Source organism: Vitis vinifera, chromosome 4 (assembly GCF_030704535.1).
Source record: "Vitis vinifera cultivar Pinot Noir 40024 chromosome 4, ASM3070453v1".
Lineage (NCBI taxonomy): Eukaryota > Viridiplantae > Streptophyta > Magnoliopsida > Vitales > Vitaceae > Vitis > Vitis vinifera.
In genome coordinates this window covers 17,427,914-17,572,092 of record NC_081808.1, presented here as the reverse complement: position 1 = coordinate 17,572,092, position 144,179 = coordinate 17,427,914, and the positions used below count along the sequence as shown (strand labels likewise).

At 34.2% G+C, this 144,179-nt stretch overlaps 7 protein-coding genes and 2 long non-coding RNA genes across 11 annotated transcripts in view; 1 reads left to right on the top strand and 8 right to left on the bottom strand.

Moving 5' to 3' along the window:
- LOC100246089 (probable UDP-arabinopyranose mutase 5) overlaps positions 1-18,562 on the top strand; it is a 22,256-nt gene extending 3,694 nt beyond the window's left edge. Inside the window, exons 2-3 of one of the 2 annotated variants that reach the window (XM_010650968.3) lie at positions 16,995-17,125; positions 17,277-18,562. In XM_010650968.3, the coding sequence (XP_010649270.1) occupies positions 16,995-17,125; positions 17,277-18,354 (1,209 nt within the window). In that variant the 3' untranslated portion in view covers positions 18,355-18,562. Of the gene's footprint in view, positions 1-16,994; positions 17,126-17,198 lie in introns of those variants that run through there. The other variant, XM_002279875.5, reaches the window with a different exon arrangement.
- A 9,343-nt stretch (positions 18,563-27,905) lies between these two features.
- LOC109122440 (uncharacterized) lies at positions 27,906-29,471 on the bottom strand. The gene is made up of 2 exons (XR_009465527.1): positions 29,376-29,471; positions 27,906-28,138 (listed from the first exon to the last, which is right to left on the bottom strand). It is a non-coding gene; the product is annotated as an uncharacterized LOC109122440 (long non-coding RNA).
- An 18,916-nt stretch (positions 29,472-48,387) lies between these two features.
- On the bottom strand, positions 48,388-67,115 carry LOC104879149 (uncharacterized). Its single transcript, XM_059736587.1, has 7 exons — positions 67,056-67,115; positions 66,486-66,695; positions 66,028-66,128; positions 65,793-65,850; positions 65,010-65,134; positions 64,851-64,930; positions 48,388-48,650 (listed from the first exon to the last, which is right to left on the bottom strand). The coding sequence occupies exons 2-7, from the start codon at positions 66,693-66,695 to the stop codon at positions 48,388-48,390; spliced, it is 837 nt and encodes a 278-aa protein (XP_059592570.1). The 5' UTR covers positions 67,056-67,115.
- Positions 67,116-67,309: 194 nt separating this feature from the next.
- LOC132252649 (uncharacterized) lies at positions 67,310-68,261 on the bottom strand. The gene is made up of 3 exons (XR_009465455.1): positions 68,193-68,261; positions 67,519-67,589; positions 67,310-67,437 (listed from the first exon to the last, which is right to left on the bottom strand). It is a non-coding gene; the product is annotated as an uncharacterized LOC132252649 (long non-coding RNA).
- Positions 68,262-76,826: 8,565 nt separating this feature from the next.
- Positions 76,827-78,676, bottom strand: LOC100852667 (uncharacterized). 2 transcript variants are annotated; one of them, XR_009465454.1, is made up of 3 exons: positions 78,171-78,676; positions 77,669-78,012; positions 76,827-77,568 (listed from the first exon to the last, which is right to left on the bottom strand). XR_009465454.1 is itself a non-coding variant. In XM_059736085.1 (2 exons), exons 1-2 carry the CDS (start codon positions 78,487-78,489, stop codon positions 77,822-77,824), a joined length of 510 nt encoding a protein of 169 aa, XP_059592068.1. In that variant the 5' UTR covers positions 78,490-78,676; the 3' UTR covers positions 77,619-77,821. The 2 variants fall into 2 exon arrangements, 1 of the variants encoding a protein (XP_059592068.1); XM_059736085.1 differs by lacking the exon at positions 76,827-77,568 and having other exon boundaries at positions 77,619-78,012.
- A 2,474-nt stretch (positions 78,677-81,150) lies between these two features.
- Positions 81,151-81,648, bottom strand: LOC132253678 (probable 26S proteasome regulatory subunit p28). Its single transcript, XM_059736586.1, has one exon. It carries the CDS (start codon positions 81,646-81,648, stop codon positions 81,151-81,153), a length of 498 nt encoding a protein of 165 aa, XP_059592569.1.
- Positions 81,649-88,006: 6,358 nt separating this feature from the next.
- LOC132253591 (uncharacterized) lies at positions 88,007-94,622 on the bottom strand. Its single transcript, XM_059736084.1, has 5 exons — positions 94,538-94,622; positions 93,941-94,031; positions 88,498-88,595; positions 88,287-88,384; positions 88,007-88,179 (listed from the first exon to the last, which is right to left on the bottom strand). Exons 1-5 carry the CDS (start codon positions 94,588-94,590, stop codon positions 88,148-88,150), a joined length of 372 nt encoding a protein of 123 aa, XP_059592067.1. The 5' UTR covers positions 94,591-94,622; the 3' UTR covers positions 88,007-88,147.
- A 76-nt stretch (positions 94,623-94,698) lies between these two features.
- Positions 94,699-95,713, bottom strand: LOC104879166 (uncharacterized). The gene is made up of 4 exons (XM_059736584.1): positions 95,594-95,713; positions 95,230-95,353; positions 94,992-95,101; positions 94,699-94,888 (listed from the first exon to the last, which is right to left on the bottom strand). Exons 1-4 carry the CDS (start codon positions 95,614-95,616, stop codon positions 94,699-94,701), a joined length of 447 nt encoding a protein of 148 aa, XP_059592567.1. The 5' UTR covers positions 95,617-95,713.
- A 39,027-nt stretch (positions 95,714-134,740) lies between these two features.
- On the bottom strand, positions 134,741-139,012 carry LOC100246246 (uncharacterized). The gene is made up of 8 exons (XM_010650971.3): positions 138,483-139,012; positions 138,221-138,370; positions 137,812-137,949; positions 136,914-136,976; positions 136,554-136,676; positions 136,133-136,465; positions 135,628-135,971; positions 134,741-135,533 (listed from the first exon to the last, which is right to left on the bottom strand). Exons 1-8 carry the CDS (start codon positions 138,994-138,996, stop codon positions 134,925-134,927), a joined length of 2,274 nt encoding a protein of 757 aa, XP_010649273.1. The 5' UTR covers positions 138,997-139,012; the 3' UTR covers positions 134,741-134,924.
- Positions 139,013-144,179: the final 5,167 nt, after the last annotated feature.

Sequence of the window (144,179 nt, the reverse complement as noted above, 5' to 3'; positions counted from 1 at the left end):
GGGGTGAAGTTTCTGCACGCCCGGGGGGGCGCGTGAGGGGGTTGGTAGGAGGTCCAAGTCTCGAGGTCCGGCTACAGACTGATGATGGGACGAGGGGGCAGTCCTCGGGGTTGGGTCCAGCTGCGGATCCAAATTCGGGCTTAGTGTTGGATGGGCCCCAAGAATTGTGTGGGTTGGCGCCGCAGTGGGCTCTTGGGCCTTCTGATGCCTCTGGGCCCTTCCCGCCCACGGCCTCTCCTTGCGAGTCTGAGCCGTCCCATCTTGGGCTGTCTCTTGATTATGGGCGGGCCTCGAAGAAGCTGATCGGAGGGACTGGGCTGGGGGTTCGAGGCTCGGACTCGTCTCTAGTCTTTAACGCGGACGTCGCCCAGTTGAGGGGGGCCCGTCCCTTAAATGGGTCAGGCCCAAGCTCTGGGGGGGGCCTTGACCAGTCCTGGTCGTTTCTATTGGTGACGGATGGACTGTGGAGGCCTTCGGCTGAGGAACAAAGCTTGGAGGAGAACTCGAAGACAGATGACGCTCTAATGGAGGAAGCCTTGAGGTATGGGAATGCCTCTAATTTCTTTGGGCCGCTGGTGTGTGTTTCTCCTTCTCCCCCTTCTTCTTTTTTTGGTCGGACTCCACCGGGGGAGTATTACGGCCGTTCTGGGGTGGTTCTGGACGCATCCTAGAGGGAATTTATGGACCGGAGGATGATTGGAAGGATGTCTTCAGTGATGAAGACTGTGGATCCCAGGGAGCTTTTGGAAGATAATAATGGCGAGATGGGATCCAGTGGAAAGGAACTTTGTCTTGCTGGTGAGTCGGTTCCAGAAATCAGGGATTGGAGGGAGGCTAGCTGGGAGGAGAGTGAGTTGGCAAGGTTCAGTCAGTTCTTGGGGTTTTCAACAGTGGGTTTAGAGAAGGATATTTTGGATTTCATGGTCAAAATAAAAAAAAGAAGGGAAAAAGTGCACAACAAAGCTCTCTTAGAAAATTCGAAATTTGAGAGGGAACTGAAGAGACTTGAATGTTCCATCAATTATGAAGGGGGAAGGAAGCAGAAAGGCATTGTGCAAGGAACAGGGGGCCAGTCTCCAGCTGTTTTATGAAGTTAAGGTTGGTGAGTTGGAATGTTCGGGGAGCTAATGATAGCTCTAAAAGGAAAGTGATCAAGGCCATGATCAGGAGTCAAAGGGCGGACTTAGTTTGCATTCAGGAGACGAAAATCCAGACTATGACAGAGGGGGTGGTGAGGAGTCTGGGCTCTGGGAGGTTTCTCGATTGGGGAGCTATGGGAGCCCAAGGCTCAGCGGGTGGTATTTTGGTTTGCTGGGATAAGAGATCTTTGGAGCTGTTGGAGATGGAGGTGGGTAATTTCTCTATATCGTGTAAGCTGAAGAATGTTGAAGATGGAGTGGTTTGGATTTTTATTGGAGTTTATGGGCCGTGTAACAGGAAGGAGAGGAAGGAATTGTGGGAGGAGTTAGGAGCGATAAGGGGAATTTGGGAAGAGCCTTGGTGTTTAGGAGGGGACTTTAATGTTACTTTATCTCAAAGGGATAGGAGCAGGCAGGGTAGCCTTAATGGAGCAATGCAGAGGTTTGCTCAGGTGGTGGATGACCTTGCCCTCATTGATCTCCCTTTGCAGGGGGGTGTGTATTCTTGGAGTGGGGGAAGGAGCAACCAGACTTGGGCTAGATTGGATCGCTTCCTGGTATCCCAAGGTTGGTTAGATATTTTCAGGGGGGCTGTTCAGTGTAGGCTTCCTAGGCCTACCTCTGATCATTTCCCCATTTTGTTGAAGGGGGCGGGATGAGCCGGGGACCCTCTCCGTTCAGGTTTGAAAACATGTGGCTCAAGGTGGATGGGTTTAAGGAGCTTCTTCGGGAATGGTGGCAAGGAGGGGCAAGAGTAGGAAGGGCTAGTTTTAGAATGACTGCTAAAATGAAGGAGATGAAGGAGAAAATTAAAGTGTGGAATAGGGATGTCTTTGGTAGAGTGGAAGTGAACAAAAGCTCAGCCCTTCGGCAAATTGAGTTTTGGGACAGGGTGGAAAGTGGTAGGGACCTCTCAGAAAGAGAAACGGATCCGAAAAATGAAGCTAAGGAGAACTTCAAGAAGTGGGTTCTTTTGGAAGAAGCCCATTGGAGATAAGTGTCTAGGGAGCTGTGGCTTAGAGAAGGGGATAAGAATACAGGGTTCTTCCACAAGATGGCTAGTGCCCATTGGAGAAATAACTTTTTGGACAGAATTAAAATAAATGGGGTGGAATTGGTGGAGGAGCAGAAGGTGAGGGAGGGGATTGTCAAGGCCTTTCAGCACCAGCTAAGGGAAGGACCAGGGTGGAGAGCCGAATTAGAGGGGCTGCATCTTAAAAGTCTTGACCTTAGTGAAGCTGAAGCTTTGGAGGTCCCCTTTATTGAAGAAGAAATATTCTCTGCTCTGATGGATATGAACGGCGATAAGGCCCCAGGCCCGGATGGGTTTACCGTGGCCTTTTGGCAAGCTTGTTGGGACTTCGTTAAGGAGGAGATAGTAGAGCTGTTCAAGGAATTTTACGATCAAAAGTCATTTGCCAAAAGTCTGAATTCTACTTTCTTGGTCATCATTCCAAAAAAAGGTGGGGCTGAGGACCTAGGGGAGTTTCGGCCTATCAGTCTGCTAGGGGGGCTGTATAAGCTTATGGCCAAAGTGTTGGCCAATAGGCTGAAAATGGTGTTAGATAAGGTGGTTTCGGCTGATCAGAATGCGTTCATGAGGGGGAGACAAATTCTAGACGCCTCTCTCATAGCTAATGAGGTGGTTGACTACTGGCAGAAGAGGAAAGAAAAGGGGCTGGTGTGCAAATTGGACATTGAGAAAGCCTACGACAGCATCAACTGGAGCTTCCTTATGAAGGTCTTGAAAAAGATGGGCTTTGGGTTGCACTGGATGGAATGGATGTGGTGGTGTTTTTCAACGACAAAATTTTATGTCCTTATTAATGGGGTCCCAGAAGGCTTCTTCTCCAGCTCTAAGGGTCTGCGTCAAGGAGACCCAATTTCTCCTTATCTTTTTATATTGGGCATGGAAGTGCTGAGTGCACTCATTAGGCGGGCAGAGCAGGGGAACTTCATTTCTGGTTGTAGGCTAAAAGGTAGAGGGGATGCGGAGATTATGGTGTCTCATCTTCTCTTTGCAGACAACACTATTCTCTTCTGCGAGGCCAGCAAGGATCATCTTGGATGGATTTTGGTGTGGTTTGAGGCGGCTTCTGGGCTTAGGATCAATCTGGCCAAGAGTGAGCTGATTCCAATAGGGGAGATTGATAATATTGAGGAAATAGCGGTGGAATTAGGCTGTAGAATTGGAAGCTTTCCGGTTAAATACTTGGGGCTGCCCCTTGGGGCCCGACACAAGGCCGTGTCCACGTGGGATGGGGTGGAGGAAAGAATGAGGAGAAGACTTGCCCGTTGGAAAAGACAATACTTGTCTAAGGGCGGGAGAATCACCCTTATTAAGAGTACCTTAGCTAGCATTCCCATTTATCAAATGTCCATCTTTAGAATGCCTAAGTCAGTGGCTAAAAGGCTTGAGAAATTACAAAGAGATTTTCTTTGGGGAGGAGGAAACACGGGTAGGAAAATCCATTTAATTAATTGGAAGGTGGTGTGTACTCAAAAGGAAAAGGGGGGTCTTGGTATTAGGAGGATGGGGTTACTGAACAAGGCCTTATTGGGCAAGTGGATTTGGAGATTTGCCGTTGAGAAGGATGTCTTGTGGAAGAAGGTGATCGGGGTCAAGCATGGGATGGAGGGCTGTGGTTGGAAATCTAAGGAAGCTCGGGGGCCCTTTGGAGTGGGAGTTTGGAAGGAGATTTTGAAGGAGATGAGCTGGTGCTGGAATAACACGAAGTTCAAGGTGGGGAGGGGGACTAAGATCATATTCTGGACTGATCATTGGTGCGGCAACGAAGCGCTGTCCCAAGCGTTTCCCCAGATTTTTGCCTTGGCAGTGTGCAGTAATGTTTTGGTGAACGATGTGTGGGACTCAAGGCTTGGCCAAGGAGGGTGGAATCTCAGATTGGCTAGAGATTCTAATGATTGGGAGCTGGTGTTAATAGAAGACTTGCTCTTTTTGCTAAGGGACATCAGGGTAACCCCAGAGGAGGACTCAGTGCTTTGGAAAGGAGGGGATTCTGCCAGGTTTCGGATTTGGGTGGCTTACAATCTGCTGGCAGCCCCTAATCCTCTTGTTTTTCCGGGAAAAAAAAATTTGGGTGGATAAGGTCCCAACCAAAGTGGCTTTTTTTGCGTGGGAGGCTACTTGGGAAAAAATCCTCACGTTGGATAGGCCGCAAATGCGTGGGTGGCAGTTTCCAAATTGTTGTTTTTTGTGTGGTTGTGAAGAGGAAAATGTAAATCACATTCTTTTACACTGTACAGTGGTTAGGACCCTTTGGGAAATCGCCTTTGCCTTATTTGAGGTTCAGTGGGTGTTTCCAGAGAAGGTCAAAGAGGCGTTGTTCTGTTGGCGGGACCTTTTTGTGGGTAAAAAAAGGAAGAAGATATGGAAGACCATTCCGTTATGTATTTTTTGGACGGTGTGGAAGGAAAGAAATAGGTTAGCTTTTAGAGGGGGTCTTTTGGCTATTCAGACTCTTAAGAACTCTTTTGTTTGTAGTATGTGGAGTTGGGCTAAGTTGTATAGGGGAGAGGAGTCCTCTTCACTTCTAGGCTTCTTGGAGTGGGTAGCGGTCCCCTAAGGGCTGGTGAGGTGTTCCTGTTTCTGTTTTTTTGGCCTTGTGGCTGCTTTGTATGCCTCCTGTATGCGGTGCGGCCTTTCGGCCTTCTTTAATATATTTTCTGCTCTCGCTTATCAAAAAAAAAAACAAGATTTTAAAGATAATAGAGCATGGAATTGAATAAAAGTAAATATATGTTTTCTTGCTGTGTAATTGATCATTGATGTAGAAAATCACTGCCCATGCTTTCATTTGCTATTCTGTCTCCCAAAGCAGCCCGACCATAAGGTTCCTCCTTGGTCAGCAACAACTGTATGCCACCAGCCATCAACAGGCAGTGCCACTGAAACATCCATCCAAGCTTATAGTGGACTAGATCATCTTGAATTAACTAATTGAAAGTTAATTTGCCATGGAAGGAAGCCCTCAAGGCCACACTCAAGTGGCAAGGGTGAGGGTGGTGGTGTAGGAAGTTCAGGTTTGAGTCCCAGCAGGGATACAAAAAGAGAAAAAAAAAATGGTTTTCATGGAAGGAACATTTCTTCAAAGGTTTGATCAGACCAAGGAGGTAATGAGCTTATGTCATGAGTTGAAACCATGATTCTCAGATAACTAGAAGCTGCAAAATTGAACCAAAATACTTCCAAACATGTTGAACTAACTGCACACTACTTCAAAGGGGGCCAACTGGTTGATATAAGTGCAGTAAGGTTGCCAAAAAGCAGTACAAGTACTGCATTTTCAAACTTCATATGCTGGAACATGCTTTGATGAACTCATGCTAGAAAAATAATTTTATCTTAGAACTTCTTTGCTCCAGCTTCTCTTAAAAATAGTTTACATTTCTTAATGGCAAGTTTAGTCCAACTGACCATTCAATTAAAACCTATAAAAGTTGGTAAGCTCTCAATCTAGCCATCCTCAACAATATGAGACAAGTCACCATCCAATTGCTCTGGTAGATTAGAACTCCAAACCCAATTTCACTGGAATAGATCAAACTGGTAGTTGGAAGTTACTTTGTTTGGACCAAATCATACACTGTAATCCTTTCTTGCTGATCATCCTTTTTTTCCCTGTTCATCCTCTTCTTCGTCATCGGTCATCTTCAGATGTATTTTTCTCTATAAGTTCCATCAAACCTTCAGTCAGAAAGTTGTCAACTTTGCAGATTTCACTAGTCGTCTTGTGGTACTCCCCTTACCTAGAGTTTTTGTATCCTTTAACCCCTCATTCACTGTGGAAGATAAGTTAGATTTTTTGGGTGTTCTTTTTTGGATTTGTTATAAAAATGTACTGGGTTTACCTACCAAAAAAAAAAAAAAAAAGTACTGGGTTGTGCACTTAGAATTATTAGTTCTATTAGAAATAAATTACGTAGTGCCTAAAAGAAAATTAAGTTACTTCAAGAAGCTAGCATAGTTGATGGCAAGTTTCTATAGTACTACTGTAACAAGTTAGCAGCAAGAATTTTTCAGTGCTTCAATGAATGACCTATGATGTTACAGTACTACTATTCACACTACTATAGCAGTGAACTGGCAAGTAGTTTGTGGTAGTTTTTGGTTCCATTTTGTTCGATGGTTAGGATTAAACCGGCTCAAGGACTAGGATGAATTGTTATTAGGTGTTTTGTCCTTGGAGAAAAGACAAAAACAAAAGTGAATGGCCCAATTAAGAATTTTCATAAGCTCTTTGTTGATTCCATCTCTCTTATCTTCTTTTGCTATTTCTTCTAATATTCTCCTGTTTGCTTGTTCATAACACGCTCTTCTCTTTTAATGCTCTTTATGAATCTTCTCTCCTTTCTTTTTGATAATAAAATATATTCCTCTTGCTTTTAATGAAGATTCCCCCACCTTCTTTGCTAGATATCCCTTTAATGTTTTTTAGAGGCAGTTCAAGTCTTTATTATTAGACGTAATAGTGGGGATTCTGTTTTCTCTCCTTATCTAATTTCCTTCTCAGTCACATTTCCCTCTTCTCTTAAAGGGAAAAGAAAAAAGACTTCTGCTTTCCTACATCACAGAGGTTTTCTTTTCCTAAACATCAAAATTCTTTTTAGCTGTCCCACCAGCAGGGTTGCTATATTAGTTTTAAATTTGTGTTATTGCCAAAAGATCATAAGTAAAGATGTTACTTGGCTTAAAAGGTGAAGCATGCATTATTAATACAACAATGTAGGGAAAAAAAAGGCAACTACCAGAAAATTGTGGGTTCTGTTGGCAATAGTCCATTTGGGAAAATCACTTGCCAAGCTAGTTCTAGTTCGGCCCTAATGTTTTAGTCATCCACTAATGTTTAAGATTGATAACTTGCAGCTTTGAATCCTGTTTGAGAATTATATTTTGGAATGACTTTATCATCGGATTGATAATTTGCAGCTTTAAATTCTGTTTTGAAGGCATCCTGCCTCTCTATGTCTCCGTGTCTGTCTCTCCCTCCCATTCCTGCTCTCTTCTTTGTCTTGTCTTTTCTATCTTCTGATGTTCTCATGTTCTCTTGTTCTTGAAGTGCTTCTTTTTTAATACACTTTCTAATTCCATTTTGGTTGCTTTTTACAAAGATCTCACTACCACTTTTATAAGATTGCCATCGACCTCAAGGCTTAGAAGCCTGTTCTATGTTGCATTATCATTTTGGTTTGAATCAGTTCCTAATCTGTATGACTTTCTTGAAAATTTTGTCTTGAGTAAAACTTGTGGCAGCCTTCTTACTCACTCTATGACCATATGATAATTAGATGAATACCTGCTAAATTTTCATCTACAACTTCCTGCCAGACATTTTGAATGGTTCCCACCCTAGTTCAAGCAGTTCAATTTTCTCAGATATCCTAGCAATCATTGGTTTTGACCAAAGTGGAAGAATATGCCTAACATCATTCCTCTATGCATTAGCAATTGAACAAAGAACACCAGGGTGAAAATGATGCAATTGGAAAGAAGCTGAGTGTTGCATAAAAGAATCGGGGATTTCTTCATTTCCACCTTAAAGATTCACATATGGAACCCCTGATATTCTTGATCCCCTTTTACCTGGATAAATAAGACTTCTTAATTTAATAACCTGATGATCATGTGCCGCGGGTCGATCTCTGATGCAGAACAGCACTTAAATGCAGAATAATGTTGTCTACTATCTTTCAATTAGTACTCACCATGGGCACTTGAACCCAAGAAATCTCGAACAAGGAAAATCACAATTGCCAAAGAACTCTTGCCTTGTGGCAGTAGAGAAGGATATGATCTATTGACTCCTATGCTTCTGTGCTTTTTTTGAGAAAATGGTGAAGGTTATCGTGGAGAGGAAGACCTTCTTGGTCAAGTTGGTAGGCGAGCAAGAAGGAACTTGGTGTTCGATCACAGAGCACAGTAGAGGCGCTAATTTCGTCCTAGGTTTTGAAAAGGAAGCAGTCGGGTGGATGATCAAGCATTTGACGAAAGCCATAGAAATGGAGGGTCACCTAGGTTTTAACAGAAAATTCAGGGGAAAACATTGTGCCCACTTGATGGAAGTTGGCTTCAATAACTATGGACGGTTCATAAGGATATCAGAGTTTGCTACCAAGAGAAGATATTGCTGTTTGATGATTCCAGAGGGCGAGGAGGGCAGCGGGTGGGAGAATATCAGAAGGGCGCTGTCTTCAATGTTGGTGGTCCCCTCGGCGAATACAGTGGAAAAAGGAAGGCAACACAGAGGAGAAGGTTCCTCACAAAATCTTGTGGGTCCCTTACATAGGTCTTTTGCGAAAGTGGTCAGTGGTGAAGGATCAAGAGAAGATGGCATTATTTCTGTCGGGAGATGGGCGCGTGCAGTGGTGTGTGAATGCATTGAGGATATGGTTAACTGGGTTGAGGTTGGCCGTGTGGTGGCGAGAAAATTAGGGAAGAAAGGCGTAGTCACGATTGTACCATTCTCAGGCGGAAAAGGAGTTTTCTTCGTCGAAACAACAGAGGAAGCTACCTTTCTTCAAGACTTGAGGAAGTTACGGGTTGAGGGGAGGATTTCAGTACAGATGAGAAGATGGTCGCCGAAGGAAAATGCGGAAATAGAGGGGAAATTCAGAGGAGGCTGGATCGAACTACGAGGGTTACCATTTCACCTCTGGTTTGAGGTACACTTGAAGAAAATAGTGGAGCAATGGGGGACGGTGACTGAAATTGATTGGCGCACATTAAAATTGTTCGATCTTAGCAAGGCGAGGGTAAGAATCGCAATAAAAGAAAGGACAGTCCTACCGGCTTTACTCGAGGTGACAGATGGGGAGTGGGTGTTTACAGTTGCCGTCGTAGTGGTCGGAGAAGAAGATTGTCGAAGAGGTAGCGTAAAGGGCGAGTCGACTCGGGAGGCCTTTGCATCTAACACGGGGACAGGTGGAGGAAGACGGGAGGAGATAATCAGATCAACGGCTGGAGGAAGATGCCGTGTCGAGGAGGATAAAAGGACGAGGAAGGGGGAAGAAAGAGGTATGGCTGTGGTTGTTGCAGAGGGGACACGTAGCAAAGGAGTGCAGGCACAGTCGTTGCCCAATTTGAATTCAAATAAAAAGGATGTTGGGCCGTTTGAGAAGAAGGAAGGGGGTGGGGAAAGGGCCGGAGGGGACGAGGCCTCTGCTGTTGAGGACCGCCGGGCCTATGAGAGGAAGGCCCAGCCTCCATCTAAGTGTGGCTCTACAGTTGAAAAAGTGGACTGTAGTTATAAAGGCCCGTCGGGGTTGGGCCTTAGCCTAAGAGGAAATGACTCAGTGGAGATGGAGGCGTCGTCAGGAAATGGAAACGAGTCACCCGCAGTGGGAAATGGGAAAATAGCTTCTGGATATGGTCTTGAGGCTCAGACCAGTAGTCCCGCGAAGAAGAAAGCGACGATCGGTTCAAAAAAGCTGTGGTCTATCCTTCTCCCTCCAAGCTCTGAGCGCCGACAAGGCCTTCGGTGTCGCAGCGAGAATCTTTTGAGCGAGAAGGACAAGGTAGTCTTCGACGTGAACCCAGAAGGTGTGGATTTAGGGGCCGATTACCTGGCGGGAAGAGGTTTAAGTGCGAGTCCTCTATTCTCTCGTCGTTATTCAAGGATCTGGAAGCATCGCCTTGGGGAAAGGGATTCGACATCACAAAACGAAGCAACCCAGCACAATCTATTCTCCGACGACTATATGGAAGGATTTTTGGGCCGAGTGGGGTCCGATCCTCGTGGCGGAACAGTCATGGTGTTGCCTTCTACTCCAAAAACCAGAGGTAAAGGGCTAAGATTTTTGGGGAATTGTGGATTGTTGGCCGCGGAAAATCTGGAGGTAACCCCGTCTTCAATTTTTCAGTCTCCCTCATCTCATTTCCCTCCTTCTTTTGGTTCCATTCCTCCATTCTTGAGTCCTGCGGCCCCCACTCTTCCCAGATCAGTCATTCAGTCTCTGAATCCTTTGGAGAACCGAGAAAAGTCCGAATTTTTTGACATAAAAGGTGACGATGGTACTGTGGGTCAAAATAGTGTTGGCTTCCCTAACCTCGTTGTGGAGGTGAACCAGATTGCTCATCCTAGCCAGATGACGGACAGTGTTAACCCAGTGATGCCTAATACCAATCCATCTCCTATTCAAACTACAGTTAGTCAGAGAGTGGTTGCGGGTTCCCCAGCTGGAGAGTTCCAAATAGAAGGAATTTCTCCTAGAAAAATGGCAAAAATACGCGACGTCTTAAAGACTCTGGATATAAAAGTATACTCCAGGAGGAAGAGCAGATGTCCCAAAGGTCTATGAGATGAGATGAATATGGTTTGGAGGTTTAGGGTCCGTGTGTTTAATCCATGAAGATAATCAGTTGGAATACCAGGGGGTTGGGTTCAAGGAAAAAGAGAAGGGTAGTTAAAGACTTTCTGAGATCGGAAAAACCAGATATAGTGATGATTCAGGAAACAAAAAAGGCAGAGTGTGACAGGAGGTTTGTGGGTAGCGTGTGGACTGCCAGAAATAAGGAATGGGCAGTCCTTCCGGCGTGCGGGGCTTCGGGGGGGATTTTGGTCATGTAGGACTCTAAAAAGTTGCACAGTGAGGAGGTGGTATTAGGTTCCTTTTCGGTCTCAGTCAAGTTTGTAGTGGATGGAAGCGAACAGTTTTGGTTATCAGCTGTCTATGGCCCAAATAGCACAGCTCTTAGGAAGGATTTTTGGGAGGAGCTCTCAGACATTTTTGGTCTTTCTTCCCCATGCTGGTGCGTGGGTGGAGATTTCAATGTCATAAGGAGATGTTCAGAAAAATTGGGTGGTGGTCGATTGACCCCAAGCATGAAGGACTTGGATGACTTTATAAGAGAAAACGAATTGATCGATCCTCCTTTAAGGAGTGCACCATTCACTTGGTCAAACATGCAAGAGCATCCCGTGTGCAAGAGATTAGACCGGTTTCTCTACTCAAATGAGTGGGAACAATTATTCCCGCAAAGTCTCCAAGATGTTCTTCCTAGATGGACGTCGGATCACTGGCCGATAGTCTTGGAAACCAATCCGTTCAAGTGGGGCCCAACTCCATTTAGGTTTGAGAATATGTGGTTACATCATCCAAGTTTTAAGGAGAGCTTTGGAAGTTGGTGGAGGGAGTTTCAAGGAGATGGGTGGGAAGGTCACAAGTTCATGAGGAAACTTCAATTCCTTAAGGCCAAATTGAAAGAGTGGAATAAGAATGCTTTTGGTGACCTAATTGAAAGGAAAAAATGCATTTTGTTAGATATAGTTAACTTTGACTCCATGGAGCAAGAAGGGGTCTCTCTCCTGAACTTTTAATCCAAAGAGCCGTAAGGAAAGGGGAGTTAGAGGAGTTGATCTTAAGGGAAGAAATTCATTGGAGACAAAAAGCTAGGGTGAAATGGGTTAAAGAAGGGGATTGTAATTCAGAATTTTTCCATAAAGTGGCTAATGGCAGGAGAAATAGGAAATTTATCAAGGTGTTGGAGAATGAAAGAGGCTTGGTGTTGGATAATTCAGATAGCATCAAAGAGGAAATTTTAAGGTATTTTGAAAAGCTCTATGCTAGTCCTTCCGGAGAATCTTGGAGAGTTGAAGGCTTAGATTGGTCTCCTATATCTAGTGAGAGTGCGTCTAGGTTGGAATCCCCTTTTACTGAAGAAGAGATTTCTAAGGCCATTTTTCAGATGGATAGGGATAAAGCTCCAGGGCCTGATGGTTTTACTATTGCAGTGTTTCAAGATTGTTGGGATGTGATTAAGGAGGATTTAGTGAGAGTGTTCGATGAGTTTCACAGAAGTGGGATAATTAATCAAAGTACTAATGCGTCCTTCATAGTTCTATTACCTAAAAAAAGTATGGCAAAGAAGTTATCAGACTATAGACCCATTAGCTTGATCACAAGTCTTTACAAGATTATTGCCAAAGTGTTAGCAGGGCGTCTAAGAGGGGTACTTCATGAAACTATCCATTCCACTCAGGGAGCTTTTGTTCAAGGGAGACAAATTTTGGATGCAGTCCTCATAGCCAATGAGATAGTGGATGAGAAAAAACGATCAGGGGAGGAAGGAGTTGTCTTTAAAATTGATTTTGAAAAGGCTTATGACCATGTGAGTTGGGATTTTTTGGACCATGTGATGGAGAAAAAGGGGTTCAATCCTAGATGGAGGAAATGGATAAGAGGCTGTTTGTCCTCGGTGTCTTTTGCAATTCTAGTGAATGGTAATGCTAAAGGGTGGGTTAAGGCATCTAGAGGTTTGAGACAAGGGGACCCTTTATCTCCCTTTTTGTTCACCATAGTAGCAGATGTAATGAGTAGGATGTTATTGAGAGCAGAGGAAAGAAATGTATTCGAGGGTTTCAGGGTGGGTAGGAACAGGACAAGGGTGTTCCATTTACAATTTGCAGATGACACCATCTTCTTCTCTAGCACTCGAGAAGAGGACTTACTAACTCTCAAGAGCGTTTTGCTAGTGTTTGGGCATATTTCTGGGCTGAAGGTTAACCTTGACAAAAGTAATATTTATGGCATTAATCTCGGTCAGGATCATCTACATAGGTTGGCCGAGTTGCTTGATTGCAAGGCTTCTGGGTGGCCTATACTATACCTGGGTCTTCCTCTGGGTGGGAATCCCAAGTCTAGTAGTTTCTGGGATCCTGTGATTGAGAGGATATTGAGCAGATTAGATGGGTGGCAGAAGGCGTATTTATCTTTTGGAGGCAGGATAACTCTCATTCGATCTTGTCTCACTCATATGCCTTGTTACTTCCTTTCCTTGTTTAAGATTCCCGCCTCCGTGGCAGTAAGAATTGAGAGGTTGCAAAGAGATTTTTTATGGTCTGGAGTTGGGGAAGGCAAAAGAGATCATCTAGTTAGTTGGGAGGTAGTGTGTAAATCAAAGATGAAAGGGGGTTTGGGGCTTGGAAGGATTTCCTTACGGAATTCCGCTCTCTTAGGGAAATGGTTATGGAGGTATCCCAGGGAGGGTTCAGCATTGTGGCATCAGGTCATTTTAAGCATTTATGGTTCACACTCTAATGGTTGGGACGTCAACACTGTTGTTAGATGGTCACATCGTTGTCCTTGGAAGGCTATTGCACAAGTTTTCCAAGATTTTTCCAAGTTTACTCGGTTCATGGTAGGAGATGGGGATAGAATTCGGTTCTGGGAAGACTTGTGGTGGGGGGATCAATCTCTGGGGGTTCGTTTTCCAAGACTACTTAGAGTAGTAATGGATAAAAACATTCCTATTTCTTCAATTCTCGGATCCACTCGCCCCTTCTCTTGGAATTTTAACTTCCGTCGTAACCTTTCCGATTCCGAGATAGAAGAATTAGAATGTCTCATGCAGTCTCTTGATCATTTACATTTATCACCTTCGGTTCCAGATAAGAGATCTTGGTCTTTATCTTCTTCAGGACTTTTCACAGTCAAATCTTTCTTCCTTGCCTTATCCCAAATATCTGGTTTGCCTTCAGTTTTCCCTACCAAGTTAGTTTGGAATTCTCAAGTCCCTTTCAAAATCAAGTCCTTTGTCTGGTTGGTGGCTCACAAGAAGGTTAATACTAACGACATGTTACAGTTGAGAAGACCCTACAAAGCACTTAGTCCCGACATTTGCATGCTGTGCATGGAGCAGGGAGAAACAGTAGATCATCTTTTTCTTCATTGCTCTATGACGATGGGGTTGTGGCAAAGATTATTTCAGTTAACAAAGATAGATTGGGTTCCTCCTAGGAGCGTCTTTGACATGATATCTATCAATTTTAATGGTTTTGGATCTTCTAAGAGAGGGATTGTATTATGGCAAGCTGCGTGTATTGCTATATTATGGGTGGTGTGGCGGGAAAGAAATGCAAGGATTTTTGAGGATAAATCAAGGAATTCAGAGAACCTTTGGGACATGATTCATTTCCTTGCTTCTCTTTGGGTTTCTTGTTCTAAGGTTTTTAAGGGGATTCCCCTTAATGTGATTCACCTTGATTGGTTAGCGGCGTGCAATTCCATTGGGTTGGCCTAACTCATAGTAGTTGTCTGTATCTACTTTGTATTTTCTCGTACTTGTTTCATTGTAGTTATGTTTTCTTGGGGGGGAGGATTCCTCATCCTTCTCTTGTACTTTCCCTTATATTAATATATGCCTTTGTCGTTTCCTATCAAAAAAAAAAAATAAAAAATCATGTGCCGGGTCTGCAACACCAGCAAAGAATTCCACTCAGCCGTTTACTGATGGAGTTCACAAATTACATGTATTGGTGGTCTATTGTCAGGGAATTTGAATGACAATATTTTGCACAAGTTCATCTTCTAAAATAAGATTGCTTGGTGTCACTTTAGTGTTCTATAGTTTTTTAGGAACAACCTAGCAAAATGGCGTCTCTACACTGATGCTCCTTGCTTAGGATATTCGCAGAAAATTTCCAGGAATTATCTGGGATAAGAAAAGTTTGAATTTTTCAAACTTTCAGCACTTTAGGACCAACAAAAGCTGTCTCTGTAGTGGTTAGCGTCTGAGGGTTGTGCAGTTGCGTTTCTCCCTCCATTCTTCAAAAAGATTGAGGGATCCCTTTTGTCAACTCCAAGGATGGACTGCTCTTGACCTTGTGCACTCTCTCAACTACTAAACAGGAGATCACATTTTGATTTATCTTTTTCCTTCATTTTTTTTTTTTGGGTGCTTTGAATTTTATTTGGTTGCTTATTATCGGTCATGGGCAAGCCTGATATTTTAAACCAGCCAAATGGTTGACAGGGTTTGGAAGACTTGACCCTTGAACTCCCTTTAATGGTAAAGTAGTCTGAGATCCCTGGAAGTGACACTATAGTATAAAAGATTGAGTCATAATCTGAATTTTTCACTTTTATTTATTTATTTAATGAAAGATTAGTCTAGTATTTTGTTTATTGGCAGTGTTTCTTATGTATGTTGTGCACATATTTTTCCTTCCTTCATTTTCCATTTTTTCTTGTTTTCATTTTCTCTTTTTTCGTAATAGTGAAGCTTTATGGGGTACAAATACAAATTCTTGGAGTAAAAAATCATATTTCGAGTGTTCTGATACTAGGTTTCTAATTTTTTTTTTTTGATAAAATATTTCATTATATTTATGGTCCACTTGTAGAATTTCCCAGGTTTCCTTGCTTTTTGTGGTTCATTTCCTGGACATTCAAATCATTGTTTTCGAGGACATCATTTTCTAATGAGTTAATTCTTTCTCACTGATGTAGGACAACCCTAGGATGGTTGCCTACACTCAAGGGTAGGTGGGCTAGAGTTTTATTTTTAAGGTGTAAGGAGAGGAATAAGGAATAAATTTTATGGTAGAGAAAATTATAAGATAAGAAACATAGAGAAAGAAGAAACAATGAAGAAAAGATGGAAAACTTTAGAGTCTTACTAAGGCCTTCTAGGAGTCTCACCTAGAAGAAAATCAATGGAGTCTCACCATTGAGGGTTGCAACCTTGCAATGAAAGAAAGTATAATATTATTCATCAAATTCATTCCTTTGATTTACATTGATTAGCCTATTTATAGGCTTCTCTAAGAAATCCAAAGTCTACTAGGACTCTAATAACCTATTATGATTCTAACTCTAATTATATTATAACTCAACTAGCTAATCCTAATTAGACTCCAACAAATACCAATCCCAATTCAATCCTAATTAATATTAATCCTATTTAAAGTTTACTTAGGTCTTTACTTTCTTCTTTGAATAAACTTTAAAAGGCTTTCCCCCATCACTCACATAAATAGTTTGAAAGGCTTTTGATTTTTAAGCCTTGCATCACTCCTCAGGGCAAGCTTTATTTTTGAGGTATCCTGGACCATATTGCTGGTCAATGGAATTTAATTTGTAATTAACTGATGATTGACTGTGAAATCTTCTTGTTTCTTTTAGCTAGGGGGTTGTTTATGTGCTCAAACTTGCTGAAAGTTCACATCAATGATTTGTTTTTTCAAACTCTATGAGTTAATTGGTCTTAATAATAACTTTTCTATTCATTTTTTTATTTTTGTATTTATTGTTTTATCTACAGATTTCATACATTTTGACTAACCCTATGTGTTCCACCCTACCAGAGGACAAAGGGTTTTGCTCCTCTGTTTTACCTCTTCAAACCATGGTTGTGTAATGCCCTGGGTATAGCTCAACAATAGTTTCCTCCAGCAATAAATCAGATGCCCAGATTTCAAGCCTCTTTAGTATTTAAGTGGGGTAGAGGAGAACCCATATCGCCCAAGGTTTGCTTCACCAGCAGCTGGGATAAATGCCTTATCATCATGGTGGATTCCCCTTTATATAAACGCTATGCTTTTGTAACATTACTTGCTAGTTGGTTTAGTTCAAAATGCCTATGATCCACTCTAATTTTATATGGTTATGTTTTTTTTTTCTTTCCCTCTTTGCCCATCCTGTGCCCATCTCCTTCCAATTTATCTGTTTATCTTTTCGGAACTGAATCTGTGTGCCTACCCTACAAGGTGAATAAGACCTTGCTTTTGTGTTAGCCTCTCTCTAAAGCTGTAAGCATCTTCTTATTAAACTGTGGATACAAGCTCTTATTTGGTTTAAAAAAATGCCTTCAGTTTCCAAAAGTCAATCCAAACAGGGCTTAAGAATTGCTTGGTAACCAGATCAGCAGTTTTGATGCATATTATTGATTGATTGATTTTGTTGCCCACTATGTTTGTTAGTCCCCAAGTTATTTCCTGTTATGTTGCTTCCTACGCAAAATAATAGAAGTCTTTTCCTTTTCATTTTTTAGCTGTTATTGGGTATTAGCAAACATCCTTGAATTAACCTTTTTTTTTTGGTTTTGGTGATGGACAGAGAACTTTGAAAGCTGGAAAGCTGACTGAGAAGATTTTGATGCTGTTCATGGCGACAGGAAAAGATGAAGTCCTTGCACTGATTCAATCTCTCAATATCCAGCTTATCACTCCTGTCCTTCCTACTAGTAAGTTGTATTTTGAACTTAATGTTTTATGTCAATTTCAAACAGTCTCCCTGTCTTACTGTTCTTTCCCTCTACAGGATGCTCCGAGAAATTTTAAGATTGAGATTTTGTGAGCTCAATTAACTAGGCATTACATCAAATTACTCTTAGCTTAGGAAAATGTCTCAAACAAACATTGGTGACGATGAGGTTGACATTGTGATTGGTGCACTCCATGCTGACCTCACATCCTTCCTGAATGAATGGAGACCACTATTCTCCCGATTTCACCTGATAATCGTGAAAGACCCTGACCTCAGAGAGGAGCTCAAAATACCAGAAGGCTTTAACCTCCACGTCTATACCAAGTCCGACATTGACCGAGTGGTGGGCTCGTCTTACACTGCCATTAATTTCTCTGGTTACTCATGTCGGTACTTTGGCTATCTCATGTCTAGGAAAAAGTACATCTTCTCAGTCGATGATGACTGCATCCCAGCAAAGGACGATAAGGGTCTTTCAGTAGATGCGGTCGACCAGCATATCACCAACCTTGCGACTCCAGCCACCCCTTTCTTCTTTAACACACTGTACGACCCTTTCCGCAAAGGAACAGATTTTGTTCGTGGGTACCCATTTAGCTTGCGGAGTGGAGTAACATGTGCTCTGTCATGTGGGCTCTGGCTGAACTTAGCTGACCACGATGCGCCCACACAAGCCCTCAAGCCAGGGCATAGGAATTCTCGGTATGTTGACGCTGTTCTGACTGTTCCAGCCAGAGCTCTGATGCCTGTGAGCGGTGTGAACATTGCTTTCAACCGGGAGCTGGCTGGACCAGCCTTGTTCCCAGGTCTGAGGCTGGCAGCTGAAGGAAAGCTGAGGTGGGAAACAGTGGAAGACATATGGTGCGGACTCTGTGTGAAGGTGGTATGCGATCACCTTGGGCTTGGTGTGAAAACCGGGCTGCCATATGTGTGGAGAAACGACAGAGGCAATGCCATAGAAAGCTTGAAGAAAGAGTGGGAAGGCGTGAAGCTGATGGAGGAAGTCGTCCCGTTCTTTCAGTCTGTGAGGTTGTCACAAGCAGCAGTCACAACAGAGGACTGCATGCTGGAGATAGTGGCATTGGTGAAGGAGCGGCTGGCAACATTGGATCCGGTCTTCGCTCGTGCTGCCCAAGCCATGGCCGATTGGATCAAGCTCTGGAAGGCAGTTGGATCAGGATCAGGATCCTCGCGGCCTTCTAATGGGTAATAGACAGTTGAAACATAATTCTTTTCTGGTAATCTTTTGGGGTTCCAGCGATTCCCCAGAATGTTCGTCTTGAATTTTTCGGTTTTCCAACGTTTTCTTGTTCTGAACTGATAGTAGACAAAACGCACAATGTTGTAAAAGACAAATTCTCATTTGCTTTCATGTATCATTCTATAAATTTAAGAACATTGAATTGTCTGTCTTTAAAGATTTCTTGTGATCTCTAAGAGATTTTAAGGTTGTCCCAAATGTAGCAATCAACATCAAGTAAATTTAGGGACTGATAGGTGCTACTTACAACAACAACCAACACTAGGTAGAACCAGGACCATATGTCATTTATTAGGATTACACTTTTTAGTGTTCGTTTTGACCAATTGAACTATTTTGGTAGGTAGAGTGAGATCTCTTTATTGATGGTACCTTTTAAAGAAGACTTTATATTTTAAAATTTTATTTTTTGAAAATATGATTTTTATTATGACTACTTTGTAAATAAAATTGATGTGTTTTAAACCTATTTATGATTTTTTTTTTCCTCTTAATTGATTTTGGCTTTATTTTAATTTAAAGCACTTGGAAAATAAATAAAGAAAAGAATATTTCAATTTTATATTTGATTTTTTATGAAAATATTATTAAAATAATTAGAAAGTCATCTTAAAATTTTATGTTATTTACTAAAATTAAAATTCAAAAGAATGAAAGAAAATATTTCTACATTACAATAAAATTCTCTATATATACATATATTATTTTTTTAACCTATTATTTTCGAGATTTTTTATTTTATTTTATTCTTTTTGAACTTTTTAATAACCAAAATTCAATTAATTTAAATTTAGCACCTATAAGTTTTGCTAAAATGCACATAGTTTTTTTCCCAATTGCAACACCAAGTGGATCATTTTTATTATTTTCTCAACATTTCTTTTATAAGCATTTGATTTTTTTTTTATTATTTAGTGATTTTTCCCATTTTGAGGGTTTTTTTTTCTTTTTTTTCTTTTTACAATATGGTTAGTCTTTTAGGTTAGATGTTGATAATTATTCTAAATATAGTTATTGTAAATTAATGTTCATCATCTTTGAGGTTTTTATTTGGTTTAGAAGGACTTGTTGAAATATTTATGAACTATTTGAGGACATTTTTGAAGAGAGTTCTATGTTATTAATTTTCAATAACAAAATTTTGTTTGAAAATTTAATGTTGAAATTTTTTTTTCATTTCTACTCTCAAGGAAGGCACAATGCAATTATTGGTAGAACAAAAAACCTCTTATGGGGATAAGTTATCTATAATAGAACCTCGATAAATTGATAATCTCAATTAAATAATATTTTTTTAGTCTCAAATTTTAATAAATTTATAAGATAGTACATTATAGAAAAATTTATATATTTTCATTATATAAATCAATGATTTTCTAATATGCAACTAAATTCATATGATTTGTTTGGGAGGTCTTCGTAAAATGTGTTTAATGTTACTCATTTTTTCTTGAAATAAGTAAATTCATGACTTTTAATTGTTTAAACAAAATATCAATTGAACAGTAATACGAAGAGGAGGTAGCCATTATATGCTTCATGGCCTTGGAACATCATGACGATGAAGTAAATTCTTTTTCAAATTAAAACAAATTGTAAAATGCTTTTGAAGAGTTACACCTTGATCCTGAAAAATTTGGTTTTAAAAATTAATCTCTCAAAGAAAATGATTTCTCCTATTGAAAAAGAGATCATGAGCCTAAAGAAAATTTTAAAATTATGGAGAAGGAAAAATATATCATTTGAAAAAGAAAAATAAGATTTTAGAAAAAAAAAAATGAATAATTGAACACTTTTCTCTCAAAATTTTCAAATGGGTAATTTTTTTTTCAATATAATCTTAGTTATCCAAAAATGCATTTTTGATTAAAAAAAAAAATTGGGTTACAAGTCACATAAAAATAAAAAGTATTATAAAAATTATTTTTTAAAAGAGGCTTCAAGTAGTAATTCATTAGTAGCCCATTAACCATTTGTAGCTTTTATGGGAGAAATTAATGGTCAAAAATAGTTTTTCTCCTTTCAAGAAAATCTTCCTATATGATATAACAAGTAGTTTTTAAGTCATTTTGGAAAGAATGACTGATCTCAAGGACCTCGGAAGGTATATGTACTTATGGTACTCTAAATTTGTTTTTGTAGAAAATAATCAAAAAAGAAAAGAAAATATGTTTCAATTTGAGAAATACAAAAAAAAAAAAAAATGATCTTTAGCATTGGAATTTTTGGTAATGGTGTCCTCCCATAATTAAAAATTCTTCCATAGTTTGAAAAAACTAAATCCTCTTTGAGAAAAATATTTTAAAATTGTCCTTTGAACCATCACTAGTTATTTTAAAGAATTTGTATGCAAATACTTTATTCTTAATGACAACGATGCTAAAAACTTGACTGCTCTTGAAATGCGTATTGCTAACATGCAGTTCTAAAGGTATAGAGATTTAGTTATAGTTTTAAAATTTGGGTGAATTGAGAGTCAAATCATTAGGGGATGATCTTAGGTGTACAAGAGAATTGGAAAGATCGGAGGATGAGTAGAATTTTTTTGAAACAAGTTCTTTTACTCAATTGCTTGAAAAAGAAGTTGATGAATTTTGTGAAAATAGGAGAAAAATTAAGTGAATTTAAATTGAAATTTGAATTAACAAGATTTTCAAAAGTGATGAGGATGGAGGGAGGGATTGGGCACCCTTTTTTCCATGAAAAGACCATCAATTAAATACGCTAATACAACCATAATAACCTATAGGTATTCTCAACTAGAGAGTTTCTTAAAAAAACATAATTTGTTTAAACTTATTACTTCAAACTTGTGAATTAGACCCCACCATATGAAATCCTTACAACCCTCACAACCCATTTGCTTAACAAATTGTAGCATTAAGGACTCAATAATGTTCGTGTCAAGTCAAAGTAGCTCTCACCATTAAGCATTTGAGATATCCTCAAAGTGGCCTCTAAACTTCAATTTTCTAGTATCAACACATGATATTTTAATTAAAAATAGACCATCTATGATATCCTTGAAGTCTCCACTGCTTACTTTCCAAATCATAACATTAAGGGCTTAATAATGGTTTCTCAAGTCAAAATTGCTCTCAACCATTAAGCACTTAATATACCCTCATAGGGGCTCCTTAAGCTTTAATTTCCAAGCATCAAGACATGATATTCTAATTAAAAATGGAGAGGTCTAACTTACAAGCTAAATAAATCATTAATCGCCTAAGATTAAAGGATCATATCATGGGTAAAAGGGAGGTTTGAAGGACCCTTTCTCCTTAGCCTAATCCATTACTCAAAAAACATGAAAATTGAAACAAAATGAAAAACTAAATAAAGTATAAGAAAACCATCCTTAAGAGTGTGTTTGACAGTGATTTTAAAAAGTATTTCTATTATATTTAATATTTGAAATTTTTTATTTTTCAAGTATAAGAAAGATTAGAAACACTTTCTAAAATTAATACCAAACACACTCTAAGTTGAGTATAATCAAAGAAAAAGAGTTTGAGACATCATAAAAAAAAAATTAAAATGATCAAAACATTACAAATATTGAAGTTACAACAACAAATTGCAAGGTTGGAGGTTGAAGATTTCCCACCAAGGAGCCTCCCCCAAAAAATGTGAGAGATCTTATGTTAGCTTGGGAAAAGTTAAAAAAATGCTAGTCTCGCATGTTCTCGGAGAGATAGACCAAAACGATGATAATTTTAGAGAAAATGCTGCTAGGTAATAGGAGCTATCATCCCGATGCCATTTTTTCTCGGGGGGAAATTTTATACTCAAGATGGTAACCCAACTATGAAAAATGGTGCAAGGCCATAAAGATGGCATTATATCGGTGCCATTTTCCCTAGACAGCCTCTTAACTCCTTCAACAATTTTTTTCTTATTTTCACCCATCTTTGTTGTTGTTGTTTTTTTTTTTTTTTTTTTTTTTTTTGTTTTTTGGCATAGGTAAAAGTGTTTAATTTTTCTAAAAATTGGTTAAATTGATCTTCAAAGATTCTACAATTTAACAATATTTCTTTGATATCATTTAGACATTGATCACTTCCAAATATGTGTGTCAAAAGGCGGTTCCCTAAGTAGGGAAATGGTTCTAGCTTTAAAAATCTTAGTAAGCCGATTGTTGAACCTCAAGGAGGTGATCTTGGAATGCAGGAGAAATTGAAAGGTTTAGAGATTGAATGACAGATTTTAAGAAAAATTCTTTTTTTCAATTGATTAAGAAAGAGGTTTATGAATTTCTATGAAAAACAGGAGAAAATAAAATAAGTACTTAAACTAAAATTTGTATTAAAAAAAATTTAACGAGATGGTGAGGAGAGGAAGATCCTTTGGGTTCCCTTCTCCCCATGAAAAAGCCCTCAAATAAATTAACTATGAACATCTATGGGTTTTCTTAGCTGAAATATTTTTAATAAAGCACAATTGAAGCTAACTTAAAGCCTCAAACTTGTTAATTAGAATATTTTCATATTGAATACTTTAAGTACCCATTATCCATCCGTTTACTAATTTACAAAATTAAGGACTCAATAATTGTCATTTCAAGTTAAAATTGTTCTCCCCATTGAGCACTTGAATACCTTCAAAGGGTCCTGAAACTTAAATTTCCAAACATTGAGATATGAGAATTTTGCAAAGAATGAAGAAATCCAAATTACAAGATGATTAGAATAAATATCCAAAGTACAAGGATCATTTTAAGGATGAAAGGGAGTACCCTAGAGCCCCTTAGCCTATCCAACTACTTGAAAGACATGAAAATAAGGCCAAACTTAGGAATAAAAATAGAGGGTAAAAAAACGAACTTTAAAATCAAGGACTCAAATCTAATAATTCATCAATCCAATGAAAATGATAATATTCAATTACAATCGAAGAAAATGAGTTTAATGATTTCAAAATGATTGAAATAATCAAAACAAGATATATATATATATATATATATATATATATAAAAGAGGTAACCTAAACTTTAATTGCTTCCAAAATCTCATTTTCTAAAAGCTTTAGCAAAAATACCAAAACAAAGGCCTCCAAACACTGCTAAAAATCTCTTTCATAGGCTCCCTAATCATGTCTTAGATGACCTACCACATGGAGGAATCCAAATATCAATTGGAGGATCCAATAATTACTTGGAAAGGTCTAAAAAAATAAAAAGGGCCCCGCATGTCCTCGGGTTTCTAGTATGAAATGGTAGCATCACTGCCAAAAGTGGAAGCACAAAGGGGTGTGGCACCACTTTGGCACCACTTTTTTAGTGGCTTGCCTTCACTTCTTGCCAAAAGTGGTGGTAGCCTTGGTGATGGTGCCATTTTTGCATTTATATGGCACAACTTTGACCATAATGCTTCTTACCACTTCACCAATTTTTCCTAATTTATTTACATAGGCAATGTGATTCGTGCCCAGTTGGGTATTTTAATAAAAAATATTTATAAATCCTATGACCTCATACTAGCGTAGCAAAGCTACTATAGTATAGCAGCTCTAGGGTCGAACTCTGGGATGGGTTTTCACTCTACCAGTGATAGACTCAAGATTAGAAATTGAATCTGATGATTTCCTTTGTCAAAAACTTAAAGTTTAAAAGAAAATAAAATTAGTTTTGAAAGTGGTGTTTGAAACTAAACTAACATAGAACTAGGTAAAAATGGAATAAAGAAAGTCTCTCGGAGCTAAAGGTTGCTAGGATCAAGTTCAGAATGTAAAGTGGGAAATTCCGGATTTTTCTCCTTGTATTGGGGACAACAACATAAAGGATGGTTGTTTCCCGAACCGGTATAGGTTTAACAATGAAGATTTAATCCATAAAAAGTCAATAGAAATGGTAGTCAAGTTCCATTAATGGCTTTAAACGCTATGGGTCTTCACCTTGAGCCACTTTTCAATGGCTCGTACATGATAACTAATGATCTTATGTGGATCTAGCAATAAGTATCCACAGAGACCTAAAAACTTATCATGTATTGGCCATTCAAAGTGATTCTAAGGGATTTAAAGCAAAACTTTAGATTTAAAAGCCATTTATGAACTCCAACTACCTGTATTTAAAGCACGAGAGTTTTCCACTTTTGCATCTAGACTTTTCACCTAGCTTCCTTCGCTCTAAGAAACTAAAGGTTTAGCCTCTCATCCTCTGGGAAAACATCCTCAGAGGTTGTTTGGCTAGTAAGAAAAATACAATAAAAAATGAGAAGGTAAAAGCAGAGCAAAGCTCTGTATTTTTCTTCCTTTGAAAACTATACAAAAGTTGCGTCTCTCGAGAACAGGCTGCCCAGAGATATTTATATGAAAATTACAATAATAATATCTATAAGGTTATTCATCATTTTTCCTAACTTAATGACTAAGGAATCCTATAATTGGTGGGTTACAAGGAGAGTTTGGGGATTTAGACATCAAATATCTAAAGCAAAAATATCTCAAAATATCTCAAAATGTCGGTCGCACATATCGGGAAGCTTCAGGAGAACACCGCGGCACTGTGCAAAATGGCTGTGAAACTCTCCGGGTAAGCGCTATAAGCGGATTCGGATATGTGTGACCGGGGAAGTTGAAATGCTCTCCTTTCCCATCCGGCGTCAGAATTCTGGATGTGAACATTCGGGTGGAATGGTGGCAGCAGGTTTTCGGATGTGAACCATCCGGGTGGAAAGTGGCGGCAGCCGGGTGTAATTGCACGCGGTAGCCGGGTGTAATTGCACGCGGTAGCCGGGTGGAATTGCGGCGGCATCCGGGTGTAAAATGGCGGCAGCCGGATGTAAAGTGGCGGCAGTCGGATGGAATTCCTACCCGGGTGGAATGAGCTATGATTCCCGTTCGGGTGGAATGAGCAGGATCCCATACTCCTTGTATTCTAGATTTGCTTATGGATTCCAAAGAACTCTCCTCAATCTTGGGTTGCTTTGGTGATCAAAAAGCTATCAAAACACCAAAACTTAACACAATTTGATTAGAATTGATTGCAAGGGTCCTTAATATGTTAATTGGGTTAAAAGGTAATAACTACTACTCAAAAGTGTTTAAAAGAGTTAATTACAAGCTATGAAATAGCACTTTTTGGGTAGTAATCACAATGACATCCAAATTTTCTAAAAATTGGTGAGATTGAACTTCAAAGAGTTTAGAGTTTTAAAAAAATTATTTGAACTCATTTGGAAATATATAACCCTTCCAACCAAGTTAAAACTTGTTATTGGTTGAATTAGGATAATGACTTTGATCTTCATGCGACTTTGATCCTTTAGCTTAACTTATGCTTTGTTCTTACCTCTGGGATGTCCCAAGAAGATCTTAAGACCATCATTATTGATAAAAGTAGTTGTAAACATAAAAAACTACAAGAAAAAAGAAGAAGAAAATCAAGCATATACAAGGTAGCATATAATTGACTAGTTGTAATGCTAAAATCAAGCTTATGATATTTGCCTTTATTATCATGCAATATATGACATTAATCAAACCCCCAAACCAAGCCATTGCTAGTCCTTAGCAATGTTAGTAAATATAAAAATAAACTAAGCCGATAATTCATTATGCATATTTATAGAATCACTACTAAAATTGTCATACTCTAGAGAGCCCTTTGAATAGTCTTATGTGCATATAAACTTATTTGAGTAAGGCTGTACAAACTAGGTCACATTATCAACCTTAAGTTAAATTAATCATTAAAATAAAAAAAAATATTACCCTAAGTTTTTCCTAGAATCACCACTATTAGTCTCCAAGTTGAATTTTCTGGATTTCTCTTTTTGTTAATTTTCTTAGATAAGAGAGGTAAGTATCTATGCCTTTTATATCAAAACTTCAACATTCTAATTCAAGTTTTAATGATTTGAGTTGAAGTTGTTACGATAGTGGAAGCTTTCATGCAAATATTTTTAATAAAAAACACAAAGATAAAACAGTAACACATATGGTACACAAAGTTTTAACGTGGTTCGGCCAACCATGCTTATGTCCACGGATGAGAGAGAATCATTCCACTATACAATAGAGAATATTATAAAGGACATAACCAGATACAACTATTGGGTTTTCGAAACATCTCATATTTTCCCACTCTTCGTATCCTTACCTTACCACTAGCCATCTCGCTCCACCGGGTACCTCTTGTTCTTCCTCATATCTCTATCCATCTTGTATAGTCTTTACAGGTCTATCTATGTCTCATAGATGTGTAAAACATTGTTTCAATCAAGTTGTCTTACATTCTTTGGTAATCTCAGATTTTGCCTTTGATAAGGAGTCTTGGTGTAAAAAACTAAATAAAAAAAATGGAAGAAAAAGATTGCAAGAAAACCATTAATTTAGAATATATAAATTAGATTGATAAATGAAGGTTTGCTAATGTCTTGTGCAAAGAGGATGATGTCTTAGGGGCATGACAATCAAAAGATAAACCACTTGATAGGTCTGGTTCTCAATTGAACAACTTCTGCCTACAAAGCAAAAGGACAAAAGATTATGTAAAGGATAGCCTCTATCAATTAAAGAAAAGTTAGTGTTGTCAATCCATCAATATTACTTTTCCAATCATTGAGTTATGGATTCTCTTATTATATGACCAACTCACATTCTCTAACTCTAAGGGACATATGTCAAATTCCATTAAAAGAATTATTATGGTAATAGATTTTATGATCACATATTCTTTGAATCATCCAAGAGGACAAACTGTCTCAATCCTATGAAATGTCATGATTTCCCTATTAAGAATACTTGTTGCTACCAACCTCCATTAACAATGACACAATCCATAGGGAATATCTTACCACTTTAAGATCTCAGCCATAAGTCAAAGCCATTTATTGATTTCAATACAAACTCAATATCCTCACAATGTTGAGAGTTCATGTAACATAGTAGTTTGGTGAATCATAACGACCTGATAGCCTTACATCATGATTCACTGTAAGTCTTATCTAATATATAACTACACACACTAGTGTACTCACTATGGGAAACTCATCCTAATGGCTAAGACAAGTCATCCCTCCAATTATGAGGTAGGACATTATAATTTCTACTAGATTGCCTAAATCCATAAATCGATTGTTAAAAACTTATCATATTATAATGAATCATGACATGTATCTTCTTTATAATTCCTAATGCACCCAAATCATATACAATACAAGTGATATGGGTCTAAATTATCACTACAAGAAAAATGGGAAACAATGACGTTTTTTAAGCGTCAAGAAAGGTAATAGATGACGCTTCTCTAAAGCGTCCTCTTCGCCTCTATCATTGTATGTCTTAGGCAACAATGACACTTTCAGGAAACGTCATCTTTGATAAATACTTTCAATGACGTTTAAAGAAGCATCATATTTGGATAATGTTAACAACGACACTCATAAGAAGCGTCATCTTTAAACATTTTCTAGTGATATCATTTTTATGAAATAAGTAATCTTGACATTTATAGAAGTGTCATCTTTAATAGATTTTATCAATGACACATCAAACTATTAATGTAACTTCATACTTACATACAAATTTATTAATTATATCAAAATATTTCAATAACAATTTCTAATTCTACAAAAGAACAAATATTAGTGCAACAACTATTAAGATCTATTCTATAAAAAATAAGATCATCCTCCAAATGACTTTGATGTAATCTTCATGATTTTCGGCATCACTACCTCCTTCAACATTATGACTTCTTGTCTTTTGGCCAATCAATTTCCTTTGAAACCTATAAACAAATACAAGGAGAATAAAAAATCTCTCAATTATAAATGCAAAAACCAAAAAGTGCAATTCAAACTAAAACTCTCACAAAAATCTTAAAGAAAAAAAAAAAACACAAGAACCAATATAAAATGAAAAGTAGAAAAATTTGAGAAAATTAAACAATAGAAAAAACACTAGTTCTTTCTTATTTTATTTTATTTTTTTATTTTAGTTTAGGTGATTCAAGAGCAATAGAAAAATAAATTTCTAAATGGGGTTTTGAGTTATTTACCAAGAACTAAACTGTAAAGAGCATTATTAGTTGATTTTCTCCAATAAAATATATTTTATTCATCATTCTTCTACCTAAAAAACAAAAAGTCAAATATACAATCCAAAGAACAAAACATAAATAAAGTTTCAAAGGGAAATTTTATATATTATGGGAAAATGTAAGAAAAAAATGTTAAGGAAAAAGGTAGAAAAAATGTCTAAAGATGTTCCTCTTAATTTTCATTGAATAGAGGTAGGAAATATGCATTCATCTTAAATTTAATAATTTTCCTATGGACAACCAAGCAATCTTACATTTTCTTTCCTTCTCTTTTTCCTCTTTCTCCCATTTTCCTCAAGCTTTCCATGAACAACCAAACAATCTTATATTTTCTTTCCTTCTTTTTTTCCTCTTTCAACCCTTCCCTTAATCTTTCCATGAACAAATTAACATAGTCTTCATATGTCTTTCTCTCTATCTTTCTTTCTCTCACAACTCCTTCTCTCATTTTCTTCACTCTTTCTATCAAAGATATTTAACCGAACAACTCTCACTTCTTGCCTTTTGCCTAGCACCCAAAACAACTCTCCTACTCTCACAGCTCCTTCCCTCAATTTTTTTCCCTCCCTCTATCAAAAATCTTTAATTGAACAACCCTTGTTCTCTTGTTTCCTCTTACCTAGAAAATTCCCACCCTTTCTTCACACTTCTACTCTCCTAAAAGAAAAATCCCAGCCTCTCTTCTCTTCAACGAATCACCATTTTTCACTCCCAAAACTAGCTCCAAAATAACAAGGTATAACTTGAACCAAATGAAATCAAACCACAAAAACTCAAACCAACTTGTGAAATCAATAAAACATGAGGTAATTCATGCATAGGTTATGCAAAATATTAAAATATAAAATATTAATGGAATTACTATTTTTACTTATCATATAATTGAGAATATATGATTAAAAAGTGTCAAAAGGAAGTTTTTTACCTTTCAAATCCGATCTTCACCGTTCAAATTTAAGATTAATGACTTATGAACCTCTCCTCCAAATTTCAGCTCAATCAGACCATGAACAAGGTGGCATCGGACCTTTGATGAAATCTGGGCATGATGTAAAAAACCGTTGTTTTTCTCTCTTCTCCTCTTTCTCTCTAATGTAATTGATATTTATAACTTTAAGTTTATTGATTTTCTTGGTAGTGAAATTTTTTTGCAAGATATAAGCCTAATCCAAAAAGTAAATCCTTAGGCTTATCCTCCCTTTTTTTCTAGGTTTAAACAAAGTTTTCCCCTCATGACCTAAAATATTTATAGAGATATTTTCAACAATATTTTTTATTCTATAAGGAAGTCTAATATTACAATAATATATCAACCTAAAAATATTCTATATAATATTCAGTCAAGTATAAGCTTACCCACACATGCTTCAACTTTAAAACACCTATCTTTTGATGCAAACCTCAACTGCCTTAAGAAAAGAAGCTCAATTACTCAATAAGGACTCTTGTCAAAGTTTATTCTTGATTTTTTTTAATTTATCTCTATTTTTTTTTTGGTACAAGAAAGGAAAAATCAATAATAACCTTAAGAATATTATATCCAAACTTTATCATGTAAGAACTTATACTTTTAAGGCTTACAACCTACTTACTTCAAAATTTTGATAAGAAAGACACTTAAAATCGAATATAGGTATACTTTTTTTAGAGTGAAACAAAAATTGCATGTGTGCAAGTGTGGTGTAATAAGTATGCACAAGTATTTTTATTTATTTATTTCTTTTTGTCAATTTTTCATTCTAACCCATTCTCCACACACCATATCATGTCATATCATATTTATATAATATTCAATAACTACTATATCCCCAACCTAACCTAAACATTGTCCACAATGTTTTCAAGTAATAGACAATGAAGTTATAGGATAATTCAACAATGTGGAAAAAAAAATGAAGAGATGGAAGGATATTAAGTCCCATAGAAAAACACTTTTAAATGGATAACACTTTCGGTATCGCATTGAAAAGCAGCTTTGGATACCATAGAAAAACCTCTTTGCTATGCCAAAGAATACATAATTAGGCTTTTTAAATACCCAAAATTCTAAATAAGCACCATGAATGAAATAAATGAGATTGACTAAAGTAATTGTTCCCTTAATGTCATGCCATTAATTAGTCCAAAATGTGAAACAAAAAACTGTAATGATTGATGTTTGGAAATTAAAAGGTCCTATTATTTTATTTGAAATTAATCCACTCATGCAAATATGTTAAAGAAGATGAGTCCAATCTGCCTCTAAAGGCTTGAGCCATTACGAAACAGTAAACTGAAATCGAAGACGCTCACATGTCCTTATCACTTGCTCGGGTCTGTTTCCTTATTAGCCGTTGCGACAATAAAATTTAAGAATAAATATATGATTAGTATCACACCAGCCAATCAAGTTTCTTAATCATATAAAGTTGGTCAAGAAATGATGTCTCGCTTGTAGATGGTAGAAAGAACATATGAAAAAGGCTAAAGTTGCTATCGTATGACTACCATTTGTAACTAAGGAGTTGTAGAACTCCTAATTCAAATAGTCTCCCAAGCAACTTCAACTTGGGTTGGAATTTCAAGCAAGCTAGTTACATATGGTTTAATTTAGGGGCATCCTTGTTTCAAGAGCCCTTATGCTATAGATGTTTTATATATACCAAAACAGATGCATTGCCAAATTTTATTACCAGTAAAGGAATTATATTAAGAAAAAATGAAAAAAAAAAGAAACTAAAGTCGTGTCATCAAGAAAAGTTGGTACCTTTTGGATCTTTCGGCAATAAGTCTTTCAATTTTTTAGCCTCGGTCAAAGCTGGCCAAGTGAATCCTAGTATTCCCTATTGAAATAAATTCTGAAATTTAAGTTTGGATTCATTTGATTTAACTTTTGTTTAGATACAGTTTGTAACGACTCGCTCCCAACCGTGTAGATATTGTCCTTTTTGGACCCAAAGGGGCCCTCACGGCTTTAAAACGCGTCTACTTGGTTAAGAGGAGCCTCTACATATATAGCGCCAGGAACTTTCTCTCCTATCCAATGTGGGACATCACAAACACCCCCCATGTAGACACAACGTCCTCGTTGTGTCCCATGGGATTGCGGGGCCGAACAAACAAACACCCCTTACGGGGCCAAAAAAACCCCCACACCGGGGTCGGGATCGACTTTGATACCATTTGTAACGACCCACACCCAACCATGTAGATACTGTCCGCTTCGGGCCAAAGGGGGCCCTCACGTCTTTAAAATGTGTCTACTTGGTTAAGAGGAGCCTCTACATATATAGCGCCATGAATTTTCTCCTTTATCCGATGTGGGACATCATAAACACCCCTCCCCCCCATGCAGACACAAGGTCCTCGTTGTGTCCCATGGGATTGCGGGGTTAAACAGACAAACACCCCTTACGAAGCCAAACAAACCCCCACACCGGGGTAAGGAATTGACTCTAATACCATTTGTAATGGCCCACACCCAACCATGTAGATATTGTCCGCTTTGGGCCACGGGCCATTACTTAATTTCTATTTTTCAGTTTTAGAAACAAAAAATAGTAATAACTCTTTCATACAATATAAGAACTCTTAGAGATTTACCTTGAAAATGTAATGATTTCTAAAAATTGCTTTGAAATAATTGAAGCTACTACCTAAAAGTTTAAAAATCTTGAATGTTATTTTTGAAAACATAAGGTTTTCTATATTTGTATGAAAGTTATTGATCTTTCATGTTTTTTTTTTAAATAAAAAGGAGAAGAGTGTACCAAATTACACATAAGTTTTCTTGCTCTCGACCTTTGGTGGATCATGTAGGAGAATGAGCCTATTTAACCATGTTTTCACATTCATTATCTCATATTTTCCCTATTAATTTAACTAGAATTCTAATGATTGGTCTTCATGACAAATGCAGAAAGAAGCTTCATGACTTGGTGAATGGGACCTACATGATGTAAGAGAGCTTGAGGTAAAAGAAATCTTCATAGTGATTTAATCTTTTATAATGATTTAACCTTTTATAGTGACAACCATTTATAATGATCTTAAGTTAGCATCCGATGAAGAGGTCTTTCTTCCATTCCGGATTTATGACAAATGATAATCAAAGTTAAAATTCCATAGTTAAGACGAAGAATCCATCTCAATGAGTTCTATAGTTGGCTTAACAATAAGGAATAACTAATTAGCTAGTAGCAAGCAATGTAGATTTTTTCCAAGGCAGTATGGTTAGTTTCTAAGCATAGAAAGACAAACCAAACATTTTGGATGAGATTTCAACCTTTGACAATGGATTTTACACTCTTAATTTGCTATACCATTAGTAATCGTCCCACTTTCAAAAGTAGATATGTCATAATCAGAAATTCAGCATTTGAAGCAATAGATATTGCAGTCTCTCTAGTACAAAATCATCAATTTTAGTCCAATACTAAACTTGTTCTTTACTACTACTACTACTACAAAATTATAATTAAATTAATGAATTTATTATGATTTATATGTAAGATTAATAAAAACCAAGATATAGATACTCACATTTGAAGTATGGATTGTGGGTGGCTGGTTTCATATGAGGAAATCGTTGATGACCCTTTTGGTGTCGCTGGTTCCCTTTCCTCTTATTAAACATAAAAAAATAATTTAGTTTAGAGTTTGTGCTAGAAGGCCAAAAGGATGTCGAGTAATGTTTTTTCAGGTTTTTTCTCTCATATCTTTGTCTCTTACAAGTTGAACCATGTCATTCCCTACTGGTTCAAAACCCTGAATTCAAGAGCTGTCTTCTTTGGTAGATTTTTGTGTCAATCAATTTGAGATTTCCATATATGTACACATGCAATCCAAGAAAATTAATGGATAAAAATGAACCAAGTGTTAACCCTTGAACTAGTATGGAAGAAAGAAAATCAAAACATTACCTCAACATCTCTTGTCAATGCCACTTCTTCTCCAAGGAACTTCTTACTTGCATTACCTTGTTCAATAGGCATAGTTCCTAAAAAACCTGACCCTAAAGAATTAATTACTATACTTAAGCTAAGCAGGGCTGTTGATTAGAGAATGCACATTGTACTTCTATTCAATAGAAACACCCCATGATCACCATCTAAATCAAAACAAATTCTAATACTTCACTTTTGTGTTAGCCAAAGATGCATACAAAAGTGAAGGGAGTTATAGATGACATCAATGGATAACCTAGAGTAATTTTTTTTTCATGTGAGCTTTAAGAGGAGTCTACCTTACTTTCAAACCAAAAGGTTAGTGCTAAATTCATAGTTTTTATAAGTTTAATTCATAGTAAGTTTCTCAAAATTGTGGCAAAATGAAAAAGGAAAACTGAAAAAGTTTGAAACTTCATAAATTTTATAAATCAGCATTGTCATCAAGTGAATATGGTGATATACAAGCAAGTAATAACATAGAGAGATGCCTCTAGCAATTATCTCATGTACTACAATAGAAGACCACCTTATTTTTAAACCAAAAGAATGTTAATACTATCTAATTCATAATTTAAACAAGTTTCGCTATAAGTTCAATAATTTTGCTAATTACAAAAGGAAAAGAGAAAACGTTTGAAACTAAGTTAACTTTAGAAATCGCATGATTATAATGTGAATCCTATAGTACACGAGCAAGTGATAACTTTAAGTACATGGATATAACTTAAATCATATTACAATGCTAATATTGTCAATCATGAATCCAAATGCTACACACTAGTAGTGAATAGGCATAGTTTTCACATCTTATGATCATATATAGCAATATTGGAATGCTAGCTAGGGCAATGCAAGCAAATATATAGCCTTTGAGTCCGTTAATACAACATAAATCATATTACAACGCTAATTTTGACAATTATGAATCCACATGATAGACACTACTAGTAAATATAAGTAAATATATATATAGCAATATTAGTATGCTAGCTAGTATATAAGCACTATCATTGCCACCCACAAACTTCTCCTATTTGGTATATTTGGGCCATAACAATTGAGAAATTACAATAAGGTAAGGTGTAATTGCCTTTTCTTTGACCAATCTATGGTTGATGAAGGTTTTGTTTTTCCTATCAAAATAATTTTTGTTATCTGATTACTACTAAAAAAGAGCATATTTTATATAATAATTCTCATGAGTTTCACATCTTTTGAGTAGTAATTATGCCTAAAACACTCAATTAACATGTTGTTGCCCTTGCAAGAGTTACTAACAAGTTTTATGAAGTTTTGGAGTTATTTCAAGGTATGATTTTGATAAATTGGTGACAAAAGAGATGAATCAAATTGAAGAGAACAAATAAAGTTGATGATGATCCAAATGCATAATGAAAGAAGCAATGCAATCAGTTTGGACCAGGATTTGGAGTTGATTTGGAGGGAGTTGAAGTGGAATCAAGAGAAATAAATGAGAGAAATGACAAAAAGAAGTTGAAAAACCATGTTTTTCAATTTCGCGTGAACATGCGAAAAATTCGCATAGATGTGCGAAATGGACCAGGGGGGATTTTGGCTGCAACTAAAGGGGAGAAGTGAAAATTGATTTCGCATGACCATGTGAAATTTTAGCACAATCATGTGAAATGCTCCAGGAAGACAAAATTCGTGCTGATGCATTCTCGCTTCGCACAATCGTGCGAACTTGTTGGGGCTCGTGCGAAATTGTATTTTCTCCAAATTCCTTGGTGAAGAAGCCTCCGAAAGACCTTTTAGATGATGCCAAGTGTCCACTTGACCTTGGCCTATAAATAGAAACTTAATTGACTCATTTAAAAACTTTTGATACATTTCCTAATTGTAGAACTTTCCAAATTTCTTCTCTCTATATAATTATTTACTTTCCTTCATTTTCTCTCATTTTATCTGTAGCCAAACATGTTTTGTGAGATCAAATCTCCATGCATGAGTGGCTAAATCTTGTTTTTCTCGGAGGAGGGAGGATTTAGAGGCAAGATCTATGGTGAATTAGAGAATTGATCTTGAATTGAAAAGGTAATTTGATTCAATTGATTGATTAATTGAAATTTGAGGATTTTTTTCTTCAAATTGTCTTGGATGATTACTAAAATGCAAGCTAGGTAGATTCATCAAATTCTTAATGCTAGATTTGATGAGATTGAATAGTTGCATTGTATGAATCATTGGAAGATAATTTAAGATGAATTGAATATATGATTTGAATTGATCTCTTGGATTAAATGACCCAATTTGAAGAGAAATTAGATCTAGACCTAAAACTAAATAAAAATTTGGTTTAGATGAAAATTTAGGTTTTCAATCCAACTTTATGAAAATTAGATCTCAACATCCATTCACCATGGAAATTGTTTTCTAGAAAATCCTAACTCCGAGAATTTCACCTCCTATTAATTTTCTTCTATTTTACACTTCATTTTTCTCTCAATTTGAAATCATTGTTATTTTGAAATTTTATCATGCATTTTCAAATCAATTTCACTTGATCACAATAATTTCTTATCATCTCATTCAAGCCTTAATTACCAAGAATAATCCATCCTTGTGGACGATACCTAAAAACCTCTATACTACAGTAGTTTGTATTAAAACCACTTTTTGATTGGGTAAAAGCTACTATAGAATAGTGAATTAGGTTGTAAATTTTGTTTTGATCCAATAAACGACAAAAATCTGAGCGATAAAAAATGGCACCGTTGCCGGGGATGGTGCCAAGGTGATTGAGGCTAATTTTTTGGCGAGGATTAGCCCTTGTGATCCACATCACAAGATTGGTGAAGTTCTCTTTACCGATTCTCAATTTTTCTTATTATTATTTTTATTCCATTTTTATCTTTTATTTCTTTTTTTGTTCTTCTTGGTTTGTTTTGGTTTTTCTTGGCTTGTTTTGTATGCTCTCCATTGCATGCTACATTGAGAATAAATCTCAAGGGAGAGATTGAAAAGGACTTAAATTGCTAATCATTTTTGGTTTGTGATCCAATTGTTGAGGAAAAGGAAAATCAATGGGAAAATCAACAAACTCAACAAGGACCAAACAATGACAATTCTCACATGTCTAGATCAATGAGAGAATATATGCATCCTCAAAGGATAGGCATGGGATCATGTATAGTTCTTCCTAATGAGCCTATTGTGATAAAAACTCACTTAGTACCCCTTCTATCTCAATTTCTTGGAATGGAGAATGAGAATCCTTATACTCACGTCAAGGATTTTGAAGAAGTTTATCATACGTTTCATGAGGGAAATACATCCATTGAGCTTATGAGATTGAAGCTTTTTCCATTCACATTGAAGGATAAGGCTAAAGTGTGGTTCAACTCATTGAGGCCCCAAAGCATAAGGTCATGGTTGGAACTACAAACAACCTTCTTGAAGAAATTGTTTCCCATGCATCGCACAAGTGGCTTGAAAAGGCAAATTACCAATTTTGCGGCATTGGACAATGAAAAATTTTATGCTTGTTGGGAAAGATATATGGAAGTAGTCAATGCTTGTCCTCATCATGGTTTTAACACATGGATGTTGGTGAGTTACTTCTATGAGGGCATGTCACCAGCTATGAAACAATTACTAGAAACCATGAGTGGAGGTGACTTTCTGAGCAAAAGTCACGATGAAGCCTTTGAATTTTTGAATTATGTGGCTGAAATATCAAGGTCATGGGATGAGCCACATGAAAGGGATTTACACAAGTCCAAGTCTCAAAGCAATTCAAAAGGAGGAATGTATATGTTGAATGAAGATGTTGATCCACAAGCTAAAATGGTAGCTTTGAAAAAAAGGCTAGAAGAACTTGAAGCAAAGGGATTTCATGAGGTGAATGCAATATATGATAATCCAATTTACATGGAGCAATGTTCTAGTTGTCAATCTATAGAACATGAAGTGAGTGATTGTCCTACAATACTAGTTATAGGAGAAAAACTTGTTGAGAATCATCCAAACATGTCATGGAATTGTGGATAAGAGCAATTTTCTTCAAGTCAATACTCACAAAGCCAACAATTCATGGAAGACTCTCCACAACAAGTTTCTTTAGTTGAGCAAGCTATTGCAAACTTGTGTAAAATTTTGGGTGATTTTATTGGTGATCAAAAGAATATCAATATTCAAGTAAACCAAAGGATAGATCATATGGAGACATCTTTCAATAAGAAATTTGATAGCTTGCAAACCAATCTCACACAAAAGATTGATAATATGCAGCTTGCTATTTCTAAACTCACAATCATGCATATGGTGCAAGAAAAAGGAAAATTCTCTTCACAACCCCAACAAAATCTAAGTGGAGCCCAGGAAATTGGAGAGACAAGTGAAAGTTCTACTAAGAAGGATGAAGTCAAAGCAATCATTACCTTAAGAGGTGGTAAGCAAGTTGATCAACCTATGCCAAAACCAAAAGAGAATAAAGGAGGGGAACAAAAGGAAAATGTGAAAGAACAAGAAAAATGAAAAGAGGTGAATGAGGATGATAGATCAAAGGAAGATGAGATTGTTAAAGAATAGGTTAAAAAGAAAGATATTCTCTTAGCTCCACCTTTTCACATGGCTCTTCAATCCAAGAAAGTGGTAAATAATGCTCCAGAAATTTTTGAAGTTCTCAAGCAAGTCAAAGTCAATATACCACTCCTTGACATGATTAGACAAGTTCCAGCCTATGCCAAGTTTCTTAAGGATTTGTGTACCATCAAAAGAGATATGCATTTGAAAAAGAAAACATTCTTGACTAAACAAGTTAGTGCAATATCTAATGCAAGACTCCAATCAAGTATAAGGATCCAGGATGTCCAACTATCTTGATGAAGATTGGCAACACTTTTGTGAAAAGAACACTTTTAGACTTGGGGGCAAGCATGAATCTTCTTCCCTACTTAGTATATATGCAATTGGGGCTTGGAGAACTAAATTCTACTTTTATCACAATTTCATTGACGGATAGATCACTTAAGTTTCCAAGAGGAATTATTGAAGATGTGTTGATTCAAATCGATAACTTCTATTATCCGGTTGATTTTGTGGTGCTTGATACGGAACAAGGAACTAGTGGACTCAACTATGTTCCTATTATACTTGGTCGACCTTTCCTTACCACAACAAATACATTGATTAATTGTCGAAGTGGAGTGATGCAACTTACCTTTGGTAACATGACAATTGAGATGAACATTTTCAATTCATGTAAGAAGCATGGTACCAAAGAGGAGGAGGAACTTAAGGAGGCTCATTTGATTGAATTGCCTATGGAAGAGTTAGTGAAACAAAATGTTGAAGATAATTTTTCAATACTTGGTGAAACAATTTCCAATGAACGGATTGAACTTTGGAGGATCAATGAAGAAATTCAACCTTTAAAGTTAATGAAATGGTATTTCGGCTTCAAGAAAGTGAAAACAATGAAGCATGGTGTGCACAATAATTCAAAGACCATGAAAAAGAAACTCAAGGAATGACATGACCAACTTATTCAAAAGAACAAGTTCAAAAAAGGCTATTTCAAGCGACATATTTTTCCGGGAAAGCTTAAGTACCAAGGAGTTGGTCCATTCATTGTTTGTAAGCCATATCCAAATTGAGTATTGATGCAAAGGTTAATGGGCTTAGTCATGTCAATGGCTAGCTAGCCCAATGGTTTCTCATTTCTTTAGTTTTCTTTGAATTTTGATTTTTTTTAGTTTCCATTAAATAAATTCATCTCAATTCTTTGATTTGTGTTTTGAAGGACTTTCCGGATGGATGGAATGCATGAAGCAAGGAAAAAGAAGTTTAAATGGCCCATCACCATTTTGCACGTTCATGCAAAAACAAGGGAATTCATGCCAAAAACAGGAGAGTTTTCATAGTTTTGAAAATGCAAAAAAATAGTCTCTGTCTCATTTCACATGATCATTCGAAATTTTTGCATGACTGTGCGAAACTGATGTGGATGACTGCAACGGTTTTTAAGCCCTTGGAATTTTTTGCATACGCATGCGAATTTTCACATGATTGTGCCAAATTCTTTCAAAAGAAGAAAGTGGTTGCAACACACTTCACCTTCTTGTCTAGTTTGCACACTTGTGTGAAATTTTCAAAAACTCCATGAGAATCATTGACTTATTATTGAAATCATGTTTTCTTTGGACATTGTCATCTTCTATACCTTGATTTTACTCCATACATTGTGTTTCTATCATAGTTTTTTTTTTTTTTTTTTGGTTTTTAATAGATTTGTTTTCATATTTTCTTCTCTTATGTCATTCATATCCCACAATTCTCATGTGTGGTCTTATTTTTGTTTTAGCTATTGAAGCTGAAATTCATGAGAGATTGAGGTATCTTCCCTTCCCTTCTTTGTATATTTTCATTACACATTGAAGACAATGTACAAGTTAGGTTGGGGGAAGGGTTAAAAAGGAAGAGAATGGAATATGTTGTTAGTTTTTCTAGATTTTTTTTTCATAAATCACATTTGTGAGTTATTTGGTGAGATTTTTTTGAAATGACCATAGCATTTGTGATTGATGAATGAGCAAACCTAACTTGAAAAAAGTTGATTTAGAATACTAGCTTATTTGCTTGATCTTAGAAGATTTGTTATGTGAATTAAAGTTGATTTGACTTTGAAGTCTTTATTTTCCAAATGGTAATTTCTATTTGAGTCTTGACACATACTATGCACTTTAGACCCTGGATATAAGATGAAAAACTAGTCTAACCTTAAGACTTGGACTTAATTATCTTGTAACATTGATTACTCTTGAATTGAGTTGAGACACCTTAAACAAAGGCCAATGTGCCCAATTGAAAAAAAAAATGGTGAATAAAAAGGTTAAGTTATGCTTGCCTTGAAACCTGAGCAAGGTCCGAGGGGTATATGACCTAAAGGTCTTCAAAGCCTGGTGCCCTAAGCCATTTTGGTTGGGAGCCATCGACCTCAATGCTTGTTACATGGGTGGATAGGTAAAGTATGAGCTCAATTGTAGGTGCTAAGGTATTAGATCCTAATTTGAGGAGTCTGGGGTGAAGTTCGAGGAGTTAGTGGTTTGTTAAATAATCCTATAAACTTGGTGCCCTATGCCTTATGGTTGGGAATCATCGATGAATCCCCACTACATGGACCATATACTTGGAGATACCTTTAGCATTGCACTCCTACAATAAGTCATTTGAAAAAAATAAAAATAAAATAAAGATAGATGTGTTCTTGACCTATGAGAGAGTGATTTTTGTTGTTTGAGATAATTTGAGCTAGGTTGGGGGGAGGATTAGTTTTGAGTACTATATTCGGGGGCTAGCTTAATTACACTCAAGACTTGTTTGGAAAGATTGTTTGGGAAATGAAGATGGATATGTTTTTGATACCTTGATTTGCATGATATTCTTTCTATTAGAGATAGTAAATAAGTTGGGATGTTGTTGATACCTATGGATAGTAGGGTGTGCTTGTTTATCAACCATTTATGCTATGGAAATTTCAAAGATTTTTTTTCAAATGATTTGCTTATGTGACTTATGATTTCTTTTGTTTGGCATTTTTTTTCTTTCTTTTTGTCATACCATTGCTAAGGGACTACCAATGTGTTGGTTGGGGGGAATGGTTACTACTCAAAAAGAGCATATTTTATATAATAATTCTCATGAGTTTCACATCTTTTGAGTAGTAATTATGCCTAAAATACTCAATTAACATTTTGTTGCCCTTGTAAGAGTTACTAACAAGTTTTATGAAGTTTTGGAGTTATTTCAGGGTATGAATTTGATAAATTGGTGACCAAAGAGATGAATCAAATTGAAGAGAACAAATAAAGTTGATGATGATCTAAATGCATAATGAAAGAAGCAATGCAATCGGTTTGGACCAGGATTTGGAGGTAGTTGAAGTGGAATCAAGAGAAAGAAATGGGAGAAATGACAAAAAGAAGTTGAAAAACCATGTTTTTCAATTTCGCATGAACATGCGAAAAATTCGTACAGACGTGCGAAATGGACTAGGGGGGATTTTGGCTGCAGCTAAAGGGGAGAAGTGAAAACTGATTTCGCATGACCACGCGAAATTTTTGCATAGTCATGTAAAATGCTCTAGGAAGACAAAATTCGTGCTGATGCATCCTCCACTTCGCACAATCGTGCGAACTTGTTGGGGCTCGTGTGAAACTGTATTTTCTCCAAATTCCTTGGTAAAGAAGCCTCTGGAAGACCTCTTAGATGATGCCAAGTGTCCGCTCAGATTTCTTCACTATACTATAGTAGTTTGTACTGAAACCACTTTTTGATCGGGTACAAGCTACTATAGAATAGTGAATTAGGTTATAAATTTTGTTTTGATTCAATAAATGACAAAAATCTGAGCGATCATTATCCCATTTTGTTTTCTATACCATACAAATACATTGATTTTTGGGATTGCTCTTATCTTAAAATAATCACAAAATGAGAATTCTCTAAAAATAATTCAAGTTTTCTACACTTTAAAGTCAAATGTAGTACTTAGCATGGTAAAAGGTATATATCTATAATTACAAGGTAGTACATATGTGGTCGAATGTAGTATCTTTGACTAAAAAGGGCACAAAATCATAATTACTTTAAGATAAAAGTATTAATTCAATTTGGAGTTTCCAAACTTGGGTTCTTATTTTTTATTTTTTCCATGGATGTGTATGAAAACACACTTTTATTTTGATTTTTACATGTCATCAAATAATAAAATTTGGATTTCTAAGAAACTAGAACTGCACCAAAAAATTAATAATTGAATATCTATATTTACTCTTAAAAATTCAAGAAAGGGGTCTCTTTCATTTTATAATATAATGCTTTCTATTTGAAATACATGAAGTAATCTTCATTAGTTGGAGACAAGTCATCAGAATCCATATACAAGTTGAGAAATCTTAGCAATAGTTGCCTTTTCTTCTTGTGCCCATTTATTTGATTTAAAATTTTGAGCAAATTAGACTACATCCATATACAAGTTGAGAAGAAAATTTAATAGAGATAGATTCCTTGTTCTTCACCACAATTGAAGAAAAAATCCTACAAATATGATCTAAACTAACCATTTACATCTAATAATGTAGTTTCATTTATTCTTTGTTGTAATGATATGATCATGGAAAAAAACCTTTAAAAGTAGATCCAATCAAGAAAGCAATTTACTTACCTTTTAATTGTGCTCAATGGATCAGAAGAAAGAAGATACAATCAATATTACACAAATCAAGTTCTATAATACCAATCATCCCATACAAGAAAACTAGCTAGGAGAAAGCCATCTATAGGAACAACATTGTCACTCTTAGATCACCTCAATTGTTGAATTAGAACAATTCATTATGGTTAAATAAAATAAGAATTTTTTTATTTATAAAAAAGAATAGAAATCATATAATTCTTTTATATGTTCAAAGAGAGATTTACATAACTCAAGTGAAAATTCATTCAGATCCTATACTAAAGATTGTAAGAGAAAAGAAAAGACAAAAAGATATAAAAAAGTTGGCTGCCACTGAAGATAAAATATTTATGAGATTTCTCTTATAACAATGACATAAATATAGAGTAACCAAATGAGAAGGGATTGCAAAATTATCTGATTTGTTCTATGAAGTGAGCATCTAATTGAGAATTATACATTAGTAAAGATAGTGCATTTTTAAAACTTTTCTATATTTGGTTGCTGATTCTCTATCTACATGAGACAACTTTTAATGCATTGAATCATAGTGAAAATTTAAATGGAATAATTATTTCAATGTTTTTTCTACATAATTAAAAAAATTAAATTATTGAGAATTAATATTAATTATTTTAGATTTCATGCTATGCCTAGCAATGAGAGGTTAAAATGAATGAAAAATATACTCTTCTTATTTTTTTTTTCCTTGTTAAAGTTGCTTCTTATTTATTATCAATACTATTAATTGAAGAGTCTATTATTTCTGCAGTTCAATTTAAGTAGTTCAATTTTCTCAACTTTTCTCATCTTTATATAAGGAAATGGGACAAAATCTTTTAGTATTTTCCATCGTCTTTTTTTTGGTATTTTTTTTCTCACATTATTTCACAACATTCAAACATACAAAATTATTTTACCTTATGTTTTTCTTTTTATTATTTCCCTCAATACTTTTTCGGAACCAAAATTACCACATAAACCCTTAATATTTTAAATCTTCACCTGAATAAAGAAAAACTTGTTTTGACTTAATAACCTGATGGTCATGTGCCTTAGATCTGGAACCTCAAAAAGGAATTCCAGAATTACCTATAGATGTTAGGGTTGTGCAATTGCCTTTCTCTTTCTATTCTTCACCAAAATAGAGGGACTCCTATTAGGTCATGTACATATTTTGTTGAAATTTGTTTGTTATAACTTTTTTTTTGTTATTTTGTTACCGCTCTTACTAAGCTATTACTGAGCTGTTACTAAGCTTTTTATATAGCTTTTATCTTTGTATTTTAATTCAGTTATTCTGTTAAATGAAAGAAGGTTTTCTCATCTTCCATTTCTTTGCTTTTAGGTTAGTATGGTATCAAAGCATTGAAACGATTTGTTGTAATTTTTTCATCTTCGATTCTTTTGATCTTTGTTTTTTTTTTCAAGATTGTTGAGTTTTTTTTTTTTTTTCAATTGTTATGGAGACTCCATCTTCTGAAAACATGAGTCAACCTAGGTCATTTTCAAACAAATCTACCATTGATGAACCTTCTAGTTCTTACTTTCTTCATCATTTAGATAGTCCAGGACTCGTTCTTGTTTCTCAATCTCTCACTGGAGGTAACTATGCCTCCTAGAGTAGAACGATGTTGATTGCTTTGTTTGTGAAGAATAAACTTGGATTCGTTGATGGATCGATTGTCAAACCTGAAGGTACTAATCTAGATCTTCTTCATTCTTGGACTAGGAATAAAAATATTATTATCTCTTGGATCTTAAAATTTATTTCTAAGTAGATTTCTAATAGTGTAATATTTGCTAATTCAGCTAGAGAGATTTGGCATATTCCTTTCAACATAGGAATGGACCTAGAATTTTTCAATTTAGACGTGAATTGATGAATTTGGTTCAAGATTAGAACTCTGTTAGTGTATATTTTACTAAACTGAAGACTATATGAGAGGAATTGAGCAATTATACCAACTTATACTTGTGGTAAATGCACTTGTGGTGGTGTGAAGAATCTCAGTTCTCATTATCAAATGGAATATATCATGTCTTTCCTTATGGAATTAAATGACTCAGTTGCTCAAGTTAGAGGACATTGTTTCTTATGGATTCTTTACCCCCCTATAAATAAAGTGTTTTCCTTAATTTCTCAAGGGGAACATCAGAAGAAAATTGGTAGCCATATTAATGTTGGTTCATATTCTACTGGAACCATGGATTTTTTTTGTTAAGACTACTAATTCTAAGGCTTTTGGAGGTTATAAAAGATAGAAGAAGGATAGACATTTCTGCACTCATTGTAGCTTTCATGGTCACACCATTGATAAATGTTACAAAATACATGGCTATCCACCTGGTTACAAACGTAGGCAAAGGAATAATTCTACTTATTCCAACAATAACACTACTATTAATCAAGTATCAAACCAATCATTCTCTAATTCTGTTGTCAAGACTAATAAACTAGGTGGTGTTGGAGATCTCATTCAGAATCTTAATCCCAATCAATATCAGCAGCTTATGTCTACGTTTTCTACTCATTTAGCTTCATCTGTTAAGCCAAATAATGACCATCACGATGCTTTAAATGTTTCTTACAACACAGGTATTTGTCTTTCAATTTCCCTAAACCCTATCTTTTCCTCTACTCAGTTTTGGATGGTTGATTTAGGTGCCACAAGACACATATGTTCTAGTGCTACTACCTTTGTTTCTTTAAGACCAATACAAAATTCTATTGTTACTTTGCCCAATCATATTTAGATTCCTGTTAGTTTCTGTGGTGATGTTACACTAACTTCCATGCTCACCCTCAAGGATGTCTTATTTGTTCCCCAATTCAATTTTAACTTGATTTCTGTGAGTGCTCTTACTTATGGTTCGTAGCTTACAGTTAGCTTTCTTCCTGAATTCTTCATTATTTAGGAACTCAACACCAAGAAGATGATTGGCAGGGGTGACAAGTTTGAAGATCTTTATATTCTTGATACAAATACATTGAAGTTTGCTTCTACAATTTTTGTAAGTAATGTTTCAGCTCATGTATGGCATAATAGACTTGGTCATCTTTCTTTCAAACGTTTAGATGCTTTGAAAAATCATTTATATTGTGATGTTTCACGATTGAATAAAGCCCTTCCTTGTTACATTTGTCCTCTAGCAAAGCAAAGAAGATTGTCTTTTGATTCTCATAATCACATGTCTCAGTTTCCCTTTGATTTGGTGCATTGTCGCATTAAGGGGCCTTACTCTGTTTCTTCACATGTTGGACATAAATATTTTCCAACTTTAGGGAATGATTGTTCTCGGTTTACCTGGATTTTCCTTCTCAAACAAAAATTTGGTATCATCATTTCTAAGTTTTTCAATATGGTTGCCACTTAGTTTAATGCCAAGATCAAAGTGTTCAAATTTGATAATGCTTAAGAGTTGGCTTTTATTGATTTTTTCAATGATAGAGGAGTGTTACATCAATTTTCTTGTGTAAAGATACCACAACATAACTCGGTTGTGGAAAGAAAACATCAACACTTGCTCAATGTTGCTAGAGCTCTATATTTTAAATCTAGGGTCCTTATTCAATTTATGAGTGAATGTGTTTTCACTGCTACATTTCTCATCAAGAGGACACCCTCTTCTTTACTCAGTCATCGCACTCCCTATGAAGTTCTTTACAAATCCATAGCAGATTATTCTCATTTAAGAGTGTTTGGATGTTTAGTTTTTGCTTCAACGCTCACTGCTCACAGAACCAAGTTTTAACCTAGATCTCTGGTTTGTTTTTTCTTGGTTACCCTCTGAGTATAAAAGGTTACAGATTGTATGATGTTATCACTAAACAATTTTTATCTCCCAAGATGTTATATTTCATGAGGAAAATTTTCCTTTTCACACTGCAACTCCTTCAGACAAGTTGATTGAACATTTTTTTGATTTTGTCTTATCAGTTTCTTCTCTTGAACCTTCTCCTATATTTCAATTTGTAGTTTTTGCACCATCAATAGATTCTAATATTCCACTTCCAGATTCTAGCGGTTTCTCACCAACTCCTGATGGTGCTTCTAATAATATTGCCCAAGAGCTTTATGATTCAGATTTACATGTTTCAGCTGCTTCTGCAGAACAAGTTCTTCTTAGAAGGTTTACAAGGTGAGAAAATAAAGGGCTAATCTAAATAAATAAAAACACCCAAGAGAGAGAGAGAGAGTGAAAGAGAGAAAGAGAAAATTGAAGTTAAAAAAAAATCTTTTTAAACACAATATAATTAAGCACAAGAAGCACACATATAAATAGATAAGAATATAGAAAGCAAACTCAAATTTATAGTGGTTCGACACTTCCTTGCCTACATCCACTCTCTTCAAGCTCCTAAACGAGTAAGGGTTCCACTTATACTTGAAGCTTCAACTAAGCTTCTAATCACTTTTTATACTTGGATTTCGGCTCCAATGGGCTTTTACATAATCTCTTCAAGTCTTTACTCACTTGAAGGTTTTTAACACTTAATTAACAAGTTTGAATCTCTCAACCTAGCTCAACAATGGCTCAAATACAACTTAAGGCTAAGATGAATCACAAAGGTGCACTAAAGAATATGCAAATGAAGATTTAATGCACCAAGAAAAGAATGAGAGCTTTTATGGCAAGGACAAGTAGGTGAACAAATAAATACAGGTGTTCTTTTTCTCATAAATGAAAAGGAGCTCTCACTTTATAGGTTTCTAACCTCGGGAGCCAAAAAACCAAAAAGCAACCTCGATTGGCCGAGCTAAGGGTTGGCTGGTTCACTAGCCATTAGAGCATTAAATGCTTGACAGGTGACTATTGCCCTCGACTGGGATGATAAATCTCTTGACCTAGAAAGAAAAACTACTGGAAGAGAGAGAGTGTTTTGCATCTCTTGACTGGACCTTGATTAAGAAAGAGTAAATGGTCGACCGGTACCCTAGCCGGTTGAGCTTGTTGGCCCATGCCTCAAGCGGTTCACCATTTTTGGCCCGAAAACCTATATTTTTCTGGACTTTTTGCTTCTAGCACTTAGGCAAGGTTTTTAGGTAATAATATGCCAATTTTGAAATGTTTTGCCTAAGGTTCATTTGATAGAACTCGGATTTTGATGGAAATGTAACTTTAAAGTATAAACCGAGTTTTCAAAGATGCATGAAATGATATGAAAATCCTAAGTGCACCTATGCATTCATCTTACATATGTTTCTTATGATTAAAAGGTCTTTCAAAAGTCTTTATCTTGCATCCATTAGGTCCTTTGATGAATTTTCAAATTAACACATGAAATTCTTTATAATTTAAACCAATTAGTAACTTAACCATGGTTTGTTATCATCAAAACATGATTAGGAGAACCCTTGAGCTAACAATTTCTCTTTTTTTTTTTATGATGAAAAATCTTGGTTATCTAGGAGAAGAAGAATCTCCCCCTCAAACCAATCATGGATCAACAATCAATATTTAAGAACTTAAAACCAAAATGATCAAGACATATTAGAAAGAAATTGCAACAAGAAACAATGTAAGTCATCAAATATATAGGCATATCATATATCATAAGTCAAATATATCAATGTCTAATATGTACGATCCAAAAAAAAAAAAAAAAAGATATGCATGTGTAAGTCTCCCATATTTAACCTGTTAGATCCTAAAATATCTCCTATTTTTGGCAACATCAAAAAAGAAGAAAGGGAGTCGCCAATGAATCAAGGCTGAGGAGATGGAGGTGGAAACATGGAACGTAGATAGGTCATCATCTCCCCATTCCGACACTCCAAGCGATCCTCAATACACTCAATCCTATGCTAGAGATACTCAAACTGCGAAGTGAAACCAGCCTGATACTGATCCATACGATTCTTCATGGAGTAGAAACGTGTATCACTAACCACAACAAGCTCCTCCATGCGAGTGCCAAGAGAGTTGATCTGAGCATATAAATCCATCCATGAAGCATGGTCAGGAGCGAGAGATGCCTGAGGAGGTGGTATCTCAGTATGGGTAGGCTCGGTGAGTGCAGGTCCAGAGCAGGAAGACTTAGTGTATGATGGATGAGTAGATGGATCCTCTATAAAAGTCACCTCAATCATCATAGGCTCAGAGAAAGTAGTCTCAAACAGAACACCATTTGTCTGGAGTAAGGGAATGTTGAGCTCGGGTCCTCTCTACTGATAGCCACTCTGAGGGTCTACTCCACCCTCCATCTCTCGAATCTCTGCCTCCTTCTCAACTTCAAGATGTGTTTGCTCCCGTCCCAAGGCCTATGTTAGGGCTCTCTTTGTTTTTCTCACGCAAAAGCCATCTGAGGCCTTCTTAAATTTCATCCTCCCCATGAACTGGTCATCATATGTATCATATGTACTAGGGGCCTCAAAATCTGTCTCTCTACTCAGTTTAGTGCCGACATCCTTGAATACTTTGGCAAGGAAGCATAAAGGGGAGTACACGAGTTGTGCTCTCGCAACATGCAATCATGTGCATTATCATCAAATATCCCAAATGGATCCATCTTCCAATCAGAATGGAATCTATAAGGAATGCCTCATAATAAGAGACCTTATCTTGATGTCCACCCCGTGGTAAAAAAATAGAGCACAACATAGGTGTAGTACTCTGTTGATGACCGTCAAGCTGTGTGTTAAGGGTTTACCCATCCCGTGGCTGTTTGGAAGTCCACAAATCCTCTAAATAGCCTTTCTAGACTCAAATCCAGGTACAGTGGGTGATTTGTGCCCACTTGGTGTATCAGCTGATTCATGTCTAGCTGGTGCTCCTTCATTGAGGGAGTAATCAACAAAATATATAACCTATTACACCATGAACTAGGGTAACAAAGACAAAGCTACTATAGCATAGTGGCTCTAGGATCATTCACTGGGATGGGTTTTCACTTCACAATTGATATTAATTCAAAGCTGAATTGGTGCCTTTTCATTTCAAGGTTAGCTTTAAAAGAAAACATAAAGATATTTGAATGAAAAAGGTTTGGTTTTAAACTAACCAAAAATAGTAACTGATTTTAATTACAAAGAAAAGTGTTTCTTGGAGTTTCAGATCACTGGGTTCAGATTCCTTGTACAAAAAGGGAGTTTCGGTCACTTGTTTCTTTTCCTCGCGTTGGAGATTTAACATATAGTTATTTCCCGAACCGGTGCGGTACAGATGCTTCCCATTAATGGGTTCAAACACTAAATCCCTCTCACTGATGCAACTTGCAATAGCTCGTGCCTCTCACCTAGCATTTGCCATTCAAGGTAATCTTTAACCTTGGATTTCCCTTCAAAAGCTCGCAAGAGATAACTAATGGATGTCTCCTTAGAGTCCAAAAGCTTACCAAGTGTTGGCTATTCTAGAAATCCTACCTTCAAAGCACCTCTCAAAGGCTCGCAAGAGGTAAACTAGTGCATCTTAATGGATGGAGATCACTTGCCTTACCAAGTGTTGGCTCAGGTGATTAAAAGGCGTTTTAAGTTAACTAAAAAGATAAAAACCATTAACGGGTCACACTTTCTCTTCATTAAAAACTAAAACAACAAAACTTCCAATTTATGCATGTGGAAACTTACCCAGCTTTCTTCACTCCAAGAGACGAAGAGCCTAGCCTCTCATCCTCTGAGGAAAAATCCTTAGAGTTTGATTGGCTAGAAATAAAAAGAATGAGAAAACAAAAATATATATGAAAAACAAAGCAAGTGCTTTGTATTTTACTTTCTTCCAAAACTGTACAAAGGATGCGTCGTCTTCGAGAACAAGCTCCTGAGAGATTCTACATGATTTTTCTAAAGAAGATTACAAACTATTTATAAGGGGTTATTCACCTTTTTTCCAAACTTAATAACTAAGGAATCCTATAATTGGTGGGTTACAAGGAGAGTTTGGGGATTTAGACAACAAATATCTAAAGCAAAATATCTCAAAATGTCGGTCGCACATATCGGGAAGCTTTAGGAGAACACCGCGACATTGTGCGGAAAAATATCTCAAAATGTCGGTCGGACATATCGGGAAGCTTCAGGAGAACACCGTGGCACTGTGCAAAGTGGTTGCGAAACTCTCCGAGTAAGCGTTATTAGAAGATTCGGATATGTTTGACCGGGGAAGTTGAAACACCCTCCTTTTCCCATCTAGTGTTAGAATTCCGGATGCGAAATATCCGGATGGAATGTCGGCGGAGAAGAATTCCGGATGTGAGACATCCGGGTGGAATGTCGGTGGCAGCAGAATTCCGGATGTGAGACATCCAGGTGGAATGTTGGCGGAGCAAAATTCTAGATGTGAGACATTCGGGTGGAATGTGCGATGCCACACGTCTCGCCGCCCTCCGATGGTGTGTCCGGACGCCCTGTCCGGACATCTTTTGCAAGGAAGACTGAAGCAGAACTCAATCTCGGGTTCCAATGAACTCTCCTCAATCACGGATTTCTTTGGTGATAAAAAAGCTATCAAAACACCAAAACTTAACACAATTTGATTAGAATTGATTGCAAGGGTCCTTAATATGTTAATTGGTTTAAAAGGTGATAACTACTACTCAAAAGTGTTTAAAAGAGTTAATTACAAGCTATGAAATAACACTTTTTGAGTAGTAATCAGTGGGCTACATCTTGGACTCGTATACTTTGAGTACAATCGAAGCAATATCAAAGATACAACATATGCTCTCTAGGTCATGACGAATCTCAACTCCTCTAACAGTAGATGTGATTTGGCCACCTATGCTGTAATTCACCATCAAGTAGAATGCTCACACCAATGTCGAAAAAACTGGCTTAAAAATAGTAACAATAGACAACCAACCCATCCTCGTGAATAATCCCTCAAATCCGAAGAGCTGAAGTTGGGAAAAATTGATGTTTCTCTCGGGAACTACTCGTCTCTGAACAAAATACTGCTTGTACCGCTAATAGTCCTCCATGGTACTATACAAGGCAGTGTCAAACTGCACCTTTCGGCATGCCTCTAGCTAAAATGACTCAGCTGGGCGCTTGCCCTGTGCCCTAGAGGCTACGGGCTCTCGCCTAGGAGCCACAGAAGATGGAGATAGAGTAAGATGAAGAGAAAGAACTAGTAGAGTCTCACACCTGAAACCCAGATGAACGGAAATGGAGAGGGATTTGTGTTGGAGTTGATTGTGACGCACCTTAGGAAGAGAAGACCACCCAAAACGGAAACTCTAGCCTTCAAAGTCTTCAAAACTCTCCCAAAATCAGGTCAATTGGTCCAAAACGCACTAAAATTAGTCTCTAGAAGCCTAAACCAGAAAAACCCTGAAGAACGAAGGAGAATGGTGTAGAAAAAAGGAACGCGAGAGCCTCTTAAAATTCCCAACCTTGACGAAATGGTCGATTGGTCTTTAGCCGGTCAACTGCCTGGTCCTCACGGTCAACGATTTTGACTTTCCAATTTTTGAAAACTTTTTCATTTTGTGATCCCTCCCTACCATTTTCAATTGAAATCCCCAACTTTTGATGCTTGATGCTAAGGGAGTTTTAATTTTTGGTAAAAAATTGACCATTACCTAAGTATATGTCTATATGAAACATATGACATGAAATTTATGCAATCGGAAGGTATATTCATCAAGAATTCATTAAGCATAACATTAGATTATAAAGAAATCACCCCTAATTGTCTTCTAATATCAACAAATTGTTCTTTACTTGAAGGTTTTGTAAGGATATCGACAAGTTGATCTTTAGTGCTTACAAATTCAAGTGTTATGTCACCCTTTTGTGCATGATCTCTTAAGAAATTGATGTCTAATCTCTATATGCTTAGTTCTAGAGTGTTGCACATGATTTTTTAATATACTTATGGCACTAGTATTATCACATTTAATGGGAGCACACTCAAAAGATAAATCAAGATCACTAAGTGTTTGTTTCATCCAAAGAATTTGTGCACAACCTAAATCAGTTGCTATGTATTTGGCTTCCTCCGTTGACAAAATTATCGAATTTTGCTTCTTACTATGCCATAAAACAAGTGAGTGTCCTAAGAAATGACAAGTGCCACTAATGTTTTTTCTTTCAACCTTACAACCGACAAAATCAGCATTCAAAAAACCAATTAATTCAAAGTTATCACTCTTAAAATACCGTAAGCCTATGTCCATTGTCCCTTTCAAATATTTGAGGATTCTTTTTACAACACTTAAGTGAGATTCTTTAAGACAAGATTGAAATCTAGCACACAAGCATACACTATACATAATGTCGGGTCTACTGGCAGTCAAATATAGCAAAGAACCTATCATGCCTCTATACATAGTAGAGTCAATGGATTTACTTTTCTCCTCCTTATCAAGCTTGATGGATGAGCTCATTGGAGTCTTCATTGTTTTGGCTTCCTCCATGTTCAACCTTTTGAGAAGATCTTTTATATACTTTTCTTGATTGATGAAGGTTCCTTCCTTTAGTTGCTTGATTTGAAGTCCAAGGAAGAAGTTGAGTTTTCCCATCATGCTCATTTCAAACTCACTATGCATGCATTTAGCAAATTCATCACAAAGAGAGACATTAGTAGCACCAAATGATATCATCAACATATATTTGAACTAAGAGCATATCATTTTTTTTGGTTTTATGAAAAGAGTTGTGTCAATTTTTCCCATTTTAAAACCATTTTCCATAAGAAATTTGCTCAATCTTTCATACCATGCTCTAGATGCTTGTTTCAAACCATAAAGTGTCTTTTTAAGTTTAAAAACATGGTTAGAAAAGTTGAAACTTTGAAAGCCGAGTGGTTGTTCAACATACACTTCTTCATTTATAAAACCATTTAAAAAAGCACTTTTCACATCCATTTGATATAAAACAAAGTCTTTAAAACATGCAAAGGCAAGTAGCATCCTAATGGCTTCTAACCTAGCTACGGGGGCAAAGATTACTTCATAATCTATCCTTTCTTCTTGATTAAAACCTTGAGCTACCAACCTTACTTTGTTTCCAACAATTATGCCATTTTCATCCATTTTATTTCTAAAGACCCATCTAGTTCCAATAACACTTTGATTTGAAGGTATTGGTATTAATTTCCATACTTCACTTCTTTCAAATTGATTTAACTCTTCTTGCATAACAATTATCCATTTTCATCATCTAAAGCATCATTTATATTTTTAGGCTTAATTTGAGATATAAAAGCTAGATTATTGCAAATGTTTCTAAGAGAGGATCTAAATCTTAGCCCACTAGATGGATTACCTATGATTTGATCTTGTGGGTGATTGATGATAAATTTTTATTCTTTAGGAAGGTTTTGACTTGATTCACCTTGCACTTGTTGAGGAGGGGGTAGTGCCAATGGTGATCCTTCTTTCTTGGGATCCTCTCCTTTTTATTCTTGTTGTCTTCTATCTTCAATTTGCAATCTTCTCATGTAGGTTTTCAAACCTAAATCATTGTCAACACTCTCTCTTGCTTGGAGGGAAATGTTAAATTCATAAAAAATAACATGGATGAACCCCTTTACAACCATGGTTCTTTTGTTGAAAACTCTAAAGGCTTTACCTGAAGTTGAGTAACCAAGAAAAATTCCAACATCCGATTTTGCATCAAATTTTCCAAGATTGTCTTTGGTGTTTAATATAAAACATTTATATCCAAAGACTTTGAAATAGTTAATGTTAGGTTTCTTGTTTTTCCAAAGCTTATAGGGAGTTTTCTTAAGTATGGGCCTTAATAAAACTCTATTTAAAACATAACAAGAAGTGTTAATTGCTTCGACCCAAAAATATTTTGGTAGGTTGTTTTCATTTAGCATGGTTCTTGCCATCTCTTGAAGGGTTCTATTTTTCCTTTCAACTACCCCATTTTGTTGAGGAGTTCTAGGAGCTGAAAAATTGTGGTCAATTCCATGCTCATTGCAATAATCTTCAAAATCGGTATTTTCAAATTCTCTCCCATGATCACTTCTTATACAAGTAATTGCAAAAGCTTTTTCATTTTGAACCTTATTGAAAAACTTTGAAAACTCATAAAAGACTTCATTCTTTTAACTTAAAAACAAGACCCATGTGTATCTAGAGAAGTTGTCCACAATAACATATGCATAAGACTTTCCTCCAAGACTTGGTGTTCTAGAGAGACCAAATAAATCCATATGCAATAACTCAAGTGGCCTAGATGTGGAAATGAAATTTTTGTTTTTAAAAGAGTTTTTGATTTGCTTTCCCACTTGACAAGCTTTACAAATTTTATCTTTTTGAAAAATTATTTTGGGAAGGCCTATAACAAGTTCATCTTTGTTGAGTTGGGAAATAAGGTCCATGTTAGCATGTTCTAACATCTTATGCCACAACCAACTTTGATCATGCATGCTTGAAAAAAATCTATCATGACCATCATATTTTGAAATACTTATAGCGTAAACATTATTACATCTATGACCCATGAAGATGGTTTTATCATTTTGAATATCCTTGATAATGCAATGAGATGCTTCAAAAATCACTTTAAAACCTTTGTCACAAAGTTGATTAATGATTAAAAGGTTATGTTTTAAACCATCTACTAATAGAACACTTTCAATGAGAGAGGATGCGCCATTACCAATGTTGCCTTGGCCAATGATCTTTCATTTTGCATTGTCTCCAAAGGTAACATATCCTCCATTTTTATTTGTGAGAAAAGCAAACTTAGATTCATTTCCGGTCATGTGTCTTGAGCATCCACTATCCAAGAACCACTTATCATTCTTTGAACCCTCCAACATAAAACTCAAGTTGATTTAGATACCCATATCTTTTTGGGTCCTTGAGGTTAGTGACCTTGGATTTTTCAATCAAAATCTTTTTAACTTTTGCATTTGAATTCTTTTGAGAACCATTTCTTAAAGGGCATGTACTACTAATGTGTCCTCCTCTTCCACAAAAGTTGCAAGTAGTGGAAAGACTTGCACTTGTGGATTCCTTTACAAAATAGTTTTTAAAATACTTTTGATTTTTTTTTGAAGATTTAAATCATAGCCCTTGTTTGTCAAAAACACATTTTGGCTAGCTAGAATCATTTCAAATTATTTTTGTCCACAAGAAAAGATTGAAAGAGAGGAGGTCAACCATTCATTTTTCTTTCTTAAAATCTCGTTTTCTTTTTCAAGATGAGTTTTAGAAACTTCAACATTTGAAAATTTTTCTTTTACTTCTCCAAGTTCTTTTTCAAGTTGTTGAACTTTCTTTTTGAGAGAAATCTTTTTCAAACCAATTTTTTCAAAATCCTCATATAATTCTTCAAAATAATTATGTATATCTTCATCATTAAGGTTAGAGTTTACCTCATCAAGTTCATCTATTGCCATGAATCACATGTTTGCCATTTCTCTCTCATTTTCTTCTTTAGAGGATTCATGTTCAATTTCACTCTAAGTGGCCATCATTCCCTTCTTCTTTCTCTTTTTGGCTTCACTTTTGTAAAAAAGACAATCATATTTAATGTGTCTTGGTTTCTTGCACTTGAAGCACATTAAGTCTCTTTTTTCTTCCCATCTCTCCTTGTCACCATGAGATGAATATTCCTTTTAAGAAATAAAAGTGAACCTTCTTCCTCTAAACTTTTCACCCCTCATGAATTTGCTGAACTTTCTTGTGATGAGGGCTTAGTCTTTATCTTCTTCACTTTATTTTTCTTCTTCAACTTCTTCTTCTTCCTTAGTTGTAGCTTTGAGAGATATGTTTTTTTTTTTTTTTGTTCTTCCCCTTCTTGTTGCTTCTTTGCCAAATTGATCTCATATGTCATTAATGACCCTATAAGCTCCTCCAAAGGTAGCTTGGTCAAGTTTTTGGCTTCTTAAATTACAGTGACCTTTATGTGCTACTTTAATAGAAGTGATCTCAAGATCTTCATCACCTTCTCCGATTACTTGTAGGTTTTTCCCAAGGCTTCAAGACCATTGACAATGTTAGTGAACCTAGTGATCATCTCAACAATAGTTTCATTAGCTTTCATAGAAAAAAAAATTCATAACTATGAACAAGTAAAGTGATTTTTGACTCTTTAACTTGATTTGTTCCTTCATGAGTTATTTCAAGTAATCTCCAAATTTCTTTAGCTGATTTACATTGACATATTCTATTATATTCATTTCTATCCATAAAGCATTGCAAAGTGTAAACGACCTTAGCATTTAATTGAAAGTTTCTTCTATCACACTCATCCCATTCTTGCTTAAGTTTTGGAACCATGACTCCATCAACTAGTTTTGAACGAAAAGTTGGGCCATCAATAACATCTCATACATCTAAATCAGTTGATTGTAAAAATCAAGTCATTTTAGTTTTCCAATAGGGATAATCGGTTCCCGCAAAAAATGGAGGTATATTGGTTGCAAAACTTTCAATGTGAGATGAACTTGATGGATTAGTCATTTTCTCTTAGACGATTAAGTCTTAAACAAGAGGTCTAGTTCTGATACCAATTGAGAAAATAAATAGCTAATCTAAATAGATTAAAACAACTAAGAGGGGGAGGGAGAGGTGAATTGGAGTTTAAAAAAAAAATCTTTTTAAACATAATAAAATTAAGCACAAGAAGCACAAATATAAAGAAATAAGGATAGAGAAAGCAAACTCAGATTTATAGTGGTTCGGCACTTTCTTCCCTACATCCACTCTCCTCAAGCTCTTAACCGAGTGAATGTTCCACTTATACTTGAAGCTTCAACCAAGCTTCTAATCACTTTTTACACTTGAATTCCAACTCCAATGGGCTCTTACACAATCTCTTCAAGTCTCTACTCACTTGAAGGTTTTAACACTCAATTGACAGGTTTGAATCTCTCAACCTAGCTCAATAATGACTCAAATATAACTTAAGGCTAGGATGAATCACGAAGGTGCACTAAAGAATATGCAAATGGAGATTTAATGCACCAAGAAAAGAATGAGAGCTTTTATGGGAATGACAAGTAGGTGAACAAATAAATACAAGTGTTCTATTTCTCATAAATGAAGTGGAACTATCACTTTATAGGTTTCTAACCTTAGGAGCCAAAAAACCAAAAAGCAACCTTGATTGGTCGAGATAGGGGTTGACCGGTTCACTAGCCATTGGAGCATTAAATGCTTGATAGGTGACCATTACCCTCGATTAGGAAGGTAAATCTCTTGACCGGGAAAGAAAAACTATTGGAAGAGAGAGAGTGTTTTTTGCATCTCTCGATTGGACCTTGACTAAGAAAGAGTAATCGGTCGACTGGTACCCTAGTCGGTTGAGTCTGTTGGCCAATGCCTCAATCGGTTCACCATTTTTGGCCCTAAAACCTATATTTTTATGTTCTTTTTGCTTCTAGCATTTAGGCAAGGTCTTTAGGTAAAATAATATGCCAATTTTGAAATGTTTTACCTAAGGTTCATTTGATAGAACTCAGATTTTGATGAAAATATAACTTTAAAGCATAAATCGAGTTTTCAAAGATGCCTGAAATGATATGAAAAATCCTAAGTGCACTCATGCATTCATCTTACATATGTTTTCTATGATTAAAAGTTCTTTCAAAAGTCTTGATCTTGCATTCATTAGGTCATTTGATGAATTTCCAAATTAACACCTGAAGTTTTTTATAATTCAAACCAATTAGTAACTTAACCATGGTTTGTTATCATCAAAACACGATTAGGAGAACCCTTGGGCTAACACAAGGGTCTCTAAATCTCTTTTCTATATTAGGGATTTTCACTGCAACTTGCTATCCCATAAGGATTTGCCCTCTTGTTCTATTTCATATCCTTTATCAAAATACTTGTCTTATGGTTCTTTATCAGCTTCTCACAAGAACTTTGTTCTAAATGTTTAACTTTGTTCTAAATGTTTCTTCTCAATTTGAACCTCGGTTTTATCACTAGGCTATTAAATTTTCACACTGGAGGGTTGCCATGAAGGTTGAATTAGATGCTATGGAACTCAATAGAACCTAGTCAGTTGTTTCTTTACCTAAAGGAAAGCATTCTATTGGTTGTAAGTGGATTTAAAAAGTTAAGTATAAATCTGATGGCTCTATTGAAAGACATAAAGCCCATTTAGTTGCTAAGGGCTATGCTTAACAGAATACTTGGATTTCTTTGAGACTTTCTCTCCTGTAGCAAAGCTGTTTACTATTAAAGTCTTGTTGGCTCTTGCCACAAATAAAAAATGGCATTTGGTTCAACTTGATGTGAACAATGCCTTTTTTAATGGTGATTTATTTGAAGAAGTTTATATGGATCTTCCTCTTAGTTATGGTAAGCAAATGGAGACTATTAAACAAAGGAAAAGATTGGTTTGTAAGCTTCATAAATCGATCTATGGTCTCAAGCAAGCCTCCAGACAATGGTACTCCAAATTTTCTCATGCCGTTCTCCCATATATGGCTTTGTCCAATCCAAGTCTGATTATTCTTTGTTTACCAAAGGATTTGGATCTTCCTTTGTTGTTTTATTGGTCTATATGGATGATATCATCATCACTAGTTCAAACACTCAAGTGATCCAGTCTTCGAAAACTTTTCTTCATACTCAGTTTAAACTCAAGGATTTGGGATGTCTTAAGTATTTTCTTAGGCTTGAAATTGCTCAATCTGCCACAGGTATTGTATTATCTCAAAGGCATTACACACTTCAACTACTTGAATATACTGGGCATCTTGCTTGTAAGCTTACATTTGTTCCTATGGATCCTAAGGTTAAGCTCAATGCTCATGATGGTGCTGTTCTTTGAGATGTTTTACAATACCGAAGGTTTTAGCCTGATATTACTTTTGTTCTCCATAAACTTAGTCAGTTTTTGGCTCAACCTAGGATACCTTACTTGCAAGTTGTTCATTATCTTATGCGCTATCTTAAGTCCACTCTTGGTCAAGGTTTTTTTTTTCCTTTTTTTCATATTTTCTCTAATTGAAAGCTTTTGCACATGCTGATTAGAGCTCTTGTTTAGATAGCATAAAATCTGTCATTGGTTTTTGCATCTTTATTGGTGATTCTTTGGTCTCTTGGAAAGTTAAGAAGCAAACAACAGTTTCTTGATCCTTTGTAGAGGCTGAATATAGAGCTTTAGCTTATACTACTAGTGAATTGGTCTAGCTACACCAATTGTTAAAGGACTTTCAAGTTCCTATTTCATCTCCTGCACTTTTGTTTTGTGATAATCAAATTGCCATTAATCCTACTTTTAACCCTCTTTTTCATGATAAGACCAAACATATCAAGATATATTGTCATTTTGTTCGTGATAAAGTTGCTGATGGTTTTATCAAGCTAATGCCTCTTTGCTCTCAACATCAACTAGCTAATGTTTTTACCAAAACTTGCCTTTTTCTTTGTTGCTTCCTCTTTTATCCAAAATGGTTGTAAAGAACATTCACACTCCATCTTGAGGGGGAGTATTAGGTCATGTACATATTTTATTGTAATTTGTTTGTTGTAACTTTTTTTTTTGTTATTTTGTTACAGCCGTTACTAAACTATTACTGAGTTGTTACTGAGCTCTTTATATAGCTTTTATCTCTGTATTTTAATTCAATTTTTTTTTTTTGTTCAATGAAAGAAGGTTTTCTCTTTTTCCACTTCCTTGGTTTCAACTTAATAACTCATTTTGACAAAAATAATCAAACCAAATCCTAGCTTTTGTTTTCAACATTCTTAATACAAAACTATGAACTGCCTTTGATCTTGTGCACTGTCAACTACTAAACAAGAGATCATGTTTTGATTTTTTTTATTTGTTGCATGTTTTTTTCTCTTTTAGTTTTATTTGGTTGCTTTATCCCTAAGCATTGGTCATAAGCAAAGGTATCATTTTCCATTTTTCTTGCTTTATTTTCTGTTTTTACATACTTTTGAAGCCCTAAGGATACAAATATGAATTATTGTGAGTAAAAAAACCATATTTCAAGTGTTATGATATTAGGTTGCTAATTTTTTTTTTAGAAAAAATATTTCATTTTATTTATTTTCACCAATGGAATTTCCTAGAATTTCATTTCTAGGAAATTCAAATCATTGTTTTCAAGGATATGATTTTCTTTTAGTGAGGAAATTGTTGCTTACATGGATAGTTTAAAAGACTGTTGAGGTTTAAGCCTTGTGGCTTTCCTTTGGACAAAGCCTTAACTTTGAGGTAACAATATTATCACTAGTCAATGGAATTTAACATATAATTAACTGATGGTTGTCTATGAAAATTTCATGTTTCCCTTTGGTTTGGAGGTTGAACGTATGCTCAAATTTCCTAAGATGCAAACATCCTTGTTGCTTTGTTCACTGCTAAATAATTGGGAAACTTTTGTTGGTACTATTAGTAACTTTGTTCTGAATGGTGCATTGTTTATTGATTACTACTCAAAAAGTGCTATTTTATAGCTTGTAATTAACACTTTTAAACACTTTTGAGTAGTAGTTATTACCTTTTAACTCAATTGGCATGTTAAGGACCCTTGCAATCATTTCTAATCAAATTGTGTTAAGTTTTGGTGTTTTCGATAACTTTTTTATCACCAAAGCAATCTAAGATGAGGGAGAGCTCTATATAATTCATGGCAAAGCAAATGGAAACTCATTTACAAGAAGAATCCAAGCTTTGGAGCTTCGTAATCCTTTGCCAAAGCCAAATCAAGAATGCAAGGAGGAAAAACAGAGAGAGGAATCTAACATGAAGAAATCCAAGAGGATAGCAATTGTAGGACACATTTCGAACACTTCCTAGAGTCTATTTTATGCATACTATATGTTGTTTCGAAGCTTGGGAAGTCAGGAGTCCAACGCTTCAAATGGTGCATAAATCAAAGTTGAAATGAAGAAGTTATGGCCATTGGAAGACAATCGCACCAAGCTAAAAGACAATTTCGCAAGCCACGAAATCACAAAATGCAAGTTGCGAAATCAACCTTTTCTTGCGAAATGGACACTCTCAGCTTGCGAAATTTTCGCAGGTCATGTTGCAAGCTGCAAAATCCACCTATGTGCTCCCAGATATTTGCAATCGACTCTTTTATATTTTTTTCTTCAGATATTTGTTGTTTAAATCCCTATTTTTTCATTGTAATCCACCAATCATAGGATTCCTTAATTAGGAAGTAAGAAGGAAGGGTGAATAACCTTTCTATATAATCTATTGTAATTTTCTTTTAAAGAAGATCTTGTGAGTTTTTTCTCAAAGACCAATTTTTGTATAGTTTTGAAGAAAGTAATACACAGAGCTTTGCTTTGCCTTACCTACTCATTTTGATTGTATTTTTCTCACTAGCCAAACAAGCTCTGAGGATGTTTCCTCAAAGAATGAGTGGCTAGGCTTTTTGTCTCTTGGAGTTAAGGAAGCTGGGTAAGGTGTCGAATGCAAAAATTGGAAGTTTTGTTGTTTCAGCTTTTAATGAAGAGAAAGTGTAACTCGTTAATGGTTTCTATATTTTTAGTTAACTTAAAACGCCTTAAAATCACCTGGGCCAACACTTGGTAAGGCAAGTGGTCTCCGTCCATTGAGATACACCAGTTTATCTCTTGCGAGCCTTTGGGAGGTGGTTTAAAGGTAGGATTTTCTAGAATAACCAACACTTGGTAAGCTTTTGGACTCTAAGGAGACATCTATTAGTTATCTCTTACGAGCTTTTGACGGGTAATCCAAGGTTAAGGATCACTTTGAATGACCAATACTAGGTGAGAGGTATGAACCATTGCAAAATGATTCAATGACAGGGAATTAGTGTTTGACTCCATAAAAGGGAAGCATCTGTACCACACCGGTTCGGGAAATAACTATATGCTAAATCCCTAATGCGAGGAAAAGATTCAAGTGACCAGAACTCTCTTATTGTAATAGGAACCTGAGCCCAGTGATCCAAAAACTCCAAGAAACACTTTTCTTTGTTAGTAATTTCCATTACTTTATCGGTTTCACTTTAAAACCAACCTTTTCAAACATCTTTATGTTTTATTTTAAAGCTAACCTTGAAATGAAAAAGCACCAATTCAACTTTGAATTAATATCAGTTGTAATATGAAAACCCATCCCAGTGAACGATCCTAGAGCCACTATGCTATGCTAGCTGAGGCTATCCTAGTACATGGTGAAATAGGTTTATAAATTTTGTTGATTACTCCCGTTTGAGGACCGAAATCAAGGTACACCAGTTGATTGAACACCAATCAACAGGACATACACTAGCTGGGCAAGTCTTTTAGTATTTTCTATAGTTTTATGCCATGGTTGAGAGAGAGATTGGAAAGAAATTAAAGTGTCTCGCGTTTGATAATGAAGGTGAGTACACCTTAAGGGAGTTTGAAACTTACTGCACTAAGAATGGTATAAAGCATGAGAAAATAGTCCCTAACACTCATAATGGTGTGGCTGAAATGATGAATCACAACATCATTGAGAGGGTTAGGTGAATGCTAAAGATTGCAAAATTGTCTAAGGTGTTTTGGAGTGAAATTGCTTGGATTGCCTACTATTTGATAAATAGATCTCAATCAGGTCCATTGAACTTTAAGGTTCCAGAGAAGACATGGACAAGAAAAGATGTTTCTTATTCCCACTTGAGGGTCTTTGGGTATAAAAATTTTATGCATGTTCCTAAAGATTGTCTGTTATTTGATAAATAGATCTCAATCAGATCCATTAAACTTTAAGGTTCCAGAGAAGAGATGGGCAAGAAAATATGTTTCTTATTCCCACTTGAGGGTCTTTGGGTGTAAAAAATTTATGCATGTTCCTAAAGATTGTCTGCTATTTGATAAATAGATCTCAATAAGGTCCATCGAACTTTAAGGTTCTAGAGAAGACATGGACAAGAAAAGATGTTTCTTATTCCCACTTGAGGGTCTTTGGGTGTAAAACTTTTATGCATGTTCCTAAATATTGTCTGCTATTTGATAAATAGATCTCAATAAGATCCATTGAACTTTAAGGTTCCAGAGAAGACATGGACAAGAAAAGATGTCTACTAAGAGCATTGTTCCTCTACTAGATATCCCTCCTTTGAGTACATATTAGTAATTGATGAGGGGAAGCCATAATTTTTTCAGGAAACTAAGTCTTATGACGATAAGTAATTAGTTGAAAGTTATGCAAGATGAGACAGATTCCTTCTAGAAAAATGAAATCCATGAGTTGGTACAACTTCCTAAAGGAAGAAAATCATTGAAAGACAAATGGGTATTCAAGTAGTTGAGGGATATGATTGAAGAAAATGTAGCTAAGTTGAAGAAGATTCATAGAAACAAAAATGCCTCAAAAAAAAAAGTTGTGCATTGGCACAATAGGTGAACTCCATGTGATAAGGTTATAGATTGGCATTTCTCCCTCATGCGTTGGGTGAGGAGATTGTTAGGCTAAGTTTGTCTAGCCCATGAGCCTATGTATTAGACTATTTTATATTTGGGTATTACCTAAGCCCAAATATAAATAGCATTAGGATTTTGGTATGTTGGAGAAATAAGTCATTGAGAAAAGGAAAGAAAATTAAGGTTGTTTTTTGGGCATTGTTCTAGGGCTCAAGGGTGAAGTTATAGGTTCTTTTATCAATCTTTTGGGGAAGTCCTTGTGGTATGATTTTTTTCCGATCTCTTTCTGTTCATTGTTTTCTAGGGTGATGGATTTCCACCTCGAGCATTGATATATATTTTTATAAGCTTTAAAGGTGAAGAAACTAGTGAAGACTTGATTATTTGTATTCCCATTTTATTCAAGTGGAAGAAATTTTCTCCATGGTTTTTTTGCCTCCGTTTGGAGGGGTTTTTCCATATTTGTTAGATTGTTATTATTATTGAGTGGTGGTTTTTATTATAGAGGAATATTTTAATCTTGGTAGGTGAATACTCTTGATCTCTCCCTTTTAACTTCCCAACAAGTCATACAATCGAATTAGTAGTGATTGGATTGAGTAAAAAAAAGATGATTAAATTTAATATCTATTTAGGCATTAAATTGACCTTCTATACACACTTTTGCTTCCATTATATACTTAACAATGAATTGAGTATCAAATTTCTAATGCTAATATAAAAATTGATGACCAAAATAAATTTTAAAAATATCAAAATCGACTTACAACATATGTTCCAAGTTAACCCAATCATAAAAACTTCCAAACTTTATTTGATCCAAGAACAACAAAAAAATTAGGAAAAAAAAAAAATAGAAACAAAGATTGATCATAGATCACAATTGCTGATCAGTTGTGTGGGTTTGTTTTCCTACCAGCCGCTGCCACAGTAAAAATCAAAGATAGAATATGATCAGTTCTCCATTAATGACCACACCAGCAAGGCTATGGAAAAGAAATTTACCCTTATTTTGATTCATACTTGATAAAAACAAGCGCAAATGAGGATCTATTGGCAAACCCATTTCCTCAAACGCTGGATCGTAGACTAAATTCGTGCACCTGATATCATTTGAAGATTTGTTTTTTCATGTTTTTAACTTCTTATGAATTGTTTTGATTGAACCAAGACAGAACATACCTCGGGGCATGAGTACTAGTATGGGGGGATTCCTGACTTTCGTTTCCAAGGCCTTGAGTAAACCAGTTGAATGGCTGATGAGGAGTGGATGATCTTGGAGACTGATATTCGGAAACTGCTTGCATCTACATCACTTAACCAGACTTCTTAATGAGATAATATTTGAAGGACAAGAACTGACATATTATTACACACATAGAATAAAAGTGCTTTGCTTTTTTGACTCTATTTTTCATTGGATCTTTATCAAGGGACCTCGAGGTTTATACAAGATTTCATATACAAAGAAAATGAGATCTTGAGGGGCAAAGGATATGGAAAGGGTAAAAATTAAGTTATTATCATGGAACCACTAGGGTTGGGAACAGTGACCAAGGAGTTGTAGAACTTGATGTTGAGATTATTTTTGAAAGCAACCTTAAGTTAGGTCGAAAGTTCGAGCAAGCCGATACCAAATAGTTTAGTTGTGCATGTTTCATAAGTTACAGTCTCATGATGTCAATATTTTATATGACATACCAAAACAAGAGATTTCAGGATATTTGCATACAGTCTAGTTCTTTTCTGTTACACTCGAATCTCTAATTCCAGACACCATGTTTGCCAAATGAAATTAGTATCTAAAATAGATTGATGGACAACTCTTTTCAATGAGTTTGTTCGACATGGGGATCTCATTCATTTTCTCTTTTACTAAGACTAATGTTAAGGAACTTGATTTAAGACATTTATCAAGAAAGTAAGAAATTATTTTCAAAGTAGAATAGTAAAAGAATTTCATACCTGAGGGTTTGGCATGGTTGGGATTAGAAAATTATGATATGCTTCAGCTTGTTGAGGCCTGGAAATGTGAATTAAAGCAACACATTTCAAATTGTTTGTAGTCAAACGACTGGAAGAAATACTGGTTGGTATATTACTAAATTTCAACCATCGAATAAAAGCATAATTAAAGATATGATGTTTCATTTTTAAATTTGATAATTAATAAACACATCTGTGAAAAGTGAACCCTCACCCATATGAATTGAAGCTTGAATTGTTAGTCATCTGCTGGTAATGGTGTTGCTTGTCAACCAACTGTGATATGAAAGCTGGTGGGAAAGTTTCAACTGGCACCTAAACAAATGAAGAAAAAAATGAGGACAAATTCGGCTACAATTGATAGCTGGGTGTACTTGGAACATTGAAATGGGGAAAGAGAATGAGAAAGATATATCATTTCCCTTTCATTACTGAGTTTGGAATAGGATTATAAATGAAAATAGAGACAAAAAATTTATTCTCATTAAAACCATAACCAACATTTGCAAGAATTTTGATTCTTTTCTTTCGTTTGATTTTGTAATTCACTTCACCTCTCATTCCTATTCCATTCATATTTCTGCATACCAATCACACCGAGAATGTAAACTTAATATGTAACTCATGGACAAATTCAATTGAACAATGAAGGACGGATTTAATTTGGCTTACTTGGGGCCTTGAAGGAGGTTGGAAGCAAAACTTTTGGGGCATGTAGTTGTTCGCGCCTGCTTCATAAGGATTAACCATGACCGTAGGTTTGATAGTAGGAACCATGACATTCTGTTGAGGAGTTGTGCTAAGCTGATTAGCGAGACTGGAATTCATGTGTTGCCCATGGTGAACTGGCTGAAACACTCCGGTTTGGGGTAACAATTCCATCTGACATGGTAGGTAATGCCAAGTTTTTTATGATCAAATTGTCCTTTCTCATGTGTATCATAGAATATATTGAAGTTATGATGTATGGAAACTGATTAAGGACACATTTGAGACTAATTCTTGTACATGCTTTTAGTGTCTAGGGTCTTTGTTGGTAGTGCTTCTATCATAAATACTTTCATATGGAAGAAGCTTCTATTAAATGCTAGTTCAAGAATGATCTCAACTGACTCTTTTAAGTTTTTAAAAGTGAATTTTTAAAATGTAAAGAAAACAAATTCAAACAATAGGAAGCACTCCTAACCCCTCCTAAAATCTCTCAGATGCCCTCTAGCTAAGAGTCAGTTGAGCAAACCATACTGGAAAGATGGATTGAGGTGTCCCAAATGCTGGAGCTGAACGCAAAGATGATATCTCGTGTGGTTTACTACAAAATCAATAAAAAATAAGCTTTGTAATCAACTACGAGGAATAATTAAGCTATGAGAAAGAATTATAGAAGAACATGCTTTACTAATACTACTAATACTTACTACTACTTTTATAGGTATTACTAGCTCATTGGATTGTCATTAAATCAAGTAGAAGAATGAAATCAAGATATTCACCTTCGAATCATGGACAAGCCTGTTGCTCGAGGAACATTGTCCATATCGGAGTTGAATGGATTCTGCTGTGGGTAGCTGATTCCATCAGATGAAGTTAATGATGACTCTTTTGATGTCCTTGTTCCGCCTTCCTCCTGTTAAAAACCAGCCTAATTTAAATTAAAAACACTCATAATCTATTGAAGGAAGCATGAAAAAATCAAAATATCAATTACCTCGGCATCTCGTGCCATTTCTTCTCCAAGAAATCTCTTGCTTGCATTACCTTGTTTAGTAGACATAGTTTCTATAAAACCCCAAAGAAATCATTAGCGAATGATAGATGAACTTGGACTCTATGGACTAGTGTTAGATGAAGTTTCAATGTTGGAATCCTTCTATGTGTTCTAAATCCAATGTATGTCATATAGGAATGACAAAATAAATGAATAAACCACTAATTATAATTCCTTTTGCAGCCACCTTGTGTATTTCATATTGTCTTCATCCTCTTTACATTCAATCTTTGGTATGGTACAATTTTGATAGTGATTTTTCAAAAACTTTGCAAATTAAATGCCTAATTCTTGTCAGTAAAGTGTCTCTAAACATTAGGAAACTCTTAACCCTCCAAAAATCCCCCCCAAACAAACTCTTATTACAACAAAATCTTATACTCCAAAATCATCATCAATGAACCATCTATCTCAAAAGCCTTTCAATCAAGAAAACAGTTTACCCATCTTCAGATCAGGCTTGAAAGATCCAAAGTTATAGATTACCAATCATCCCACGAAAGAAAATGGCAAGGAGAAAGCTATCTACAAGATGAGCTTTATCTTTCTTAGACCATATCAATTCATTCTGGTGAAAAAATAATGAAAACAAAAAAAAGGAATAGAGATCATACGGTTGTTTTATATATCCCAAGTGAGAGAGTTCCACAACTCCAACTAAAATTCCTTCAAATCCTGTACTAGAGATTGTAAGAGAAAAGAAGTGGGCTGGAAACTAAGAAAAGAGCTTCAAATGAAAGGAAGGCCGCTAAAAATTAACCTCTTGTTGAATGAAAGTCGGCTCCCAATGAAGATCAAATATCTCCAAACATACTCTTATAAGGGCTTCTCCTATCAATGTTGAATCACCTTTCACCCAGAATACATATAAAGTGAATACATATAAAGTAAGACAGTAAAGGATTGCAAAATGTATTGCCTTATTTGTTCATTGAACATATGTGCTAGATTGTACACATGATTGCAAATACCTAAAAAGAGTGTCCACTTTCTAGAACATTTCCATGTTTAACTACAGATTTATCTTCTAGATAAGACAACATTTAATGAATTGAATCACAATAACATTTTTAAAATTTCAAATTATTTTCTTCCTAGCTACTTAATTAAGCAATTAAGCTTTTAATAATATTAAGTTTTGAGATTTATGTTTTTCCTATTAAATCACAATAATTTAATTATGGTGTATATATACATATATTGGAATGATAGTTTTTTCTCATTAGAGTTGCTTCTTATTTACTATCAATATTATTAAATAAAGACAATTTAATTATCAACGTACCGATTTTTTTTTTCAAACATAAAGTATAATAAATAACTCATACATATTTTTAATTCAAAATATTTTAAAAAATAATTATAAATTATTAATTCACCAACCTCATGAATGGCTCTTTCTTGGAATTGAATTCCACTTTTAATGTGTCTAGCAAGAAACAATTTTCTCTTAAAAACATGAATTGGGTTTTATACACAATTCTTAACTATTTATTAATTTATTTTATCAAATACACTAAAGGAATTTCTTCATATTTTCATTTAGTTTTTTTTTTTCTTTTTTCTTTTTGGAATTAGTTCCCATTTATACTATATTTGCAAACAATTCAAATTCAAATTCAAATTCAAAAAAGTTAAATCATTACAAAAGGTTAAGAATTTATTGGATTTTTCCTCAAATAGTATTTTGGGACTAAGTTGGTTAGATTTTTATTGTCTTGTAGCAAATTTAAGATGTGTATGTTACTAATAGGTTATCTTCGTATCAATGCTAGCTAGTTCATCTCCAACGTCTTCTTAAAGATGCTCATTTTTTATTATAAAATAAATAAACTGTAAAGTTTGTAATCCCTTTCTATGAAATCTATCTTCATTTTTTGTTTATTATCTACGCTTACTTTATATTATAAGGCTATAATGAAATTTTATCTTGTTTTGTCTTTTATCATACTTTCATCTTGTTATTTTTAATTAACATAGACCAAGTCGTCAAGTAGCTAGAATGGAAATAATTAGTGGAAGAAGGACCCACATGTAATGAATCAACAAGGACCACTTTGTAAGGCCAAATATTCTTGGATGACCAACAACAAAGTGACATTGTGAGAGAAGGGTTAAAAGACCCCCAATTAGGGGTATTGGATAGATTTCAATAGAAAATTGAAGAGTAATGGCAACAAGTGATTAAGTTCAATAGTTCCTTGCATAAAACTATTGATTCGATAGATATAGTAATATGGAGAAGACCAAATTATTCCAAGCACCAAAAAAACCACAAGGGTTTATCTTTTTTTTTTTTTCTTTCTCTTTATGCATTTATTTAATATTTTCATTTTACCTTTTATTAATTTGTAAATTTAAGTTAATTGACAATTTATATTGATATACAAGACAAAATGGAAGCACTTTTACCAACCTAATTGCTTTCATTATTTCAATTTGTAAGAATAGAGTTCTCTTAAGTTTCTTTATTAACATAAAATTATCTTTCCTGTAATTTGTTTATTCCTTTTACACAAGTTATGAAATGTGTGTGTGCAATAGCTAGTAATTAGAAAGCTCTCAAAAGATTTCAATTAATACCCAACAAATTTGCACAAAAATATTAGAACAGTCATGAGTAAGGGAATAGACTAAGAAGGATTAATTTTAATTTATTTCAGTCATGATAACATATACAAATGCATCAAAACATAGACATTGGAGTTAGTCAACTTCAATTGGCTGTATAAGGAAGACTATATGGGAAGGAATGTCATAGTTTGCAGGGATTGAACAGTCTGGAAGATTGGTCAATCAAAAAGAGAAATTTTGACAGTGATCACAGGAAAATTTCTCACAAGTTTTGGTAGTGATCAATGGAAATTGTTAAGAATGATTGGAAATTTTTTGGCAAGTTTTCATAGTGATCTTGCTGGCAGTGATCAATGGAAATTTTGGCAATGATTCAAAACTTGTGGTAATGATCTTGCTGAATACAAAATTTGTTTCACCTTTTTGCTTTGGTGTCTTATCATAGCCCTTGCTTGAATCGAAAAAGATGAGTTGAGCTGCATGAAAGAGACTAGCGATCTGGCGGTGCGATCTGGAAGTGGCGGTGAATGGGAACTCCATGGTGGCTATCTATTTGTTGATGTCATCATCCCTTCTATCCTACAGCTCCTTGCAGTAGGCTTCACATCTAGTTGTTATGTGACCCTCGTCTTCCATAGAACAATACTCTTCATCTATGTCATAAATTGGATGGTACCATCTAATCAGTAATTGGTTAATCAACCTTGAAAAAAACAGTTTTAGCTCTCCTTTTTTATGCCCTGTCTTTTGCAGCTCATCCATGGCCTCAGTTGACTATAGGAACGTATATATGGCCCTCATATGGTGCAGCAACGTCAAGATTGTACTGTTCCTGATTTTCTTCAGGAAGGTTATGATTCACTATATATCTTTGCCAAGTCTCCATCCACTGTGATAAGCTGGGGAGAGGTCCATTTCTACCTGCCTCATGCTGTAATGTCTAGAGTCTACCTCCTCATCAACTAGGGGTACGAGGCCCTCTCCTGTTGTTAGTACATTTAAACTTTCGGCTGGAAACACAAGAAGCACACTTGAGGCTTCTTGGTCTGGCTCTGAACTATAAGCTGGGCTGATGTATTCCTCTCAACTGGCATAAATGGCTGTGAGCTATACCTAATACACCTTATGCTCGTGGTGATTGGGTCAAAGGATCTTGAATAATAGGCTCTACTCCAGCAATGGCTAATAAACCTTGCTCCCTCAATTCTGCTTCAATCTTTTTAAGTTCAATCTTCATCTTGTTCATATCCTTATCTCAGTCTTTTAGTCAAAATTCTTAAAACGTATTGAAATTTTTCCTCATCCTCAAATATAGATGGTTCTAAGAAGATGGAAGTGAAATAAGGAATCTTGGCATCTTTAGTTTGTGGTCTTCTATGCACTCTCTAACCTTCTGAGTTATTAGCATCATAGCTTGGAGGAAATTGTCTTTGATGAGAGCTTGAAGGTCTGCATATTCCTTCTTGAGCATAGTTATTAGCATCATAGCTTGGAGGAAATTGTCTTTGCTGAGGGCTTGAAGGCCTACATATTCTTCCTTGAGCATGGAATAGAGCACTTCAAACCCCAAATGCCTCCTCTCCTAGTCATTGCCCAGTTGGGCAGATGTGATAAACAACATGGCCAACTAATCTCATATGGGCAAGTGCCCACTTCATTGGTGTAGCTTTTTTGGTCCTTCCAACAAGAACACTCCACAAGAATTTACTTCAGAGAGCTTTAAGACATGAAGAAGTTGTGTTTTCCAGATAGCTTGCTAAGTGCTACCACTTCAACTCTAGACACTAGATCCCATCAGTCTTAAAACTTTATTAATCCAGTGGGTAGTTCATAGTTTTCCATTTCCAGATTTTGATAATCTAGTCTGACCAATCTGGAATAATAGAACTTGGGCAAGTTTCCAATCATATAGTTGAGATTGTGCATCATTAGAACCTCAATAGCAGGCATAAACTTGTTCCATCTCAGCCAACTGCAAAGTTTTATAGGTCTTCTCCTCTTAAATACTCCCCCTTCGACAGTTATATATCCTTGGGAATGTCTCTTTCAATTTGTACTTGAACCAGTTGCAGCACTTGAGCCTGATCCTCTTGCTAAGTCTGAGTTTGTTGAACTACAGCTAACTGCTGCTGAGTGGTGACATGAGCTTGAGTTGAAACTTGCTGCTCATGAACCTGCAGCTAACTTTGGTCCTTTGGACCTTGAGACTGTACGTCCACTCCTTTAGAAAGGCTTCTAACCTTTCTCCTCTTTTGATGCATGCAGTAGGGGCTTATTTCCATTCTTGGTCCTCACAATTTTTCTCACAATCAAAGGAAAATACAATTCAAGATTCAAGTTTTTCATAGTCAAAATTCAATGGAACAGGGCATCATAGAGTGCCGGGATAGAGCAGCTGTACACAGCAACAATGCCCTTCTAAAATCTTTTAAACAATCACTGTTGCCTCTAAAATCAATTTAAAACTTGATTGGCTCTTCTTCAAAGTGTCTGATGCATTTAGAATCCAAGTTGAATTCAAAAGTCCCTAGTCCATTAAAATGTCCCAAATATTCAGGTTTCTCATGAAACCCAGTTCTATTCATAATCCTTCATTCACAATCATGTAAAATTGAAAACGAAATGAAAAACATCCATCCCCAATGCAGACACATATGCACATTAATGTTCAGGAAAGTTTAGATTGAGTTTTTAGAGAAGCAACCATCACATTGAATCAGTAATCTCATACTACAAATCAGCTTATGGTAAGAAGATTGCCTTGATCCAGATTCAAAGAACTGGATGGAAGAAAGCTTTCAAAATCTCTTAAGTATAGAGAATAGGAATGGAAGAAAAAGAGATCTAGGGTGCATATATTTAAATGAGAAAATTTCACCTATCTGTACCTTTCCAAGGTGTTCATAAAGGATGAATAAGATGTGTAGAGGGTCTATGCAAGTGTTGTCAAGTACACATAGGGTGTGCACATAATCCCTCATGCAATCTGTGGCACAAAGGTTTGAGCAGTGTGACTTGTGTTTGGGAATTAATACGATCTATTTTGTACATGAGGAGAGATCAATGGATCAACAATAAATTGTTAGAAATATCATTGGAATTACCAACCTTGTATGTTTATATTTCTTCATTTTCTTGACATAAGTACATTAGGTCATCAATTTGAGTTTGATCAGTTTGATCGATTTGAGCTTCATCATTTCCAGTTAAACAAATTGCATTTTATGGATGACAACTTTGAGAATTGGCATTTGCATTGTTCATTATTATGTCACTCTCCTTTGACTGCTTCACATTAAACCTTTACTCATCATGATTAGGGAATGCTATTAATAGTTTCTCTTCCTCTATGATAGAATTCAAACAAGATTTATTAGCAAATAGGAATTCTTTTTAATTAAAAATAACATGTCTAGATATGTAAATGAGATTATACCAAAGAAACACTCATGGATAGGTCTTTTGTGAAATTTGCTAGTGGTATAATTTCTTAAATATGGAAAGCGCATCTAGCCAATGGTCCTCAAGTCATTGTAATTTGGAGCTTTATTGATCTAATATGTATTCCAATATATTTTCAGCGTTAATAAAGTTTTTTCGATGTGGAGCAAAGGAACTAATATAAGGCAATTTTAAACGTTATCTCATTGAATGTGGTTGGGCTATGAATCCCTTGTCCTTATACAACTCAACAAAATGGCTTGGTTGAAAGGAAACATTGACATAGCACAGAAATGGGACTCACTTTGCTTTTTCAATTTCATGCTCCATGGTTATTCTAGTATGAAGCTTTTTCTATTGTGGTTTACATTATCAATTATTAACCCACATCAGTTTTAAGCAATTTATCCCCGCATGAGGTTTTATTTGTAATGCCTCCTACTTATTCTCGTATGTGAATTTTTGGATGTGTTTCCTATCCATATATTGGAGCTACTCGTAAGGATAAATTATCTCCCAAGTCGCAGTGATGTGTTTTCATAGGATATAGTGGGGTTCATTGTGGCTACAAATATTACAATCCCCCATCACCGATGTTGTCTCTATTTCTTGTCATATGGTACTTGATGAATTCTTCTTTCTTTCTGCAGAAAATAAAAGCTTGTCTTCAACTACACTACCCCCATCAACTGTTACTTTACCCATAGTGCAACCATGTCCATCATCTTCCCAGACAATGATTGATATCCAGCATTCAAACCACTATTTCTTCATAATCTTCATCTGGATTCTTAAGAGAAGACTTTGGGTTATATTTATCCTAATGGCTCCCACTTAGAATTTTTTTTTATTATACTAAACCTGATGCCAGAATGACTGCTCCTTAATATATACCACTTCTTGTGGATTTAACAACTGCAGAAAAAAAAATCTGATTCTACTAAACTTGATGCTGGAATGACTGCTCCCTCAATGCCACTTATTGTGGATTTAACAACTGCATTTGATAATGCAAAGCAAGAAATAGCTCCAACAAGAACCTTTACTAGGACAAATTCATCTGGTCATCACACGTTCAAAGGTTGGTACAAGGTCAACTAGAGTCAGATCCTCCTTATGTTGGGCCACTGAGAACTTCTACCTAGGAACAGGAGACTGAGTGACCTTATTCCCTACACAAAGGATGTCGAAACAGGTGGTCCGTGCACACCCCTCCGAAGCTTAAGTCAGGCACTAGTAGGTCAGAACCTTTAGAGAAGAGAGTGAATAGGCTAGCTTAAGTGCGTGTACCTAGGTTATGCTTCGGCGCCGGGGGCGGGGGGGGGGGGGGTGGGGGGTGGGGGCTTTTTTAGTGCTCAAGAGAAAGCCACTATAGTGTTGAGTAAGCACTTTGACCTTCTCTGTAATGATGGTTGTTCTGCAAGTTGCAGGGCAATCATTACAGTTTTGAATGGCTGACAAGTGCTGTCAGAAATAGTATCATGATGCAACTACCCATCATTTCACCTTGCTGGAGGTATGGGGCAGCGTGTGTTGACACGTTGATATGGACGTAAGGATTGGGGGAGGTCCCATCAGCCGCTTTCATGTTAGATGAGAATGATTACATGCAACGTAGGGGATTTAAAGGCTGGCCGGAAGACGTTGCCCGCTTAGGGAGTCTACTGCCATTTGTCACGTGGCTATGTGGTCTGGATGGAAGGCTCCGGATAACATGGTAGTTATCTAGGCAGTACTGAGGGGAGTGACATGTGGAGGGGAGTCCCCACACAAAGGACGGTACAAGGCGTTCAAGAGCATTTCTTTCCATTCCTTATCCATTACTATTGTATACAATTACTTCAATTAGCAAACCTACATCATGCACACAGGCCTCAAAGAATACCTAATGGGGAGCTGCCATACAAATGGATGTTGAAAAGGCCTTTTTACGTAGCCTACTTACAACTGAAGTCTACATGGTACAACCACAAGGATTTGAAGATGCTACTCGACCTCAACATGTTTGCAAGTTAAATTGAGCCATTTATGGTTTGAAAGAAGCCCCTCGTGCTTGGTCTCAATGTTTTAGCTCTGCCCTTGTCCAATATGGCTTTGTTCCCAATCATGAAGATCCTCACATGTTTGTTTTTCATTCATCCAAGGAGATTGTTATTCTCCTACTTTATGTTGATAACATTATTCTTACTAGCTCCTCATCGACATTGCCCCAAGGTGTTCTAGCTTGGTTATCCTCCAATTTTGCAATGAAGGATCTTGGTGATCTCCATTATTTGCCAGTTAATACATAAACCAACACCATTGCACCTTCAAGCTGTTAAAAGAATATTGCAGTACATAAAAGGTTCCCCGGGTGCTGGTATCTCTTTCCAACATTTAGATTTTTCAATAACAAACTTTATTGATGTTGATTGGGCAGGGTGTCATGACACCTGTCGTTCTCCTATGGGTCATTATGTGTTTCTGGGAAATAATCTCATTTTCTTGGGCTACCAAAAAAGCAACATTTTGTTGCTCAATCCAGCACTGAAGTCAAATATAAAGCTCTATCTATGGCTTCTTCTGACCTTGTCTGGATTACCTATCTTCTTTTCAAGATAGGTTTTCAGGTGCCTTACCTTATTATTCTTTATTTAGATAATAAGTGGGCCACTCAACTTGCTGTCGATTCGATCTATCATGCTCGTACCAAACATATCAAAGTCTCTTATCATTTTGTTCGAGACCTTGTTACCAACAATATCCTGTGTCCTATTTATTCCTTCAAAATCTCAAGTTGCAGATCTTTTCACTAAAGGACTTCTACCCATTTCTTATCACAAATTTTGCTCCAATCTACTGTGGCTACCTCCCCATCAGCTTGCAAGGGTGTGATATGATAGATTGTTGAATCCTATTTAATCCTATTAATTGTGCTTGTGATATTCTTAATCCTTTTATTACAAAGATATTGTTTGAATCTCATAAAAGGAGGATATGATATATTTTTCCTTTTGTATGGTATTGACCCTATGTAATCTCTATTTAATGAGATTTGATGAAAGAATGAAAACATGCAGTTCTTCTCCGGCCTCACTGTCACCATCTATAAGGCCCTCTTTAAAACTAAAATAAAATTTCATTTCATAATTTTTGGTCGAAGACCCTTATTAAAATCTACTTTGAATAACAACCACTATGAGACCCTCCTTAAAAATCACATATATTGATAGTAATTACAAGTCTTATTTTCTTGCTGTCAGAGACAATTTCCAATCTTGTTGTCCAATCGAAAGCAACGTAGACAATCCCAACTACATTAACATATATATACACACACCTTATTTCACCAACAGTATCAACAAGTAGTTTCGAGAACATGAAATTCTAGAGATTCACCTTATACCTTCGTTATGGAACCTTCCTAAAAGTGGTCCATACAACATCGAAGTACATTGGGAACTGCACCAAAGCAAAAAATGATATTGGAAGGCAAGTTATTGCATAGACAGGAAATGCAGCACGCTTGAGCCCATCTCTAAGGATAAAGAAATGTCCCGCACAGAAAGACACCAAAATAGCTGATATGAATATGAAAAGAGTTGTTAAGCCCAACAAAAGCTTCTCAGGCAAGACCCTGTGAAAATCGTCCTCTTGGTGCCTAGGGCTGACAATAGCAAGAAACATGACCATAGTAGTCACCGAAAAGCAGAGAGCAATAAGCGATGAAATCGCAAAGAGATTAAAAGCTGCTTGGTGCTCAAGGTTTCGTCTGCCGTTATTGTTCTTAAAGCTGCCTGGTATCGTGGTAGATGTGGCGAAGGCAACAGTAGCAATGAGAGTAGCAACAACAGAGCATGAACTGGAAGTATCATTTAGCCATTTGCCTCCTCTGCTTACAAGTTCTGTGTGGTGGTTGGTGAAGATCCGCTTTGGAGTTTGATTGTCGTTTTAGTAGTGAATGAAAAAACGTCGGGGCATAGAATTCTTCACATACTGCATGGGGTAAAGTTTCAAGTCACTTTATCTTTCTGGTTGTGTTAATCAAACAGTTAGGAAAACATTTACATTGACATTTATAAATTGAGTCCCATACCTTGTACCACTTGATTTCCCATTGCATCTGCAATGCAGCACCTGGAATATGCCAAGGTTGATAATCTCCTAACGTTGCACCCAGATGCAAGGCACTGTTCCCCTCATTATCGACTACACCAAACACGCTATCTTTCAGAATATTCTTCTTGAGTTAAAGCTCATACACTTCAGGTTGTCTATTCTCCACTGCTAACAGCACTACATTCTTCTTTTCTTTGTTCCTGTCATGAATGGCCACTGGAAACTCCTCGAGGATGCTGTCCACCATTTCCTTGACACGATTCTTTGCTGCAATTAGTATTGGTGTCTCCATGTTTCCAAATTCCACAGTTCTCTTCTTTTCTGTTGCCAAGTTCATAAAATTCAATTCAGCATGAGAGATAAGAAGAGCATTCAGATACACTGAATATTTTTCTTAAACAGCATTTTCCTGCTAAAGAACCAAGAGGCCAAGAGGTCACCTAGCTTAAACAATATGAGAGAGAGAGAGAGAGCTTAACCTCCTCTATCCTTGTTGGTAATTTCTAAGGAACTTCTGGAAGGTGAAGTGTCTTTGCTGCCATTTTTGACATGTGGACAATTTACAGAACAACTTCTTTCTTTCCCATTTCTATTAGTATCTGAAACAGGTTTATTCTCTTGTGTTAGTTCTTTCACAAGGTTACAGGGTGTTGTTTTCTCATCTTTACAGAATTGTGATAGCTTGGGATTTCTTCCATTCCTGTTATACCCATAGCTTGAAGCACGCCTAAGTAGTTCATCCATAATCTGAAGAGACCTTGAATGTTTCTCTTTCTTATCTTGTATTTTCCTTATCATCCCAAATCCTGAAAATCAGACATAAAATAAGAGCATATTTTGAACTTATAGTGTTTTGCAGTAGAAAAAAAAGGGGGGGAAGGTAAGATGGTGTAATACCCAATCCTAACACAACCAGCATTGCTTTGTTGGCAAATTTGATGAACTCCAAGCATATGCCAAAATTTGGTGGAAATGCTCAATGTCGATCTCCTGAATGGTGATGAAAAATATATATCTGACTGACTGGATAATAAGTTTGAAAAATATTACTGAGAAAACATGGATTTGCCCTCAACAGCAAACATTTATGCTGTATTTGTTTGGTTTTGGGAAATTACTACGAAAAGTAATTTTCTCCTGACATGAAAAATACAAAAGAAAAGCAAAGATAATTAAAATTATATAGAAGTTTATGCATTATCCAAATATTCCACCTTTGAATAGGAGTTAAAATATGTTCAATGAATTCCAAGTAATATATAAATGTAATTTATTGAATTTAATTTTTTTTTAAATTATACTCATATTTTTTCCTTTTTATTTTTCGTTCAAAGTTTTAAGGAACCAAACATAGCATTGGGCCAAGATGGGATGAATTTCACTCATTGGAGTCACCCACGAAGAAAAAGTGAAGAAAAATAAAGAAAAAAATTTTAAATCAATAAATTATATTTATATGTTACTTTAAATTCTTTTGAATTATTTTAACCTCTTTTACATAGAAATTGAATATTTTGGAAATATATAGACTTGTTACTAATTTTAATTATATTTGATTTTCTTTTCTATTTTTTTTTTATAGTAAAACCAAACATAAGAAATTTTTTTTTTTTCTTTTTTACCATTTTTTTTAAAAACTAATTAAAGATAGCATAAGTGTTCATGTATAGAGTTGAACTCCAAGCAAGTTCTGAAATTATATTAGGCTGTATAACATACAAGTTTGTAAGAGAGATTGTCATTCAACCTATTTTATCTTATAAATAGAGAAGAAAATTTCTTTCCCTTGAAGTGGCTTATAAAACATAAATTAGGAACTCACCTGGTTGTGGGTTCTCTGCATCCACGTCTCTGTAGTTTTTTGCTTTTATCATGCGAGATACTGAAATTGTAAAGCATGGTCATGTTATTCCTACTGTTACTGTTTGGGGAATGTGGGGGCACTCCCAATGCAAATGCAGATATGATGCTCTTTTTATCTAATGGAGTTTTCCTTAAATCAAGCAAAAGATGACAAGATTTTGGGGATTGAAACCCAATAAAAGATTAATTTCATTTACATCCCGAGATTTGGTGTATATACACTTAATCATCAATGATCTCAAATTTTGTTTATTACCACTCCTATAAATGTTTTCAGTTTAATTTCTTTTTTAATAGAAATTTCATGTAGGAGTCTAAGTAGGCAAATTTGACCATTATCTAAAAAAATAAATTTTACAACAGATCGATGAAATACACCTATAAGGGTGCTACCCGATGAAATTTGAAACCAATGATAGCTAAATTTAAGGAGCTATAAGTGAAATTAACCCAAAAACAAATAAAGAATGAATAACATCATAACGATCTGAACAACATTGCAATGGACATATGTGATTAAAACTAGATGATAGAAGCCAAAATTTATTTAAAAAGTTCTTCTATCTTACACTAGCAATAAAGGAAACCACTATGGGCCGCTTTAAAGACTAAAGGCCATAATAGATTTCTTATCTAGGAAACTTCCTATGAGTTATATAAGAAGTTATAGATCAAATTAAATTGAAGCAAATATGTAATACAACCTAAATCATAATGATCATACGGCATGCACAAAGCAATTTAGACCCATTTAGAACCTACACCATCTGCTTGAAATGTGCTGTAATTTGAAACTAGTAAATATGCGAGATTTTGTAACACACTGAAGAGATAAAATGTGCTAATAATAAAGAAATTAAGCAATTCCCTTCATCACATACCTTGTCTTTCAATCATGTTCCCGAAGTTCATACATGTGTGACAGTTCTCAGGATACTGCCGGAGTTTTATTTTTTCTTCACAAATTTGCTGGATGTTAGGGTAATCCTCAACTTTCTTTAGATTTTCCACATATATACCTTGAAGGTTAAGTAAGAAGGAGAATAATCACTTTAGGCATATAAAAAACTAATGTAAGTGTAGCAGGAACAGCTTCCTTACAAGTTCTTGTTTATCCTGGTACCCCAGCTTAGGTTGATATAGTAAAAGTAACAGGCACCAAGTACCAGCTTAGTTTGAGAATACCAGTTTCTTATGTGTAGTTTCTGCTTTCTGGCTAGGCAATGCAAGCTTGGACAGAAAGAGTTCTAAGTGCTACCAAATGGAAATTTTTTCTGAGCGATTCTATTCTGTTCTTGGGTTATGCCTTGAGACTTACACTGATAAATGAGTCTTTCGATAAAATGGAGGTGAGTCCCGCTTCTGAATGCAGTGGGCTTACCAGCCAGGACATGGAGAGGGGTAAGTCCCTTCTCGTCAACATAGTTAACAAGATCTTCATACAGATGAATTATGAGAAGTGACAAATCTGCAGTCAAACACCGCACTAGTAAAGATGGCTTCTTAAATAAACAAAAACATAAAGCAGGTGCAGGGCTTGGATATACAGAAATGAGTAATGAAATGTCTGAAAACACTCACCAAAATATTCTCCAGCTATTGCACAGTGAAGAATTTTTTTACCGTCACCCGTCGACGGTATTCATACGGTTCATTGCTTGAGCATTTTTCACGGAGCCAAAGAAAAGCATCTGTGTGACCATGGAGAGCAGCCAAGAAGAGTGGGGTTTCCTTTTCCCTATTGCGAGCAGCCACAAATCGCGTGTCAATGGCTGAGATATACCGGCACATGTGAGCACTTCCCATGGATGCAGCTAAATGGAGAGGGGTGTTTCCTCGCTCATTTCCAATATTGAGAGCTTCCACCTTGGGCTCCCTAATTAGTTCAACTAGCTGTTCAGCTACATCTTCTTTGCCGGCTGAGACTGCCATAGGCAACGCCGTTTCCCCTGATATAACCATCTTTGCCTTGTGGGCCCTCGGCTGTCGCTTGTACAGATCTACAACATCTTCCCATTTGCCTTTAATCGCAGAATTAAACAAGGTTTCCTTAATATCCTCTAGTTCAGAGTCCTGATCATTTCTAAAAGCCATTCTTCCTCCTCCTCAAGACAACTATCTATCACTCTTTACTAAACATGAGGATAGTTGATCCATTTTCTCTTAACAAGTTGAGAACTGATACTTTGCTCTAGATTTGGGCTAAGAAAAAGCATGAAACCCCCCACCCCCCCACCCCCCCTATTGTGTAATCAATTATAGAGTTCTTAGTTCTGAATCCTCTTTTTCTCTTTTCTATTTTCAACCAACAGAAGAAGCGAAAGTGACTACAATCTTTGCTCCTTTTTGTATTTATTGGGCATATATGGATCCTTCAACTTTAAGCAAGGTTTTTAATTCTGTGTGGAAGGACAAATCACGCACATACTTGATATTTTAGCTATAGTGTAATGGTAGGGTATTTTAAGTCACGTTAGAATTTCAAGTTTGAAAATTCTTCCTTTTTGGCGGTGGTTGAAAAGTAAAAAAAGTAGTTGGAGAACACGTGCCAATTTTAGATTGACGGAATTTGAAAGATTTTATTGGTCAATCAAACAAGTTGAATTTTGTATCATGTCAGTCTTTAATAGGAAATTTCTTAGAACCATAGAAATCGAAAATTTTCAGAAACGAAAAACAAAAAAAAAATAAATAAAATAATTAAACTAGTTAATTAAAAATTTAATTAAATTACTTATTAATAAATTATATATTATTAAAATAATTGTGTCGGTGTGTGTTAATTTATTTTGTATGTTGATAATAATAATAATAATAATAATAATAATAAAAGAATAATGAAATTGAATTGAAAAAAAGAATAAAGAAAATAAAAGAATGAAAAAAAATGAATATACAAAAGAGGATTTGGAGTCTTTGGGGCAACCGACCACTTTAAGTGGCTGGGTTTAAAAGAAAAAAACAAAAGGAAGAAAGGTAAGAGAAAGTAGAAAAGGGAGGAAAACTTATAGAGGACTATTCTCGGCGATTGCAGTGGAAAACAAAAAGATGCTACTCTTTGGTTGGCCGTTTCAATGGCCAAATGTCGTCCATTTCATGTGAAATTTCAAAGGAATACTCTACTTGACATGAGGAACATTTGTAGATTGGATCATTAGATTTGTGGTAAGGGGTTTTAACCCTAAAACTTTAATTAAATGTCATTTTCTTAAAAAAAAAAAATTATAAATTTCGTTGTTAGGAGTTAAATAAGCAATATTTGTGGATTGAGAAATTTTATTGGGTGATTTAGGAATTTTCTTTGAAATTTTTGTGATAATGAGATAATTTAACTGTGGGAAATAATTGTATTTGGATATTAAAAATTATTGGGATCATTGAGAATAAATGAAATTATGGTAGAAATTATGTTTGATTGATATTGGGTTTATTGAGAATTTATTGGGATGTTTTTGGTAATTTAATTGTGGAAAAGAATTGTATTTGGCTATTAAAAATTGTTGGGATCATTGAGAATAAATGAAATTATGGTAGAAATTATGTTGGATTGATATTGGGTTTATTGAGAATTTATTGGGATGTTTTTGGTAATTTAGTTGTGGAAAATAATTATATTTGGTTATTGAAATTATTGGGATTGTTGAGAGTAAATGAAATTTTGGTATAAATTATAATTTTATTAATGTTTGGATTAGTGAGAATTTTCTCTGATATTTGTGTATGATGATATGTAATTCCATTACATTTCATATGCATCATGGTTGTATTAAAAAAAATAAAAATTTGTTGTAAGGTTGCATGAAATGGAAAAGAAAGAAAATAAAATAATGATGAAAAGTAAAGGCCCGTGAGAGGCGAATTAAGAAGGGTGCGAGATCCCTAAGGTGAAAGACCAAAAATTTTACCGCGGAAGACTCTAAACGGAGAGTGTATTTAGGTACGGACGCGTATCCTTCGGTGAAAGCCCTAGAATGGCAGTGCATTGTATGACTGTGTGTTACATATCCACATGCATTTTATTAATTGTTGAAAAATGTTGAATTGTTATAATTATACAAACTGAAATGTTTGGGTTGATTAAATTATGGTAGAATGTTTATTTTGTGTACACTTGCACCTTAGTAATCCCAAATTAACCCCCTTGGGTGTAAGACACCCTACTAAGCAATATAGAATGTTCACTCCTTCCTTCTTATATTTTTTTTTAGATGCAGATGTGACTCCTGAGGATCCACATCTAGTGGATTGTAGTGTAGTTGTTATGTTGATTTATTTTGGAACTTGTATTAGCGAACTTTGAAACTACATATTTGTACTGAGACTTTATTTTGAATAATTTGCTCATATTGTGGACTTTCATTTTAGACTTGAGTTAGAAATCTTATTGTTATTGAATTTTCTTGTTGCTCTTGAGTAGTGATTGGTATATTGATAAATTGGAATGTTAGTTGTAAAGAGCTTTATTGTGTTTATGTTCAAAAATAAAAAATAAATAAAAAATCAGAGTGTTTTGGTTGACTGCCAGCTTGGATTAGGAGGAACCCTTAGGGTCAAACCTTTAACTTGGGGTCATTGGCCAAATTCAAGGTCACTCGGAATTTGGGTCGTGACATATAGAGTCTTGGCCTTGTTTGTCTTTATATTTTATTCATCTTTGAACTTTCACTTTTGTTCATTATTTTATGTTGTCTTGGAAGTTTTGTCCTAGTGAAAGAGAAAAGCAATGCCCAAGAAGTTGCTTGTGACTTGCTCAAATTCTTAGTAAATTAATGTTGCAAATAATAAAAAGTAATCAAATGCCATACTTCTTGAATTTAGAATTCTCCACCCTCGCTTTTAACCCACTTGTGATAGAAAAAACTCTATTACTATTTGTGCTAATTAAGTTTGAACATCATACATTAGTGTAATTGTATACAGATGAAACAATTAAAATAATACAAAGATGCACCGCACCCTAGGTCTTGATATGGTTTTCTAATTATACCTATATCCATGGGTGAAAAGGAATCATTCCACTATATTATTAAGAATAATATTATAGTCAATAAAAAAAATATGCACAAGTATTTGTCCTTCAAACATATTGTATTTCTCTACTCCTTATATCTATACCCTTAACTATGTACCCTTGGTGGCCACTCTTTTTCACATCTGTACCTACTTGATATAAACTCTACATGTTGACTTTGATTTTATAACTTTTTCTCACCATGACCTAAAACATTCATAACAAACTTCTCTGTTCATAAAGGCACCTTTTTTCATAAGGGATTAATAATATATGAAATATCCTATAATATATATGTATGCTAAGTAGGAATTTAAGACACTTTTCAGTAATTATACTTTATTCTATAAAATTTTTCTACTAAGAACTAGTTAGAATCTTAGAAAACTCTATGTAGATAAAGAAACAGATACATAATAAGTGGTTGTTTCAAATGCCAAGAAATCCATATTAAAGATACTTCACTAAGAATTTAATAGTTCTAAGTCAAGAGGAAAAAACTAGAATTTGATGTAAAAATTATCTGAAATGGATCGAAAAACCATGATTAAGGTAAAATACATGAAAAGTCACAAAATTTAATTTAGTGACTGGAACGAATTAAACATGATCCTTTTTAATATGTTATCTTACTCTGAATTATATATATATATATATATATATATATATATATATATATATATATATATATATATATATATATATATATATATATATATATATATGACCCAAATTTGTCAATCCAATCTTTCTATCAATGTGGAAGCCTTGTTTAAATCAAGTTGTCTATCTCTAATTACATTCTTTAGCAATCTAAGATTCTACCTTGAATAAGGAGTCTAGTTGTGGAAAACTAAGTCAACAAATTAAAGAAGAAGATGATTGAAAATTATCAATCCCAAATATGCAATTGATCAATAATGATGGCTTGTTGATATCTTGGCTCATTGGGATGATGACAAAGAAGGTACTACGCATAATAGTGAGAGGGCAAATTGCTCGAAAGGACTAGCTCCCAATCGAAGAGTAACTTTTGCCTATAACAAATGAGAAAGAAGAGTATCTAAAATATAGTTTCAATGCATTAAAGAAAGGTTGGTTAAAATTTGACCAACACCTTTGCAAATTTTATTTTATTTTATATTTTTATTTTTTATGATTACCTTGCTACTACAAATGAACCTATCCTTCAAATGATAGAATCTTTCAATTAGCTAGAGGCCTTGGACCTAAATATTATTATTTTAGAACCTCTATGCATGCTATGCTCCATATTCGACCTTAAACCGGTTTATCCTATTGTTACAAAACTATGAACAAATTATTGTAATTGCAAAGGATCGATAAAAATGTTTGAAACAACCCAAGTTGTCTGATCATTACTTCATAGGATATAGCCAAGTTCAAGGACTTATCATTGACAAAAATAATATAGTACTTGAATCATGAAAATGATAATGTAGGAGATGGTTCCTAGATATCACAATGTATTGATCAAACAAATGCTCACTAGATCTATCTAAAGGAAGAAATGGAAACCTTTGGCTTTTTCCAAGTTGATGAGCATCATAAACTTGCTTTCTTAACTTGTAATTAGACATGGAAATGAAGTTTTTATTGGTAAGCAAAGATAAAACATGATCAAATAGATGACCTAATCTTTGATGCGATACTAAATGACATTATTGGTTGACCTTCCACTTGACTAGAACAAGCAAAGTCTTAGATTCTTTGATTCCTTGATTCCTTACATCATATGAAGGGACCAAACAAAGACCATTTCTAATTGGTCCCAACAACATGATATTCCTTGTGGTAAGATCCTAGATGTGGTGCACCCATGGAAAGCATTCAAAACACAATGATTTTCTTGAACAAGTCATCTAATAGATAACAGATTCTCTTTCAACTCAGGAACAAAAAGAACATCATTAAGTTTCAAAAGTGATAATAAAGTTGAATGCTAAGAATTCCCAACACGAGAAATTAATAACGATTTACCATTTCCTAGAAGAATGTGATATGAATCATTATATGCAACAACATTCTATAGAAGATTTGGATTAATATGGCTTGTTGCCTTGTGCCTACAATCCAATGAGGACTTTCACCTGTGGATGAACCAAAACCTTGGGAGAAGTTTAAATTTAAGCTTAGTCCAACGATGCCTCAAAACTGTTGAGAGTTTCATCACTATCCTTGTTATAATAATAAAAAAAATTAAAGGCAATGTGACCAACTTTCTTATAGATTTGACTTTGTATAGGAGAACAATTATATTGGTTATTGAACTAACTTGGGCATTGTTGTTGTTATGATTGTCTAAGTTATTGATATGCTGGAAATTGTTCTTGCTAATTGTTAAGTCTAGATGAAAATTTATTTGCTAGAAAATGCCCTTGTTCGTTGTTGATGGAGGTTGTTGGCAATATGTATTCAATAAAGGCACCATGATATCTCATGGGTTTGAGACAGTGTGTCCCTTTGAGTGATCCAAAGGACATGTGATCTAGAAGACTATGGCCATAACATTTTCTTTAATGGAAATTTCACATGTACTCCTTGGAGCAGGACTATGTCAATTGATCACATAATAAGTAAGATTTGTAACTTCAGGATTAGAGAGGTAATCTTGATAGGTGATAACACTACCTATGTATATTATAAGCATTGGTTCATGGGGAGTCTACATGTACTGGATAGTAAGTTACAAACCTAAACTTCATCTCATTGTTATTTACATAAAGTACTGGAGTACAATTGATTCTCTATAATGAGATGTTGAATCAACTTTAGAATAAAATTCTAAGGGTGTCAATACTACTAAGGGTCTCAAAATAGAGGGGGAGGGGGGGGGGGGGGGGGGGGGGGGGGGCGGAAATTTCTAACCAGTGGGTCTAAGTGTATTTTGTCAAAACCTCAAGGGGATGTGAATGAAATTAACCCTTTCTCACACCCATGTAACTTTAATTTAAAGAGGGACCAATAAATCATCTGATTAAATTTCAATTAAAGAAACTAAGAAAACTAGTATATATCCAAATAGCCCCTTTATCAAATTGCATCACTAAACATAACAACAACTATAGACCCCTAATTTTGTTCTTAGTTTCACAACATATGCATACTTATCTATATCCATAACTCATGTAGTTGATTGGATATGGGATGTTAATCATGTCTTGGAATTCCAGTATTGCAACCTCCCACTATGAGGGTGCCTAGCATCTCTCTATTGAGTAATCTGACCCTAAACACACATCCTTGGTTTGTTGACTCTTTATTTTCATTTTTAGAGTGATTTAGGGTTTTATTTTTGTTTTTTTCTTTTATTTTAAAAAATAAAATAAAATGAGAGGAATCACAAACAAAAAATAAAAAAAAAGTTTTCAAAACAAACATTTTAAAATAAGAGGTTCACCATTGAGATGCCACCTTAAACATGTGGGTCCATAAAATAAAATAAAAAAATCCCCTTAGCACAAACATAAAAAGATCACCAGAGTAAAGATTAAACCAAACTAGCAAGCAACCCCCTAAAAAAGTTCATTTAACCAATGAATCTGAGATCCCATAGGCTGATCACTTGGGTCGATTGGTTTCATTACTAGTTGCTGCCACAATAAAAATCAAGGATGAAAAATGATTAGATCTCCTATCGTATATTATGAAATATAGATAAGACCATATAAACAAAGCTATAGCTAGAAAAGGCATTTACCCTTATCTTGGTTCATGCTTGCTAGAAACAAGCGCAAATGAGGATCTATGGGCAAACCCATTTCCTCATAAGCTGGATCGTAGAGCGAGTTCAGGCATCTGAAACCATTTGGAGATAATTTTAATTTTTCTTTTCAACTTCCTTTGGGAATAATAAAAAATGTGAATAAAAGAAATATGAATTAGTATGATTGTTTTAAGACAGAATATACCTTGAGTTAGACGTACTAGGACGGTGGGATTCCTGATTGTGGTTTCCAAGGCCTTGAGGAAGCCAGTTGAATGGTTGATCTTCAGGCACCACTTTCATCTACACAAGTCAAACTACTTAGTAATATAATCAAGGCAGGAAATGATACTTTATTGTGCACATAGAAGAAAAGAATATATGATGCTTTATTGTGCACATAGAAGAAATGAAAATATGGGAAATGTGGAAAAGTTGTTATCCTTGAACGACTAGGGTTCTTAATAGTGACTAAGAAAGGATTCAGATAGTTTTTCAAGTAACCTCAAGTTGGGTTTGGAAGTTCAAGCAAGCTGGTACCATATGGTTTAGTTTAGGCATATGTTTCATATGGTATAGGGTTATGATGTTATTATCTCTACAAAAGGTTGATGTTTTTCCAAGGCAATCTAATTTAAATTTCTTGGCATGCAAAGAAGACAATTCAGAAACTTTTTATGAGAACTCAACTTTTTGCAATGTAGTTTAAATTCTTAACTCCAATAGCTCTTTTCAAATTAAGTAAATGGCATACAATAACAATATCGAGTTCAACTCATTTTTTAGCTTTTCTTCTCCATTTCTAATATTGAATACCTTAGGTGTTGTTTGGATACACTTCTTATTTTTTGTGTTCATAAATAGAAAATGATAGTAACTTCTACATAAAATGTAAGAAATTTTACAAATAATTTTTAAAGACAAAAAGGAAGTCCATAATTTTTATATAATAATAACCATTATTAGGAGTGAACCAATCTCACCCACAAATCAAGAGGACACAACAGTCAATTCTTATATTTAGGAGTAATATATGTATACCTTGTATATTTCATGTATCTTTTGGAAAGTCATGTCTATATTTAAAGGTTTTAAGCTGTAGTGTACAAAGAATAATATACTTTGACCATTCATCCATTTACCTTCCTATGGCATCACAACTATTCTAGCTCCCATGAGTTCTTTTTCTTCATTCTACGTTTCACCATGGCCAATGCAAGCTCAACCATACCATCCCACCTTCCCCTATCAACCAATACCACCATGAACCCCAACAATCTCATTGCCATCAACGGAGTTAGCCAACTTCCACTCAAACTTACCCCCATCAACTATTATTCGTGGAAAACATAGTTTGATACATTGCTCTTTGGATATGACTTACTTGGCTACATTGATGGAACAAAACCATATCCATTCTCAGAAATCACAATTGATGGTAAACAAATCTCCAATTTTGACTATATTTTTCAGACAAGATAGGACAAACTTCTTCTTAGAATCATCGGTTCCCTTAGCCACAAAGTTGTACCTGTGGTTCATTCATGCTAAACCTCCATTGAAGCATGACATCATCTTACAAAGCTCTATGCTAATCCTTCATCCTCCAAAACCATGGGATTGGCAGAACAACTCACTCTTCTCAACCGTGGCTCTCAACTAGTAGTTGATTAGCAACAATTCGTGATATCGTCAATGAACTGGATCTTCTTGGGGCACCCATTCTAAACTAATACCTCATCACTCACACACTGAATGGTGCTGGTCCTGAATTCAAAGAAATTGACACTATTGTCTGAGCATGGGATACCGTGATCACATTTGATGAGTTATGTGACAAATTAGTAGAATATGAAGCCTTCCTCAGGCATGAAAAGCTTTGTTCCATTGGAAATCTTGGTACTATTACTGTCAACAATACCCAATTTTCATCTTCCAATAGTGAAAAAAGCCCCTAGAAAAATATATTTCTCCAATAGGAAAGAACAAGGACAATACCCTCCTCATTTTGGGAATCAACAAGGCCAACGCCCTCCTCATTTTGAGAATCAACACTCTAGCAAGAACACCACTATGATATGCCAATTTTGTGAGAAGATAAGTCATACTATTCACCGGTGTTGCCCTACTAAGAAACTATTCGTTTCATCCACACCTATTGCCAATCTAACTATCACCATTAGCAACTCAACCAATTGGCTCTTAGATATTGGTACCTCACATCATGTTACATATGATCTTAACATCATGTCTCTTAACCAACCATACAAAGGCCTGGATGAAATCGTCATTGGAGATGGTAGAGGTTTGACTATCACTCATGTTGGAAAGACAACTGTCTTAACTTCATCTTACTTCTCTCTCTCTCTAATGTTTTGTGTATCCCCACAATGAAACAAAGCTTAATTTTTGCCTTACAATTTTGCAAGACAAATAATGCCTTCATTTAGTTTAACTCTTCTTCTTTCTGTGCGAAGGATATAGCCACAAGGACACTGCTTACTCGGGAATGGAGCAAGAATAATGTCTATAAGTGGTCAACTAGAGATGCTTCCATTATAGGGATAAAATGAGCTTGCATGGGTGTCAAACCCTCTCTTGACAACTGGCATGATAGACTTGGTCACCCATCTTCTAAAGTTTTATACCAAATTGTCTTTTAGAATAATCTTTTAGTTTCCTCCACTTTGTCTGAGTCATCTTCTAAAGTTTTGCACCAAATTGTCTTTTAGAATAATCTTTTAGTTTCCTCCACTTTGTCTGAGTCATCTTCTAAAGTTTTACACCAAATTGTCTTTTAGAATAATCTTTTACTTTCCTCCACTTTGTCTGAGTCATCTTGTGATTTGTTAGTGTAATAAGAGTTACTAATTACCCTTTGATAAATCCAACCTTCAATGTCATTTTCCACTTAATCTTGTTTACACATATATATGAGGACCCTCCCTTATTTTCTTAATTGATGGATTATCTTATTATGTCCTTTTTGTTGATCATTTCATCAAATATTCATGGTTGTTCCCTTTATTGAATAAATCTAAAAGTTTTCACTATTTCCAAAGATTAAGAAAATAGTTTTTTTTTTATTTTTTATAAATCTTCTATTGCTACCATTTACTCTGATCGTGATAAAGAATGCCAAGGCTTAAAATCGGTGTTTGCAAATCATGGGATCCTCTGATCGTGGTAAAGAATACTAAGGCTTAAAATCAGTGTTTGCCAATCATGGGATCCAACATCTGATCTCACTTCCATACAAACCTCAATATATTGCATTTGCTAATGTTATCATCGACATATTATTGAAATTGGACTCACCCCCCTACATGGAGCATCCTTGCCTCTATCCCTTTGGTCTTTTTCTTTTAACCCAAGACTTACAATAAGAAGAATGGAAAGATGCCATGAGTGAAGAACTTCAGGCTCATAGCTTGATACAAGGCTCACCTCATGGCCAAGGGATTTCACTAACGACCTGACCTCAACTATCAAGAGACATTCAACCTTGTGATCAAGCCTACAACCATTTAGAATATTCTCTCTATTGCTTTGCCTTGTGGATGGCAAGTGCATCAACTAGATGTCAACAACGCATTCCTCCACAAGCATCTCCATGAAGTAGTTTTTATGTCATCATCAGGATTCATTGATTAGTCTTAACCCATCATGTCTGTCATTTGCATAAATCCATCTACAACTTGAATCAAGCACCTTGGGCTTGGTTTATTGAACTAAAGACCTTTATTCAATCTTCAGGATTTTAGGCCTCTCACTCTTATTCTTCTATATTTATTCATTCTCACAACTCTATCCTTGTTTATTTTTTAGTTTACGTGAATAACTTGCTAATTATAGGGAACTCTTTACTCTATCCACCATGTTATTACGACCCTCTCCAATTGGTTCTTAATCAAAGACCTTAGGTTTCTTCATTTTTTCTTAGGTTTGGAGGTCATTCCCTGACCAAATGGCCGGACTTTTCCTCTCTCAACAAAAATATGTTCATGAACTCCTTGCAAGATTTTATATGGAGGATATCAAATCCTTTGTCACACCACTTAGTTGCATTACTTGACTTGCTAAAAAAGATGGATCTACTCCAGTTGATACCTCCTAATACCGCAGTCTCATTGGTAGCCTGCAATACCTCTCCATATATAGACCTAATGTGGCTTATGCCATAAACAAAATGTCTCAGTACATGTACGCACCAACTCCAACTCACTGGACTGCTGCCAAACGTCTCCTATGATACCTCAAACATATCCTAGACTATGGTCTCCTACTATATTGTTCACACTCCTTACATTTAACTGCCTACTCAAACTCTGGGTAAGCAATCATGATGACTGCACTTCCATCTCAACATATGCACTCTTTCTCGAAAAGAACCCAATGTCTTGATGTTCTAAAAAGCAATGAACCATTGCCCGCTCTTCTAATGAAGCTCAGCATCACTCTATGGCCACGGCGTCATTTGAAATAGCTTGGGTCACTAATCATCTTCTTAAGCTATGCATCCTCCATCCTAAGCTGCCACATCTACTTTGTGACAAAATGGTATTATGTATCTATGTGCAAATCTTTTCTCTCTTTCAAAAATGAAGTACATTATTCTTGACTACCATTTTATGTTAGAAAAAGTAGCTATAGGCTCCCTTCAAGTTTCTCATGTGTCAACCCAAAATCAACTTGCTGATATATTCATCAAACTGCTACTAAGGTCTCGCTTTACATTCTTTTGGTCCAAGATTAGTGTTTCTAATGGAAACACCATCTTACAGGGCATATTAGGAGAGAACCAATCTCACCCACAAATTAAGAGCACTCAATGTAATTCTTAAGTTTACGAGTTGCCTTATATAGTTCATGTATCTTTTGGAAAGTCATGTGCATATTTAAAGATTATAAGTTGTAGTGTACAAAGAATAATATACCTTGAGCATTCATTGATTTACTTCTTCAACTATATTTTATATTTTTAAAAACAAAAAGCTTATTTAAACAAGTTTAGTTTTTTTTTTTTTTTCAAATGCTACCAAACTAGTCTATCTTTTTCTTTTTCTTTTTTATTTTTATTTCAATATTAATTGGTCTTAAATCTTAACATCATTGAGGCAGAAAGGGAATTTGATTAAACATAAAGCAAAGAATTAAATTAATTCCGGTTATTCATGAAGAAAAAATTAAATAGAAGGAATTTCTTTCAAACACCTTTTTCATCACAAATATTTAGGATAAGAGAAAGGCTGGTTTAGTAGAACTTTCAACTAACAAAGTTGGTTGAACATTATATCCATATCCCAAGAAAGTATCCAATGCCTTTGTTGTACCATGTCATGCCAATGTGCTACAACAAAGGTGGCAAATACTTCTCAAATTGTCTAGACATCCTCATCCAATTCCTTTTTAATGCAAACCTTATATTTGCTAATGAGTAGAATTCGTTCCTTGCACCCCAAATCTCCCCATTCTAAATGCATTGTGAAATTTACAGCTATAATAAATTGCTCAACAACTCTTTTTAAACATGAATGAAATAAGGGTTTCATCTACTTCTCTTTTAGCAAAAACAATGACATTTGATTTAAGGCAACTATCGAGAAAGAAAATATTTCCAAAGTATACTAGCAAGGGAATTTTCATACCTGAGGATTATGCATGGTTGGCATTAGAAAATGATGATATGGGGGGCCTCCAGTTGGATATGCTGGAGCTTGAAGAGGGGCTTGTTGTGGCCTAAAAATGTAAATAAAGGCAAAGCTTTTAAATACTTGTAAGTTTCCAGAAAGTTAATTCCATTGTAGAAAATTGAAAAGAATGAATATTTACAGTATCAAGGATGGTCTCAATGAAACTAACGAAAAGAGTGAAATGCTACCAATGTTACAGGCGACAGTAAACTATCAACACTATATGCTTCTCCTCATATAGAAAGGGTATGAGGTAGCTATAAGAAATATAAACTAGCTTTTGTGCACAAGATGAATGAAGATATGAGCTAGCCATTAATGCTAGTACATATTCCTAGACCAACAGGTCTTAATAATAGTAAAGATTATGAGGGGGAAAATCCAATATACCTTAGAAGTGTATATTAGACGTTTAAGGCTTACTTAAGAAGTTGCGGACAAAAGTACATGCATGCAACACTTGTCAATAAGGTAGATCAAGAAGAAGTATATCACTTTTTAATCCATGATAATTAGTTTGCACAAACATGAATAGAAAACACTCATATTTACCCAAATGGAGTGAAACTGGGATTATTGGCCATTTGTTGGTAGCCACGCTGCATATGAACCAACTGTTCTACAAAGCCTGGTGGCATATTTCCAATTGGCACCTGTGCAGATGAATGAAATTCAATTACCATCCATAGAATGTAAATAAGCTTAATATGTAGCTACTGGACACATTCAATGAGGGTTACTTGGGGTCTTGAAGAAGTATCAAAGCCATGGTCAGCGGGCAAGTTTGAGGATAGATGAGAATAATTGCTCACAACTGCTGGGTAAGGATTTTTCATGTTTTGAACTGCCTGGTTGGCAGGAATCTGGGACATTCCTACATTGACCATGCCCATAGGTGGAGGCCTAAAATTTTAAACAAAATACAATTATCATTCTTTCAAGAAAGAAAATCTAAAAATATCCGAGCACTGTTGTTGTTATGAAACAAATGGTATATAAAACATACATATGAAACTGCTCATTGTGCATGACAGTCGGTTGAGGGATGATATTCAGCTGATTATGAGGAACAGGATTCATGTCTTGCCCATGGCGATGAAGTGGTAGCAAGTCCATCTAACATTGTGAAGTGACAGACAAATTTACAAATAATCAAATTTATTTTTCATGTATACCATAGAAATATATTGAAGTTATGATGTATATGATGAATGGAAACCAAGAGTCAGTTAGGTGGATCGTACTGTCGCTGGGACAACTGATTGGGGTGTCCCTGGCACTGGAGTTGAGGGCAAAGATGCTACAGGTTGTTGCTGGTGTGGAGCGCTCAGAAATTCAGCATTCGAATTACCAGATATCGCATGAGGTCTACTACAAAATCAAAGGGCTCAGCCCAAATCTAAATAAAATGGAATAGAATTCAAGAAGGCATATGAATATTTGTTATCAACAATCATAGGAATAATTAAACTATCGTTAATATTTCAAACATCTGAACTAAGAGGAATAATAAAACTATGAGGAAAAATTAGAATACTACTCATATGAGTACTAAATTTTATGTAGTTATAATCATTTAAATACAAAAATAAAAGACGAGACATTCACCTTTGAAGCATGGACAAGGACATTGATCGAGGTGTGTTGTCCAAATCAGAGTTGACTTGATTCTGCTGGTGGTGGTTGGCTCCATCTGAGGAATTGGAAGATGACCCTTTTGGTGTCCCTGCTTCCCCTTCCCCCTATTAACGATAAATAAGTTTAAACTAAGAGAGCTCGCACTAGAAGGCCCAAAGGATAACGATATCTTGAGTAATTTATTTAGAAATAATGATCTCCAAAATGTTTATTTACAACCTTATGAGAAAATTTTGAAAGAAGATGAGTTGTTAATGATTAAAGAAAAAATCTGACATACATGTTTGATCTGTTTAATTAATAGAGACATTGATGAACCTTCATTAGAAAATATCATGTTAGCAGCATATGCAAAGTGTGGTACCAGCCAATAACTTGGTATAAACCATATATAATAGCATCGTAACCTTGAAACCAAGACTATCTATTAAACATACACAAATGACTACTTATTCTCTGCACTCAGTGATATTAAAACAGGTTTGCCATTTATGAATCTACACAAAGGACAACAGATAATAATGAACCAATTAACCACTAATTTTTGCAGAGCAGTTCTTTTCTTTTGTAATTAGATCGTTGAAAGTAGTATGGAAACATGAAAGTAAAACAGTCTGCGATCTGTTGTAGAAACCATCACAAAATCAACACATTACCTCAGCATTTTGTATCACTTCTTCTCCAAGGAGCCTCTTGTTTGCATTACCTTGTTCAGTAGACATGGTTCCTATCAAACCCCAAAGATATAATTAGTATAGTACTCAAGCCAAGCATAGGTGCTGGTTATATAAAGTATGATGAACTTTGATTCAACTGAAAGGAAACAAAATATATAACTGCAATGGTTTTTTCATTATTACCAGTTGATTAACTATGTAACTGCTATGACATCTACAAAATATTTATTTGGGAGCACCTGAGTTTTAGCATAAGCTCCTTTTAAACATAGCAAACCTTATAATACATGTACAGAAGTGCAAAACCCTCCACTGTTTCCAGAATATCAGAAAATATGTCTAAAAGTTCTCTTGAGAAACAGCCCATGATCATCATCTGAATCATAATAAAATCTAGTCCTTCAAAGTCATCATCGCTGCCTTACATTGAAAATATATGAATTTTATAAATTAGAATATCATGCTAATGCTGCAGCATGCAAGCAAGTAATAATATTCTAGAGAGTGATCTTTATTATTTCATATAGTTCAAGAGAGACCACTATATTTTCTAACCAAGAAAAGGTCAGTGCTTCCTGCTACCACCATCTTATGCTCATTCCCCTCTACAGAATGGGGTAGCCACTGGAAAAGACAGACATCTTTTAGAGGTCACTCGATCTCTATTAATTGGTTGCCATGTTCCATCTCACTTATAGGGTGAAGCCTTGAGTTCTGCTCTCTATTTGATTAATCATACAACCTCTAGACCTTTGGATGTGATTTTTTACTACTGTATGCTTCCTTCAGTTATTCATTTGGCACCTCAAATCGATGGGTGTGTGGTGTATATTCACTTACATGCACATCAACATACCAAGCTTGGCCATGGGCATTAAAGTGTATTTGTTGGGTATGGCTCCAGTCAAAAGGGTTATCAGTGTTATCACCCCACTTCAAATATGTTTTATGTTTCTATAAATGTCATATTCCATGAAAAGGAGCTTTTCTATACAATAAGGTTCCCAGATTCATCACTTCAGGGGGAGACTATGAATGAATCATAGAATCCTAATGATACAAGGTTTTTAATATACTAGGACACCTAATGATGAGAGCTCAATAGAAAATGTTAGTTCAATCCCCATAGAAAACGTCAGTTCAACCTCCATAGATTGCTTAGTTAAAAAAATAAATAAATAAATAAAAAATAAAAATAAAAATTGAAGATCAGGACCATGATAGTACATTACCTCCTAATCCGCCAATCCAATCTTCTCCAAATGACTTATTAGAGGTATCACCTGATTCTCATTCTACCCTTATTGATTCTAATGTTGATTATGTTGTTAATTCTTCTAATATTGATCCTAAACCATATCACTATCATCTTCCACCTTGATCTAACTGTGGCCAACCACCCATCAGATATGAACTTGATCCTAAAACCAAAGTGAAATATCCCATATAAACAATCATGTGTCATCTCACAAGCTATCTAACTTATAAGCATCCTATGTTTTCCAATTGTCATATGTCTTTATTCCTATTAAGTGCAGGAAGCTTTAGCAGATTCTAGATGGGCCAGAGCTATGGTAGAAGAGATGGCAGCTCTAGAAAAGATTGCCACTTGGGATCTCATATTCTTACCAAACAGGAAGAAGAACGTGGGGTGCAAATGGGTATGTGCTGTCAAGCATAGAGCAGATGGAACTATTGAGAGATACAAAGCTCATTTAGTTCGAATGGAACTATTGAGAGATACAAAGCTCATTTAGTTTGAAAAGGTATACACAATCTTATGGCATGGATTACCAAGAAACTTTCACATTTGTTTCCAAACTCAACACTGTGAAAGTACTTCTGTCATTAGCAACTAATCAAGATTGGCGACTTCTTTAGTTTGATGTAAAAAATGCTTTCTTACATAGAGATCTTACTGAAAAGTATATATGGATCCTCCTTCAAGTACTCTAGAATACAAACACAACAATAGTTTGTAAACTAAAACGAGTTTGTATGGGTTGAAACAGTCCCTGAGAGCTTGATTTTTCACCATGATCATGAAGAATTTTGGCTACAAACAAAGTAACTCATATCACACTTTGTTTTTAAAACATAGCAGAGATAAAATCACAGCTTTGATAATCTATGTCGATGATATGATAGTGGTTGGTGATGATTATGATGAGATTTCCAATTTACAATAATATTTGGCTTCTAAGTTTGGAATAAAACAATTTGGAGACCTTAGATACTTTCTTTGGATTGAGGTAGCCTGATCTCAACATGGAATTTTTTTATCCAAACATAAATGTATTCTTTATTTATTATCTTAGATAGTAATGTTGGGATGTAAGTTGATTAACACTCCTATTGAGTAGAATCACAAGTTGTTTAATTGTGTGAGTGCAACTTCTACAGATAAAGGAAGATACTAGAGGCTTGTAGGAAACCGATTTACCTATTTCATACCAGACCAGATATTGCATATGTAGTTATTGTAATGAGGCAATTCATGCATCAACCACTTAAACCTCACATGGATGTTGTAGAGTGCATACTAAGATATTTGAAATTTGTTCTAGGAAAAGGTTTATTTTGCTCAAATCATGGTCACCTAAGAGTTGAAAGCTACATAAATGTTGATTGGGTAGGTTTAGCTAACAATAGAAGATCTACTTAAGGATTCTTCACCTTTGTAGGTGGAAGTCTTGCAAATTGGGGAAGTACAAAACAACCAATAGTAGCAAGATCAAGTGTTGAGGCTGAGTACAGAGATATGGCATTTGGAGTATGTGAGATGCTTTGGTTAAGAAAATTAATTAAAGGTTTAGGTTTCAAGCCTAAAGTGGCAATGGATTTATATGGTGACAATATGTCAGCTATAGAAATTGCTCAAAATCCTATTCAACATGATCGAACATAACATGTAGAGATTGATAGATATTTCATCAAAGAAAAACTTGAAACTAGAATCATTGTTTTTTCTTTTGTTTGTGAAATACGAAGATCAACTAGCTAGTGTTCTCACTAAAGCAGCATGTTTAGTGATTCTCTTGTCAAGTTGATTGGGGTGGGGGGTGGTCGAGGAGTATTTAGGTTTCCTAAAATTATGGGAAATCCCATGCATGTATATGAAAAGTTTCCTTCGTATGTATCCCTTTGGGTTTTTTAATAGAAATCATCAAAAGATATTCTCTTAAACCGTATTTGACACTTCTAATGCTTTTGATATAATTTCTATAAATTGGTCAACCCAAGAGAGAAAATGGAAAAATTAGAGTTATTAAATTCCATAAACCGCATTTTCATGATGCGAATCCTAAAGTATACATGCAAACAATAAATTTGAAACACAACTTAAATTTTAATGCTACTTTGGAACAAAAATTGAAATAATGAGAAAAACAATTCATGCAAATCCGCTTAGCATCGACTAGCAATAAAGCTTAATTCTCATACTTTATATGCTTATATACATCAATATTAGTATGCTAACTATTATAAATGAACCCTCTTCACTATCTATGAACTATTAGATATAGTCAAGGCATAACTATTGGCATATTTAGCCTTTTGTTCAATCAAGTTGTAACTGCCTTTATTTTGTTTACCAGTCTACAGTCAACGAAGCTTCTTATCCATTAATAAGACAAAGTTCATTTGCTCTTCCTATTTTCTATATGTAGATCATAAGGTAGATATTTGTTCTTACCTTAGTTACTTTTTGAATGGTTTCCAATCCATGTTGCCATAAACTTTGGTTTTAGTAGAAGTTTCACATGTCGTTAAAATATCTACATAATCCCTAAGGCTTACCTAATTAATACCAATCTTTAACTCTTTGTATCTATGGTTAGGGTAATAATAAAAATGAGATTAAAGATCGACTTGGACAAAATCTTTCTACTTCTTATTTTGAGAAGAAACAAAATTTGTAATAAATGAAATTTTAATGATCTTTCTTACAACACAAGTAGGGAAATTTATAACTAGAAGAACAATGTCAAAAAGCCAATAAGTAAATAAAAAAATGTATGATGTGTTTGTTATTCCCATCAAAATGGCATTTTTGTGCTCTTTTGTTTTCATACCGTACAAATGCATTGATCCTTTATATGTCATCATGTAATAAAGTTGGAATTCCATTAAAATTTGAATTGTACCGATAGGTTAATAGTTGAATTCCCATATCTATCTCTTTTAAATCCGAGAAATGACCTTCTTTCATCATGTAAGATAATAGTAGTCATATATGAAATAAATGGTTTTGTTTCTAATATTCGTTAAAGGCTAGTTAACTCAATCCATCTTAGTTAGATTATAACAAGTTATGAAGCAAATTTTAATGAGATATATGTTCCTTGTTCTTTGGCTAAGAGCACATACAATTAAAAGAAAATGATAATCGAGCCCTATGAAGATTTGGTCTATCTAAAGTTGACAAGTAGCACCTGCCATGTGAAATATCATTTTGGTTCTTTATTCAAACCATATGATCACTTGCACATGATTCATCTCAAGAAGTTTCCATGGAGTAAGCATTTTGCAATGAGGGAAAAAAAAAAACCCTAAAAATGGACTCATTCAAGGAAGCAATTTACCTTATACCTTTGTATTTGGTTTCATGAATCAAACGAAAGAGCATATAATAAATAGACAAGTCATTCGTATACCAATCTTCCCATACAAGAAAACATACAATAACTATAGGTTGAACATTTCTTTCCTAGGTCACCTCCATTGTTGAATTGGATGAACTCAAAAAATAGAAACCATATAATTGTTTTATATGATTAAAGAGCTAGTTGATCTAAAATTTATTTAAGACCTGCATTGAAGATTGTAAGAGAAGAGAAAAGAAGAGTGAAGAGAATCAAAAAAGGAAAGCAAAATCATAAGAATATCAACAAATGAAAATCTAAGAAAAAAGCTTCAAATGAAAAGAAGGAATTAAAAGAATGGGATCTGGCCAAAAAAATAGCACTGAAAAAAGAATAGAAATCATACTATTGTTCTCTATTTTCAAATTTCACAACTGGATCTAGAACTCCTTTAAATCCTACAATTGTAAGAAAAAAGAAAATGTTACAAAAAGGAAACAAAGAAATAATAATAACACCAACAATATTCATGATCAAGCAACTAAGAAAAACTAGACATTCAAATGAATGGAAGAGCACCAAAATATAACCTCCTCCTGTCCAAAGTTGGCCACTACTGAAGATCGAATACCTTCAAATCTTCTCTTGTAAGAGCTTCTCCTCTCAATGCTGAATCACCTTTAACCAAATGTTGAATTACCTTCAACCAAGAAAACAAAAATATAGGGTAAGATAGAAAAGGATTACAAAATATTTTGCCTTATTTGTTTTATGCATTGAATATCTATCCTAGATTGCACACATTAACGTAAATGCTTAAAGAGAGTAAAGACTTTTTAGAAATTTTCCATATTTGCTTACTCCTTTGTTTTTTTTTTTTATCTCCACAAGATAACATTCAATGCATTCAATCATAATGAAATTTTATAATATTAAAATTTCAAATTATTTTCTTCCTACTTGATTAAGCAATTAAGTTTTTAATAATAATAATAATTTTTTTTTTCAAAGTTTTCCCTATTAATTAGATTTTAAAATAATGAAGCATATACTCTTGCATATATTCCAATGACTTTTTTTCTTATTAGAGTTGTTTCTTATTTATTACCAATATTATTAAATGAGGAATTTATTTGTCTTTGTAAATATACCAATTTTTTTCCCCAAAATATGAATATGATAAAAAAAAAAATTGCATTTAATAATAATAATAATAATAAGTAATTAATTCATTGACCTCAAAAATAAATGTCTCTTGAAAACCATTAGGAAAAAATGGTATAGAAAGAAATAAATTTCCCTTGGAATTGTGGATTGGGTTTCATCCAGAATTCCTAATTGTTTTCGTCTATATGGTTCATTAAAATAATTCTATTATATATTTTATGTTTTTTTCCACCTTTAATTTTTTTTAAAGTACTTCTCATTTACTAATTTTGCAATCAGTTGAATTCAAATCTAAAAGTCAGTCATTACATAAGGTTAAGAATTGAATGGAGTTTTCCTCAAATAGGATCACCCAACAAGTTATTGGATTTTGACTATCTTCAAGCAGATTTAAGAAGATTCTCTAATTTCATCTTCAAAGAAGGTCAAGAATTGAAAGGATTTTTCCTTAAATAGGATTATCAAACAAGTTGATTAGATTTTCACTATCTATAGCAGATTTAAGATGATTGTGTGGCATAATAAATAAATACAATATATACATACTATATTTACTATAGTAAATTAGATTTTCACTATCTGTAGTAGATTTAAGATGATTGTGTGTCATAATAAATAAATACAATTTGTATATACTATATTTATGATAGTAAAGGCTGGTAAAAAAAAAAAATGAAGTTGTGGTAATGAGGATGTCATACTTAGCATGGCAACATAGATTATTGAACTTAGACTTGTTATTTTGTTTTTCACCATTTCAAAAAAAAAATTGAAAATTTGTCAGGTTATAAAGTGTTTGAATGTTGATTTTGTAGAGATACCTAGATTTCTTTGTTCCATATCCTAGGACTAGGTTAGGTACATGCAAATCTTCCTAGGGCTTTCCAAATCCTATGTACAATGGAAAAACAACATTTTTAAATTAAAATATGATTTAGAAAGTGATATAGAAAACACCACTTGAGATTTAGACATTCCCAAATCTAATCCACATGGGGAAAACGAAGATTAGAATTGTTGAAGGTTTCAAATACCCAAGATCTTCCGCTTGATAGCTCTTCCTTGATCTTAGCACTTAATCGGTAAGGAGGAATGAAGGGTGGAGGCTTTGGTGGATGGTGGAAGATGACTCACTTTAAAAAGGAAAAAAAAAAGGTGATGGAACGTAACCCCTAAAGGGTATTTATAGGGTTCCCTAACTAGGCTTAAGTGATTTAATCCCACTAAGGACTTGAGTCATTCTAGCCCAAAATTGGTTCTAATTGATTAATTAATCCAGTATGACCTACTAATTAATCAATTAGCCTAATTTAAAGACTTTGTTCACTTATCATTATACAATCTTATGTAATTACCAAAACACCCTTATGCACAAAAGTGAATATAGAGCTAATCCAACCCTCATAGACCATGTCATCAGGGTATATGAGCTCGAACGAGGACCATTATGACCCATAGAACAATACCGGCTTGCTTAAAATCTAATTTTAAAGTTAATTCAACATCTCATACAAAGAATCAACTGCACTGCAATACCTTATGTAAATAATAATGAAACACTAAGTACTCAGGTCCATGACCTGCTATCCATTGTGTTCAGTCTTTCCATGAACTTGTGTCCATAGTCTAACAAGGTGAAAGCTATCAACCTTTCAAGACTACCTCTATTATCCTTAAGTTATAGATCCTCCTATTGTGTGTTTAACCAACACATCTTAGTTCTTAAGGAGCTTATATCAAATTCCACTTAAAGAACTATTATGATCATAGTTTACATGAACACACCTCTTTCAAATAACCCAAGGGAAGACTCTATTTCAATCTCATGAGATATCATAGTGTCTCTATTGAGAATACTTATTGTTATCGACTTTCATTAATAGTGACCTAATCCATAGGGAATATATGATCAACTAACGATCTCAATTGTAAGTCAAAGCCATTTCTAACTTTATATAGCACATGTTTAATATTCCCTAAAGGTTAAAGAACAACAAATTGAAGCAACTTAGTGAAGTCGTGACAACTGGATAGCCTAATGCCATGACTCATCATAAGTTTTGTCCAATGTGTAACCATACACGCTAATGCACTCACCATGGAAAACCATCATGATAGCCAAGATCGACCATCCCTCCAATTAGGAGGTAGTGCACTACAATCTCTAATGGGTTGTCTTGGCCTATGAATCAATTATAAACAAATCATCTACTTGCAAAGAACCCCTGATTTAGATATTTCATGCAACTCTTAATGCACCCAAGTTCCATACAATGCAAGAGATACAAGTTAAAATGCTTACAAGGTGTAATGCATGGAAATAAGATAGATAAAAGTGAACAAAAAGTTTATTAATAAATAATAAAATCTAAAGTTTGGTTACATTATATCATGCTTTTAAGAGCTTTATCCTAACAATCTCCCATTTACTTTCAAAGCATCATGCCTCTAGAGATACTAGGTGCACATCTAACACCCATGTCATCCCTGTGACCATAAAAAACACTCTTCCTGTGAATTTCTTGGTGAAGTGATCTGCTAGGTTATCTATAAAAGGTATCTTCTCAACCACTATATTACCCTTCTGAATTATCCCACAAATTAAGTGGTACTTCCTCCCAATGTGTTTACCTTTCAGTGGTTTCTTGGTTCTTTAAACTATGTCATTGTCCCATTATTGTCACAAAATAGTATTATGGGTTATACAGACAAGGGCACAACCCTTAGTTCCATAAGGACCTTCTTAAGCCAAACGACTTCCTTTGTTTCTTCAAAAGCTATAATGTATTCAACTTCTATAGTGTAGTCAATAATATAGGATTGCTTCACATTCCTTCAATTGATAGTTGCAACATCAAAAGTAAAAATAAAACCAAAAATAGACCGACGAGAATCCTTACCAAATTGAAAGTCTAAATCTAATAGTTGTCAAGCATTTACTAACTTGTTCCTCTAAAACATAAGCATATATTCCTTCGTTCTCCTAATATATGTGAGTAAATGCTTGACAACTATTCAATGTTCTGGGCCTAGATTTGATTGATATCTACTCACAATACCTACTGTACAACAAATATTCGACCTAGTACATAGCATCACTTACATAAGACTACCCACTACGAAGACATAAGGTACCACTTGCATGCGCTCTTTCTCCTAAGATGTCTTTAAATACCGATCCTAAGAAAGAGGAATTCCATGCCTAAAGGGTAACAAACCCATATTGGAATCTTGCATGACATACTTGACCAAAAGCTTATCTATGTAGGTAGCTTGAGATAATTCTACTTTTCTATTCTTACAATCTCTAAGGAACTTAATCCTAATAATATACTGCACTTCTCCCAGATCCTTCATCTAGAACTGAGTAGATAACCAAATCTTGATAGATGATAATAACCCTACATCATTACCAATGAGTAGAATGTCATCTACGTACAAGACCCTCAAAAGCATCATGCTTCCCTACACCTTCTTACATACACAAGGTTCATCCTCATTTTAATCAAAGTCAAAGGAGTTGATTGCCTAATTGAAATATTTGTTCCATGAGGGGGATGCTTGCTTTAATTCATAAATGGATTTATGAAACTTGTATATCATATTCCCTTAGCCATTTTCTATGAAAACATCTAGTTACATCATATAGATGTTTTCGTTAAAATTGACATTCAAAAATGCATTCTTGACATCCATGGACTTGAGCATGGATACCAATGAGAAGGTCTTTTCATAGTCAAAACCAAGTTTTTGACTATAACCCTTTGCTACAAGCTTAACCTTAAAAGTCTTAACCTTTTCATTTGCTCTTCTTTTCCTCTCGTAAACCCACTTGCATCCTATGGGTTTTATCATTTCAGGTGCTTCTACAAGCTCCTAAACTTGGTTAAAATACATGAATTCTAACTTTTCTTTCATAGACTTTTTCCAAAGATATGCATCCACATTGCTTATTTTTTTATTATAATATGTGGGATTGATGCCATGTTCCTTTGGAATGGCCTCAAAAGACTCTCCTACCATGATGAGGCATTGGTGTACTAGAAATAGGAATGGTTGGTATTAGACCCATAGTATCCTATGTTGTAGTGAGAGTCTCATTGACTCTAGGTTCATTCTTGTGCATAAGGGTGTTTTAGTAATTATGCAAGATTGCACAAGGGATAATGAACAAAGTCTCTAGATTGAGCTAATTGATCAATTAGATGACCCTATGTGGTTAATTAATCAATTAGGATCCGTTTTGGGTTACATTAAGTGACCCACGCCTTGATGGGCTCAGGTCACTTAAGCTTAGTGGGCAACCCTATAAATACCCTCTTATGGGTTAGGGTTTCCTAATGACTTTCATTTAGTCGTCTTCCACCTCCAGAGAGAGAGAGAGAGCCAAAGCTTCCTCCCTTCCATTACCTACACTTTGGAGTGACAAGATTGTGGTTCGAGTCAATTAGGTAGAAAATCTTGGGTGTATGAGACCTCCAGATTTTTCAAGCATGTTCTTCAACGGTTGAATTTTGATCTAGGAATATCCATATCACAAGTATGAGTTTGAAATCTCTATATCTTTATTCTAAAAGGGTTTTGAATTCATCATTTTCGTTGCATTAGATCTAGAGATCCCTAGGGATAGATGCATGCACCCTATGAGATCTAGAGCATGGGAATGAAGTAATTTAGGGTTGCCAACAACCACCCCATCTTTAGGATGGTGATGAGCCCAAAATTAAGATGAGCTCCATCTTAGAGGCTATCAACTTGCCTATGATCCACTCCCATTTAATATTATAAAAGTAAGGCTTTGAGGTAATTTTGGTAAACTTTCTTAAAATAAATTATCCATCATGAAAATTTCCAAGACTTTTATTTATTGCTTGAATTGTGACTCCTATGCTAAATATGAATTATCTTCAAATTCCTTATTCTTGAATTTTCCTTTCCAATCATAATTCTTCTTCTCTCAAAATGGGAGAGCTTGAAGGATTTAGTGTTAACCTCCTCTTATGGGGGAGCCCGGAGGACCACCTTTAGGTGTTGTTCTCCTTCTCTCTAAAAGGGGAGAGCTTGGAGAACCACCTAATTCATGCCAGTAGGAAAGTTGCAAAATAAATAAATGAAGGAAAATCTTCATAAAAATTTATTTCTTTAAGAAAATCCAAAATTACCAACTTTGGAAAAATATTTTAGATATTTCCTAAAAAAAAATCCTAACACATGTCACATAAAATATAAGCATAAAAAGAAAATAATATGAGGAAACAAAATTAAAACCCATAGCCTTAGGGATCCTATTGACATGGGTTGGTGTTCACTAGGCCATTACTTAGTAGTTGTTTTCTTTTTGAAGAGAAAACACTTCTAATTCTAATTGATGTCATATATTACATGGTAATAGAGACAAAAATCACATCTTAGGTTCAACTTTAGCACTAAACACATCCCTCAACTAGCTTATTTATTTTGCCTTGTATATGTCATGTTTTCTTAGATTTTCCCTTTAGTCCTTTATATTTACTTCTATTTTGATATGTAAAGATGGTCATGGGAGCCTCATATGGGACATCCCAAAGGAATGGAGTATGAGTAGAGCTAAGGCATCAAGCTTAGTGGAGTGGCTTATTTGGACCCCTCATAAGTTTAAGGCTAGCTGAGGTGGTTAAAGATGTCCAAATGGACTCAAATAATTTATTTATTTTTATTTAATTTTACACATTGAATTGATCAATCTCACCAATTATCACAAGATTTGGTAGTACTACCAAAGAAAAAAAATGCAAACAAAAAACAAAAAAAAGGAATAGAGGCATATAACATTATGCCCTAACGCCAACTATGTCATAAAGCTCATTTTATCAAAAATGGTACCAAGATGGTGCCTTTGCTTCATCTTTTATAGCCATTTCTTTCTAAGACTCTACGATGTGCAAGGCCCATATTTTTTTACACTTCCCAGCCCACCATAGTATTGCCCTTCTTGATTTTTTGGGCCTCTACATGGTATACCACTTGGAGCAATATAGGAGTATCTATATAAAGTCATTTTGCAACTAATAAAGGGCTTTTTGGGACGACCTTTTAGGGGTGGGGGAGAGGGACAGGGACCTTGTTCTAGCCAAGGTTTGAAAATTTGGGATATTTCACCGGAATATTGACGAAATATCAAATATCAGAGGTGGCCAAAATGAAATCAGCCACCAATTATTGATTAGGTGAAAAATCGTCAAAAAATCGGTGAAATGTTGCCAATATTTCGGTGTTGGGCTGATTTTAACGATTTTTTTTTTCTAAAAAAACGCCATTTTTAAATAAAGTATTTATCCTTTTTTTATTTTTAAATTATTCATTTCTAATTTATCTTTTATTTTATATTATGATTTTATTTTTAACTATTTTTTATATTTATCTCATTAATCATATTTTAAAAAATCACTATCACTTCAATTTTAAATACTTTTTATATTTATTCTTTTAATTTTATTTAATTTTAAATGTTTTTATTTTAAAATATTAAAGATATAGGTTTATTCAAAAATTGTTGAAATATAAAACCAAGTTCTAATACTTTTATAAATTAAAATTAATTTGATAAGATAAATTATTAATATAATTTTTAATAATTTTAATTATTTAAATAAATTAATATTAATAGAAAAAGTTGTCACCACAAATTTGTAATAAAATTTTAAAAAGAAAATCTCAAATCAATTATTTTATGTAGGTCAACTTAATTTTTTATTTAAAATGTAATAAAACATGTTTTAATAAAAGTTGTTTTTAATTTTTAAAATAAATGAATATAAATATATTAAAGGAATTTAAATTAATTTTTTTTAAAAAAATTGATAAATATTATCTTTAATCATATTTATGTCAATTACATTTACAAAATAAATTTAATATGTGTATTTTTCCTTATTTTATCATTTATTTTTTAAGTTTTCTAAGCATTTTCATGAATTTTGAACCATTTTTGTTCAATCAATATTTTTGTCAAAATATTGACCAATATTTCTGATATATCTGTGTTTACCGATATTTCAAACCTTGGTTCTAACTAAAACTTGTTATTGTCACCTTAATTTATATATTGTTTTTACTCATGTTAGTTGTTTTGTAAGATTTCAAACTAATTTTCTTTTATTATTTGGTTGTAACTATTGTTAAGCATTAGTTTAGTACAATTTTGAAGTCAAATATTGGGCTTTAATAGTTGCTTCTATATGCTTTGTTTTTGTGCTTCACTTTGGTGCTATGCTCATGCCCTTTGAGTAGTAATTAGGCTTAGGAGAAGGGGGTCCTTCCTTAAGCACATGGAATGATGCTCAAATCTAAGGTGCTTGATGATATATTTAGCTTGTAAGTTTTTCAATTAAAACACCATACTTTGATGCATGGAAATTAGAGTTTAGAAGGCCTTTGAGAGTATTTCAAATGCTTAATGGTTGAGGATTGTTTTTACTAGAGATAGAAATTATTGAGCCTTTAATGTCGTTCTTTGGCAAGCAAATGGATAGTGAAGATTTCTAGGATAATAATACGGTGATCTAACTCACAAGTGTGAAACATTGAGTTAGGATAAAATATCTTGTATTCAAAATCTTTCAACTAAGAATACTTGTACTCTTGGCTGTAGTCAATTAATTGAGGGTCCATTCATAGAAAGAAGGGAGCCCAAGGGATGCCTCAATCCTTGGCTATTTTGCTAAGTTCTTTTAATTCAATTTGATGAGCTCAATTTTAATCAAAATTTCCCTTGTTTAAACGAAAGTCAACAACCTCATTTGCAAACACTCAAATAAAAGAAATTGTTTCAAACAATTTCACTTACTGCCTCCAAATCTTTCCATTTCCCCTATACCTCTAAGGTCACCTCCCTAAGGTTTGACACCTTACTCACCAAGATATTAAAACTGCAACTAACTACATATACTTAGTGATATTGCATTGCATAGACATTTGAAAAGGTTTATCTCTCCCAAAATTACCCCCTATGGAACTCTTATTTAAATAGTTCTGGATTGACGTTATAACTAACACAAATCATATATATATATATATATATGTAAAACTAATTATTATCTAATCCAAGAAAACCAAAGAATCAACTCTAATTTGATCAATTTTGAGTTGACAATTTTCAATCATAGGTGAGGTTGGATTGTGCTTAAATTGACTCATAATATGATAATAATCATTTTATTAATTTTAAATTTCATTTTAGGCAAAATTTAGCAGCCAATTAGATAGCATTTTTCAGTATATATATATATATATATATATATTATAATAATATAATACTAAATAATGGTGATTTCATCTCTTTGCTTAGGAAGAGATCATAAGAATTTGTACAGACAAACAATGGATGAATGATGCTATATCACTGGCTAATAGCTTCTTTGAGAGGTTTGTTTAAATAGACTTATGATATAGATATTATTAAATTTGAAAACATTTTCATGTCATGTCCTGTCATTGAGTTTTGTAAATATTTTTATGTGATGCCATTGAGCTTTTAAGAGACTTAAGTAGCCCATAAGAGAACTTGTTCATAGCATAGAGCTGGTGTTTTTTTACTATAGACCTAATAGGTCATTGAAGGTGGATAGAAAGGTAATGGTGGCATGATCAAACTGTGAGACCCTGCTTAGGACTTGTTTTGAAGTGATTCTCTAAGAGTGTTTTTAGCTTGTAGTCCTTTGGAGTGATACTTCTAGCAAATCTAGGTGTGCATGTCTCAGAAAACTAATGTTAGATCCATAATGAAGAATTTAAAATTGATCCAATGAAAGTTTACAAATACAAAAGGGAAAGTAAACTGTTCAAGAAATTCAGTTAAAAATCAACACATAAGAAATAGGCAGCAACCCAGTTTTAGGGCTTATTTGCATGTGTTCTCCAAAATAGAGGAAACCCTTTTGGTTGATCACTTGTCCTGGTCTGTCTGATTACCTACTTCTGCCACTGTAAGAAAACAAGGGCAACATATAATCAGTTCTCTTATTATGTTTTTCACTGTATGGTATGATCTATACAGATGATAATATAAACAAGATTCCAGAAAAGGAATTAATTACCGTTCTCACGGTTCAAACTAGCAAGAAACATGCGCAAATGAGGATCGACTGGCAAGCCCATTGTCACAAAAGATGGATCATAGAGTGAAATATTGTACCTGAAACCATTTCAAGATTTATTTTTTGTTTTTAACTTTATATTGAATGAGAAGACGATGTGAATAGATGAAATATGAATTGGTATACTTGAATTGAGACAAATTATACCTCGGAATAGAAGTACTAGGACAACTCAATTCCTGCCTTTGGTTACCTAGGCCTTGAGGAAACCAACTCAACAGTTGGTCAGGATTGGACGGTGATGGAGAGTCATCTTGAAATATCATTTTCCTCTGCATTGATCAACCAAATATTATAATTCAAGACAAGAATATGTGGTGTTACTATGCACATGAAAGAAAAAAATGTAGATAGAAATTAGCAAAGTTGCTATTCCTAAGTGGCTAGCTATGGTTAGTAATAAGAACTAAGGAGTTATAGGACTTAGTATTCAAATGGGTTCTCAGTGACCTCAAATTGGCATTGAAAGTACGGTGAAGCAAGTACTATGTGGTTTAGTTTAGATTTGTTTCAGAATTCATGATATGGTGATGTTCTTATGCATACTGAAACAGGGATATCCTGATGGTTACATGTACATATTCATGAGAATCAAAATGGAAAAATAAAAAATAACAAAAGATTCCCTAATGTTGTTGGATCAAGGCCTGCCCAGTGCTTCCCTGCATTCCTTGCCGAAAATAAATTCCGAATATTAAACTTTGTTTGGTCTGGTTAGAGATTGAATCAAAAGAAAATAGTATATTAAAATTTGTAACATGAAGCCCGATTCTTTATATCTATAATTTTGGTATGGAAGTATGAAAATGAAAAGAAAGACACAGTTGTAGAAAACCTATTTACTGGAAAGTACTGAAAATAACAAGACAACAAGTTTGCTTGCTTTTATCCTTTGGATAAATCACATGGGTTGGTCAGCAACTCAATCCATGTTTTCAATTTCATTACCTTCTATTATCTGATTTAATATTCTGAGTTCTCATTATCATCTATTATAGTGAATGAGACCTATGGGATGATAGTACAAGACAAGAAACTCGAGCTATGAAGTTTTTTGGACATCATGATTATGGTATGATTCATCTAGCATGAAGAAGAGAAGATTAAACCCTTTCATTCTTCTCCTAGCCGAGCATTCAATCAATGGACAAGCACAAATGAACCATTCTTACCAACAAGATGAATCCAGCAAGATGGGTCTTATAATTGGCTTAATTAATTTTTCGGAACAATTAGTAGCAAAAAAAGTGAAGTATATTGGCTGTCTGCGTCCTGATTAATGTAAAGTTAACAACTTAATTACAAAAAGAAAGTTGAGGGAAAATTTTCACCTAGAGCACATCAACCATACTCGAAACCAGCTTAAGATTTACATAAACTATTGAACTTTCCAGCAAGAGGATGTTATATCTAGTGTTACAAATCTACCAATAACTAGAGGCTTTTCCAAGGAAATTTAATTTAATTTACTAGACATAAAAAGAAGGGCATGTCAGAAATTTCAAGTGGGATGTTCAACCTGCAGAGACAGAATTCAACTTCCTAGCCACACCAATAGCTCTTCTCCCATCTTTGAAGTAGATACTATAGGATGTAGGAGTTGAATTGAACTTTAGTTTTTCTTCTTCATTTCTGGTATCAATCACCCTAATACTCTTTATTTCCGTGATAAATTGATCATAAATCTCAACAACTATGCAAGAAATAGTGGAGGTTTACTTCACTTCTCACATTTGGTTCTCTCCCAATGGCAAATATTAAGAGTTATATATATTATGCTTGGAACTAAATCCTTAAAGGAAAGGAATTAACTATGAACAAAAGGAATTAAATTTTATTCCCATTATTGGTCAAGAAAAATGTAGGAGAAATGGAGCTGTCTTTCAAGACCTTTTCCTCTCAATGTTATAGGATAAGAAGGATAAATAAGATAGGCATTGAAGAACTTTCCATCCCAAACATATAGTTTAAGTGTAGACCACACTGATCGGCTCTTCTAAATTAAGATGCAGCTTTCTTTGAAGGCCTTTCCCTCTCAATGTTATAGGATAAGAAAGATAGATAAGATAGGCATTGAAGAAGAACTTTCCATCCAAAACATATAGTTTAAGTGTAGACCACACTGATCGGCTCTTCTAAATTAAGATGCAGCTTTCTTTCAAGACCTTTCCCTCTCAATGTTATAGGATAAGAAGGATAAATATGATAGGCCTTGAAGAAGAACTTCCCATCCAAAACATGTAGTTTAAGTGTAGACCACACTGATCGGCTCTTCTAAATTAAGATGCATGAAATGATGGTCTCATCTAAAAACAACATTCAAGAAAAAAAATATTTCCGTAGTAGACTAGTAATAGAAGTTCATACTTGAGGAATTCCCATGGTGAGTAGCATTTGCTGATGTGGACCTCCACCTGTATATCCGGTACCTTGAGTCACCAATGCTTGAAGATGACCGAGTTGTGACCTAGAAATGTAGAGCAATTAATATCAGAAAGGTCAATTGATGCCAGCATGTTACTATGAGAGGTTCTTAATTTAAACTGTGGAATTAACCAAGCTGGTTTCTAGGAGACATATTGGCAGTAAGAGGTTCTTAATTTAAAAGAATACTATGAGAGGGTCTATTGCAATTGTAGACATATCTTCCCAAGGATTATGAGGAAAAAAATTCAAAAAATCAACATAAGCTAAGCATACAAATTTGACCTAACATGAAGGTATATAAAAGTAACTTGAATCCCTTTATAGGCTCATCTGGGAGGTGAAGATCAATAATTAGTATACATAGGTGTGAACAATGAATTCTCGATCACTTACCTGAATGGATTCAAATCAGGATTATTGGCTATCTGCTGGTAGTTCTGCTGCATCTGAGCCATCCGTGCTCGAATAAAAGGAGATGTAGCTCCAATTCCCATCTGTGAAAGCCAACAATGAGGATAAATTCAGCAACAATCCATAGAATATATACTTAATAACAAGTTTATCTACTAGATCATTTTTTCCTATGAAAATAAAGTATCATAGCTGCAATTGAGTTAGAATAGTATTTATTGAGGGTACTTGTGGTCTTGGAGAGGGATCCAAGCGATAATCAGCTGGCAAGTTTGATGTTGGATAATAGTAGCTGTTAGAAGCTGCCCCATAAGGATTCCTCATGTTTCGGGCAGGTTGGTTGACAGGGACCTGCGAGTTGCCTGCATTGACCATGCTCATATGTCGAGACCTAAAATTTTCGAACAAAATATGATTATCATTCTGCCATGAAAATATAAAATAACCTCAAAATATGTGAACAAAATGCTTTAAGAAACAAATCATATATAAAACATACAGAAGGAACTGCTCATTTTGTATGACATTCTGTTGAGGAATGTTGGTAATCTGATTAATGTCTTGCCCATGTTGAAAAGGCTGCAAGCCTCCAGTTTGTGGTAACAAGTCCATCTAATTAGCCATGATAAAAGTAATAGTCAATCTTTTGATAATCGAATTATCTTTTCTGATGTATATCATAGAAATATAATGAAGTTATGATGCAAACCAAGAGTAAATAGGTGAATCATACCGTGGTGGGAGCGATGGATTGCGGTGTCCCTGGCAATGGAGTTGAAGGCAAAGATGTTAGATATTGTTGATGGAGAGGAGTGTTCACAAATTGGGCATTCGAAGCACCTGTTATCACATTGGATCTACAACAAAAACAAAATGTTTACTACAAAGCAGTAATTTAAAAAAAATGAAATTAGGAAAGAGAAAAAAAAAATTGAGTTTACTAATAGCCCAACTAATGGTTAATATTTCAAATGTAAACTAATATGTATTTAGTAAAACTTAATAGTTATTACTTAATAATTTAAGTTAACTTTACATTAAATTAGTCTAAGTTATTGACTTAAAACTTATTATTTGATGTTTATTTTAAGTATTAAGATTCTTTAGTGACTAAAGTTGACTTAAAAATTATTTTAAATCATCAAATTAAATATATGCCCTCATTAATTTAACTGGTATTTATTTTCATTAATTTTAACAATAATTACTTTCATTAATTTTAAGTAATAAATTTATTTGTTAAATATTTATATTTAAAGTATTGTATATACATAAAATGACCACAAAAAATCTACTATAAATCATGTATGTGAAGTCATGGTTGTAAAACATACTTTTGCTAGACATAGTCAAATGATACAAAAGAGTTTTGAAATAAAAAATAAATTAATTATTTTGACTTAATACTTATAGTTATTTTTAACTTTAAATTATAATATTAAGGTATTTTATCAAACATACTTTCATTAAGTTATTAAGTCATATTAAGTTATTAAGTTGATTTACTAAATACTCTAAGAGAAATTTAAAAATATAGTGAGAATCAATCCAAGATGAAAACTTATAAGAAAATGTTTCAATAATGCTAATAGTACCATTAAATTATCCCTCATACGTACTAATAAATTGTATGACACACCTTGGAGGCATAGATGAGGAGGCAGGACAGGTACTATTGCTGATATCAGAGTTTTCATTTTGCTGGGGCTGGCTGCTTCCATCTGAGGAAGACGATGATGATTCTTTTGATGTCATCGACTCCACTTCCTCCTGTTAAACAAAAAATAAAACTAATATTAAGAGCTGCAAAACTTATATTAATACTAATTTTGAGTAATATCCTTAACAAAAAGAATCTCAAAAATGTTTAATCCCTACCTTTTGAGGAAAGTTTGAAGAATGATGACTTGTTAATGGTTTGGAAAAAAACCATCTATACTCACACCTCTTCTGTCACAACATCAAGTTATGTTCTCTGAGGGTTTTCTCTTGTCCTAGGGATTCCTTCAACCTAAACCAATGTGTTCTATACTGGTTCAAAATTGTACATTCATGACCATTTCTTCTGGTGGATTTTGGGATCAATAAATATTTTATCCGTGAGTCGGAGAGTTTTCGGTGTTTGGTCACTTAGTTGCATATTTCTCTATTGTCTAGTTAAAAATCAAATTAAATTTCGAAACAAGATTATTTATGAAAAATATTGGAATGAATTTTACCTTCCCAGTACCTAATGAAATTAGAACATACTCACCATATATGTATATCAGGAAAGTAAATGGACAAAATTCCATTAATTACTTGTGTCATAAATCTTCTTTACAGTAATTAGAGATTCTTAGAGCAACCAAAATTTGGCCAAGAAACAAAACACAAAATGCATTAAATCTGTTGAAGTAATTAATGGTGAAAATCAAAATACCTCAGCATGTTGCTCTGTTGCTTCCCCTAGGAACCTTTTGCTTGCATTACCTTGTTCAGTAGACATTGATTATGTGGGGATTGATTGGCTTATTGTTCCTCTAAGACAACAAAAGGTACAAAAAAATAGTTAGTATACTCAAGAACAATTACATATATAGATAGATACATTGCCAGAGCCAAAAATGTAGGGCAGGGGAGCAAAATAGAAAAAATTTGTTTCAGGGGGGCAATGTGTCATCAAGATGCAAATTTGGTTTAATGATTAAGCCTTTTTTGCCTTTAAATCTAGAAATATGGTTTCTCAAGGGGAGGCACTTGCCTCCTCTGGGCATATACTAGCTTTGGTGGATAGTTAGATGGATAGATATCACCCTAGGTATAAACAAATGAAAGAAAATTTATGTACCTAGCAAGTAGCAAGTCGCAAGTAGGTTGGGCAAAATCTTTTCTTAAGTATTTATCAAGAATTTAATTATAAATTTATAAAAAAAAATGAAAAAAAAATCATTTCCTAAAGTCACTAATCTTTTGATTCAAACTAGTATCATCTATCATCATTTTAGGGTTTTTTTTAAGTGCTTACTAGTGCCCCTTTAGGGTTTTAGAGGCTATTACTTCTCGTTGTTTCAGGGTTTTGTTTTTCAAACTTTTGCTAATCCGCACCGTTATGGAGTTTCTCAAACTATCGCTAACAAGTCCTCATAGGCTTTTCACATAAGAATGCTTTTGTCATTAGTACTCCTGGTTAGTAAAGCACATAATTAATTACTACTATCTTCAAAATGCATATTAAAGGATTTGAGTTAGCATAAAATACATGTATGCAAGTGCAAATCTACTGCTGTAAGACATCTATTACCAACTATATGTCATCTAATCAGATTGACTACAGTACTAGAATATCTGGCTTGATTCGATATCTTTATTACTTCGCTTGAGAAAAACCCCTGAGATCGTCATCTAAATCGTAACAAATCTAAGTACTTCAAAGTCATCAACAATGCATAACAGCCACTAGTAATAAAGCATCATCTAGTTCATCTAAAGCATGTTAACCATTGACATTTAAGCATCAACCATTGAAAATGAAGCAAGGAAAGGAAGTATCACCTGAGGAGTTAGAGGAAAAAGAATGAGTGTTAGATGACACCGACACAAAACCTAGAGAGATATCTATGACATTTTATAGAACTCAAGACGAAGGTCAGCGCTCATGTCCTAATCTTCACAAAGCTTTGCTGGAAATTTCTATAATTGCCTAATCAAAAGTAGAAAAAAATAATTGTAACTGAACAAATTTTATATACCGCATTATCATCATGCGAATCCTGTAGTATACAAATAAGTACCAACTTAAGTCATGTTCAAATGTTTTGTTTAGTACTTCCAAGGAACAAGAAAAAAAATGAAAAATTCATAATAGCAACTTGTGAAATCACCTAACTTCATTCAAAATCTGCATTTCAGCCAACAATTATAACTATTGAGATGCACACCCTCTTATACAATCGAGCAAGGTACAACTGCCACTCTCCTTTGTACAATCTAGTGTAAATGCAGCTTCATTGTCAATGGCTAGACAAAATCAGTATGCCCTTCAAATTTTATGCAAGTGGATGCAGGTACTCCTTATAAATATGCCTTGTTGATAGTGACATGATGATCTTACAAGATTTGTGTGATCTACAATTCTCATACTGCAGAAAAATTCATCCTTGTAATAGTTTTCTCTAAAGAGAATGCAGGGACTATTATTTGGAATGACTGTCTCTTGCCATGAAAACCCTAATACCAACCCAAATTCTTTATATTTGTTGTAGAAGCCAAAGAATGTCTTACCAGTTACCTGAACAGGAGTACAATATATTGTTACTACAATAATATAAATGTGTAATAGTATAATGATACCTTGCTATTTCAAAGTTGAAAAGGGCCAAAACTTGTATATTTGAAAATATTGTGAATTATAATTTCACAACATAATTAAGAAAAGTATATAACTAGAAGGAAAATATTCAAAGGATGCTTATCAAATCACAAAAAAGATATTTTCAGTCTTTGCTCTTCCCATTAGAATAATATTTTCCCATTTATCGAAAAAATCCCATTATTGTTATTATGGATTGGTTCATTCTTCATCGAATCATATGGATCGATCGAGATCTAGCAATAATGGAATTTATAATCCTTTTGCTGAATTGCATGAAATTTTACCCAACTCCATATATCTAATATAATGTACGAAATACATATGAACAGAGGAATAAAGAGAATTTTCTACTCAAATTGGAATTTACTTATAATGCATTTTGTTTCCTTACCTTACTAATATATAGAAGTTTTGTACATCATTATGCAATAGAACTATTTCTATGAAAACTTGAATTGCACCAAAAATTAATAGTCATACACCTGTATTTATCTCCTAAAATCCAAGAACTAAGTCTCTTTCAAGTTATAAGATAATATCTCTAGAATAAATCATTTTATTTGGTTGGAAAATCTCTCAATTTTCTATTTGGTAGGTATTTCTTTTGGTAAAAAAATATTATAAGAATATTATATATATTGTATTTCCTTGTAAAAATAAATATCCTATTGGGCAAGAAAATTTGTTATAAATATTTCTATAAATATTCTAGGTTATAAAAGAAAAAAAGTTATGAGATAGAAGTAAACATGTAAAATTTATACGTGTAAATAGAGAAGTGAAACTAAAAAGAGTGGAAAACATCCAATAGAATGATGGCTCTCAATTCAAAATGTAGAACTAGGAATGGGGAAACATGTCATTGTTGTAGGTTTCAAGTGTTGTATCTAGTTTTCTTTTTCTTCTGTTATTTCTCTGTGGTATGGTGGATTGATTTTCTCTTATCTATTGATGGAGATAAGGTTAACCAAATCTTATTAAAACCTTATATAACTTTTGTGTAGATTTATTTTTCATCCGTAGATTATTATACTAATACTTAGAATTGATGTTTTCACTGAGACAACAAGTGGGTATCAAGGTTATGAAAAATTATTATAAATATTTTTATAAATATTCTAGGTTATGAAAGAAAAAAGTTATAAAATATAAATGGACCGGCTATGAACCGTCTAAACGGACGGCCAATACCGAACGACACAATTTTCTTTGGCACAAAATGGCAAAGGACTTCCACCTCCACGACCAAATTTTCTTAGTCTCTCATTGTTGTCCCAAGGTATTTGTATCCCACAAACATTTCATCAGCTCCCTATGTGGGACCGGTTGTAGATTAAAGAAGAAAAGAAAAGAAACCTGCGCTGGGGGATTTGAGCCGTGGACTTCTTGATGTAAAGACAAGAGTCTATCCACAAAGCTCCACAACACTTTGGCAATAATATTGTACAAATAAAATATATAAAAATATGCTTCTTTTTCAGATTTTTATCATATAAAACCATGAAATAAATGTGAACATTTATATTTATATTTATTTTTATAATAATTATTAAAAGATAATTATGAGATAGATATTTAAATAAAATTAAATATTATAATTTTTCTTTCACCTTAAATATATCTTCAAAATTTAATATTATATATGTATAATTTAATAAAATTTATAATATTAATATATTTATATTTGTGTTTATGATTTAATTTTATATATCAAATATAAAAAAAAACATTATTAAAATTTTTAACTATATATTGTAATTTTTCATATTTATTTTAAATTTTATATAAATATAAATTATATATTTATGACATTATCCGTTCAACTGTGGTTTAATCATCAATTCGATCGTTAAATTATGAATCAGTAATTTTTTTAATTCAATGACCGGTTCGGTTTTAAAAATATTGGAAATTTCTAAAAAGGCACCCTTTCATTTGATTTAAAATTTAGAGCAAATTATATTATGGCCATATACAACTTGAGAATCAAATTTTATTAAGGTGTCCCCGTTGTCTCTCGACCAGAGGACACACAATCCAAAGACAAAAGAGAGAGCGTCCTACCAAAATTTGATTTTATTTTGTTCTTTGTTCTCCATAGAATCTCTCTCATAAAGTTTCTATTAAGCAAGGAATTTGCAACGAAAAAACCTTGAAAATAATTATACCTCTATGCAACATGATTTGAAAAATATGATTATCGGACATAACAAGTAGATAATTAAGAGTGTACGATTAGAGTCTCTTGCTCAGGTAAAAAGTTGCTTCCAGTAACAAAGTAACACATGGCAATTTAAGAAAAATACTTGTAGCAACCGATAATATGTGGTGAATTGACTGGTTAGTAAAATGTTATTTATTGATAAAATCACTAAAATCTATTATTATTTAATAAAATAAATTTATCAATTTATAAAATATATATATATAATAATTTTCAGAAAAAAAAAAAATTGTATATGTGTGATAACTAAGGCATTTTATGTAAATATATATATAATAAAGTACCTTGTGGAACTCTATAGTTGCAAACCATATGGGAGAGGAGAATCCTATAAAGCACTTTTAGTTGTGGCCACCATCAATGTTTTCAAAACCGGATCGATCATCAAACCGGAAAAGTTACTGGTTCATAACCGAACCACAGTCGAACCGGTGACGTCATAAATATATATTTATATATTATTAAAATTTTAAAAATTAATAAATAAAAATAATAATTTCTATCTAAATTTTAATAATATCTACTGAGTTTTTTTATAAAGTCTTTTTATTTGTAAATGTCAATAACCCAACATTTTAAATAAATTAAAATTTCAATGTGAAATAAATAAAATAAAAATAAAAATTTTAAATATTAAACCTATCATTAGAATTATAATCTACAAAAAATTAAGAAATTAAATATTAAGATATTAAATATAAAACATAAAAATTAAATTTTTAAAAACAAAAATGGAAAATATTATGCACATAAGCAGAATACAACGAACACAAGTTTGGAAGTGTCCACGTTTGATAAAAACAACGGAGTAATCTACTTTTGTACTTCCTCTCATTAATCTCCCATACCCACAGCAAAGTAGCAGAGTGAACAACTCAACTTTCTTTATTGTCTGACGTTGGCCCCTCTTATCTCTTCTAATTCACCCAATCACATCCTTCGCTAATTTGTTCCACAACTCATAATACCGATCCATGAGAGGCCTACAACACAACCTCGAAAATCAAATATAAATCAGACATCCCGGTGCTTTCTCAAGTTAGCCTACCAGGTGATTTTCCATACAAAAAGATACTTGGAAATTCATATATATTTTCACTGTTCCAACTTCCAGCCATTAGTCTTAGTTTCCAAACTAAATCATTAACTTCATACTTCTTCTCATAAGACCAACTATCACTTTCTTATAAGATCAATCTCTCACTCTTGTTTGATCCATGTAAACCCAGTAGCTTACCTCATCTAAAAATCCACAAAATAGAAGAAACCGTCCAGTTGTGTTTAGCATTGTACAAATTGCCATCTGGAACCTTTCATTTCCACCAAAGACTGCATTTTTTTTCTACTCAATGCACAAGGCATTTACCACAAAGATCTTTGCTCAGAGTCCCAACTTCTCACCATTCAGTTCACTTTTTCCTTTGGTGATTGATGATCCCACTTCTGCCAAAAAACCATCACCCTTGGTCTATAGTTTCAAATCAGATCTTCGGTATCAAGGGTTGAATGAAGGCAAGGCTGGGAGGGGAGGGCTTTAGAGCGTGGGGGGTGGGGGGTTTACAACTAGGAGGAGGGAAGGTTACATCCGACCAAAGGGAGGGGAGAGGGAGTTTACAGCTGGGGTGGGAGGCTTACAACCTGCCAAAGGGGGTTTACAACCAGGGTTCCAATGACAAGGGGTGGCTTGTCGGCTTGCAACAGCGCGGCGGGGAAGAGGCAACTCAGGCGACGGTTGTCTTGCAACGGCAGGTGGAGGGAGATTTTGCATAGTGAAATGGCCGACGGTGGGAGCCTTTCGCGGCGCATTGGGGGTGGGTTAGAAGCGGGCGGTTGTTGCAATTTGGAGAAAGAGGGTTTGGAGAAGGAGGTACTTCAAAATGGCATTATTTTGATGCTAAAAAAAAAAAAAAAAATTTGAGTCGAGTCAGACAGTTCGGAGTGAACCGGCCAGTTCGTTCGGTTCACCAATCAAACATTCAATTCAGCCAGTCCGATCCCGATTCAATCTGTTTTTGGTCTAATTGACCAGACCAAACCGGAACTGTGACTGGCCAATAATCAGACCGATTCGATCTGGTTTTTAAAACCATGGAACCATTAAATGTTTGATTGTAAGATGTTTATAGTAGTGGAAAACAGGAGTACTACTTTATATACCTTTTGGTAAGGGGAATTAAACAATCACAGCTATATCTGAAACTTTCAGTTGCACTCTCATCTTGGTGGTTGCCTTACTTTTCAACCTATAATGAGGGAAACAATACTAGCCATGGCTATATCCTATGTTTGCTCCAACTATAGCCACTACAACAATATGATATAGTCACATTTATTTTAATTTTGGCTAAGGTTGCTAGCCGCCACTATAGACCCCTTCCCCTATATAGTGTCATTTGAATTAGATAATGAAGAATAAAGCTTTTGGTATGAAAATTGGAGAACTAAGAAAGTCAAAGCAACTATCATCCTTACACAACCTTTGCACAGAAAAGATAAGGCATGTAGTAAAGGTTCAACTTCATCAATTATTCATATTAATTCATCAAACATATAATGAGCTTAAGGCTACACAAATTACAGGAAGGTTTGGAAATCTACAAATAGCTTGAGGGTTTTCCAAGATAATGTAATTTAAATTCCCAAGCATCGAAAGAAAGACAAGTTAGAAATTTTGGATAAGATGTCGATCTTTGAAAATTTAGTTTGAACTCCTAAGCATAGCAATAATTCTTCTCCCACTTTTGAAAGTAGATACCATGAGATAACAAGATGAATTAAACTTTTCAATTTTTTTCTCCATTTTAGTGTCAACCACCCTAGTCTTTTTTGTTCCTAAACTACTTGGCTATAAATCTCAACATCAAGATAGTAGATAGTGGAATTTTACTCCACCATTTCCCACATTTGTTTCTCTTGAATCCAAAATTAGGTCATTTGCTCAATAAACTAAATCCTTCAGGTAACAAAATTTCACTATCGTGGAGCAAAGGAAGTAAATTCATTCTCATTATTCATCGAGAACAGTGGAGCTAAAAGGACTTTTCTTTCCATACCATTTTTTATCATCATAAAATACTGAGAAGAGAAGGACTAATGTAGAAGAATTTTCATGTAATAAAATTAAGTTCATCCAAATTTTGATCTTTCTAAAGGAATTCAAATTACATTTATTCAAATCCCTCCAAATCCTCTCCTAGTTCTTTTTAAATATAAACATTAAATTTATTAATCAATTGAATTCTTTCCATCAAGAATTTCAAATCTTCCCATTCCAAAAACAATGTTAAGGGTAGGCTACACTAAGAAAAAATTAGCATTTAAAGTAAATGGATATTCGGTAAACCAACTTAATAACTTAAAGTGATTGAATAACTTAATTTAAGTCATTAAGAAAATTAAGTATGTTTGGTAAAATAACTTAATGATATGACTTAAAGTAAAAAACAACTTTAAGTGATAAGTAAAAACAATTGATTTATTTTTAAGTTCACATTTTTATTTTACATTTTTATCCTTATTTGTCCTAATCACCTCTACAATCTCCTTTGCTATTCCACGACCTCTACTGTTACTCGATCTCCTTTACCCCTAATTAATATTTATGAGGATAAATATATCAATTTGATGATTTAAAATAAAGTTTTAAGATAATTTTATCATACAACCCTACTACTTAAAATAAGGATTAAGTAATAAATTTTAAGTCAACAATTTAAGTATAATTTAATTTAAAATCAAGTTAAGTCATTAAATAATAAGTATTTGGTTTTACCAAACACCCCTTAAGTTGGTGAATAAATCTTAAACAATTATACATGAAATGAAGGTCTTGTCCAATTCCTCTCTTCCACCAAAGATCTTGGTTTTGAGACAACTATCAAGAAAGAAAATTTTACCAAAGTGGACTAGTAATAAAGTTTTGTACCGAAGGATTTGACATGATTGGGATTAGAAAATGTTCATATGGGAGGATTGAAACTAGATATGATGCAGTGTTGTAGCCTACAAATATAAATCAAAACAAAGAATTTCAAATTCTTTGTATGTGTTTAGAAAGCTAAATCAATGGTAGAAATTTGAAAAGAAGAATGACTAATGGTAGTAACAGTCTATTAAGAAAACAAACTAAAAGGGTAAAATACAACTAACAGTTGACTAAGCTATTAGAGTCTTGAGTGCTATATTTTGCCCCCATGTGGAAAGTTGTCTATAAAAAGGGCATGACTTAGCCATAAGAAATATAAAATTGATTTTATTTTATCTATGAGATAAGTGAAGATATGAACTATTAATACTAATATGTAGTCTTGGAGTATTAAAGGCATGTTTGGAACACTATAATAAATAATAGAAATGAGAAATTCTTTCCATTTTCAACTCATTAATCGGTTTGGATTGCATTTTAGAAATGTGAATAAGAATCAAAATTTCATTCTCATTCAAATCAAAACTCAATCTTGTTAGAATTTTAATAAAAATTTCAATTAAAACCAAAAAAAAAAAAAAAATCTTATGATCACATAGGAATATGAGAAAATATCATTGTGTAATTCATGTGTATTTTAATCCTATCCTTAAAATAAGAGTGTATATAAGCCTGTGTAGTATTTGTTTGGGATTGGAGGTGGACCCCTACCTTGAACAAATGTCCACTTAGAGAGAATTTTGGGCCTTCACCCTAATGCTAAAGAAGATGACCCAATGAAAAGTTGCATGCTAAAGAAATATCATAGTTAGGGCACTAATCTCTTTGTTCAATAAGGGTTTTTGATCCACCTATACACATTTTATGCAATAAAACATTTAGTCATTTTAATGTTAGAATGAACTAATAATTAATGTCATTAAAAAAATGGTAAAATTCAAAACTACAATAAGGAATGTATATCCCACCACTTAGACTTGTATTACATGTCTTATTTTGACTTGTGTGGTTCATTATAAGCATTTATGCTATAAGTTAAGCTCAATGGATTTTTTAGCACTCCATTACCAAGTACACCTTATATATAGGGTAATCTTGGTATCCTTTGTTTTTTATTTTATGCTTCTTCTTTTTTCAGTTGGGAGTATGGTCCTTTTACATTTTTATTTGCTTGTGGAAGAAAATTAGAATATTTGTAAATTAGAACTAATTTCTAGGAAATAAAGTAGTGATTTTAAAAAATATACATACTTTAAGATGACTTAAGACAATTCCTTTTTTTGAGAAGGCTTTCTCTTGTTAAAAAGTGAATTATGGGGACTGAAGTGGTGACTAGTGTAAATGATGAAATTCATACCAAAAGTAACATTTGTTAAAGGTAAAAATACATCATTACTTCATTAGATTAATTACCTTTTCAAAACCATGTTAATCATTTAAACTTCTTTGATGTGGTAGTAGTGCAGTTGGTTATGGTAATAAAAACGGCATTGGTAAAGGTGATGGTACCGGTGTTGTAACATTGTTAATAGTGAAAGTAAGGATAAGATAATTTTGCTCTGATTTATGAGGAATTTGAGTGTCAATTCCTTTTTTCCTAAAGGCACTTATTGTGTGGTTCTTAAGGTTCTATGCCAAGTTGATTACCTTGATAGCATTAAACGGATGATTGCCTTCAAATAATTAGAAGAGAGTAACCAAAATCATGATTTTTTTGCCTACAATTATCAACAATAAAAATTCACAAACTTTGATTTTAGTTTCAAGAGTTATTTCTAATAAGAATCACGTAAAAAGGAATAATACCATTCCCTTAGCAAATCAAATGTCCATGATAATTAATGAAGAGTCAATGATGCCCAAAGTAGAAACAAATCATCATGAATCAAATATGGCAATATGTAGAGCAATCACCTAAGGTCTACCCACAACTAGATTGACACTAAATGAATCCAACAGCTACTAAATCTAGAGTCAAGAATTGGAGCCTTTTTTTATGTTTGGAAATCTCTCATTCTCTTATATTTTACCATTTGAATATCTTAACTCATTTCATATCAATATTCTCTCCTTTTTTATATTTTTCCCTAACATGTATATATGTACCACGTTTTTAATGAATAAATAAGAAACCTTTTTGTTTCAAATTATTTCTCAAGAGTTTTTTAATTCTTTATGGTATCATAGAACCCTCACTTAATATTCAAGCGTTTTACTGTGTGAAAGTTTGGTTTCTATCAAACTTTCATCAAACAACTATCTTCAATAGTAAACCTAGGTCCTTCCCCTTATCAAAAGTCTAAGGCTAGAATATCATCTCACAAATGATAGCACTCCTTCAAAGAAAATTGAAATAAAGACAAAAAGAAAGCAAATAACCCAACTTTGCCATCTTGTTGAACAATGATGGTTGTTGATGTCTTAGCTCATAGAATGATGTCAAAAGACACATGGGCATGACAATTGGTGGGCACATCACATGATAGATATAGTTCCTAATTGAAAAACAACTACTCCTTACAATAAAAGAAAAAGAATCCTAGTTGAAGGATAGCTTTTATGTCATAAAGAAGGGATCCATGAAGCTAGAAGAATATATGAAGAAATTTAAATCTATATGTGATAACTTGGTTGCCTCTACCAAACCATTTGATGAGGAAGATAAAGTTTTTTTCCTTACTCAAGGTCTTGGTCCAAAATATGGGAATTTCAAAACTACAATGCTTAGCAAGCCTCCTTCCAACCATAAATCAATTTATTCTTACTTTACAAAGTCATAGGGAAGTCATGATTGCTGAAAAGGAAGAGGGAAAACATGAACTTAACCACCATCTAGCCTTTCTTAGTCAAAGAAGAAGAGACTAAAATACAAAAGATGGCATATTTGGTTTTCAGGGTAGAGGCTTCTCTTACAATGGAGTGAGAAACAACTACAGCAAACAAAATGTCAACAACAACCAAAATGATACTCCGCAAAAACAAAGTAGTGTAGAATAGAAAACACCTAGTGGATTCTCTCAACCACAAAGAATCAATCAAAGAGGAGTAGTTGTGTGCCAAATTTATGGAAAACCAAATCACAATGCTACTGTATGTTGGAACAGATATGATTGCATTGACAAAGACATTCCTAAAGCTCTTACTACCATCAACTTAAACAATAATGTTGATCAAAATTTCTATGAGTATTTAGGAGCAACTTCTCATATGACCGATAACATAGGTAAACTCAATCAAATTAGATCTTGTAAAGGTCATGATAAAATCTTTAAGGTAATGGTCAAGGGCACACATTGGTAATGCTTTTTTAACTAGGCATGGAAATTTACAACTTAAAAATGTTCTTGTTGTTCCTAAATTAAACAAAAACCTTTTATCTATAAGTAAACTTACTAGTGATAATCAATGTTCTTTTGAATCTAACTCTACTAGTTCTAGGGTTGAGGACAAGGACAACAAAATTTTAGTGAAAAGAATTATACTTCTACACATTAGAAGAAAACAAAGCTACATTGAGTGCTATTTGAGGGACAACTACATATTTTAGCATGTGACACCTTAGACTTGGAAATCCAAGTCCAAAAAGTCTACATTTTCTCAAATCCAATAAGGATATAAACATTTCTTATCAGATTAAGAAACTTACGATTTGTGTTTCTTGTCAATTAGGTAGAAGTTGTAAATTGTCATTTGTTTTTTCAAATAAAATTTTTAGTTCTTTGGATAAAATACATTTTGATTTGTAGGATCCTAATCAAATCAACTCTTCTAAAAAATTTTGTTACTAGGCTCTATTTATTGATGACTGCATAAGATTTTCTTTGTTATTTCCTTTAAAAAGAAAATAAGACTTTTTTAGTTGCTTCTTAAAATTTTAGAAGAAGGTTGAGAATCAATTTGACAAAAGGATCAAGATATTCCAATGTGATGGAATTAGTAGTTTTGAGCTCTTCCTTACATCAATCACCTAGAACAATGTGGCATCATCAAACAAATTGCATGTGTTGGCACCCCAAAACAAAATAGAGTTGTCGAACGGAAGCACAAACACATAGTTGAGACTAGACTCACTATGATGTTTCATGTTTCCCTTCCTCTACAATTCTAAGTGAATGCATTTCTTATTATCTTACTAATTGAATGTCTCTTTCTACTATAAACATATAAAGTTCATATCATAAATTATTTCATAGATTAATTATAGTGTAATGAGAGCATTAGGTTGCAAATGTTTTCCTATTTAAGGGACTATAGCATAAGCAAATTTGAGAAGAAAACATATCCTTATGTATTCATTGGTTATAGCCCTCTTCACAAGGGTCGTCGTTGTTTGTATCCTCAAACTAATCAAGTTTACATTTGTAGACATGTAATCTTTGATGAACTTGAATTTTCCTTTGCTAACAAAACTTCTACTATTTCTATCTTACAAAAACAAATTCAAATGACTATATTTCCAAACCTAGATGAATGGTTTCATCTATCCAATGTGGAGCCTACTTAACCCATACTCCCACCAAACATTTCAATTGATAACAGTAGTACTTATAAGATCCCTTGCCTTTGTTGTTCAAGTGATCATGATACATTAAAAAACTCCATTGCTCCCATTACAACATAAATTAGAGTCCAAAGCCTTCGTAAACCTACTAAAGTCACTACAACATCAACCAATTTTCCAGATATTTTTTAGACCAACTTATTTATAGACCTTCTATTTTTTCCTACAACCTTCACTAAAAAAGCTACTAACACAATCTCTCAATCTCAAATTTCCCAAAATAATACTCGAAGTAAAATTAGACAAAAATCAAATTGACTTTGCAAGCTAGTTGTCACAATATTATAGTGACAGGAAATAACTCTAATGCCTGATAAGATCTTATTACAACTCTAAGTTCCAAGTTTGCTCTAAAAGCTCTTGGTCAGGCAAGTTACTTCCTCAAAATTGAAGTGAGACATATACTTCACCCATGGTTTTTATCTTTCTTAACCAAAATATGCATGAGGTCTTCTTCAAAAGGCTCATACTCTATATTGCTCTCCTATTGTTACACCAATGGTTATGAAAGACACTCCTCATCTAAATGACAATCATCTAATAAATCCTACAAAATATCGAGTATTGGTTTGAAGTCTCCAATATTTAACCTTCATAAGGCCAAACATTACATATTCTACAAACAAAGTCTGCCAACAATTTCAAAATCCCACTTATGAATATTTAAGGCACTTAAACAGACCTTACATTACTCGAAGGGGTCGTTAGATCATGGAAAAAGATTTTTAGCTCAAAGTTTGTTAAACTTATATGGATTTTCTTATTCTGATTGGACAGATTATCTTGATACACAAAGAAGTACCACTAGTTTCTATATTTTTCTTGGTGCAAACTACATATCCTAGAGTTCAAAGAAACAAACAACGATTGCTTGCTCTTTTGCTAAAGTAGAATATAGGTTAACGACATCCACTATAGCAAAATTCATATGGTTGATGTCCCTTATTTTTTATATTGGTCTAACTCTCAAAAGCTCACCGCTGCTTCTTTGTGATAACATGAGCGCTCTTCACATGGCTAAGAATCATGTCTTCTACGCTCACACGAGGCATAGTAAATTAGACTACCATTTTTTTAGAGAGAAAGTAACCATGGGAATTCTTCACACTCGTTATATTCCTTGCACTCTACAAGTAGTTTATATTTTCACCAAACCTCTTACTCACCATTTATTTACTACCTTCAAGCACAAGTTAGGAGTTCACTCCATGACCCTCACCAACTTGAGGGGGGGCTGATAAGAATCACACAAAGAGGAATAGTACCATTCCCTTAGCAAATCAAATCTCTATGACAACTAATGAAGAATCAATGACACCCAAAGTAGAAACAAATCATCTTAAATCAAATATAGAGCAATCACCCAAAGTTTACCAACAACTAGATTGGCACTAAATGACTCCAACGGCTACTCAACTTAGAGTCGAACATTGGAGCCTTTTTCAGATGTTTGGAAATCTCTCTTATATTCTACCATTTGAATGGCTTAAATCAAGTCATATCAATATCCTCTCCTTTTTCATGTTTTTCCCCTAACATGTATATATGTATCACGTTTATAATAAATGAGTAAGAAACCTCTTTGTTTCAAATTATTTCCCAAAAGTTTTTAGTTCTTTAATATATAGTTACTCTTTCTATATTAAATCATGCATATTTTTTAATTAATTATTTTTCCTAAAATGGGTTATTTATTTGTCAATTCTAATTGATTGCTTCAAGGAAAATGAAATTATTTATTTTGCTTGAAGATAATATTGTGGTGGCAAACTCCATGCTTCAAATGTAATAGAAATAAAGTAATACTCAGCAACACCATGAAGTTTTTCTCATCTTTTGAAAAATTATATTGTTGGCCAATGTCTCATGATCATATGTATTTAGATTTAGAATGCATCTTTTTGCGATTGTCTAGTCATTAAATATTAATGTTGGAATATCAATTAATGTTCTTATTAGATATGTCAATGGTAATAAAATTAAGTTGTTGTTTATTTAAAGGAAGTTGTTGCTAAATGTTCCAAAATTTAAAACCAATTTAGTGTCTCCCAAAAACTAGTTTGTCATATTTGTTCAACCCCTTATGGCAAATGACTACTCTTACAACCAAGTAAATCATCAAGTTTTGCCAAATTATTAGCCACTTATTCAAACAAGCAGTTCACTAAGTGATCGGCTTACTTATCACCAAGAAAAATCTATAGAAAAACATCACTTACTATGAATCATCTTTTAATTAAATTAACAAGCTCATTCACAAATTAGCCAACTTTAATTTATTAATCAAATCAATTCACTACCCAAACCATTAATCCTTATTAAGGGATTAAGTAAATTTAAATAACCCTTAATTAAATTTAGGTCATTACAAACCACTTTTAAATAACCCTTAATTAAGTTTAGGCCATCATAGAACCACTATGCATGAAGGGCACTTGCCATAGGTGTCTTGTGGTCATTTCTAAGGGTTGAAATTTAGTGAATTTCATTCCTTTCATTCTTACCATATATGGTTGCTATCATCTTTGGTGAAGTTGTCAATGTAATGAGAAGTTGTGGATCTAAATAATTGACCTAACTATCTCTAGTCCACTTTTGATCCATTAAGATCAACCACAAACATACAACACTTAAAGCAACACAATCCCAACAATCCTCAACAATCTCCAAGCAATTGAATAAAGAAAACTAAAACTAATGTGTAAGTGTAAATAAAATGAAATGAAAAGAAATAAAGATGAAAAGAATTCACTAGGTTGTGATCACCATCACAATAAAACAAATCCCCACCAAGATTTTCCACACTCCTTGTGATGTGCCCTCCATGATAATGGAGCCAAAAACTCTTTAACTCGGCTATTTGAAAAAGGTCATGATGAATTCTTATGAAAATAAGGGAAACTTTGAGTAAAATTTAGATAAAATTGATTTAAAAGGACTCTCGCAAGATAATTAAGGATTAGGACATCTCTTAAGGACCCCTATTTCCATTAAAAGACTCTTAATTAACTCACCACAGCTATAATTACCTACGTGAATTCTCAACTAGAAGATTTTCAACAAAAATCATTTTACCTAAACTCAATGTTTTGCCCTTGTGAGTTAAACCACCATATTATTTTCGTTGAAACCCTAACTATCCATTTGTTCAGCAAATCATAGAATTAAAGTTTTAATAATGTTTATATCAAGTTAAAATTTCTCTCAACTATTAAGCTCTTGAGATACCCTCAAAGGGCTAGCAAACTCCAATTTTCAAGTATCAAGGCATGGTATTCTAATTAAAAATATTGGGGTTCAACTCACAAGCTGAATATATCATCAAACACCTAAGACTTGAGGGTCATTCCATGGGCATAAGGGAGGTTGTAATATTCCTTCTCCTTTGCCTAAACTCCTCATCCACCCCCAAGACTTGGGGGGAGGGAGAATCACTATGCATGAAGGGACACTTTCCATAATCTGATTGGAGGTAATCTTCTCTAAGGGTTCAAATTTGGGGAATTTTTATTCCCCTCATTCTTACCATGGTTGCTCCCATCTTTACTGAAGTTGTTAATGTTATGAGAAATGGATGAGGATCTAACTAATTGATTGAACATTCCCTATTCCAATTTAGCCCATTATGATCAACCACAAATATACAACACCTTAAGCAAAACAATGACAACAATCCTCAACAATCACTAAGCAATAAGCAACACAATCTCAACAATCCTTAACATTCACTAAGATATTTTATTAAAGAAAACTAAAACTAATATGTGAAAGTGTAAATAAAATGAAATAAAAAGAAATGAAGATGTAAAGAATTCATTAGGTTGAGATCACCATCACAACCAAATAAACCCTTCCCAAAAGTTATTGCACTCCTTGTGATGTGCCCTCTAGGCAATGATGCCAAAAACTTGACTATTCCCAAATGTATGAGCCAAAGTTTGTGCCAAAGTTTATCCCCGAGTATTAGGAGTCATTGTAATTTTAATATTTTGGTGAGCCAAGTTTCAAATTATAGGGAGATGATCTTAAGGAGACAAGTGAGATGGAAAGATCTGAAATATCGATGAAAGAATTTTTTCAAGGAAAACTCTTTAACTCAACTATTTGAAAGAAGGAATGATGAATTCTTATGACAACAAGAGAAATTTTAAGTGAAATTTAGATAACATTGAATTTAAATGACTCTTGCAAGATAACTGAGGATTAGGGGATCTCTTGGGCACCCTTATTTCCATGAAATGACATTTTATTAATTTACCACAAGTACAATTACCTATGTGTATTCTCATCTGGAAGATATCCAACACAAACCATTTTACCCAAACTCAATGTTTCACACTTGTGAATTAGACCACCATATTGTTATCTTTGCAACTCCAACTATCAATTTGTTTGTCAAAACAAAAAATTAAAGATTTAATAATAGTTGTATCAAGTTCAAATTCCATTGACCCTTAAGCACTTGAGATAACCTCAAAAGTCTCATGAAACTCCAATTTCAAAACATCTAAGCATGATACTCTAATTGAAAATAGAGGGGTCCAACTCATAAGGTGAGTATATTATTAAACATACAAGACTTGAGGGTCATTCTATGGGCACAAAGGTGGGTTATAAGGACTTATTTTCCTTAGCCAGAACTTCTACTTAAAATCCATGAAAATAACACTAAAATGAAGATAAAAAACAAAGCATAAGAATATATAGTCATTAAAACCAAAGATTCAACTTCAATATTACAAAACAAAGCTTAAAAATAAGTGCAGTCAAGTATAATCAAGGCAATTGAGTTTAAAACATTGCAAAATTACTAAAATGAGAAAAACATTAGGAAAATAAAGGTAAGAGTAGCAAGCGTAAGTTGAAACCAAGTCTCCTTCCCCCAAAGTTTTTCCATCATTAATGATATTCATTAGGAAAATTTTAATTTAATGATATTCAATACCACTTACTAAAAACAAGAAATAATGATAGTCAATCTTTTACCATCATTAAAACATATAATAAAAATTTTGATTTATGCTATGTTTGGTTCCCAGAAAAGTTAAGGAAAAATACAAGTAAACAAAATAAAAAGAAAAAATAGAATGAAGAAAAATAAAAAATAGATTTAAAGTTACTAAGTTTTTTTACATGCTACTTCAAAATTACTTCATTTTTTTTTAAATTCTTTTATGTAAAGATTAAATAATATAAATAAAAATACTTAATTTTAATTATATTTGAGTTCTTTTTTTCATATATTTCATAATAAAACTAAACATGAGAAAATCATTTTCCTTAATATTTTTTCTTTCCTTGATCCTTTCTAAGAACCAAATGTAATGTTAAGTGATATTTAAGATTTGATTTAATAATCTTTAGAAACCCATATTTAACCATCATTAAGCTATATAATAAAAAAATTTATTTAGTGATGTTCAATAAATGACACGTGCGAGGTGATGGCCACTATTTGACTATCATTAAAACAAATGATAAAAATTTTATTTGGTAGCATTCAATTAATGAATCGCACCAAAGATAACATTTAACAAGTGCCATATACAAGGTGGTCTTTAAAACTATAACGAAATTTTCATTTCATAACTTTTGTTGGAAGACCCTTACTAAAATCTAGTTTGAAGAACAACCACTATGTGACCCTCATTAAAAAATCACATATATTAATACTGAATTATAACTCTTATTTTCTTGCTGTGAGAGACACAAGATTTTCAATCTTGTTGTCCAATTGAAAGCAAATTAATGTAGACAATCCCAACTACATTAACACAAAGATATACACACCTTATTTCACCAGCAGTATCAACTAGTATGGAGAACATGAAATTTCTAGAGATTCAGCTTATACCTTGGTCGTGGCACCTTCCTAAAAGTAGTCCATACAACATCAAAGTACAGTGGGAACTCCACCAAAGCAAAAATTGATATTGGAAGGCAAGTTATTGCATAGACAGGAAATGCAGCACGCTTGAGCTCATCTCTAAGGATAAAGAAATGTCCCGCACAGAAAGACACCAAAATAGCTGATATGGATATGAAAAGAGTTGTTAAGCCCAACAAAAGCTTCTGAGGCAAGTCCCTGTGAAAATCGTCCTCTTGGTGCCTAGAGCTGAGAATAGCAAGAAACATGACCATAGAAGTCACCGAAAAGCAGAGAGCGACAAGTGATGAGATGGCAAAGAGATTAAAAGCTAATTGGTGTTCAAAATTCGGTCTGCCTGTTCCTTCATTGAAGCTGCCTGGTATCGTGGCAGATGTGGCGAAGGCAACAGTAGCAATGAGAGTAGCAATAACAGAGCATGAACTGGAAGTATTATTTAGCCATTTGCCTCCTCTGCGTACAAGTTCATCGTGGTGGTCAGTAAAGATCTCTTTTGGAGTTTGATTCTTGTTGTTATAGTGACTGAAAAAATGTGGGGGCATAGAATTCTTCACAAACTGCATGGGGTAAAGTTTCAAGTCACATTATCTTTCTGATTGTGTTAATCGAACAGGCTCGAAAACACTTACATTTATAAATTGAGTCCCATACCTTGTACCACTTGATTTCCCATTGCATCTGCAATGCAGCACCTGGAATATGCCAAGGTTGATAATCTCCTAACATTGCAGCCAGATGCAAGGCACTGTTCCCCTCATTATCGACTACACCAAACACGCTATCTTTCAGAATATTCTTCTTGAGTAAAATCTCATACACTTCAGGTTGTCTATTCTCCACTGCTAACAGCACTACATTCTTCTTTTCTTTGTTCCTGTCATGAATGGCCACTGGAAACTTTTCGAGGATGCTGTCCACCATTTCCTTGATACCGTTCTTTGCTGCAATGAGTATTGGTGTCTCCATGTTTCCAAATTCCACAGTTCTCTTCTTTTCTGTTGCCAAGTTCATAAAATTCAATTCAGGATGAGAGATAAGAAGAGCATTCAGATGCCATTTTTCTTTATCTTAACCCCAACTTATTTTATGTCAAGCCTAGACTCAAGAACCAAGAGGCTACTTAAACAATATGAGAGAGAGAGAGAGAGAGCTTAACCTCCTCTTTTCATGTTGGTAATTTCTAAGGAGCTTCCGGAAGGTGAAGTGTCTCTTGTGTTGATACCATTTTTGACATGTGGACAATTTACTGAACAACTTCCTTCTTTCTCATTTCTATTAGAATCTGAAACAGGTTTATTCTCTTGTGTTGGTTCTTTCACAAGGTTACAGGGTGTTGTTTCTTCATCTTCACCGGATTGTGATAGGTTGGGATTTCTGCCATTCTTGTTATATCCATAGCTTGAAGCACAACTAAGTAGTTCATCCATGATCTGAAGAGACCTTGAATGTTTCTCTTTTTTATCTACTATTCTTCTTATCTTCCCAAATCCTGAAAATTAGACATATAATAAGAGCATCGTTTGAAATTATATGTTTGCATTAGGAAAAAAAGGGGGGTAGGCAAGATGGTGTAATACCCAATCCTAACACAACCAGCATTGCTTTGTTGGCAAATTTGATGAACTCCAAGCATATGCCATAATTTGGTGGAAATGCTCGATGCAGATCTCCTGAATGGTGATGAGAATCTTTCCGGCTGACTGGACATATAATGGGTATGAAAAACATGAGAAAAAATGGATTTTTCCTTAGTATTTTCCTAGAACCAATTAAAGATAGCATAAGTGTTCATGTATAGAGTTGAACTCCTGGCAAGTTAAGCTGTATAACATACTAATTTGTAAGAGGGATTGTCATTCAGCCTACTCTATCTATCTAAATAGTGAAGAAAATCTCTTTCCCTTGCAGTGGATTTAAAAAATAGATCAGAAATTTACCTGGTAGTTCTGGGTTGTCTGCATCCACGTCTCCATGGTTTTTCCTCTTTATCATGTGAGATACTGAAATTGTAAAGCATGGTCATATATAGCAAGGAAGGAAATTTTCATAAAGCCTTCGTTCTTTCTACTGTTATTATTTGGGGAATGTGGAGGCACTCCAAATGCAAATGCAGATGTGATACTCTTTTTATCTAGTAGAATTTTCCTTAAATTAAGCACCCAATGACAAGATTTTGGGGATTGAAACCCGATGAAAGATTAATTTCATTTACACCCATAAGATTTGATGTAAATACGCTTAGTCATTATTCATCTCAAATTTCATTGATTACCACCCCTATAGATGTATTTACCTTTTAGAGAGATTTCATGTAGAAAGATTCTAAGTAGGTGAATTTGAGAATTCTCGAACAAATAAATTTTACACCCATAAGAAAAGTTATCTGATGAAACTTGAAACTAATAATGACCAAATGTATTTACACTAAATCTTAGAAGTGAGTGAAATTAACACAAAAATGACTAAAGAATATACAACATCCTAACGATTTGAACACCATTACAATGGACATGTATGATTAAAACTAGATGTGTCTATAGGACTAGAGTTCTTCTACCTTATGCTAACAATGAAGGAAAACGATTTGGGCCGGCCACTTTAAAGACAAGAGGCCATAACAGGTTTCTAATCTATTTTGAAGCAAATATATAGCACACCATAAATCAAAATGATCATACGGCAGGCACAAAATAATTTAGATCCATTTAGCACCTACGCCATCTGCTTGAAATGTGCTCTAATTTGAAACTAATAAATATATGAGATTTTGTAACACACTGAAGATATAAAATGTGCTAATAATAAAGAAATTAAGCAATTCCCTTCACCACATACCTGGTCTTTTAATCATGTTCCAGAATTTCATACATGTGTGATAGTTCTCAGGATACCGCCGGAGTTCTACTTTTTCTGCACAAATTTGCTGGATACAAGGGTAATCCTCAACTGTCTTTAGCTTGTCGACGTATATACCTTGAAGATTAAGCAAGAATGAGAATAATCACTCTAGACATATAAAAAATAATATAAATGGACATGATTGATGTGCTTCATCTAGTGTGGCAGAAATTTCCTTGTAAGTTCTAGTTTCTCATGGTACCCCAGCTTTACTCTAGTTTCTGCTTTTCTGGCCAGGCAATGCAAGCTTGAACAGAAAGAGTTCTAGGTGCTACCAAATAGTAGGTATTGGCAATTTTTTCTGAGTCATTCAGTTGTGTGGTTTGGGTTATGCTTGGAGACTTACACTCATAAATGAGTCTTTCGATGAAATGGAGGTGAGTCCCGCTTCTGAATGCAGTGGGCTTACTCGCCAGGACATGGAGAGGGGTAAGTCCCTTGTCGTCAACATAGTTAACAAGATCTTCATACAGATCAATTATTAGAATTGCCAAATCTGCAGTCAAGTACCGCAATAGTAAAGATGCCTTTTAAATACACAAAAACATAAAGCAGGTGCAGGGCTTGGATATACAGAAATGAGTAATCAAATGTCTGGAAACACTCACCAAAATATTCTCCAGCTATAGCACAGTGAAGAATTGTTTTACCGTCACCCCGTCGACAGTATTCATACGGTTCATTGCTTGAGCATTTTTCTCGAAGCCAAAGAAAAGCATCTGTGTGACCATGGAGAGCGGCCAAGAAGAGTGGGGTTTCCTTTTCCCTATTCCGAGCAGCCACAAGTCGCGTATCAATGGCTGAGATATACCTGCACATGTGAGCATTTCCCATGGATGCAGCTAAATGGAGAGGGGTGTTTCCTCGATCATTTCCAATACTGAGAGCTTCCACCTTGGGCTCACTTATCAGTTCAACTAGCTGTTCAACTACATCGTCTTTGCCAGCTGAGACCGCCATATGCAACGCCGTTTCCCCTGATACAACCATCTTTGCCTTGTGGGCCCTCGGCTGTCGCCTGTACAGATCTACAACATCTTCCCATTTGCCTTTAATCGCAGAATTAAACAAGGTTTCCTTAATATCCTCTAGTTCTGAGTCCTGATCAATTCTAAAAGCCATTCTTCCTCCTCCTTAAGACAACTATCTATCACTCTTTACTAAACATGAGGATGATTGAGCCATATATATATATAAAGCTCCATTTTCTCTCAACAAGTTGAGAACTGATACTTTGCCCTAGAGTTGGGTTAAGATCAAGCATGACCCCAAAAAGAAGATTCGTATATATATCAATAAAGAGAATGAGTGCTGATCAATAAAGGATGAACCAAATAAACCTACAAAATCTATCCATTACCCCACTAATCATCCGTACTGTGCACAGCTTTCAGAAACTTATAGGTTATATTTGTTCCCAGGAAAATTTGAGAGAACATGTGAAAAAAAAAAAATAGAGAGAAAAAGTGGAATAAAATAAAAAGTAAATGAAAATAAAAAAAATAGATTTAAAGTCAAAAAAATTATCTTTAAATGTTACTTTAAACTCATTTCACTTATTTTAATTTTTTGATATAAAGATTAAATAATTTGAAAATGTATAATTTGTTAATTAATCTTGATTATATTTTATTTTCTTTTATATTTTTCATAGGCCAGATAACCAAATATAAGAAAATCATTTTTCTTAATTTTTTTTTCTTTCCTTAATATTTTCTAGGAACCAAACATAATCATAATATATGTAAAAGCTTTACATAGAAATCATTGGAAAAAGATTAATGTACCTCAATGAAATTAAGGTTACGTTTGATTCCCGGAAAAAATTAAGAGAAGGAAAATAAAGAGGAAAAATGGAAGGACAAAAAAATTAAAAGAAAATAAAAAGTTGATTAAAGTCAATATATTACTTCAAACAAGTTTAACTTATTTTAACTTTTATATATATAAAAATTAAATAATCTAAAAATACATAAATTTCTAACTAGTTTTTATTATGTTTGGTTATCTTTGTCATTTTACATAGGACTAACAAATATAAGAAAAATATTTTTTTTTGATTTTTTTTTCTTTAATACTTTTCACGAACCAAACATAATCTAAAAGATTTAAATATTGGTTGTGAAAAAAAAAAAAAAAAAAAAGGTAAAGACATAAAGACAAAAACTTATGTATTAGAATCTTTCTCTATACAAATGAGTTAAGTATTGTGTAATCAGTTATAAGTCCTTAGTACTGAATCCTCTTGTTCTCGTCTGTTTTCAATTCATTAATGTTTCTGGTCATAAGGGAAAATAAGTAAATAAAATATTAAAACTGAAAAGAAAAAGTGATTACTATCTATCTTCTTTTTTGTATCTGCCGGGGCATCTGGCTCCTTCAACTTTAAGCAAGGACTCTAATCCTGTGTCAGCAATCATGTGGAAGGAAAAAACACTCACATGCTCGGTGATATTTTGGCTATGAAGTGTTGGCCTTGTCTGTCTTTATATTTTGTTCATGTTTTAACTTTCACTTTTGTTCATCATTATGGTAATGACTTTTGACCCAATCCTAATATTTCTCTCTTAATTAGATTCTTCACTGATGAAGGGGAAAAGCAATGCTCAGGAAGTTGCTTGTAGCTCTCCCAGATTCTCCATGAAGTTGCAAATAGTAATAAAGTAATCAAAAGCCATGCTAATCGAATTTCTCGGAAATAAAAAAATATTTTCACTCAACAGTCTAATCTCTAAATTACCATCTCAACAAACACAGTCCCAATCTTTTTGTGAAATCATGGATGTATTTGAACAATATTACATCCTGATTGATAGCTCATTTCAATCCCTGTCATAAAACTTTGCTTGCATGTGACCAAGCTACGACAATATTTGTGTGCTAATGAAAGATTTCAACACATCATATTGTTAAGCGTTAGTTATTAATTATTTAGTTCATATGTCTCTTATTTGTTTAGTTGCTATATTAGAAATTGATGTAGCCCTAAGTATAAAATATGGATTCAATAATGAGTCCCTTATCCAAAATTGGTCGAATGGAATGTCATGAAAGATGTATTGTATATGAAATTTAGTTTTGTTCATGAGACCGATTCGTTTTATAATATGTATGCTAAAGTCATTATTTTCAACGTGCAAGAAAACGATTTGAAACATGGCAAGAACCAAATAGCTAGTAATATTTCATAAGTGGATATTCTCATGATAGAGACATCATTAAATATCACCAAATGGATGTTGTCATACAAGAGCCAAAAACCTTAACAAAAGTTTATTGTGACATTAGTTTTCAAATCTATCTAAATAGACTTTCAAATGAGTGGATTTTGAAAGAGTTTGTGATCACAACCATCTATTAGTTTTCCCAAACGAAAAATAATTCTACGATCATATAGGTACCTAACAAACCTCAATAAAGCTCAAGGAAATGCAATGCATGTGATAACGCAAAAAATAGCCAAGTTACGGATTATATGGTATAAAAATGGAAAGGATACAATAATGTTACTTAGATGCACTAAAAATGATTTGAAAAACCATGTGGGTTTGGAGCATAGATCTCACATTAGGGATGGTAATGTAGGTGTTTTAGCTTATCTCTATGTGTAGAAGTTAAAGTTGATCCATATCCTTCTATTACAAATATAGTGTTGATGGAGAAAGTCATTTAGCAAATTTGTTTTAGAAAGATTCTACTTCTCGATCGAATTATGCAATTTTTGGATGTGATGGAATTCAATACAATATATTGGACCAATGTCTATAAGAAACCTTTCATTATATTTGTCAGCATAAACATCATCATTATACCATTGTATTTTGTTGTACACTCTTAGTGGATGAAATTATTGACGCTTACTATGGGTGCTTGAAACCTTTCTCAATACAAAAGAAAACAAAAAACCTTTTTCAGTTGTTATAGATGGGGATAAAGCAATGCAAAAAGAAATTTAAATATATATATTCCTAATCATGTCATTGTTTATGAGTATAAAAAGTCTTTACTAATATTCATGTATCCAACTTTTGTAATATGAGGCTTCGTGACTTCATCCAACATTATGATAGAGCACTTGCACAAATTCAACATATTAAGGTAAATGCAGATTTTGATACATACCATATTTCACTACCTCTTACTACAAAACTTACAACAATAGAAAAGCATGCTATTATGGTCTTCAATAGACAATCTTTTTTCAAATTTTGAGAAGAGCTTCAAAATGCTAAATCATTCTTTGTAGTGGGAACCGCTAAGCATGGGGTGTATCATACACACATTATCTAAGTTCAAATATCCAAATTTTACTTGGCAAGTGCACTATTATCCTTATTATCAAAGAATGCATTGCTAATATCTAATGTTTGAATATGATGTAATCTCATGTTCACATATGATTATTGTAATGAAAATTACTCATTTGGAAGAGATCCCATAAATTTGTGTCATGAAAGGGTGGAACATAAAAAGCTAAGATAAAATCATATCATGCTAATGAAAGTGAAGGTGATTATGTTTTACAACAAGTATGCTTTAGTGCTTTGAGATCTCTATGAAATAAGATGGCTTATTTTGCTTCATGGACACAAAAGTTTCATGGAGGCGAGGTGCAAAATAGATATACTAACATGAAGAATGAATGAACTTTGCAATATTACATTGGAAATGAGAGACATGTCATCCAAAATGGGAATGAATATGAACTCATGCTAATAATCTACAACATTAGTTTGTTCATGATCCAATATTGTCAAGGCTAGAAGGAAATCAAGTGGTTCAAAATTGAATTGATGTCGTACATGGTTTCCCATTTCAAAAATTGAAAATAAATCAAAATAAACTAATAATTAATTATATACATATAAATAAATGTGTCTTGTATTTAGACTTTTTCATGACTCACAATATTTACTCTTATTTTTATTTTTATTTTTATTTTTTTAAACAAACCCTTGAAGTGTATTATCATAATAAGAGACTTGTTCTTAGTTATTATTACCCATTTGAGCTAGATTAAAATTATTTGGATAGGGCCTAAAGTTTTCAATAAAATTGTGATAGTATCATTAATACTTTTTAGCTTGTATGCCCAATTTCAGGTTTTATGGGTTTTTATCCCAAATTAATAAACAAACCAAAAAAAAAAAAAAAAGTTAGTTTTGCTAGTTGAATCAAACCAAAGCAACTTGGATTGATTTAGTCAGTTTGGTTCTCTCCCTTCAAATTTAGTTGGTTCAATTCTTAGTACATCTAAATAGATTAGATAGAGTTGATTAGATTTTAATGCTCAAAATTGAACTAATTGAACTGTCCACACTCCTACATACAAATTAACCAACTTAGCAAATTTGAATAACCTAAACTTGAAAAAATAATATTATATTGAGCATTTTAAATTAAAAGTTACAAGGTGCTTGGTAAAACTTAATATTTATTTCTGAATAAGTTAAGTTAACTTTAAGTTAAATTATATTTAAGTTGTTAACTTAAAACTTATTATTTAATTATTACTTTAAGTATTAAGTTTGTTTGATAAAATTAACTTAAAATTGATTCTAAATCATTAAATTGACATATTTATCCTTATGAATTATAACTAAGGCAAAGAATGTCGAATAACAATAGAGGTCATGAATAAGATAAACAAAAGTAAAAATGTAAAATAGAAATATGAACTTAAAAATAAATTAATTATTTTTACTTATTACATAAATTATCTTTGACTTTCAATCATACCATAAAATTATTTTACCAAATATACTTAATTTATTTAATGACTTAAATGAAGTTATTAAATCACTCTAAGTTATTAAATTGGTACACCAAACACCACCTTAGATTAGTTAGAACTTAGGTATAACTTCAACATTTCTTAATTTGGATTGAACTTAAGTTCATCACAAATCCAACCCAATCCATTGAAGAACTAACCTAGTGACACAACACAACATCTTCAAATATGCTTTGCATCCATATTTCTACTTTCTTAAAACCCTATTTCTCATCAACTAAAATTGCTAAGCCATTTGCTTGTAATGTAATATCTCTTATCACAATTGGGTTCAATATGTATAAGAAAAGTTTGCAACAAACACGTTCAAAATGTAAAGTTATATAATACCATGTTAAACTACTAATTTCTTCAAAATTTTAAATTTTGGGAATGAGCCAAGAAAATAAACAAAAATCACAAATATTTACCACATATTTGGTGCTCGAGAAATTTAAGAAAAAGAGAAAATGCGAGAAAAAGAAAATTAAGAAGAAAAATACACATACAAAAAGTAAAGATAAATTTTTTT

Coding starts and splice junctions, on each gene's coding strand:
- LOC100852667 (XM_059736085.1), bottom strand. CDS start 78,489: ATGATAAGGAAAATACAAGATAAGAAAGAGAAACATTCAAGGTCTCTT. Junction 78,013..78,170: donor TACCAACAAGGATAGAGGAG/GTTAAGCTCTCT, acceptor ACTTGGCAACAG/AAAAGAAGAGAACTGTGGAA.
- LOC100246246 (XM_010650971.3), bottom strand. CDS start 138,996: ATGGCTTTTAGAATTGATCAGGACTCAGAACTAGAGGATATTAAGGAA. Junction 138,371..138,482: donor TATAGCTGGAGAATATTTTG/GTGAGTGTTTCC, acceptor ACTTGACTGCAG/ATTTGGCAATTCTAATAATT. Junction 136,677..136,913: donor AGACAACCCAGAACTACCAG/GTAAATTTCTGA, acceptor TTATATGTCCAG/TCAGCCGGAAAGATTCTCAT.
- LOC104879149 (XM_059736587.1), bottom strand. CDS start 66,695: ATGGAATTGTTACCCCAAACCGGAGTGTTTCAGCCAGTTCACCATGGG. Junction 66,129..66,485: donor AACCTCCTTCAAGGCCCCAA/GTAAGCCAAATT, acceptor TCATTTGTTTAG/GTGCCAGTTGAAACTTTCCC. Junction 64,931..65,009: donor ACTAGTACTCATGCCCCGAG/GTATGTTCTGTC, acceptor AAATGATATCAG/GTGCACGAATTTAGTCTACG.
- LOC132253591 (XM_059736084.1), bottom strand. CDS start 94,590: ATGCAGCGTGGCTACCAACAAATGGCCAATAATCCCAGTTTCACTCCA. Junction 88,385..88,497: donor CCTAGTACGTCTAACTCAAG/GTATATTCTGTC, acceptor AAATGGTTTCAG/ATGCCTGAACTCGCTCTACG. Junction 88,180..88,286: donor AAGCATGAACCAAGATAAGG/GTAAATGCCTTT, acceptor TTATTGTGGCAG/CAACTAGTAATGAAACCAAT.
- LOC104879166 (XM_059736584.1), bottom strand. CDS start 95,616: ATGTCCTTGTCCATGCTTCAAAG. Junction 95,354..95,593: donor TCCTTGTCCATGCTTCAAAG/GTGAATGTCTCG, acceptor ATTTTGTAGTAG/ACCTCATGCGATATCTGGTA. Junction 94,889..94,991: donor CACAATGAGCAGTTTCATAT/GTATGTTTTATA, acceptor TTAAAATTTTAG/GCCTCCACCTATGGGCATGG.
- LOC132253678 (XM_059736586.1), bottom strand. CDS start 81,648: ATGGCTTTTAGAAATGATCAGGACTCTGAACTAGAGGATATTAAGGAA.